Here is a 144,179-nt window from a genome sequence, read left to right as displayed (position 1 = left end):
CATAACGCTGCAGGCCTCTTCCTCCTCGTGACCCATTACCACTCTAGAAACTGGACAGAGATCATGAATTTTTATTGGCAATTTTTCTCTCAGTTTCCTGCCCATCTATTCTTGCTTCCTTGCTATTATACATATTCATCAGTAACCTTGTTGACCATCTGTTTTACCCCTGAGAATGCCCTGTCTATTAACCATCTGTACAATTCTCTGCAGGTCAAGTCCTCTTGGCCGCCCCTTCACGACATCTGGAGGTTAAGTGCACCTCTCGGCCTCTATTACTGTGGGGCCCTATCATCCCCATTGCTATCAACAAGCCAACTTCTGAAGCAGTGTCTCCCACCATTAGCCCCGCCTTCCAGTGGAGAGCTGCTGCTGAATTTCTTGGCTGTGAACCACCCTGAAAGCCTTGGTGACTGCTATGTCCACTGGGACTTCTAAGCTTTCAGGGGTGGGGAACTGGCCTGGGGGCTGCATAAGGCCTGCAGAATCATTAGGGCTGGCCTTGCCAAGACAACCACAGGCCAGACTGGAAATTCAGTAAATCCGTATCAGGCTAGTTGAATCAGGCCCTTGAATGACATTATAAATAGCCAAAGGCCTTTGGCAGAAAAAGCTTCCTCTCCCCCGCTTCACAGCTCCTCCCATAGTCCCTCTCCACAAACATTTTATACCTCTTGTCCTCCCCTTTTACCACAGTAATCCAAGCACTGCGATTTCTCTCAGCATGGACCATCACTCTGTCCTGGCTTCCAGAAGCCACCAAAGAAGTAAGCTTTTCACCGTTTTCTGAAGTCTTTGTCAGAGTGTTTCATCCAGTCAACCAGGAGAGTTCCCCCAAGTGAGTAAAGCCTGCCTTGTTCAGTCTTATGTTGTAGTCCCCTTGAACCAGACCCTCACAATCCAGTCCCATGGCTATTTCACCTGCTCTCCTGTGCATGCTGATTGATTCTTGTATCTCCTTTGAAACAGAGCTCTGTGCCTGCCTTGGTGCAGTCACTCTCTGGGCTGGAATAGATCTAAACTCTAGTCTTTGATCAAGCAGTAAGGACAGGAAGTAGGAACAGATCTTGAAAGCCACTTTTGTAGCCACGAGGGGCAGAGTCTTGTTCTCCAAGGGAGTAGATTTGGTTTCCAGCTGGTGTTCTAGTTTCCTACTGCAGGGAACACTGTTCCCTTTATAAACTATAACAAAGAAGCTTTCTGGGTGGCATAGGAGGATATTTCAAAAAGCATGTGCATAAATGAAATTGGTTTGATGTCAAAAGATTTTAAAACCCATGCAGCAGGCCAGCGCTGTGGCACAGTGGGTTAAAGTCCTGGCCTGAAGTGCCGGCATCCCATATGGGCCCTGGTTCTAGTCCCAGCTGCTCCTCTTCCAATCCAGCTCTCTGCTATGGCCTGGGAAAGCAGTGGAGAATGGCCCAAGTCCTTGGGCCCCTGCATGCACATGGAAGACCCGGAAGAAGCTCCTGGTTCCTGGCTTCGGATCAGCACAGCTCTGGCCATTGTGGCCAACTGGGGAGTGAACCAGTAGATGGAAGACCTCTCTCTCTGCTTCTACCTGTCTGTAACTCTTTCAAATAAATAAAATAAATCTTAAAAAAAATAAATAATTTTTTTTCATAATATGCATTTTCCATTAACTTTTTGAAGACTCATTTTGTTTAGTTTTTAATTGTCAACTGTGCTTAGCTTTTCACTAAACTTGATAGGCTATCAACAGAAACTAACAGCAAACCAGTTTCATTGTTTCTGGTGTATGCTGTTCTTCTCACATATTCGAAGCCTCAATCATCTCACCTCTAAGGCTCCTCAACCAAAACATTCTCCTGGGACACTTCCACATAAGATTTAAGCAATTAGTCCTCGATCTTGCACCAACGGCTCTGCTAAATACCACCCCTTCTTACTGCCTGCTTTCTCAGAATGGCCCTGGACCCTGTGTCACTGAGTTGTCCTAGAAGCAGAGAGCGAGACACAATTAGGAATGCAAAAGTGTAACTCTAGAAAATGAAAGGAGAGTCAGTCACCCCTACCTGTACACTTGGACCACCCATGGGTTGTGGTGACACTGCTATTATTTCCCAAGTTGAAAATGGCTTTCTACATAAGGTTTCTAGTCTCTCTGCTTTTTGGTGGAGATTTAGGAAGAGCCAAAAATAATGATGCCTTTAATACCATCTCTTCAGAACTGGGAGGTTTTTTTTTTATATTCACATTTTTAAATGTTTTTATTTATTTATATTTTACTCAAAAGAGAGACAGGGGGAGCTCTTCCGTCAATTGATTTTCCCCTCAAATGCCTGCAACAGCCAGGGCTGGTCCAGCCTAAAGCCAGCAGTCCAGAACTAACTCCAGGTCTCCCACATGGGTGGGAGGGACACAGTAATTGAGCTACCACCTAGGTAGCTCCCAGGGTGTGCATTCGCAGGAAGCTGGAATTGGAAACAGAGCAAAGACTCAAACCTGGGATACTTATATGGGTATCCCAAGCAGCAAGTTAACTACTGTGCCATGTATCCACTCCCTTTTCTCTACATTTTTTAAGTAAAATGTAGAACAGTCAATGAAAAGTTTGATATCTGCTTTAGCATTTATACCGACTTAAGTCACTAAGACTGTCAACAGAAAAGAAGATGTTTAAAACAGAAGATTAAATTGCAAGTTATCATATAGATCTTTTTTTAAACTAAAAAAGTGACATGCCTGAAACTGATTCAAAGAATAATGAAATGACCTTGTGCCTTCTTTCTACCTGTCACATTCTACAGCTATTAATGCAAAGTGTGAAAGACACAAATTACACAGAAATGAGACTACAGTGAAGGATATATACAGCATAAAAAAAAGACATTCTGAGTTTGCACAAATGTTCACTTTTGAACATGGAAGAAAGTTTATGCTTGTTATTTTACACAAATGGATTCACCTATCAAAATTAAAGGCTCTGAGTAATTAAAGTTGTAATAAAAGCACAGACAGCTAGCTGTAAAGTGAATAGAAGAAAAGTAACAACTCTCCCGAGGAGTCTGGAAACTGAAGGTTGCTTATTATGCACTGTTTGGATGTCATATCCTCAGAAAATAGTGCATCTCAGGACTTTTACAGTTTTGTAAATATTTCTTCCGTATTAGAGTATTTTCTCCCTAATTTTAAGCATGTTTTTCTTCAGGTGAATGGCAAATGCAATCAGATGCAAAGCTAGTGTGATGTAAAAGGATCTTTCAGGACCTGATAAGCCTTTCCTCTTTCAGGTCCATGCTTTCAATAAATAGCTCCACAATCTGGGTAGCAGTCAAGGTGATTCAGCGGAAGAGAAAAGAGTTGGGCAGCATCAGGCAGACCTGTGAAGCTATGTGCCACATAGCAACATCTCAGCTAGTGATGGACCTTGCGCAGGACACAGTGACCCCGTAAGATTATAATGGGACTAAAGACACAGCTGTCCTAACCTCATAGCAAAATGCATTATTCATATGTCTGTGATGAGGCTGGTGTAAACAAACCTACTATACTAACGTATAAAAACTTAGTGCGGCCGGCGCCGCGGCTCACTAGGCTAATCCTCTGCCTAGCGGTGCTGGCACACCGGGTTCTAGTCCCAGTTGGGGCACCGGATTCTGTCCCGGTTGCCCCTCTTCCAGGCCAGCTCTCTGCTGTGGCCCGGGAGTGCAGTGGAGGGTGGCCCAAGTGCTTGGGCCCTGTACCCGCAGGGGAGACCAGGAGAAGCACCTGGCTCCTGGTTCCTGCCTTCGGATAGGCGCGGTACGCCGGCCGCAGCGCACCGGCCAAAGGAAGACCTTTCTCTCTCTTTCTCTCTCTCTCTCTCTCTCACTGTCCACTCTGCCTGAAAAAAAAAAAAAAAAAAAAAAAAAAAAAAAAAAAAAAAAAAAAAAAACCACTTAGCGCAACTATTACAGCACCTAATACCTGATAATGACAAAAGTGATTGTGTTTGTGTTACTGCTGTATGGATTTACTATACTATATATTTTACCACTGCTTTAAAATGTACTCCTGCTTATTTTAAAAAAAAGTTTTTTGGTAAAACAGAATGCTATGTTAGGTCAACAGATGCCTCATACATCTCCTGTTTATGGAGTCTTTTAATTGCATCATTTTTTCTTGTCCTTGATTTAATCTCATGTTTTGTTTCTCATGGCTGTAAGAGCAATAGGCTATAATATATACATATATAGATGTATATATAAATATATGTATAGATGCATGTTTTTCAGATTATATTCATGCCATTGAGGGGTACATGACTAATTAAATCCCAACTCCAGTACTTAGTAGAGACACACTGGACAAGTGGCTAAACTTTCAGAGCCCCAGTTTCCCCTTCTGTGGAAGTAAGATTATCCAAGTCACCTTGCAGAGGTCATGAAACAAATATTTAATGAGCCGGCGCTGTGGCTCACTAGGCTAATCCTCCACCTGCAGTGCTGGCACCCCGGGTTCTAGTCCCAGTTGGGGTGCCAGGTAGTAGTCCCAGTTGCTCCTCTTCCAGTCCAGCTCTCTACTGTGGCCCGGGAAGGCACTGGAGGATGGCCCAACTGCTTGGCCCATGCACCCGCATGGGAGACCGGGAGGAAGCACCCGGCTCCTGGCTTCAGATCGGCGCAACACCGACCGCAGCGGCCATTAGGGGGGTGAACCAACAGAAGGGAGACCTTTCTCTCTGTCTCTCTCTCACTGTCTATAACTCTCTGTCTCTCTCTCACTGTCTAACTCTGCCTGTCAAAAATAAATAAATAAATAAATATTTAATTACCTGCCATATAATAAGTGTTTAATATATGTTTCCCATTATTGACCACATCACCTCCTTTGTTCAGAAGAAATATTGCTGGGCAAACCCAAAATTTTTATTGTCAATATGTCAGTAACAATCATTCTAGTTTTCTCCTGAAAAGATCAAGGTGCAAACCTCCCTGGGGAGTAGTCAAAGGTGCAACAGAGCTAGACTGGGGCACTGCATGATGGAAATTGTGCTACAGTGGGCATGTAGAGGCTAGGCTGCAAAAACAAAACAAAACAAAACAAAACAGGCCCCTCCCCCATCTTCTCTCTTTAAAACATCTGAAAAAAAAAAAAGAGGGAAAAAGCAAAATCAACAGAAGGAATCTGAAAGTGTCTTTTTTGTTTTCATTTCTCTGAAACACTAACAATGAAGCTGATAAACCAGACTCAACATGTCTGTCCTTAAATTTCCCACCAAAATCTATAGACCTGTGTGGTAGCGGTTTTGGATTTTGGTTTTTCAGGTGTTTTATTATTTTCCTTTTTCTTTCGCCTTAGAAATAAACTTCATGATTTAATGAAAAGTTCATATTTAGTTCACGATTGAGTGCACCAACTCAAAAATATACTATTGAAAGTTCAAGTAATTTCTTTGCTGCCAGTACTTTTGCGTGTGTGTGAGATATTATAACAAAGAAAGCATTGGAACAGTATTTATCTTGCCAAGAATAAATGTCAAATTCACATCTGCAAGAGGAACATTGAACTTTTTATTGAAGGCCAGCTGCCAAATGCAAATTAACACCTACAGAGCAATATCTGACAATTTCTTTGAATATTAATAAATATGAAACTAAAGGTTGATGGGTATTCACACGAGATACAACTAGTATTCAAGCATATGATGTGGTAGCAAGAGAATTTTTTTTTTTAGATTTAGAAAAACTTATAGATGTTTCATTATTTTTTTCAATGTAAGAAAGTAGGTATTTTTCCCCACAAAAAAACTGTAAATAATTAGACTTGACTTTTTGAGGCACTAAACTCATTGATGGTGAAGATATTTTTAAAGGTGGATGTTCATCTGTTAGGGGTTTCATAAGGGGAACCTACACATTAGATTAGAACAGAGATGCAAACTGACTGGGGGAGACTGACTAGACCTCTACATGGAAAATAATTCTGAAGTGACATATAGGTTGCTTAGGGATGAATGCCATGATCTTTTTGGCAAAGCATGTACAAAACACAGGAGTGGGACACATATTATTTATTCACAATTCCTGTTTAGCAACTACATACAATAGTTAAAAATAACAAATATTGGGGTGGGCATTCAGTACACTGGTTGAAATGCATCATGGGATGCCCACCTTCCATATTGGAGTGCCTGGGTTCAAGTCCTAGCTCCACTTCCAATTCCAGCTTCCTGCTAAAGAATATCTTGGGAGGCAGCAGGCAATGGCCCAAGCACTTGAGTCACTGCCACTCATATGAGAGACCATGACAGGGTTCTAGGCTTCTCTCTTCAGCCTGGCCCAATCCTGCCTTTTGAGATTTTTGTTGGAATGAGCCAGCAGCTGGAAATATGCTCGCTCTCTCTCTCTCCCTCCCTCCCTCTCTCTTTTCTCTTTGCCTTTCTAATAAAATAGCAAATGCTATCAATAAGTGATATTAATAAATATATTGCACTGACTGTATGTTCTAAGCACTTTACATATATGATCTTATTTCTTCTTAACAGCTTTTTAAAATACGTGCTGTTATTCTTCCTTGTCTACACATAGAAACTGAGGTATAGATGTCTGAAACAATTACTCAAGGGGATATTAAATAGAAGAAGTAGGATATGAATGTGAATGTCATTCTATTGTTTTTTGAAATTTTGAACAACATGCAACAGTTTCACATTTTTATGGGACATACTGTGACCTTTCAGCACTTACATATAGCATATACTAATTAAATGAGGCATTAGCTTTTCCACTCCCCTACCTTTTCTCTGGGCTTGGAGCCCAGCTCCTCTCTTTCAGTTCTTCATACAATGTACCATACATTACTGTGATCTAAAATCATCCTCCGATGCTGTGGAACACTGGAACTTGTTACTTTCGTGTTTTGATGCCTGCTACGCAACCTTCCTCTACATCTCTCCTCTAATCTTCCAAGTGTCTAGTAAAAACTATTCTAAATTCAAATCAAACTTCTTTTTTTTAAATTTCACATATAAAGAGAACATGTGGGACTTATCTTTCTGTGTCTATGGTATTTTACCTAACATAATAGCATCTAGTTCCACCTATTTTGCTGCACGTGTCAGAATTTCATTCTTTCACATGGCTAAAATTATTTGATGGTGTATGTGATAACCATATTCTTTATTCATTCACCCATCAGTGGAAGCAAAGTCCTGTTCATTTCTGTGCAAAGAAGTCCTAACAGACTTCCAGACTGCCTAACAGGATTCAGGATAACACAAGCAGGAAGCTGAGCTGACCAACTTCTTATCCAGCTTCACTGAAAACCCAAGGCCAGGAACTTTGGGAACAAAGTATTCATCATTGAGAGAAGGAAGGAAAAAAGAAAGAAAGGAAGGGAAGGGAAGGAGAGAGGGAGGGAGGGAAAAGGGAATGGAAGGAACAATAAAAGAAAGGGAAGAAAGGAAGGAAGAAAGAATATTACCTTCCACTCAGAGGTTGTACTGAGTCAAGGCCAAGGTACTGTCATAGAACAGAAGCTGTTGACAGTTAGGGGGGCCCTAGGAATAGCACAGACAGCTCTTCACTCTTCTTCCCCTGGGGACTGGGCGCGGCCCACCAAGGAGCAGCATTAGCTCTGGCCCAGGCTTGCTGAGCTGGAGCAAGGAAGCAGCTGCTCAGCATTGGCAGCTTCTCACTGGGAGGCACAATATTTAAACAGCCCAGAACTAAGATGGAACCAGATCTCCACAGTAAGGGAATCTCTCCTTTCTGCCCTTTGCCCTGCCTATTTTTTTTTTTTTTTTGACAGGCAGAGTGGACAGTGAGAGAGAGAGAAAGAGAGACAGAGAGACAGAGAGAAAGGTCTTTCTTTTGCCGTTGGTTCACCCTCCAATGGCTGCTGCGCTGATCCGATGGCAGGAGCCAGGTGCTTCTCCTGGTCTCCCATGGGGTGCAGGGCCCAAGCACTTGGGCCATCCTCCACTGCACTCCCTGGCCACAGCAGAGAGCTGGCCTGGAAGAGGGGCAACTGGGACAGAATCCAGCGCCCCGACTGGGACTAGAACCCGGTGTGCAGGCACTGCAAGACAAAGGATTAGCCTAGTGAGCCGCGGCGCCGGCCCTGCCCTGCTTATCTTTTAAGTTAGCACAGGCTATTGGGTATATCTTGGGCTAGATTTAAAGACTTGTGTCTAACTCCAAGCTCTGCTAGTTGCTAGCAATGAACAAGTTATTTAACATCTCTGAACCTCAAATTCTATGTCTATAAAATGAATACTATGTTTCTCAGAGCGATGCTGTGAAGATTAGGTGTTCCCAGTAGGTTTGGAACCTGGCAGCTTTTTGATGACCGCTGTTAGAATCTCCTCTTCCTCACCCGTGTTTCAGTTCAACCTTCGAGGGCTGGTGATCTCTCCACTGCTTTGTCCTCTCGTTGCTCAAAGTTTTCAAGGTCCATTTGTTCTTCTCCGTCATTTTGCTGCTTAACACTTGGATCTGCAGATTTCAGAATGAAGCCTGCTTCCTCCCTACATGCTACCTTTCAAAATACTGATTTGTTTTCTACATAGTGAGCAGATCATGGAGAAAAACTCTCATGGCTTTACTGGCTTCCCAAACAGGCCCACAATGTCAAAAGTGTAAAATTTAGAAAGCAGGCTAAAGGACCCTAACCCTTAACAGAACACAGCCAATGTAATCAGTTTTATATAGTACATTTCTGAGTTAAGCTTTCGTTTAGAGTATAGACTCTGCTTTTTTTTTTTTAAAGAAAAAAAAAACAAAAACACTGCTTTATAACATTAGGAGGATCTTCAAATCTCAGAAACTCTTGTTTAATTCACTTTAAATCCATTTTCTCTGAATCTGGCCTTATTCAAAAAGCTTGTTAGTGTCCACGGTACAATAATATGTGATTGCCTCAAGAGAGTCAAAGATAGAGAAGCAATATAGACTCTTAAAGGCATCAGAAAATAAAACCTATTTCCATCAGTCTACTGTAGTTTTCCAGTGGCCCTGTCTGGAGCATGTCAGATGTCCTCATTCTTAGAAATCTGTTATTTTTAGATTGTACCCAACTCAGATCTTTCCATAAAATTATGACCCACTTCGCTATGAGGTAATTTTTCTTGAGAATTCTACTTTCCGAGGCACAATTAGGAAGAGTAGAAGAGGTGAGCATTGAATGATATGAATATTCAAAGTAGGCTCTCTGGTGTTCGTTTCTAGTTCAAGATGAATACAATATTACAAGTATCTACTATCTATCTACATACACACAGCCACACACACACATAGCCCTCCCAACATACTCTATATGAACATTAACTGGCAGTCTGCAAAGTATCCTGAAATCATCAGAAAAAAGTTTCAATCTGGAACAAGGGCAATCCAATCTCTCTGTGAGGCTCGTGTGAAGACTGTCTGTGCCCTGTCAGAGCAAGACGTCAGGGGTAATAATCAACTATGTGATCACTAATGAGAACAGAGAGTTTTTTTTTTTACTTTGAATTAATAACATTATATTTGATAGCAAAATATTATACCTAATAGTAAATGCTGACTTGACATCTTAGATTAATTCCTGAGTATAGCAAGGAAGACAATTGATCAATTGCCTGAGGAACAGACAGTGGTTTCCTCAGTTCACTTGGAAGTCGTCATTAAATTATCACTTGAGTGGATGATGGAGCAACTTAATGGCCAGAAAAATAGAGTAATTGAGTATTAATAGTAAAATTATAACATTCATTAAAATAGAAATAGTATATCTAATTTTATTAATAGTAACTCATATTAAATTTGGCAACTTCCATGTGCCTAACACGTACATGGAAGGAGCTATCTAAATTCTTCTTTTTGTTGAAGAAACTGAAGACTCCAAAGACTAAGAAATTTGCTAAGGGTCACAGAGGTAAAAAGTAGTAGAGACAGTGTTTGAGCCAGGCTTATCTAAACCTAATCTCACCACTGTGTTTCCTTCATAGTTCCTTTCACTCCTCAAGCTGCTCAATCCAACTGTGGTATCATTAATTCACACATCCATATAGTTGTTTTTTTTTTTTTAATTTTATTTATTTTAAACTCAGAGGAAGAGAGGTAGAGAGAGAATCTTCCATTTATTGGTTCACTTCCCAAATGGCCTTAATGGCCAGGCGCTCCACCCAGGTCTCCCACACAGGTGTTCAAGACCAAGTACTTAGATCATCTTCCACTGCCTCCCCAGGCACATTAACAGGTTGTTGAACAGGAAGTGGAGCTGCTAGACAATAATAGGCACTCCACTATGATATGTTTGTGTTGCAAGCAGTAATTTAACCCACTGAGTCACAATGCCAGCCCCTATGTTTGGGTTCTTTAAACAAAATGAGCCTTTATCAAGAAAGTACTTGCTGAATATCCAAAATGTGATTCAAGACCAGTCGCAAAATCTCACAGCTCTACCTGAGAATCTCATTTCATTCCAAGAGTTCTTACAAAATAAATGTTTTTCTTCCTCTCTCTTCTCATGCCCTGTCCTCTGCAATCTCTCTACCTACAAACACACACACACATCCTAAACCACTCCCCCACCCACCAAACCCACCTTAAACAATCTTCTCTCCTCCTTATGTTATATACTATTATATCAAACTCAATCCCAAGTTTTTGTCCTTGTTACTACCATATTTTAATAAAAGACTTATGATCAATTATTTGTTTGTTAGTGTGAAATGCAAAGTGGAAGAGAAAGAGGGGGAGAGATAGAGACAAGAGAAAGAGAAAGACCTTTCATCCACTGGTTCACTCCCCAAATTGTTACAATAGCCAGGGCTGGGACAAGCTGAAACCAGGACCCTGGAACTCAATCCGGACCTCCCACATGGGTGACAGGGACTCAAGTACTTGAGCCATCTTCCAATGCACATTAACATGAAGCTGGGTTGGAAGTGGAGCAGCTAAAACTGACACCAGCTCTCAAATAGTGGATGCCAGTGTCACAAGCAGTGGGTTTACTTGCTGTACCAGAATGCCAGTGCCTAGCCTCCTTTTTAATAGTCTGTATTCACTTTTTTTATTCATCTCTAAGTCTCTTAGAAATGTCCTTCTACTCCAAATACTTTTGCACACTATGGATTCAAAGACCTTTTTTTCAGCAAATTTAAGGGAAATTTGTTGGAATTCTGGTTCTCTTTGACATTTCTTTGCCATCCATGGCCATTTCCTCCTCAAAACCCACTGGTTTTCATGAGACTAACAGTAGGATGATCCTGCTGTTCTCCTTCCTCGTGAGGGTACCTCACCTTTTCCTAGACCCCATATGCTGATGCCTCCAATATTATGTCCTCAACCCTCTTCTATGTCCTTACAGCAGCCCTGGGGGAAGTCATTCCCTAGCAGGTCCTTAACAAGCAGCTCCCAACAGATTGTTCCCAGTCTCATTCCCTTAACAACAAGGCCTCTCCCAAGCCTCAGTCTGTACTTCAACTGCCTTTAGAACACATCTAAGTGAGTTATCCAAACCACAAACTCATCATATCACAAATCTGACTAATATTCTCCAGAGAAAAACCTAACATGAGCTTCCAATTGCTCTCTCTCAACTAGGATCAAATTCTGGAGCCACCCTTGACTTTTTTCATAAAGTCCCGTTAAAATTCTTTAAATTCTATTTCTTAAATTTATCTCTGCATCATTCCTTTACTGGTTTTGTTGTCAGCACCTCCCTGCCTCCTTCTACTATGTACACTGCTATTAGATAAATCTTCCCTAATCACAGTACACCAATAACGTCAATCATAAACACTTAACAATCATCTACTTTGTACAATAAAGAGCATCATTACATTATCAGATTCTCATAAATGCTGGAGGTAGGTACTAAAAATCTTAATTTTATTGCAGAGAAGGAAGTAAGTGTTTCAAGAAATTTAATCTTGCTCAAAGAAATACATCATGCGAAGAGCAGACTAAGGATTTACATTGTAGTATATATAACAGACACCCACTCCCGGGTACCAAATCATCTGTCCATCAAACACCATCATAGGCTCCCCTTTCTACTTTCATCCTTTCCTTCTGTGGCATTTCACTCCCCATCAGTGAAGCCTGGCCTCCCATTATTCCTCTCCAAATAGCAGCAGTTCAAATTCTCACTCAGTTTTCCCAGCCTTCCCAATTCATTGTCCCCTGTGACTTGTGTTTATACTCCAGCCAATACAACTCTCCTAGCCAGACCCCACCCTCTCTCTAAGACAAATCTCAGAAACCTGCTCCCCTGGAAAGCCCTTCATGTTCCTGAGGTTAAATTAAAGCTTTCCCTCTCCGACTGTGCAGTGTTACCTTTACCACTGCTCAGAAAGTCCTCATCTTATGCTTTCTGCTACTCTTCCCCCGCCCTTCTCTTATCCTGTAGCCAGAAGGTAAATTCCTTAAGGACAATCACTGAATCTTACAGATCTGTGTGCCCTCTTGTACCAGAACCCCTGGAAGAACACACTTGACAATGAATGGAAGTCTTACTCATCTGGATTAAAACCTAAGGACCCTAAGACTCTGAAACAAATATATAATGGACCTAGTGCAGGATTTCGTTTTAGCCTTGTTTTCATAAAGTAATGTTCTGATCTCTTTAAGATCTCAATTCTAATTCTACTATTTTCAGCACTTCTTTTATCCCAAGAAGGCCCTGCCTCCATGAATAAAGTCACTCCAGTCACAGAGTAAAGGATTGGCACTTTTATTCCAAAGCAGTGATGTCTCTTCACATAAAGCCCACAATAACCTTGAACTCTCTCAATCTGCCATTTCATGTCATTTCAAAGCAATTAGTAAATCAAAGGGAAAGCATTTTTGAAGTGCTTCTCTTTCAGGTTGTTCTCACTTTGATGGCAATAAGACACCATGATTTTTTTTACTAGCTATATTGTTACAATACAGTACCACTGTGGAATTTAACCGAATATAGTTCAGTTACATCTTCTTGCCACTTAACATCGTTTATAATCTCTATAAATAATTCTGAATTATGTATGCAAAGTATATTAAAAATCACTTTCATCTATCTCTTGTTAAAATATTTTTCCAAAGAGTACAGTGCATCATTTACTTGATCAATGTTTTGCCTAAATATAAACGTGGGACTTAAGAATAACACCACAGGGGCCGCCTGCTTGTGTCCCAGCTGCTCGACTTCCAATCTAGCTTTCTGTTGATAGCCTGGGATAGCCTGGGAAAAAGCAGAGTAGTTACACTTTTTTTTTTTTGATAGGCAGAGTGGACAGTGAGAGAGACAGACAGAGAGAAAGGTCTTCCTTTACTGTTGGTTCACCCTTCAATGGCCGCTGCGGCCAGCGCACCGCGCAGATCTGAAGCCAGGAGCCAGGTGCTTCTCCTGGTCTCCCATGCGGGTGCAGGGCCCAAGCACTTGGGCCATCCTCCACTGCACTCCAGGGCCACAGCAGAGAGCTGGCCTGGAAGAGGGGCAACTGGGTCAGAATCCGGCGCCCCGACCAAGACTAGAACCCGGGGTGCCGGCGCTGCAGGTGGAGGATTAGCCTATTGAGCTGCAGCGCCTGCCAAGTAGTTACACTTCTGCCAACCATCTGGGAGACCTGAATGTTGCTCCTGACTCCTGACTTGGGCATGGCTCAGCTGATGAGATCATCTGGGGAGTGAACCAGCAGATGGAAGATCTGTATGTGTGAGTGTGTGTGTGTGTGTGTGTGTGTCTTTCCCTCTATAACACTAACTTTCAAATAAAATAAATAAACTTGGAATAAAAATAAATACTCCTCCATATGAACTTCTTTAGATGTCCTGGTTCTTGAAAAATTACAAACACACACATCACTGGTGGCATTTCTATGTAAAACTGCTGCAGTCAGTGAGCTCAGACTTGAGTGTCAAAAATGTTGCTTTAACCTCAAGCTATAGCTGCTTGTATGGATGGTGAACCATTTGGACAACATCTGTTATTACTAGTACCCACTGTAAGTGAGCTATAAGGATGATAGTGACTTGTTATTAAATAAACAAAATGACCAAACTAATAAATGTTACATTTAATTTTTTTTGTAAATGCCTTCCAAAGATTGTCTTCCTCCCATAAAAGTGACTTTTTCTAAAGTATTGCACTATATATTTTCATTTCCTAATGTTATTGAATTTATGAATATGATTCATCACTTCTAATCAATGAAATTGTGTTGTACTTTGGCTAAACAGCAACTAAAGTTTAATTAAGTTTTCAACCTCTTTAAAAGAGGAATCATCATTCTTACAAGGAAAAGAAAAATTGATCATCTGGGAGATTTTAGGAAATTAAAATTTATGCAACAATTTCACTGGGCATTATTTACTTGATAAGTTTTCCCAACATATCAATGTGAGAGTATTATATTTTTCAAAGTCATAGTTAAAATGCAAAAAGGGGAAGCCTCTGCTGTCAAAATATTTGCTGTGCCTAAGTGACTCAGTATCATAAACCATAAAATGAAGAATACCTGTTTCTCAGGACTGTTGTGAGACTCATGAGTAACTGGAGTGATCTATGAGAATGCTTGTGGCCTACAGAGATGTATTAAAATATGAACGGCACCCCTTCATTAAACGTTCTGTAAAAACGGAAGTTTATCAAATTTAGATTTATAGGTATATGTTGTTTTTTAATTGCTACATTGAAAGAGATCTTCCTCTGTTCCGTTTTTCTAGAAACATTGAAGAAATACATGGAACTTTGCCTAATGTTTATTTTTATCTTAAAATTTAAATTTTTGAAGGACCAGTGTGGGGAGCAGCTCGGACTAGACTAAGTTACTGGAATTAAGACTTATTCTATGCATCTGCTCTCCCACAATATGGCGCTGGGAGAGAAGAAAACAGCTTCTACACAGCTGCCTCCAGTTCAGCCAATGAACTGTAGGACTTGCTCCTGATTGGAGGAGAGCAGCGTACTTGGCGTGTGGGCAGCCGAGTTGGGATTGGCAGAGGAGGACTATAAAGGAGGAGAGAGACGGCATGCACCGGGAACATCTAAGAGGAACATCTAAGGGGAACACCTGTGCAGCCCCCGAGAGAGCCGGCCGGCGGTGTGCCGCTCCCCTGCGGAAGTGGGGAAAGTGGCAGGGGGAACCGCCCCTCCACGGAGGTGGAGGGGTCGGCAGCCAACCCGGGAAGAACCAGCAGCAAACCCGGGGAGGGCCGAGCAGACAGAAAGAACAGCGCAGGGTCCTGTGTCGTTCCTCCACGAAGAGGGGGAGCGACATAATGGTGCCGTGACTCGGATAGGAAACCTAGGACGGATAGGAAACCTAGGAGGGAAGAAACGGGAAGAAGTGGGAAAATATCGGAGAGAGAGACTAGCAAACAGCCTAGGGAAAAGCCGGACGAAAAAGGTGCCAGAAGAAGCTATCGAAAGCCTAGGCATAGACTCAGATACGGACTACGGGGGGAAGCTGGGAGAAATCTCTAAGGTTGAAAGCGAAAGTGAAAGCTAGAACAAACAGACTCGGATGCGGACTGTGGGGAGAGGCCAGGAGAAATGAGGGAGGAATATTGTTGGAAGAAAACTTAGGGAAACATACCGGGTAGAGAAAAATGTTAGGGAAATTGAAGCCACGGGGGGCAGGCCAAGGCGGAGACGAAAGCCACTTTGGGATTCTCAAGTTAGCCCAGGAATAAGGGGCGAAAAGTTAAAACCAGAAGCGGAAACGTAAGCCAGATTGGGATCCGTCTGATTAGCCCGGGGAGCAAAGGACGGGAAGCCAAATCGTGGGGCGGAGACGTGAGCTGGGTTGAATTCGCCAGGTTAGCCCGGGGAACTTAGATTGAATGCTAGTGGCGTAGACGTAAGCTACGCTGTGTGACTCGCGGAGGCTGCCGCGCGCAGACAGAGCGTGCGGGGCTCAAGTAGATAGGGAACGCTGGGCTAGTGTGAAGCCGCGCAGATGAGAGAGGCGCGGGCTGAAGCGGCTCAGAGCCGGAAAGCCGCCGAGAAGCAGCCTCGGGGCAGGCGCCAGGAAGCCGCGGGGTAAGAGAAACAGAAGTTTAGAAGTAAAATGAGAGAAATAGGAATGTTGGCAGACAGAAGTAAAATGGGAGAAATAGGAATGCCCGGAGATAGAGAAATAGAGAAATAGAAAGGCCTCCCCACAATACTGCAATGAGAAGGCTTGGATTCGGTCTGCCTGATTAGTGAGGTGATGAGCACCTGCGGGCGGCTAGCAGCTTATGCGCCGCAGGTCACCGAAGACAGGCACGAATTAACATCAATAAGGCCTCCCCACAACACAGCAATGAGAGAGCTTGGATTCGGTCTGCCTGATTAGTACGGCGGTAAGCACCAGCAGGCAGCTCGACCAGAGTATGAGCTGCAGGTCACCGAAGATAGGCACGAACCAACACTAATAAGTCTCCCCCACAATACGGCAATGAGAAGGCTTGGATTCAGTTTGCCTGATTGTTAGGGCTTGTAAGCCCCTGCGGGCAGAGCAGAGCATGCGCTGCGGGGCACCGAACACAGGCACGCATCAGCGCCTAAAAACCTCCTCACAACATGGCGAAGAGAGGACCCGGATTCGGTTTGCCTGATTGATAGGACTTGTAAGAACCTGTGGCAACTCTAGCAAGTAGAGCAGAGTGTGTGCCGCGGGACACCGAAGACAGGCGCGTATCAACGCCAAAAAATAAAAAGAAAGGGGGATCTGTGGGGAGCAGCTCGGACTAGACTAAGTTACTGGAATTAAGACTTATTCTATGCATCTGCTCTTCCACAATATGGCGCTGGGAGAGAAGAAAACAGCTTCTACACAGCTGCCTCCAGTTCAGCCAATGAACTGTAGGACTTGCTCCTGATTGGAGGAGAGCAGCGTACTTGGCGTGTGGGCAGCCGAGTTGGGATTGGCAGAGGAGGACTATAAAGGAGGAGAGAGACGGCATGCACCGGGAACATCTAAGAGGAACATCTAAGGGGAACACCTGTGCAGCCCCCGAGAGAGCCGGCCGGCGGTGTGCCGCTCCCCTGCGGAAGTGGGGAATGTGGCCAGGGGGAACTGCCCTTCCACGGAGGTGGAAGGGTCAGTAGCCAACCCGGGAATAACCAGCAGCAAACCCGGGGAGGGCCGAACAGACGAAAGAACAGTGCAGGGTCATGTATCGTTCCTCCACGAAGAGGGGGAGCGACAGACCAGTTCCATCAAATGTATAAGATAAGCTGCCTACTAGAAGTGTTTTATATTATCTGGAAAGGTAAATTTAAAGCATGTGGTGTAGTGGTCCACTACAACACAAGTATTTGAGTGAGACAGACCTTGGTTCGAATTTTTTCTCCAACACTTGCAAGCAGTGTGAAATTAGCCAAGTTGTTTAGTTACTTTAAGCAGAGTAAATATCTACCCCCATGAGATTGTAGTGAAGCTTTCTGTCTATTTTTGCTTGGCCCAGCACAGAGTGTAGCTACTGTACAATTGTGAGAAACAATGTATTTGTTCCAATACCATATTACCTGTTCTCAAAACCCCTCTGTAGAATACATGGAACAGATAGGGTAAGATGAAGACTCCTACAGCTGTATCTGTAGCCCCAAACTCTGCCTTTCTCCAAATCTGTGTATTCAACAGTTAAAAGTATCCCAGCGGAAAGAAGGGGCCATCAAAGAAGGAGGTACTTTCTCTGAAGGGAGGAAACAGCTTCCACTTTGATTATGGCCTTATCTAAAAATAAGGTCGGAGTTAGTGAACTCAAGAGGCTTCCATAGCCTTGGCAGCTCATGACAAGAGCCTTCGGTGATTACTGACGTCATAAATAAGAGTGTCAATTGTTGAATCAACAACAGGAGTCACTGTGCACTTACTCCCCATGTAGGATCTCTGTCCTTAATGTGTTGTACTATGTGAATTAATGGTATAACTAGTACACAAACAGTACTTTATACTTTGTGTTTCTGTGTGGGTGCAAACTGTTGAAATTTCTTTGGAGTATATACTAAGTTGATCTTTTGTATATAACAATAATTATAAAGTAACCTTAATGAAGAATGGGATGGGAGAGGGCGTAGGAGATGTGGGTGGGAGGGTGGTTATGGGGGGAAAAACTGCTATAATCCAAAAGTTGTACTTTAGAAATTTATATTTATTAAATAAAAGTTATAAAAAAGTATACCAACTTAGATATGCTATAAACTCATCAAGTACTACAAGTTAAAGACCAATTCATTGTATTAGTTTCACAAAACCTGCATTTATACCTGTATTCTCTCTTTGTGAATGGCTCCATTATTCCGCCCAGATAATTTAGAAATCAGTCTAACGTACACCAAAACTCTTCTGCCAAAAACCAACCAAGCCAGATGCCCAGACTTCCCATCTATCCTCCCATTTCCCTTTACTAACTCCCTCTTATTCATCCCACTGCTGCATCCTCATTTCAGGTCCTCCCTGCTTCTCCATTGGCTCCCTCCTGGTTCGCTAACTCTTTTAACCACCTGGCTCCCATATTAGAAAGAGAGCAATCCATCTTTCTAAAACACACACTAAATCCTCTGTGATTTGTATCTTGCTAGCTTCACCAGTATTTAATCTCCTGCCACTCTCTTCTAGCTCCCACGTTCTTTGATCAGACTATATGGAGTTATTTAGACATTTCCTAATCCGTCATGTTAGGCATGCCCCGTGACTGCACACCTGCCTTGTCTTCCTCAATGGAGAACATTTTTCCACCACATTACTACTTTTTGTCAACTTTACTTGTCATTCAAATTCAACCAAGGGTGTTCTTCATGAAGACTTTGCTGACTCGCTCAGAGCACTGTAACTGCCCCTTGGTCTCCAGTAGCCCACTCTGCATTACATCTAATTTGGAATGCTGCATAACATTTAGTACTTTGTGTCTCTGACTAAATCACATGCCGTTTAGAGGCAGATACACAGGTTTACAGTTTTTTTCTTCATCTCTAGCCAAGAGTATGACAAATGCATATTGAATTATTGCCTAAATGAAAGGTGGAGAGAGGGACAGAAAAATACCATGTACATTTCAGTATGGGTGAACTGAGATTCATGAATTTCTCAGAAACTCATGTAATCAATGTTATCTTAGAAAAGGATATTTTCTATATACCACATTAAGTGAACTATATGAAACAGAATATTCCTGTTTATAATACTGCTTTTTAAAAATATTAACAATTTGATTATATCACAAAAAAAAAGCCAAAAGATGAAAAAGCCAGCCCAATAAAAAAAATCTAAAATACTGTTAATAGCTCATCCACATCATTTATCTTGCACAGGAAACAATACCAGTATAAAAGCAAAGAAACAAATAAATTATAATATATCCAATACTCTATTTAGCAATATAAGGTAATTAGATGGAAAAAATAGGCACTGTAATACAAAATGAGTTAAAAATGATTCTCAGGGCCGGCACTGTGGCATTGTGGGTAAAGCTACCGCCTGCAGTGCCGTCATCCCATATGGGTGCCAGTTCGAGTCCCAGCTGCTCCACGTCCAATCCAGCTCTCTGCTGTGGCCCAAGTCCATGGGCCCCTGCACTGGCCTGGGAGACCTGGAAGAAGCTCCTGGCTCCTGGCTTCAGATCAGTGCAGTTCCCGCCATTGTGGCCAACTGGGAAGTGAACCAGTGGATGGAAGATGTGTAACTCTGACTTTCAAATAAATAAATAAGTCTTTAAAAAAGAATGATTCTCTTTCACTGTTTTGATTAGCAAGGTTTCTAGTTGATTTTTTTGGTTATTTTATTTGCTCTTGGATAAAACTCCTTAATTTAATATAGGCAAAATGCCAAATATTCAATAATGAAATAAAGCTGAATAAGAAGATAACCATTAAAACAATAAAGTCTGAAAGTAATACAAAACCTAATCATCAGCATATTTCTCAAGATTATTCCAGATGGTCAGTTCTAAAATACCATAAGTGGGAATAATACTTTCACACTACACAAAAGGTTTCTATTCGTTAAATTTAAGAACTGTTACTAGGAGTCTCATTTGTGATCAGTGCACACTCATGAATTTGTCTTTCCCTTCTAATCACTGATATTCTTTTTGCAACAATGAAAATGAAGAAATCTTGAGTAAGATCCTTAAAGCCATCTTAGATCTTTTAGCTAACCAAGGAAATGCTTTTCATGAGCTCTTATGCTCATTTTTTTCTTCCTCAAAATGGTAGCACATTGAAATCTGAACAATCATTTAAATTCATACTTATGCTACTTATTACTAAGGCAATGACATTTCATGCTTTGTACTGTGATGTAAGAATAAATTCTTCCCTAAGTTTTTGATTGCTTCATAGCATAATGGAAAGCAGCCCATCTTAAATGTTACTTCTGTTCATCTGGTTTGTAAGGAGTAGTGAAACTTACAAGGAAGCAATATGATATGCGTTTCTTTAGCAAGGAAAATTTCCCTTTCTAACCAAGGATAAAACTTGGGAAACATGGTCTACCAACCAAATCATTTAAATCATTGTTGTCTTTCCTTGATATCCTAGATGTCACAGCACAGCAAGATACTTTTGACAGCTAACTGAACTGTAAATTAAAATGTTCACCATTCAGACTGTAACCCCAATGGCAATAGCACACATACACATATGACACACACACTTTTACACTCATAGTTCTTATAGTCATATACGCATAGGGAACTTTCCAGGTACTCTTCCGTTAGTAATTCAGTCACTATAAAATCTAGTGAGAGTTGACATTTGTAGACAATGATATTCAGTCTAATGTGGCTCCACATTCTTTCCTTGTCTCTGTATTACCTCTCCCTACATCCCTTTATTCCTCTCAGACCAGAATCATGTTCAGGCTCATTCCAGAAATCAGTAAACCCCCATCTCTTGAGGATAAAATTGGGGGATAGTTATGTGTTATACAGTATCTAGATGATAATTCAACACACTAATTCCAGTTTTTTCCTGATTGCTATATGGAATCTAAGAACTTTGATTCAAGAATCTTAATTGTGAAGCACATCTGAGAGACTGTCAGGAATCTTGAAATATAATGAAAGTCAGTCTGGCCTAACGGGAAATAGGATTTAAGCTAACACATGAATTTACATGAAGATTGTAGAGTAAGACACAAACTCCAATAAATCCACCTCTCAATCATATTTGTCTACAGACAAGATTTTCCTTATATAATCCTATTCCCCGTGATTTCCCCAAGGACAATTAAGGGAGGCTCTAATGAAGTCATCACCTACATCTGCCTTGCACGCCAATAATATTCATCTGAAACTAAAGAAATGTCAAACTCATAATAGCATGGGGTTATTTAATATTAAAGGTCTAGAGGACTCCAGTGAGAATTAGACCATGTCAAGATCGTAATGTCATTTGGTACTTGGTCAACCTTGAGAAGAGAATTTTTCTCTATAATAATCATTAATAGTATTAAAATATCTTATTCTGCATGTTTAAGCCACTTACTACAGGAGTTTTTGGAACTTAGATGACTTTGGAGGTAGCTGAGTCCCTGAGGGAAAACAACATCAAACTAAAAGACCTGAGTTGCTTTTATTGAGGTGATAGTGATGGGATAAAAAGGAGTAAGCAGGAGCAATAGGTCAGCATGCAAGACATCCAAAGACCAGAAATCTAAATATGGTATGACTACAGACAAAACACTTCAAACGTTTTTGGATATTTACTTCTAACTGTCCAGAAAGAAGAGATTGGGGACAGGCATTTCACTCAGCAGTCAAGTCGCTGCTTGGGACATCTGCATCCTATATCAGAGTGCCTTGTCAAGTGCTGGCTCCTCTACTTCCAACCTAGCTTCCAGTTGATGTGCTTTCTGGAAGGCAGAGGTGATGGCTTATGTGGTTGGGTCCCTGGCACCCACAGTGGAGACTCATATAAAGTTCCAAGCTCCTGGCTTCAGTGTAAGCCAGCAGAAGCCAGCCAGTCTCAGTCTCTCAGTGTCTGTCTGTCTGTGTCTCTCTCTCTAATAAACTGAAAATAAATTAAAAAAAAAAAAAAGAGGGGCCAGTGCTATGGCCCAGCAGGTTAAGCTGCCGTCTGCAGTCCTGGCATCCCAAATGGGTGCTGGTTTGAGTCCCAGCTGCTATGCTTCCAATGCAGCTCCCTGTTAATGTGCCTGTGTAAACAACCACAGATGGCCCAAGTCCTTGGGCCCCTGCATCCATGCCAGAGACCTGGAAGAAGCTCCTGGCTCCAGGCTTCATCCTGGCTCACCCCAGCCATTGCAGCCATTTGGGAAGTGAATCAGCAGACGAAAGATCCCTTTCCCTCTCCCCCCTGCCCCTCTTTGTAACTCTGACTTTGAAACAAATAAATAAATCTTTATTAAAAAAATTTAAAAGAGAGGAGATTGTGTCTTCCAGCTCCAGCAAATGAAGAAATTCCATTGAAGAAAATCTCTAGTGGTATATAGAAGTTATGCTTAAGGCTTTTAAAAGAATGGGTGAAAGGAAAAATGCCAAATGGCAGGAAAGGAAAAAAATTGAAAGTCAAGAGTATCAGCTCTGGACTCTTGGGAATTGCTGGAAGTTAGATTTTTTTTTTCCATCAAAGGACTTTGTTAAAACCTTGTCTAAAAAGGATAGAAAAATGCATAATGTTGAGAGTTTTTAGCTGAGAATTTTCTAAGCACCAAGATTAATATTTATTTTCTTCCATTGATAATATACAAACTATGTATAGTGTAAGCATATGATCCACTGAGAGTCTGCCATTATTTATACAGTTTTTAAACATTTTACTAATAACAATCATACATATTTATAGAGTGCAGTGTGACATTTCAATGCATGTATACAATGTGTACTTATTGTAACAGACTAATCAATGATTCTCCCTCTGACATTACCTTAGGATTGGAGTCTTGAAGCTACTCTCTTCTAATTGCTCATAAAATACATAATAGATTATTGTAAACTAAGTTCAGCTCACTCTGCTGTTTAGCACTAGAAATTATTTCTTCTGTCTGATTTGGTACCCATTATTCACCCTCCGTCTCCCCCACCCCTCCTAGCCTACAGAAATTACTATTCTGATTTTTAGATTATTTTAAGTGTCCACACCTGAGAGCATGTGGCATTTGTCTATTTCTGACTTATTTCACTCAACATCATAGCCTGCGATCCCATCCACTTTGCTGCAATTACAGGATTTCATTCTTTTCTATTGCTAAATAATATTCCACTGTGCATACATACTGCATTTTCCTTATCATTCATGGCTGATTCCATGCCTTGGTTATTGTGAGCAGTGCTGCAATAAATATGGTTGAGCAGGTATTTATGGAAATAGTATTTCACATCTTTTGGATATATACCCAGTAGGGGGTTTTCTGGATCATATAGTAGAGTTCTATTTCTAGTTTATTAAGGAAGCACACAGTTTTTCACAGTGACTGGGCAGTAGGACAACATACACCCACATGGGACACGTTATGAGACCTTGGGCACTTAAGGAAGGGAACTGGTCCTGAACATCTTGTGTAAAACCAGGCTCCTCTGAGGGCCACAATCTTAGCTAAGGAGGAATTAAAATACCTTCAAGTTTGCAGTCCAGCAAGAAGTCAAGGAAATGGGAAAATGAAAAATCTTTAGAGAGAATTTTCAATTTTAATTTTGTGTTTCTCATGGGTTTGGAGTGCAAATCTGCATTAGCATGTGATGCAGGAAATCTCATGGTCAGAAATTAATAATAGCAATAAAAATGGCCTGAAGCAGTGCTACCTCTAAGCCTGCCCATAGTAGCAGCACATGCCAAACTGCTGTGAAGGGACCTTCTTCCACCAGGCAACCAGTATCCCCACAGGGAAATTCACTTTTCCCCCATTGAGAATTCAAATTCACATTAAAAAATTTTAGAACCCAGGGTTGCACTGTGGTACAGTAGTTTAAGTCACCACTTGCGACACCAGTATCCTATATGAGCAATGAGTCAAGTTCTGCTTGCTACACTTCTGATCCAACTTTTTACTAATGCACCTGGGAAAGCAGCAGAGGACAGCCCTAGGACTTGGGAGACCCAAATGGAGTTCTTGGCTCCTGGCTTCAGCCTGGTCCAGCCCTAGTCATTATAGCCATTTAGAGTGAGCAACAAATGAAAGATCTCTCTCTCTCTCTCTCTAACTCCACTTTTCAAATAAATAAATATTTTTTTAAAAAAAATTAGAACTGAAAGGAAGCCATTTGCAACAAAGGGCCCAGTAGACGTGAAGATCAAACAATGAGCAATGCCAAGATCTAAAATGTTAGAATTGTAATATAAATAGAACTGTTGTGGGTTTGACTGAGTCCCTCTACAAAAGTCACACTCCGAAGGCCTCACTCCCAGTAACTCAGAATCTGGCCTTGCTTAGATATAGGATCACTGCAGATGAAGGTAGTTAAAATGAGGTCATGTAGGAAGAGTGGGTTCATGATCCAATGCGGTTGCCATTTTTGTAAGGAGGATGAGTTTGGAAACAGGGAAAAAACCATGTGAACACAAAGGCAGAAATCCAAGGGATGCTTTTACAAGCCAAGAAACAACAAAGATTCCAGCCAACCATGAGCAGCTTAGGGAGAGGAATAGGAAAGACTCCTCCTCCTCATAGCTCTCGGAGGAGCCAAGCCTGCTGACACCCCATCTCAGACATCCAGCCTCCTGAACTGAGATAATAAATGCCTGGTGTTTGAGCCACACAGCAGCCCTAGCAAAGTAATACAGAGACAAGCAGGTGTGCTTAACATGAGTAGAACTGAGGAAAGGTAAAGGAATTGTAAGAACAAAATAAGACATTTAAAATAAGACATTTAAAAATAAAGTTCTATTAGGAGAAATACAAATAGTACTAAATAAAATCTTCATGCACAGATTAAACACCATGTCAAACTGAGAAATTAAGAAACATCTCTGTATAACTAAAGACACTACCTAGAATGCTGCGTGGAGATATCAAGAGATTAAAACTTGAAATGAAGAAATGACACAAAGGATACAATTATGAGGCTAACATAGAGTCAAGTAAGAGATACAAAAGGAGAAAAACAAACAAAATACAAGACAGTACTTGAAACAGCAAAAAAACAAGAATTTTCCAGAGCTGATGGAAAATATCTGTTCCCCAGTTCAGGAAACTTTAATAGTTGCCAAGCAGAACAAATAAAGTTAAATTCACACTGTGATATAGAAAAACCACAGGAGATCTAAAAACAGGGCAATAGAAAAGATAAATCACTCTAAAAAGGATAACAATTAGACTGATGGCTGACTTAATAACAGATGAAAGGTGACTGCCTATCAAAACTCAAGTTCTACATGCAACAGCCTAAAAACTAGTTTTATGGAACAAGAAAATGGAATAGGAAAGGGAAGAGCAGAATGAAAGAAGCAGTAAGAAGGTATTTAATGCATGTAAATAAATATAAATTCAAGTACTGCATAATAAAAATTAGATTGAGCCCGATTGGTAATTACATGTGATTTGACCTAATATAGTAGTTAACTTTGATGATGTTCACAAACAAATGGATAAGTGTACACAATTGTCAAAACTCACTCAATAAGTGTCAACCTAACATGTCTTCATTTTATTTTATGTAAATCTTAACCAAAAAGCCAATTTTAATGGAACTTAAATGCTATATATTAACAAGTTGGATAAAGGGCACTGACTATATTTAAGGCATTGTAATATATTTATATGATTAGGGAGGAAGTTGGTATATTCATTAACTTTTGACTGTATTGAGGCACATATACATGTTGAACACTTAAGGGCAATATTGAAAGAACAGAAACAGAACATATGCCCAAAGAAGAAACTGCATGTTCAAATTTCCTTTGATGTGACTTTACAAAAGTAACATGGAAACAGAAATCATGCAAAATTATAAGGGACCACATAGATGATTCAGAAAGCTTTTATTAGGAAGTCAGTTAAAGGAAAAAACGAAACGAAAATAATAGATATGCATGTAGACACTCCAGGCTATGTCTACAGGTCAGAATTTGAAGGATAATTTTTCAAGATAATGAAGTAGAATCTCCAAGTGATCTACTATTTCACAATACAAAGAAAATACTGAGATGCAAAACAGCAGAATACAGGGACAGGTGTGATTGTTAGTATAAAAGAAGTTACAACTAGGAGAATGTATAGGAGCCTGTACATAGAGCGAGTGCATAGATAAACAACTACAAGACAGAGAATCTTTGTAAATTTCTAGGTCAGGTTCTTTCGTAGAAGACAGACTGTGGTCTGGAGAGGCTAGTAATGCATGCTACACCATTGGCATTCGCAAACAATCAGCTACTACCGTATTCTTTCTTCCAAGAGTAATTACATTTTTCACACCAGAGACAAAGATTTATGTAGCACCTTGAAAAATACCTTTAAAAATGTGTTATTCAGAACAATTATTTCAGTTAAGGTAGCTAATTGGGTACTTAAAGTAGTTAGTGTATTTGCATGCTTAATTAACTATAATTTATTTAAAAGTACCATAATATCAAATTACTGTGGAATGCATTTGAGGTTTAATTATTCTTTTTAAAAGTTTTATTTTTATTCGTCTCCTTTGAAGTACAAAGTAAAACTGAAATTTTATTCCATTAAAGGAAAATTATCAAGTAAAACTAAAAACATAAAATGAAAAGAAAATGGGTAGGAGTAAAATGCAAAACTAAATAAAAACAGATCATTAAGCACGCATTCAAGGATTACAAGAAAAACAATTTAATCTAAACAAAGATAGTTTTCAAATAAAATACAATCATAGCAAGGTGACCTACATTCCAGGGAGTGTGTGTTCTGAGCCCCAGCTCCTAACTTCCTGCCTGCTACTGAGCACATGTGGGGAGGCAGCAGGTGAGAACTCACTGCACCCCTGCCAGCCACAGGGGAGATCTGGATACAGTGCCAGCATCCCAGTTTTGGCCTGGCGTGGAGATCCCAACTATTGTAGGCAATTTGAGGAGTGATCCAGCAGATGGAAGATCTGTCTCTGTGTGTGTATGTCTCTCTGCCTTTCAAATATAAAGAAAATAACTAAACAACAATTTTTTTGAAAAGTGTTGAAAACTTTGTGAGACTGGCTAGATTTTTTTTTTTTTTTTTTTTTTTTGACAGGCAGAGCTAGACAGAGAGAGACGGACAGAAATGTCTTCCGTTTTCCATTGGTGCACCCTCCAAATGGCTGCTACGGCCGGCTCGCTGCGCCGATCTGAAACCAGGAGCCAGGTGCTTCCTCCTGGTCTCCCATGCAGGTGCAGGGCCCAAGGACCTGGGCCATCCTCCACTGCCTTCCCGGGCCACAGCAGAGAGCTGGACTGGAAGAGGAGCAACTGGGACTACTACCCGGCACCCCAACCGGGACTAGAACTTGAGGTGCCGGCACCACAGGTGGAGGATTAGCCAAGTGAGCTGTGGCACCGGCCCGAGAAGGCTAGATTTTCATACTACTTTATTACTCACTTTATTATTTATTTCACTCTGCATTATAATCTGTGCAATGGGTTTTTATTTCCCTCAAACTCTGAAATTATAAGCTTCTAATGGACTATAGTTGATTAAGTGGAAACATATTTCCTGGGAGCCATTTTTAACACCTGATTCGGGGTGGGGAAACTTTTTGCTGCCACGGGGTGTGTGCACATTTATAAGATCATTCATGAGCCATACAAAATTATCAACTTACAAATCAGCCTGCCATAGATTTATTGAATTTCAAGTCCTGCCTTGGTCTCCTGGGCACAGCCAGACAAAATGATTTCACTGGCCTTATCCAACCCACAGGGTGGATGTTCTCCAGTCCTGTGACGTGATCTTTAGCCAGTCAATTCAAATGCCCTGTGTTCCCACTCCTGGTCTATGGCAGTGCGTACTTATTGCTACGTGTCTAAAGGGAAAGCAACTGGAGGTGACTTCAGCGGTAACTGACACAGAAGAACGTTCTCACTCCACCAAGTTTGCAGGAAAGAAAAGCTAAAATCTGATTACCCTCCTGTTTATAAACAAATCCTGTAGGGAAATGTCCTGTGCAGAGTTACTGAGTGTTCCGTTCCCATACACTTGGTATCTCTGGAATCCGTCCCATTCCCTCACTCTTAATGCTATTCGGGGCCTAGTAAGCCTGGCCCTATTAACTCATATCTGGAGGCAACAGCAGCCTCCTAATTAGTCTCGCCCTCCTGCTTGCCCACTTCCTGCCAACCCGTCTGCCACAAGGCTACCAGAAGGATCCTGAGCACACCTGAGATGGTGCTGAAAACCTTAAAGCTCCCCAGTGCTTCCAAGTAAAGTCCAAAGTCCTTAAAGTGACATCCACAAGGCTTACAGATCTGACCCCAGCCTATTTCTCCTTCTGTAAGTCAGCCCTCCATCTGCTCCAAACTGTGTATTGCCAGAGCCCCTAAACGTGCACTCGCTGCTGCCTCTGCCTAACAGCCCCTTCCCTTCCATACTGCATACTCCTTTCCCACTGGCTTACGCTCACCCTGCCTTAATTTTTACACTGCCATTTATTTAGGGATAATTATTGGATCCTACCCCATCACGGAGTAATCATTTAGTTTTTTTTTTTTTTACATTTTCCTCCTTCAGATTATAAACTTTCTAAAGACAAGAACAATGTCTTATTCATCTTTGTTCCCTACCAGAAGTATAGTCTGTGAGCAAATGGCATATACATTATATTTTATGACTGAATAATTATATACTTCAGTATTTTGTTATAAGACCAAAAAAACAATAACTTCTTCCTCAAACACAAAACTTTTCATGCAAAATTCTGGAATATCCAGGTTTGACTCTTTACACCTTTTCTGAAACTTTGAAAATTCTGAATTATGTATGTATGAATAATATCTCTGAGTTAGAAAAGTAAAAGAAAAATCTAATGTTTAGATGAAGAGCATTTTAATTAAGTTTTCATGAAAACTAAGTGACAACAGGAAACTGCTCCTATAGATAAATTAAATCTTTCACTAACCATTATTAAATTAATGTACAGCCTTTACTAACAGGGCTATTTGTTTAAGTTTATTATAAAATTTAACAGTTCTGAAAAGAATGTCTTCAAAGTAATGCATAATGAAAAGAAAGTAGTGTGAATAGCAGATAACCAGTGTCCAAAATTTTTTAGAGATTTATTTATTTGAAAGGCAGAAATACAAAGAGGCAGAGAGAGAGAGAGAGAGAGAGAGAGAGAGAGGTCTTCCATCCGTTGGTTTACTCTTCAGATGGCCACAATGGCAGGAGCTGCACTGATCCAAAGCCAGGAGCCAGGAGCTTCTTCTAGGTCTCCCAAGCACGTGCAGGGGCCCAAGGATTGGGCCATCTTCTACTGCTTTCCCAGGTCATAGCAGAGAGCTGGATCAGAAGTGGAGCAGCTGGAACTCAAACTGGCATCCATATGGGATGCCAGCACTGCAGGCGGTGGTTTTACCTGCTATGCCACAGCAGCGGCCCCCCAACATTTTAAAATTAAGACTAAATATAATTGGACATCAGTTATTCACTGTTTTTGTTTACACTGAGTTGTATGGTTTTATGAGCAAAGTTACACTTTCTAGAAATGTCAGCTACTAACTTAGATAAATCAGATAAGATTTGGAGAGCATTTATTATAGTCCAACACATTCAGGGTGGTATGGCCGTAGACTTCCAACAGTATTCTAAACATCTTACACACAAACTCGTTTATACCTCATGACATCTTTCAGGGTAAGTAAAATTATCATCCATTTTGCATATGAGGAAACTGAGGCACTAAAGGACAAGTGCTGACAGTCATGTAACCAGCAGATGAGTATAGTAACATCTAAAGTCCATGAAAAGCTTCCATACTTTAGCATTAATCTAGATACTTTTATAGATACTCTACTCTCTAGTGCTATGCAGAAACATGCATTTATTCACCTTGTACTCAGAAATACACTTGCCAGGGTCTGGCTTCAGATGCACTGCTCTCTGCCAGGCCGCTCCTCTTAAATTCCAGCAGGTAGGCTGGACCCAGAGTTTCCACTTCATGAAGCTGCTTGGCTGAATGAAGTTCATGTCTGTGGTAGACTGCATCATTGACTAACTCTTCAGCCCTCCCTGGCTTCATGTCCTTTGCCTTGTTATTTTCTGTTCTTTCTATCAAAAGAGTAAATTACTTCCCCATCCCTTGACTTGGTTGGACCATCTGACCTACCTTGGTAACAGAACCAAGCAAAAGTGATGGTATGCCAGTTGGTGTGCTTAATCCCTGCCATCGCCATGGGAAGAACATGCCCAAAATAGAAGAGCCAGCTGGTCCCCGGAGAAGAATGAGACACAGGTTGCAGAGCCACCCAGGAGGGCTCAGCACGGATTAGCCAGCTCCAGCTGGCATTCAAATGAGTACAAGGTGAATAAATGCATGTTCCCGTGTTTCTGCATAGCACTAGAGAATAGAGTATCTATAACTGTATCTAGATTAATGCTAAAGTATGGAAGCTTTCCATGGACATTAGATGTTACTATACTCGGCTGTATCTTTTTCTTTATCGTCTGTTTTATACAAATGATTCCATGAGGACATATAATTCATAATTTGTGTATGAGGTAGAGCACATAGGTATAATTTACTAGACTCTAAATCTCCAGAGGGCAAGAATTCTGCACTTTTCAACATTTTATTCTCAGCTCTTCAGTGTCCAAAGTGGGAACTCAATAAATAGCTGATGAAAGGCCTACTTTTTTCTTTTGTTCAAACCAATTTTTTCCAGCGCTAAGCTACTATTCAGTGGCAAGATAGGACCTGTAGGACCACATACTGCATCATTATCAGTAGTTCATACCAGAGAACCTATTATGCTAAATTTATTATGAAAATTATATTTCTTTCCTTCAATAATTAAACCCCCAAATAAAACCAACCTCAGGGTTCTAATTTGTCACTGAGAAAGCAGCTTGTTCCTAAAACCCTGCAGGACAAATTCGTAATGCAGCCACCAGTTGGAGGAAAGCAGACATGCCTCTTAGCTGCTCATCAGGTTAAGAATCTCAACCCTTCAGCTGCAATGACACCTTCCAAACACTAATAAGATCATGGACTGTATCTACCAGGTTGTCTCTACTATAATTATAATAAATAGACATGCAGGAAGCGGCATATCCGTGATCACCCTTGGCAGTGAGACTGGCCGGGGGAGAACTGCCCTGCCCAGCTAGGAGAGGTTTGTGGAGGCCCTGTCCTGTCTAGACTCTGGCGGTCCAAGAACTCCCTAGCCCTTTTGTTCATGTATCTAGCTCCCAGCCCCAAGACTCACACTCATCTTTAGCCGTTTGGGCCTGCCCTCGGCCTCTGCTTCTGTCTCCTAAAGTCTACCAAGTATCTGCAATTCAGTAAAGGAAATGGGTAAGAATTCTCATTTCCTTTCCTTTAATGTTGCCAGCTTCTGCTTCATCTCTGTAAATTTGTTTTCTTCCAGAAAAAGAGATACTAAACAATCATAAAATGCCTTCCCTGATAAGGGGAGGCCACTAGCAAACACTACAGCACATTTCCTGGTGATGGTTTGCAGTTCAAATGTTTAATTACCTGCCCACAACCCTATACACACACCACAGGCCAATGAATCTCTACAAGCACTCTGTATCGCAGAAGTGATGTGAGCTGCCCTGGCGGAGCAACGAGAAAATGGACACAGTTTCAGTTCACTTTATTTCCTGCCCTAAACCTGCTGAAGTATCATATATAAGAGTTTACAAACTACACAGGCGATGTGTCCTTTATGTGTTTGTGGCTGATCTGTGCTGTCTTTTCCCAAGTTGAAGTTTCTGCCTTTTAAGGTAACTCACATGACAGGTGAAGGTGAAGACTGGCTGTTATCCATAAAGCCTATAAAATCACTAAGAAATTAGTTACTCGATTTGCTTCTAAATATCAATATTTCCATCACATTATTCAACTGTTTAGTAATAAGGTCATATCTGAGAGATAAATATTCAGCATAATGTAATGGATTTTAAAGTGTGATCAAAGAATAAAGTATAAAACATCAGTTTGTGGATTCCTGTTTTTCACTGTGTATCACACATACAACCCTTTAAGATATATTCAGTTATGTACGCTTACTCACATAGTAAGCATTTGTAAAGTGCTTGAACATTTTAAAAGTAAGCATAGATGAACTATCAAGGAGAATTTACAAGATGTGGGGAGCAACTCGGACTAGACTAAGTTACTGGAATTAAGACTTATTCTATGCATCTGCTCTCCCACAATATGGCGCTGAGAAGGGAGAAACAGCTTCTACTCAGCTGCCTCCAGTTCAACCAATAAACTGTAGGACCTGCTCCTGATTGGAGGAGAGCAGCGTACTCGGCGTGTGGGCAGCAGAGTTGGGATTGGCAGAGGAGGACTATAAAGGAGGAGAGAGACGGCATGCACCAGGAACATCTAAGGGGAACATCTAAGGGGAACACCTGTGCAGCCCCCGAGAAAGCCGGCCGGCGGTGTGCCGCTCCCCTGCGGAAGTGGGGAAAGCGGCCAGGGGGAACCGCCCTTCCACGGAGGTGGAAGGGATAGTAGCCAACCCGGGAAGAACCAGCAGCAAACCCGGGGAGGGCCGAGCAGATGAAAGAACAGCGCAGGGTCCTGTGTCGTTCCTCCACGAAGAGGGGGAGCGACATAATGGTGCCGTGACTCGGATATGAAGCCTAGGCAGGGCTTAGTGTCGTTCCTCCACGAAGAGGGGGAGCGACAACAAGATGCTAAGAAACAATATTTTTTCCTAGGTAAACAATGTAAGCATCTAGTTTTCGTTAAAAGTTTCAAATAGTCATCCATAATAGGGGGATTTCCTAGTTTCCATCCTAAAGGAGACTGTCATTTCAGTGAGAACAACTTGTGGAACTGAACTACGATATGTTGAATAAGAATTGCATCGACAGACATGGAGCCTGGTGGTTAAGGAGTCAGTTAAGTCACCCACCTCCCATATCACTGTACCTGGGATGGATACCAGTTCTGGCTCCTGGTTCACAGCTTCCTGCTAATGAAGACCTTGGAAAGCAGTGGTGATGACTCAAGTACTTGGGTTCTTGCCATCCAAGTTGCACTCTCAACTCCTAGCTTTGGCTTAGCTTAGCCAGATGGAAGAACTATTTGTAGATAAGATTGATGACTTTTCAAAGAGCCTAGATCAGAAAGAATCCTACACCTTAAAACAGGCCCTCTTCCCCCAGGAATTCTGAGGCCTGGAATGGAATCATCAGAAATATCCTGACTTTAGATTTAGAAATGAATGTGTTCAGGGCTGGTGCTGTGGTGTTGTGGGTTAAGCTTCCACCTGCAGCACCAGCATCAGACATGGGCGCCAATTCCTGGCTGCTCCTCTTCCAATCCAGCTTTCTTCTTATGGCCTGGGAAAGCAGTGGAAGATGGCCCAAGTGCTTGATGCCCTGTACTGCTGTGGGAGACCCGGAGGAGACTCCTGGCTCCTGGCTTCGGATTGGCCCTGCTCCATTGTGGCCATCTGGGGAGGGAACCAGCTGGTTGAAGATTTCTCTCTGCTTAACTCTGCCTCTCAAATAAATAAATAAATCTTTTATTTAAAAAGAAGGATGTATTCTTTGAGAATCGCAGCTCTCTTATTCCATTTAAGGAACGTCAGTAACACTGTAGAAGAGAAGGAAATGACGTACATAACAAGTGCAGCCAAATGCTGATCTTTCCCTGACCACTGCCTCCTCACTGCAAGGGGCAGAGGAGAGGAGAGACACTAGAGAGAATTATTTTGTATAATTCATAGAACTGCAAACTGGATTTGATCCTTTTAAAAGGGAGTGTCACATCTGCCCAGTTAACATCCTATAGATGTCCATAGATGTCATAGGGGTGAAAGGTGATAGCTTTTCCTCTCTTGTTCCAAGGTCCACGGCTGACACCCATTTAACAAAAGATTAATGAGAAAAAAGCCTCACAAATGTATTTAACGAAGTTTTACAGGACTCAGTAGCTCTCAGAAATGCTGGCCTAAAAGATCAGGATCAAAGAGTGTGTTTTTATGCGAAGACTGAACAAAAAATTAGAGAGGCGTGGAGAAACATGGCTGGACCTGAAGGGTATAAGCTAATGGTATTAGATGAGGGGAGTGGATCCTAACAAGACCTGTTTGTTCACATTCTTTTCTGGGTCTCTGTATGATGTTGCTCTTTCCGGGTTTTGGGCAAAACTTCTGTCATGTGAGGACGTTCAGGGGAAATGGAGGGAGTCAGACACCTTGCTCAGTTTTATGGCTTCTTTGGGGGAGGGAAATTCTAAGAAGGTAGGAAAAGCTCAGAAAGACCCTGCTCCTCAGGACCTTCCAATCTTTTTTCATTCGAAACACTTAGCAGCCATGGCCCAGGCTTCCAGCAGCATGTCCAAAACCATTCCCAACTGTGTTTCTCAAATCCTTCATCTGAAATCAAATGCTCCATTTTCAAATGTCTAATAAGCTTAAAACTCAATATTTATGCCAGCACTGCGGCTCAATAGGATAATCCTCCTCCTGCATCACCGGCACACCGGGTTCTAGTCCCAGTCGGGGCGCCGGATTCTGTCCCGGTTGCCCCTCTTCCAGGCCAGCTCTCTGCTGTGGCCAGGGAGTGCAGTGGAGGATGGCCCAAGTCCTTGGGCCCTACACCCCATGGGAGACCAGGATAAATACCTGGCTTCTGGCTTCGGATCAGCACAGCACACTGGCTGCAACACACCAGCCATAGCGGCCACTTGGGGGGTGAACCAACGGAAAAAGGAAGACCTTTCTCTTTGTCTCTCTCGCTCGCTCTCTCTCTCTGTGTGTCTAACTCTGCCTGTCAAAAAAAAAAAAAAAAAAAAAAAACACTCAATATTTTGTCTCTCCCCACTTCTTCCTCCTGTATCTTCACTGTAAAGTGCCTCTCTCTTCCGAGTTCCACCACCTGGTTCTCAAGAGAGGCATATAGGAGCCATCCCAGATTCATTGATCATCATAGAAAGGCAAACTAAAGCTATCAGGATGTGAAGACACTGGTGAGCTAACCGCCGCCTGGGACACTGGCATCCCTTCCGGGAGTGCCTGGGATAGAGTCTTGGCAATTCTGCACTTCCCATCCAGCTTCCTGTTAATGTGCCTGGGAGGCAGCAGATGACAGCCCAAGTATTTGGGTTTCTGTTACCCAGGAGAGAGACCTGAATGGAGTTCCAGGCTCCTGGCCTCAGCCTGGCCAAGCCCTGGCTGTTGCATGCATTTAAGGAATGAATCAGTGGCAAGAAGATCTATGTTTGATTGATTGATTTTGGCTTCTCTTTTCTTTCTTCCTTTATCTGGTGTGCTTTCTCTCTCCCTTTTAAATAAATAAATACTCTTTAGAAAAAAAAAACACTGACTATAACAGCTAATTATACTTGTACTACTGTAAAGAAAATGTGGAACCCTTATACATTGCTGGTCGGAATGTAAAACGGCACAACCACTTTGGAAAATTGTTTTTGCAATTGCTTATAGAGTGAAGCATATACTTACTCTATGACCCAACAATTCCACTTCTAGTTCTACATCCAGATGAAATGGAACTGTTGATACATGAAGAAACTTACGCAAGGGCATTCTCAAGTAATTATATTCTTAATAGCCAAACTTAGAAATGCCCACACACCCATCAAAAGGATAGTTTTAAAAATATCTAATTTGTGTTATATTCCCACAACCAAATACTCAGTAAAAATAAAATCTGTACATGCAAAACTACACTGATGAATCTCAAAGGCATGATAACGAGCAAAGAAAGTTACACATGAAATATAACGATTCTACTATATAAAGGTCAAGTATAGACAAAAATTTTCTATGGTAATAAAAATGAGAAAAGTATTTATTTTCCTTTTGAGAATAGGGTATTTATATTCAGAGGGGTACATTCTGGGTGATGGACTTATTTTATATCTTGATAATGATGTGGGTTTGATGGAGGTACTTTTCAAATCTCATGGAAGGGTCCACTTAAGATATGCACACTTCACAAACTGTGTATTTTACTTCAAAAACACTATTAAACATTAATGGTAGAAAAAGGAATTTAGAGGTTAGGATGTCACTTGGGATGCCCACATCCCATATCAAGTGTACCTCTGTTCAAATTCTTCTAAATGAAAGTCCAGCTTCCTGCTAATGTGTACTCTTGGGAGTCAGCAGGTGATGCTCTAACTACTTGGGTCCCTGAAACCCACATGGGAGACTGGATGGTGCTCCTGGGCCCTGGCTTCAGTTTGGCCCAGCCTTGGTTGTCTCTGCCTGTAAAATACAAATAAATAATTTTTAAAATAATAGCAGCAGTTATTTCCATTGCTCTTACAAAATATACAATAGTAGAAGAAAGAAAATAGTAAGTTATTCCTGTTGTTACACATAGAAAATGATTTTTTCCACATCTAGGAGACATCAATTGGAAAACAGGGACTCACTAATGCTATTTGCATATTGTGTATCAAGCAATTTATTCATGCTTCTTTAGGACAGATAATATTTACCAACCTAAAGTTATTTTTCTTCAATTGTCCTTGAAAGCTTTCTATTTTTAACTTCAGTTTTCTAAGTTCACCAGGTCCATTAGAGACAGATTGAAGAAGCAGAAAAAAATAAAGCACCAGGTATAGGCAAGAATATAAAAATCACTGACAGTCTATTATTTTTTCCCTGAAACTAACATGACTTTCAATAGTACTGGATGTCAAACAATCTTCTGGCCATCAAACATGCAGTTCTGAATCCTTAGAAATTAGAAATAGCAAGCACGGGATTGACTAATTGCAGTAGCAGCCCTTTGGGATATAAATATCTCTCAGAGGAACCTGAAATGAGGCTGGTTCCTCCTGCGTCCCCTCTAGATAGACGGAGATTCAGCTGCAGTGAAATGAGGGTCTGAGTTAATGAAGAGTTGTCAGTGTTGGAAAATGTTGAGTTTGTGTTTGCAGTTGACTGAATCTGAGCATATTGCAAGCCAATCTGTACGAAAGCCAAGCACAAACAAAAAATACCTGGTAATTAGTGATGTCCAGCTTGACTTGGATCACACCCCAAGCCTTGTCACCACTTGTCATTCATTGGAAAAACCATTAAGACTGTAAGAGCTGCTTTATTATACTTGTATTTGTTTAGTACATGTACTATCACCTCTCTCCATTACAACCTCTGCTACAGCATTGCATATCATTTACGAAAAAAAAAAAAAAACTAATTTTTCTGCTCCAAACAGACTATAGTCAGGAGCCTTTTTTTTAATTTCTTGAACCAAAATGTTTCCTTTGACCTTAACAGGTGCTCACTTATATAATAAGTGATGAAAGGAAGTAGGACATATTTAAAATCCAAAAATATAATTCTAGGTCACCACAGAAGAACTACTTGGGTCCAGCCCTGAGTGCATGGCACAATCATTTGAAAGCACCTCAAAGTACCCCAGAGCTGTAGATTTTCATGCACATGAGCTGTAAATATCTTGTCATATTGACCAGAAACAGAAATACTTCCCCAGGGAAATCTATGAAGTATTAGATACATAAAGACTTAGAGTTGCCTCTTGTAAGTTCAAGGCAGGGTTTGTTAAAAAATGAGTCATAAACTCAACAAAACTCTGTACTTTGCAAGGCTTTTTCAATAATCTGAGCTAGGTGTTTGCTTGTATTTGGCTTTCCTTACAATCTGGCTTTCACTGTTAACTCCTCATTAACTCTGATCATTCTCTTGCAGCTGAATCCTGCTCTATCCAGAGGCAGTACATGAAAAACTAGCCTGGTTTCAGGTCCTACTGAAGCTGTGCATTTCCATTTATGTGGTCTGAGGAAATACAAGAAAAGCATTAAAACTCACACAGAGGTTTCCAAATATAGTTACACTACAATATATTTCATCATGGCAAATAGTCTGTTTTCTAATACTCTCTCAGCATCTCTTCCTTCCACAAAAAAAAAAAAGAAAGAGAGAAAGAAGAGAGAAGAGAAGAGAAGAGAAGAGAAGAGAAGAGAAGAGAAGAGAAGAGAAAAGAAGAGAAAAGAAAAGAAAAGAAAAGAAAAGAAAAGAAAAGAAAAGAAAAGAAATTTCTCTCAAAGGAAGAGTGGACTATTATTCCTGAGAAGCCAGAATGGCTATACTTACCTTCTCATGCATTCATTCATCAAAATTTTATTGAGCACTTTATGCGTCAGAAACTGCTAGCCCCTAGGGATACTACTGCAAGCAAGGCAGACAAACACTCTGTGCTCAACAAAGCTTACGGTCTGGAGAGGAGGCAGAGTGAAGACAAATGGATGGAAAAGAACAGCAAGTAGGTAATTATGGAGAGTGCTAGGAATGAAAGTCATAAACAGGTTGATGATGCAATGGAGAATGATGAGAAAGGAGGGTGCACTTTAAAGAAATTGAACAAATGTGAAGAACAAAAGAGAGAAAAATGAACCACACCTGCACTCAAGCCTTCCAAAGAAAGGGAACTGCAAGGGAAAAGGCTACAGTGTGAAAGAGCTCGGTGGATTTAAAACCAGAAAGAATGATTGTGCACCTAACCAGCAGTGAAGCAGACACACAGAATGAAAGGACGAAACCAACAAGGTGAGCAGGAGTCGGATCGTGGCCTTGTAGACAATAGACTTTAGGTGTCATAAAAGCCAGTATGAGACTTCCATATATCGAGATATATTTTTAGTCACTCTGATTTCTGTGTGGATATTAGATTACTAGATGTGAAGAATAAAAGGAAGAAAACAGTGCCAGCAGGCTGTTGCAGGGAAGGTGAGGATGGTGTTTTAGGGTGCAGTGGGATGGCATGGTGCTGACACGGAGGGGGAAGTGGGAAAAGAAAGGATGTGAACTGGATGTGGGTGATAAGGATAAAGAAAAATTAGTAGACTCGGGTTTTTGGATAAGGCGCTCCAAAAAGTAATGTGATCTAGAGACCAAACGTCAGTGACCCATGAGCAAGCAGCATGCAAAGCCATAGATGGGATGAGATGACACATGGAGAGAGAGCAGAGAAAGGGACTGGACAATGTCCATGGCATTTAGCGTTTCAGTGGAGAAAAAAGAGCCAGAAAAGAGTTAACTAAGACAGAATGTACAAGACAGATAGGAGAAAATACATAAGTATTATCATACAAGTCAAGAGAGAAAAGTATCTCAAAAAGACAGTATTATGGAGGTGGGCATTTGGCCTAGCAATGAAGACACTGCTTTGGATACTTACATTCCTGACCAGAGTGCCTGGGTCTGAGTCCTGGCGTTCTTCTTCTTTTTTTTTTTTTTTAATTTTTTTGACAGGCAGAGTGGACAGTGACAGAGAGAGACAGAGAAAGGTCTTCCTTTGCCGTTGGTTCACCCTCCAATGGCCGCTGCGGCCAGTGCACCGCGCTGATCTGAAGCCAGGAGCCAGGTGCTTCTCTTGGTCTCCCATGCGGGGTGCAGGGCCCAAGCACTTGGGTCATCCTCCACTGTACTCCCGGGCCACAGCAGAGAGCTGGCCTGGAAGAGGAGCAACCGGGACAGAATCCGGCACCCCGACTGGGACTAGAACCCCATGTGCCGGCGTCACAGGCAGAGGATTAGCCTATTGAGCCACGGCACCGGCCTCTGACGTTCTTCTAATGCAGACTGTGCAAGGTAGTGGTGATGGCTCAAGGCAGTTGGGTGCCTGCCATCCATACAGGATATCTGGGTTGAGTTCCTGGCTCCTAGCTCCAGCTTGGCCCAGCCCTGCCTATTGTGGGAGTTGGGGGGAATGAACTAGCAGATAGGAGAGAGTCTCTCTATCTCTTTCTCTCTCCCCCTCCCTCCCTCTCAAATAAATAGCATAAATAATTTTTTAAAAAAATAGGGGAATGGAAAGATTCATATCTTTCCAAACCAAAGTGTGTTTACTAGATTTGTTATTATGAACATTACTCATTCAATAAGTCAGTTGTAACATTGCATATATACTGACATAGACCCACAATTTCAGTAAAACCTCTTTCATGTGTCTCTTTCTTTCCCTTCTGCATCTAAGTCTTCTTCAGAGCACTGGCCATATACATGCAAGCAATTCCCACTTCCAAATGAACAGGAGAAGGTATGTGAGTGAATGGATGTCTGTCCTGACTTTTTATACCCAACATCACACACCCTTGTTGAGATAGACTCATCCAGGCCCTGACCTAGGGCTTAAACCAGATCAAAGTTGGGACCCACAGAATTTAGAGCAAAAGAATGAAATCTTGAGGCCAGAGAGATAAGCAAACTAAATATAAAACAAACCATTAATGTTAACTGGCAGGGAGGAGAGAGAGACAGGATCACGCATCTGAACAGAACACAGTGATCAAACCAGACAGCTGAATCCAGGAAACAGCTGAGTGATTCCTTAGGTGTTGATCAGTCAGTGTTTGAGGTAGCAGAATCTTTGCTTAACTTTGGGGTCAAGTACATAGGCAGGAACCCTGCAACCAAGGTGCTTCCCTGATGTCCCTCACATCCCTCCAGGTCCCAGTCTTACTGGAACTCTATCATTTACAGGGAATCCTTTCTCCTTCCCCAACCCCCAAGACAAACCAAGGAAGGAAGGAGTGCTGCCTCCATCTGAACACCAAGCTCCCTAGTGCCAAGGCCTGTTCTCAGGTAACTGTCCCCCAGAGCCATTTTCAGCATGAAAACCTTAATCAAAAGTACAATTCAAAGATGTCCAACTGTACTCCCATCAGAAATAGATAGATGGCCACTAGAAAGGTTTTGATTTTCTACACTAATTCTGGAACTGAAGATAGAAGCTGGATATCTTAAAGCAGACTTAATAGAAAACATTATTTCAGGTTCCCAAATTTTTACATGCACAAATCACATACGGTTTTCTCAAGTAGAATCTATTTCCCTAAACTCAGAATAATGTATAATACAGTAGAACTCAGCTCTTCAGTCTCATCCAATATTATCCACTCACTGACCCAGTTACAAGCAACGCCACTCTGCATCTCCAGAGCAGACAGACGGCTGGCATAAGGTGGTGCTGATAATCCAGGCTTTGTTTACCCTCCGCAAAAATGAATTTAAACAATGAGTGCTTGATTAAGTAAATTCTGTGATACACGGAGTTTAGTTCAGATATATATAAACCATAGTAAACAAAAGGTTTAATAGAAAATTTCTTGGGAGGGGAGTTATTTCTCCTGCTGCACTTGCACATGAAACACACACATGCCACGCCTTCCCCAAAACATGTTTCTTTTTCTTTGTTTTACATTATGCATATAGAGTCTTAGTTTCCCCAAATGAAAATCCTCACAAAGAGAAAATGAAGATGACACAAAGTCAATGACACATTCCCTCAGAGCCTCTTTGTCATCAGTCCTTGATTTTTAGGTGGATCATGCACTCACCATGTCCATGGGTACCCTAGACCGAAGCATTATTCTCATCTCAAATCACCTCATGGAGGCCAGAGAGGACGATTCTTCACGATTTTCCAGCCCCAGGAATGAGCTTAATGTAGATAAGATTTGCATAAATATTACCATTCAAGTCTTTTTATGGTGGACTCTTTATTAAATTAGGAGTCATTAAAAATTCCATAGCTTCTAAGCTGATTTTGCTCTAAGGTGAACCAACCGTATTCAAAGTGAAGACAAAACTATTAAGAACAGATGACCCGGGTGGTGGAGGGGGGCCTCTAGAGAGCTTGTTTAAATTTGGCTGAACACTACAAGGATTTTGTGCAGCAGGATAAGATAATTTATGATAAAATGAAGATGGACTACAAGGCATGCTGTTATGAGATACCAGATGGACTCTGCATTAACTCTTCAGAGAGCTGGACACACAGCTTGGCAAGGTGAAATTGCCAGAGGAGAAAAAAAGAACTACGGAAAATGTGAGTGCCGGGTTCCTGGAAGAGAGAGACATAGTGAGTCTGGGTGTCTCAGTAAGAAATAAAGACAAACAAGGGGAGTCAGAGGAGCAGGCCTTATTGGGGCAATCTGTCAGGAAACTAAAGAGAGCATAATCATGAGATGTGAAGTCACGGAATAAAACTAGACACCAGGTTTGGGAAAATAAGTCCCATACCACCTGCATTCATTTCTGTAGAAAGGCTTTTGGAAAAAAATTACATATCATGACTTGAAGAGAATCGGCTGTATTTTTAGACATCTATTGTGTGATTGCTTTTTTAAGAAATGTATACATTTCTTTTGTAAATAGATTTCATAAAGATATTTACAAAGATCGACAGCATGGAAGAGCCAGCAGATATTGTCAGATTTTAACATTTGTTCAATATTTTACTTGTTAATTTGATATAGCATTTGTAATACTCAAAGGCATGCGTAAGTAATATACTTGACAGAGTAGTAACATTTTTATTATTATAGTTTAGTAGGAGAAGTAATTATAGTAGCTGCAAAGTGCCTGTTTGAGGTGTGGCCCTGTGTCAGGTATTATGCCAAATGATTTCTGAATTATGTAATTTTACCTTAAGAAACCCCTGAGATGTTGATATTATTAGTACTATTTTGAATAATAGAGAAATTAGATACAGAGAATTTAAGGAATTCATTCAAAATCAAACAATTGTCTAAATCTAAAGCCTACATTCTACCAATATATTATCCTACCTCCTGAATATCAAATATTTTACACATAATCAAGTTGCTTAAAATGTAAAATGAAGGCATTCTTTTAATCTAGGGTTTTGTATCATACAGGGCCAGTGCAGCATTCTTATGTAAAGAAACCTCTTCACATATGCACAGTATCTTTCCTATTTGGTTTAACTCCTTCAGATTATTGGGCACATACCACCTTTGAAGGAACTGTGCTAGGGTCTGCAGTGTATGTAATGAAACACAGAAGTCTCTATTCTTAACAGTATTAATAATAATTTGTATTCAGATGCATACTAGAGCTCTATCTGTATCAGTTTAGGCTAGTGCACCAAAGATTAAGAACCAACGTTAGATGCCAACCTGCCCACAATCCAAAGGCTAGATTACTGATGGGATAAGAATGAGCAGTGAATGCCAAAACACTTAGGTCAGAGGTGTAATTGGGGAGCAGTGTACTCATAGTATCTCAGATTTAACCAACATATTAGCTATTAGTTATAAAAAGTAAGTACAATTGCACAATATGCAGATTTAGTAGATCCCACCTTTCCAAGTAGCCTCAAAAAGAACCCCCAACAAAGGGGCAGACTGATAGTAAGTGTGCATTCGCTAAAGTGCTGTTATTGTCCTTGTAGGACTCTTGACAAAAAGATATACTTAGAACTAGCATTAGAAAATAATAAGACAAATTCACATAACTGCCCATCAACTATCCAGACAACGGGCCTTCAAAAATGCTAATGTCTTAAGTGGAAACAGAAAAGCAGGGAGGAAAACTGCTATGGAAAGAATGAAGAAATGCAAAGTAACTCTGCAGTTACATTCAATAAGTGACTTCAGCTATTGTATTTTGAATTTTCTTTTAAAAGTATAACAATGAAGACCACTACTGGGTGTTTATAAATGTGAATTTAGGCTGTATGTTACATAACAGTACTACATCAATGTTAAATTTCCTGAGGGTAAAAACTATTTTGTGGTTATTCAGGAGATTATCATCATCATGAGTAGGAGACATATGTATAGTATTTTGAATATTTATTTATTTGAGAGTCAGAGTTACACACAGAGAGAAGGAGAGGCAGAGAAAGAGAAAGAGAGGTCTTCCATCCACTGGTTCACTCCCCAATTGGCCACAATGGCTGGAGCTGCACCGATCCAAAGCCAGGAGCTTCTTCCAGGTCTCCCATGTGGGTGCAGGGGACCTAAGGACTTGGGCCATCTTCTACTGCTTTCCAAGGCCACAGCAGAGAGCTTGATCAGAAGTGTAGCAGCTGGGACTCGAACCAGCACCCACATGGGATGTTGGCACTGCAGGCATTGTCTTTACCTCCCCAGATGTGCCAGCCCCAGATGTGTAGTATTTTGGATTAAGTGTGATGTCTATAAACTTCCCTCAAGCAATTAATCAAAATAAAAATACAGGAAAATGAAAGATTAATAAAGATTATGTACCTCAATAGAAAGATATTTGTATATATATCATATATGATACATGATATATAATATATATGCATGTAACTCTGTTGAAAGTGTATTAGTATAAACATAATATATATACTAAATGTATACTAAAAATATAGAGGGTATATAGAGTATGCTACACAGTACACAATTTTATAGAGTTAATTTTATACAGTGTAATGAGGGAGCCCAGGACTAGCAGGCCAGACTGGCTCCATCCTACAGCTCCTTCCCAGAATGCACACACTAAACAATTCAGGATGGAAGCCCCTTGTAACACAAACTTATCAATGATGACAAGACACAGGTTTCAAGGACAAGATCTCCGCTCAATAAAACAAGCCAGAAGGGGCTCCATCAACACTGCCCCGCCACTCCACCCCCTCACATTCATAGTAACCACTACCTTTGTTCCTTGGATAACGTGATTAACACAAATACCTCTCTGGCTTGGTCTTTCTCTTTCTACCAGCCCCTCTTATCATACTGTCCAGAGCTTCTCTTCTTCTTGCCTAAATATAACTTTATTTCTTCTACTCTCACCATCGTCTCTGATCTCATAAATTGTCATCAACACCAGGACACAAACTTGGATTCATCTCACCAGGTTTCCTGTAGCAGTAATAAACATATAACTAATAAATAATGCAATGTATTTATAAACTAAATATATATCATCTAAATATCTAAATACAAGAGAATATAAGTAAATATAAATATGCTATAGTCAACAGATTATAGAGCTTACCTAGTTATATTGAGATTTATATATTAAGAGATTTATGAAAGGAGAAATATATAGAAAGACTACTTTCAATTACCAGTTCCAAAGATATATATTTTAAAACATCTAGATGTATACAGTTGAGCTCTTCCTTTCACTTTATGTAGAAATTCCCACTTATTCACCTGCAACCAAATGATGGAACCTTAACAGGTTACACAGGTTAGAAGATATTTCTGCATATCTAACTCTTTCCTAGGAAATCTCAGGGGAAGTATAGGTTGAGCACCATTGACAATGTACTGACAGAACCACCAATGGCACAAATGTACATGTTTCACTTAGACTAAATTTAGACTTCACAAAAAGAACCTTAAGAAAGAAAAGAAGCCCAAATAGAGGATGGAGCTACAAGAATACCAAAGTCTAGGACACACAGTTATTTTAATAGGAACTACAGAAGGCATTGCCTGAGTCAAAATAAGTGAAAACAGACAATGTCTCAGCCCTCATATGGTTTACAGCCTAGAAGGGGAGAGGGGGATTTATAAAACAATTACAGAAGTTACATTAAAGACCTGGGACTGTGAATGTCAGTAGCAAAAGCAGAATCTGCTTTGTTATCCATTCTGCTCTTAATACTCATGAAAAGCAGCAAGATAGAGAGGTGGAACTCTCATAAATGGAGACACACAACTACCACAATTCTAAATTGCAGCCTAAGGAATCCATCCGACATAAAGAGCAAAATGTGGGGAACAGTAAAAAGGCATGCTAATTGCGAACACATATCTTCTTGAACCTCAGAAGTATGTATCATATCACTCTGTGAACGCACAGGCAGTGGTTTTTGGTAGTGGGTGTGCCCTCGTAGGAACAGGCTTGATATTATTGAGAAGCAAAGGAGGGGAAGCTGAAGGAAAAAATATTGAAAGAACATTTTGTATCAGCCACTCTTGTCTTCCAACATACAGGCAGACAAGTGGAGCAACTAAAGATGAGAGCGGCTTCCAAGTGGACACCAGATGTAATTTAGAGACCCCATGGTCTACAAGGCTCTGCTATGATCCACAACCAAAAATTAATAAGAAATATGCCTATTATTTTGAATGCATTAATTTGAGATATTCATTAGACAGCTAAATAGAAAAGTTGAGTTTGCAGTAGACACATAAATGTGAAGTTCTGAAAAAGTTCCAGGCTACAGAAAAATATGTAAATACATTCTTGAGACTGCAGAATGTTGACAGTATTTAAATCTATAAATGCTGTACACTGTGTTCTGTACAATTTCAGAAAATTAAAACTTTGCTCTTGCTGACCACTATGTGAATATTTCATTCTATATCATTCTCCTAGTTATACTCCAGTTGAATACATATATATTTTACATAATTTTCACAAAAAGTTATATGCAAAATTGCCCATGGCAACACTACTTACAATATTCCAGGTTGAAAAAATTTTCTTTGTGCATTTTAGATTGAAAGAGAAAATAAAATCTGCTGTATTTTTACAATGGAAGAGTGCAGGGTAATGAGAATGAATGAGCTACAACTACTACTAGATTATTGTGCATAAATCTCACACACATAATGCTGAGAAAAATGTCAGACATATAAAGTATATATTGTATTTGCATGAATTGAAGGGAAATATGACAAGTGAAAGTGGTGATTATAACAGTGCTGGGTAGTAATTTGAAGACAGCAAGACTTCCGAGATATTGATCCTTTTTTTGTCTTGAACTCAGTGCTACTTATATATCATGTTTTTTTTCTTTCATTTTTTTTTTTTTTTTTTTGGCAGGCAGAGTGGACAGTGAGAGAGAGAAAGGTCTTCCTTTTGCCGTTGGTTCACTCTTCAATGGCTGCAGCGGCCAGCGCGCTGCTGCCGGCACACCGCGCTGATCCGAAGGCAGGAGCCAAGTGCTTCTCCTGGTCTCCCATGGGGTGCAGGGCCCAAGGACTTGGGGCATCCTCCACTGCATTCCTGGGCCACAGCAGAAAGCTGACCTGGAAGAGGGGCAACCGGGACAGAATCCAGCACCCCAACCAAGACTAGAACCCGGTGTGCTGGCACCACAGGCGGAGTATTAGCCTATTGAGCCGTGGCGCCAGCTTATATATCATGTTTAATTGGTGAAAAACCATCATATTGTATGTTTATTATATCTGTCCATTTCTGCATACATGTAGTATTTAAATATTTGAAACAATAAAAACAAAGAAATGTGCCTAAGTCAAGTGGAATAACAGTTTTTGTGAGACACGAAGGAGACAACCAAGGCAAGTGAATACTTCCAACATCCTCCAGCTAAATCTCACTTTCCCACCCTCTGCCCACTGCCAGCTTTCAAATAACTGTCTCCATTTAAAGACAAGTTGATAGTCATTTGGGAATAAATGCAGGACCTATACACAAAAAATTTGGTGGTATCGACTGAATATTTGTGTAACCCAGGATTTGTATGTTGAAATTCTAACTTCCAATGTAATGGTATTAGGAGGTGCTGCCTTTGGGTGGTAATTACATCATGAGGATAGAACCCCATGAATGAAATTACTTCCTTTATAAGAGACATTACCAGGTGAGATGGAATGAGAAGAAAGCCATTCATGAGGGGACTTAACAAATCTGTGGGAAAATGAAGTTAAAGGGAAGTTACGGGTAAGGCCCAGAGGCCTAAACCACTGCGTACTAAGCCTGCATCACATATTGTATCTGAGTGACAGTTGGAGCCCCAGCAGCTTTGCTTCCAATTCAAATTCCTGCTAAAGCATAATAGCATCGGTGAATGTAGAAGATGATGACTCAACTGCTTGGGCCCCTGTCACACATGTGGGAGAACTGATGGAGATCACTGCTCCTGGCCTTAGCCTGGCACTTGCAGCCATTTGGAGAGGGAACAAGCAGCTAGAAGAGTTCTTTATGTGTGTGTATGTGTGTGCACACACACATCTTTTTCATTCTGCCTTTCAGATAAATAAATAATCTTTTTTTTAAACAGGTGCTTATTTGGGAACAAATTTTTTAATGTATACACATCTCTTTTTTTTTTAGTAATACATAAATACCATGAATTATTTTGAAGACTCCCCTGTATAAAGCAGGAAAACATTCCTCACCGAGAACACAACCACAATGGCACCCTGACCTTGGACTTCCAGTCTTCAAATCTGTGAAATAAATGTTTTATTTTTAAGCCACTCAACCTGTGGTACTTTATGGTAGTGGCCCAAACTGATTAAAATGCTTGAGGTTAAATTACTAAGAGCCATGAACACACAGGCATCCAGACAGGAAAAGCAGGTCACATGAAAAGCTGACCCCAGGATGTAACCATGATAATATAATGCCAAGAGAGTAACACAAAGCCAATTAAATTTGTAGAAAAGTATAGCTGCACCTCCACGTTTATTGCAGCACAATTCTCAATAGCTAAGACATGGACTCAACTAATCGCTCGTCAACAGAATACTGGATAAAGAAATTAAAGGGTATGTACTCTATGGAATATTACACTGCAGTTAAAAATGAAATCTGGCCATTTGTAACTAAATGATGAATCTAGAAAACATTATACTTAGTGAAATAAGCAAGTCCCAAAGGGACAAATATCATATGTTCTCCCTGATCTGTGACAATTAACAGAGCACCTAAAAGGGAACTTGAGAAGTGAAACTGACACTATGAAAAGCAATACTTGAACAGCCCTTGTCTTGACTATCAAGGAATAGTTTATTATTTTTATTATTTTTATTTTTTTCTACTTAATACCATTGGTTGAACTCTTTCTTTATGCTGAGTGAAATAAGCCAATCCCAAAGGGACAAATACCATATTTTCTCCCTGATAGGTGACAACTAACTGAGCACCAAAAAGGAAACCTGTTAAAGTGAAATGAACACTATGAAAAACGGTGACTTGATCAGCCCTTGCCCTGACTGTTGATGAACAACTTAATATGTTATCCCTCTTAGTATTTTTTTTGTTTGTTTGTTCTACTTAATACTTTTGGTTGAACACTGTAATCAATACACAGTTATTCTCAAGAGTTGAAACTTAACTGAAAAGTGATCTCTGTTAAATATAAGAGTGGGAATAAGAGAGGGAAGAGATGTGCAATTCGGGACATGCTCAAGCTGACTTACCTCAAACGGTAGAGTTAGAAACATACCAGGGGATTCCAATTCAATCCCATCAAGGTGGCATGTACCAATGCCATCTCAATAGTCCCAGTGAGCAATTTCTGTTCACAATTGATCATAATGATAGGACTAAGAACCAAAGGGATCACATAAACAAGAATAGTGTCTGCAAATACTAGCTGATAGAATAAAAAAGGGAGATAATGATCCAACATGGAAAGTGAGATACACAGCAGACCCATAGAATGGCAGATGTCCTAAACAGCACTCTGGCCTCAGAATCAGCCCTTAAGGCATTCAGATCTGGCTGAAGAGCCCATGAGAGTATTACAGGCATGGAGAGCCAAGACACTCTGGAAAAAAAACTAAATGAAAGATCTCCGCAAGTGAGATCCCAGTGGAAAGAACGGGTCATCAAAGAAGGAGCTACCTTTCTCTGAAGGGAGGAGAGAACTTCCACTTTGACTATGGCCTTGTCTAAATATGATCAGAGTCAGTGAACTCAGGGGGCTTCCATAGCCTTGGCAACTCATGACAAGAGCCTAGGGTGATTACTGATGCCATAAACAAGAGTGTCAATTTGTTAAGTCAACAACAGGAGTCCCTGTGCACTTACTCCTCATGTAGGATCTCTGTCCTTAGTGTGCTGTACATTGAGATTTAATGCTATAACTAGTACTCAAACAGTATTTTTCACTTTATGTTTCTGTGTGGGAGCAAACTGTTGAAATCTTTACTTAATGTATGCTAAACTGATCTTCTGTATATAAAGAGAATCGAAAATGAATCTTGATGTGAATGGAAGGGGAGAGGGAGTGGGAAAGGGGAGGGTTGCGGGTGGGAGGGACGGTATGGGGGGGAAGCCATTGTAATCCATAAGCTGTACTTTGGAAATCTATATTCATTAAATAAAAGTTATAAAAAAAGAAAAAAAGCTCATTTTTCCATTCAGGATAGGCTATTGAGCTCAAGCTTCACCTCCCAACCCTGCTAAGACTTAGCAAAATAAAGTCTAGAAATAACAAAAATAAAAATATCATAATAGAGAAGGTGATACATGTGTCTTTGCAGAGGCCTTCGTTAGTAAAATGGCACCGTCTTACTTGTGGCATCATCTATGCCCCAGACACCATCTTACGCCCTGGCCCCCGCGGCCACATTGCATTGTAAGCTTCGGCCCTAAACCTCACGGTCCAATCACCAGTGTCAACTCCACCCCCACCCTAATGGGATTTGCTACTCCTACTTCCCTATCTGGCCCCAGACAAAGGGATATTAGGCCCTGTTTCCCGGACATGTGTTCTCTTTTTGCTTCTTCACCCCTTCCCTCTGGTCTGCTGGGTTTCCCCCAGTAAACCCTTTCCCTTACTCCATTGTTTGGTGTGTTTTGTGGTGGCCTTACAGCTTGCAGCTTGAAAGACTGTAATTCTAAATGCTGTGTTAAATTTCCCTTAATGTTGCACACTTGGGTAAGTAAAGTATAAGTTTGACTGAAATGCTCACATTTTAATTAAATACTTGAAGCAACAATATTGAAATTTCTTTCAGTAAGAATACTACACAGGCTGACACCAGAGAATGTAGTATAAGATAGTGATATCACATCTACTCTTTCCTGCTGACCTCTCAGTTTCTCTCAGGCAGATGGCCTTTTTTTATTACGTTAACACATTATTTCAGAGAATAATTGAAACCCAATATTTAGTACATTCTGATGCCAAGATCCCGGATTTGATAAATGTGAATTAGATGGCATGTCAAAGAAAACTTACCCTGGGCAGAGTTAAAACAGGCAAGGAAGATTCCATTCAAGACTACTGCAGTGGGGACAGAGACGGTACCCAAGTCCACTGAAACTGAAAAGATGGAGAGTGGGGAGAGTGGTTTTTGTTTTTTTTTTTTTAGAGGTAGAGTTACAGACAGTGAGAGGGAGAGACAGAGAGAGAGGTCTTCCTTCCCTTTTTCACTCCCCAGATGGCTGCAAAGGCCGGAGCTGCGCCAATCCAAAGCCAGGAGCCAGGTGTTTCTTCCTGGTCTCCCATGCGGGTGCAGGGGCCCAAGCACTTGGTCCATCTTCTACTGCTTTCCCAGGCCGGAGCAGAGATTGGAAGAGGGGCAGCAGAGACTACAACTGGCACCCATATGGGATGCCGGTGCCCCAGGCAGAGGATTAACCTACACCCCCATCCCCCCTCCCCGGAACCAGCCCCAAAGGAGAGTTTTTAAGCTCTGAGGTCAATCTGTGTGAAAGTATTAAAAGATGTTGGGGGCCAACTGTGTTAACTAATAGGTTCTCAGAGCTTGGCTCCTATCTGCCCACATAGACTGGGAGATAGGGGTTCTTTCTTGATTGATGATTGCGTTTCCAAGGAATGGCTCCCAGGTCCTGGAAAGAGACATTCTTGTGCTGCAGATTTACATCACAAAGCAGCCAAGAAAGTATTTACAACAGCAGGTTTTTCTAAAGCTGATTCTCTAAGGGAGGTCGGGGACCTAGGGTAAGGAAGAAGCTGATCTAATTCCCATGAAGGGGAGGAGCGTGTAAGGCCATCTTGGCCCAGCCTGTGTTCATAGCCTCACTAACGCTTGCTCGGAAGCCTCCTGGGCAAGCCTGCCCTGAAGAGGTTGCGAGCCAAATGTAGGAAAAAAATATTTTTCTAGGTTTATTTCTTCAGGCGCATTAGTGATTTGGCTAATGGCTAGAGACTAGAAAGATTTTGCAGCATTTCCACTGACTGAAGCAAGGCTTCGAAACTCTCACTGGACTCCGTTAAAACGGAGATTAAAAATTGTTGCTTTCCACTTCACAAAATGTTTTCAAGGATTAACAAGTAATGCTTATAAAGCCTTTTCAGCTTTTTTTTTTAATGTTTAGGAAATGGGATTTAAGCATAAAATATGATTCCTATAAATTACAGATGAAAATATAATCAGCAAGTTTGCAAAGAGTCAAAGTAAATTAAATCTGAAGAAGAAAGAATCTTAAATATTCTTTTATAAAGACAATATTTGTACTAGAGCTTCATGACAAAGGATTTCTTTGAGGTTATAAATGAAGAAACATAATAAGCTAAGCATTGCATAAATAATAATGGAAGAGTAGCATTGTCCTAGAGCATTCAAATCAGTTTTTCAAAAACTAATTTTTCTCTTTCCGCAACCTTGATGAAAACTTCCTACATTTTAAAACTTCAAATTTATAGAAATGTAGAAGAAAATAAAATCCACAATAGTCTTGTCACCTGGGAAAACAACAACTCGTGAATGCAATTACTTATTATCTCTTTTTTCTGAAAATATTTCTCTTGGAATTCTAAACATATGACATGATTTTATATTAGTATTCTATAAAGTGGTGTATGTTGGTTTTTATCTCAGCATAAAATTTGAAATTAGAACTTTCAAGAATCTCACTAGGCAGAAATAAGAACTAGTAATATTTTTATTATTTCCTTAGACTTTTTTCACTAGGTCAATATTGCTTTCTTGAAACCATGTGTAATATCTCCCTCCCCTCTCACCCACAAAACTGGGCTTATTTTCCCTTAAATGTTCCTTTCTAAATCTGAAATGAGCAGATTTAAATTTCACAGAGTCCCTTAATTAATACAGAATCTATTCCTAGCACAAATACTCTTGCACACACCACCTTTCATGGACTTCTTTAAAAATGTCATGTTTAAAGAAAGTTTATGGGCTTAAGTGGACTATGATAGGATGACAAACTTTGCCATAAAAATCAAACCTTGCCATCGGTTTGCTAACTACTAATTAAAAGGATAAACCGGGTCATTTAGTATGTATTGAATGATGCAGAAAGTCATCAGTTAAGGTCTTTAGTGATCAAAATGGCCTTGATACTGTTCTACACAACTTTTGTGTGAGAGGTAGAAATAGTAGTGTATTCACTAAGTCTATTGTACATCATGGTGGCAGTCTGTGATGCCTTAATGAGAACTGGAAAATGACATTCTCCCTGGGTAAATACATTAGAAAGCACTTGGGAAAAAATACTTGAAATTCTGACCAAGAAAAGTCACCCCTTAGTCTTTCTCTAGGCAGACACAGCCCTTGGCTCCTTGTGAATCTCCAGGAACCAAATTTCAGTCCTTTGGTGCCTGCTCAGTGACATTTATGTAGTCACAACTTCTCTATGCTACATAGAAGCCTTATTATATCAACATAAATATATAAATATTTACATTAATCTACCTGTTTTTTATTCATGTTGATATACTTAAAGTCAGAACCAAATTATTTTCAGTGATCTTCAAACCAAACAAGAGATTGTATCTTAACTATAGAGTCAATCATAGGATTCAGTGTCCAAGGTATAAGAAACACTTTCCTGGTAGAGGGAAAAGAACAGAAGTGTGCAAGGAATGATTGAGTAAAATACTGTAGGCTAAGATTTGAATCCAGAAGACAAAATCACCTGACCTCTTAATCTGACAAAAAAATTCTAATTGTATCAAGTAAAAAGAACAGATTCAATTGAGCTTTATATCTTCGTATTTAACTTACTGATTTTTTACCAACCCTTCCTCAGATTTGGTTTTCAAATATACCATCCTCTATTTGTCACTATGCACCTCAAGCTACAGAGAAGCAGTGTAAGGTACACCTGAGTTTTGGGACATTATAGATAAAAATCATTTATTCTGCCTTGGTGAGGGCTTAATATTTGTCTTAATCTTTCCTAAAAATTTGTAGTGGAACAGGCTTTAGATATCGATCCATTTCCCTTTGATATTTAATCTATAGGAAGTCCTTTAAGTTTGTATTCTCAGATATTTTATTTCTTTCAGAGGATTTTTTGTTGTTGTTGTTAGAACAACTCAGCAAAATAAAATTCCGGTTTATTGTTGGACAACATTGTTTCACACATACATCAAACAGGCCAAAAAAAATAAACAGCAACTTCATAGACAAAAAAAGGAAAAAAAGAAACCTTTTATCTTTGGCCTTTTTAACCATCTCATACAAACCAACTACTTATAGTACAGCTAAGTACATACACAAAAAAAGTTACTGGAATGCTCGGAATAAGATTGTTTTTTTGTTGTCGTTTTTGCTTTTTTTACAAGGTTTTTTTTCTCCTTTGAGATTAGAATGAACATGGTCACACCACAAGTAAAGTCAGAAGTAGGACAGAGGACGCTCGAAGGCTGGTCTGGTCATCCGAGATCATTAAAAATGGCTGACCCCTAACAATATGTACAAAAATATAAAATGTAAATAAAAAATACAAACAAATTTTCCTTTTTAAAGTACTTTTAAGAAAGAAAGCAGGGCCTGGAGTTTGGTGCTGTCCCTCCCCTGTTGCGAATTCACTGGGTTTGTGGGCGTGAGCACTGCGTCCGCAGGGGCGCGGGCGGCCTCTACTCGGAGGTGACCACGTTGGGGGAGACGGGAGTGAGGGTGGAAGGTCACAGCGGCCTCGGGTTCACGGGTGCCTTCTGCCTTGCGGTCTAGTCATCCTCGTCGGTCTTCTGCTTCTTGGTGTCCACGTCGTCCTCCTCGTCATCCTCAGCTGCCCGCTTGCCTGTAGCTGCCTCGGCCTCCTCGTCTTCGTCTCCGTCCTCTTCCTCACCATCGCCCTCTTCCTCCTCCTCTTCCTCCTCGCCACCTTCCTCCTCTTCCTCGTCTACCTGGTTGTCCGCCTCCTGCTCCCCGTTCTCCTCAGAGGATTTTTTTAAATGGTGTTCTCAAATATTGCTTTTAGTCCAACTCTAATCCAGAAACACTTTTAATTTCTAGATCTGATATTCGTTCTCTATTAATCAGCTATTATTGTCTCTGTCATATTAATCTCTCTATATTTTGCCTTTACATTCTTGGACAACTTCACTTTAGTTTTCCATGAATTTTATTTCTGACAAAGTCATTCTACAATGTACTATCTCAATGCAGGATTGATTGCAAATTATTTTTGTTTCTTTGCAAACTTTCCTTTATTAATCATCCTCTTTCTTCCTCATTTTTTTCAACTCTTCACCAAAACTATTTTCTCTCCTTCCAATACACAAGTGAAGAATCATTAATATTATTGGTGCTGTCTTTCTAGTTTCTATGTGAATTCTGAAAGTAAATCATTTCAGCAGCATCTTCTGTAACTAGTTAAGATGATACAACCATTATCTAATTCTGCAATTTTGTTAACGCTGTTGCTGTTTTTATAGTCTCAAAGTGCTCTTTGTTTGCTTGTTTCTGGAACATATATACTCATATGTATATGTAAAGAACTCCTTCCAATCTCTGCATTTGCCAGCAAATGGGATGAAGAATTTGTGCTGCCAGTGATCAGTATCAGTGTAGGTGCTTATGGAACATCCTTTTCTTTGACCTAAAGCCAGAAGACAAATGAAAGCACCCAGATTCTTTCTCAGTTCTCAGTGTCTAATAAGCATGCAAAGTATAATTTCTTAGGCCTATTTTCCAGGTATTTAAGACTCTGAAATTATGAGGTATGTGAACCTTGGAGCCCCAGGATACATGCTACCAAGATCTTTGCTATGGCAGCCCCTACTTGTAGCATCACATTTGCGGTGGTTATAGCTGCCACTGCGCTTAACAAATCACTGGCCTTCCTCACTTCCACTATGTTCAGTTTCTGAAATTTATCTCCAAGTCCAGCTATGGAACAGAGAACCTGGTTAACTTACAACACAGCATCCCTGCCACTGGCAGCAGTTTGGCCAGTTTGGGACATGACCCAAACCTATTTTATGAATGTAGAAGCTAACAATTGGAAAGGGAAAGGATATGTCTGGCATCTACTAGGTAAGAGAGCTGTTCTCTTTATTAGGCAAAGCCCCAATTTTTTTTTTTTTTTTCTCTATCCACTTCTATTGCAATTCTTGTTGGAAAAATTGGAGTGAAGCAATCAGTTGCCTGTCAAAACTCATTTTTTGGATTGTTGTGAATGGTGATCTTTTCTAAAAATTGGTGTTTTACTCCTCTGCTTGTTCCTAATCACCAGTCTTATCATTGCTCTAGTCAAGCTTGCACGAAAATCCTCAGTTAAGTGTCCTTGCTGTTTGCAAGGCTTGCTGATGTTGTCTGAGATTCTTCTAGGGTCAAACGATAATCTACTAAACAGAATCCTTCATGACAGAGGCCCAGGACTGTCAGCAGTTTCATAAATAAATAAGTCAATCACCAAAGGTTATTTCTAACCCTTTTTTAAACCTGGCATTCACTTAATAATTGGATTACCAACAAAGCTAATTTAACAGAGGAAATGTGCACACGCACATGCCCTCATGAACACATATGCATCATTTGTGGACATGCCTGTCTTCATGCATTAACATGCAGTGCTATCATGTATGAAATGCACGTGCATGGCATACATACGTATTGCATAGCCTCACATATGACTATATGCATGCCCTCATGCATAAATATAAACACAAACTCATGTAGGGACACGTGTATGCCTTCACATTTGAACACATTCATTGTCATTAAGAGACCTGAACCCTTGAGCAGATACTTCATATATGCATGATACTCCATCAGGAAAGCTTGCATGAAAAATAAAATGATTCAGGGGGCCGGCGCCATGGCGCAGCAGGTTAATCCTCGGCCTGCGGCACTGGCATCCTATATTGGTGCTGGTTCTAGTCCCGGTTGTTCCTTTTCCAGTCCAGCTCTCTGCTGTGGCCTGGGAGGGCAGTGGAGGATGGCCCAAGTGCTTGGGCCCCTGCACCTGTGTGGGAGACCAGGAAGAAACACCTGGCTCCTGGTGCTGGATTGGCGCAGTGCCAGCCGTTGAAGCCATTTGGGGAGTGAACCAATGGAAGGAAGACCTTTCTCTCTGTTTCTCTCTCTTACTGTCTGTATCTCTACCTGTCAAATAAATAAATAAAATCTTTAAAAAAATAAAATAAAATAATTCAGAACAATCACACCACAACTAAGAAAACAGTTTAACATACGCATATCAAAGTTAGACGCCAGGTATGAGATATAACTGAAAGGAAAAGGAAAGAAAGACATGAAATGGCTATGTAGTAGGAAGAATGATGTGTTTGGTACTTTACACACATTCTTTGATTCATAATAATTTGGGAAGGAAGGTATCTGGGCTCAAATGAATTCAATTATTGATCCGTGAAATTTATCCGGTACCTACTATATACTCAGCAGTGAAATTGAGACTAGGAAAGGTAATTTATAGTTAGCTACTCATTGATATTGGCAAGTGTCAAATCTAACTGCATTGCCCATGTGTTTTCCACTAACACATCTAAAATGCAAGATTGATTCTTTTTCTTGTTATTTTTTTCCTAGAACATAATTCTCACAAAAGTTTTTGTGGAACAAGTCAAATAGAACTGGAGTATTATTTTACCTTGTAAAACTCTGAGTTTGTTTTTGAATGAAAGTTTCCATATGATTTTTCTATATCAGAAATGTTCAGTAGAACACAGGTTTAAAATACTAACTTGGGGAAATGGGGATGGTAGCAAAGTTTCTGAATCTATAGCTGTATCTCACCACCTTCCACACTAATAGAACTACTGAAAGAGTAGAAGGGCCAGTGCTATGGTGTAATGGGTAAAGCCGCCACCTGCAGTGCCAATATCCCAAATGGGCGCCAGTTCCAGTCCCAGTTGTTCCACTTGCAATCCAGTTTCTGCTATGACCTGGAAAAGCAGTAGAAGATGGTAAAGTCCTTAGGCCCCTGCACCCATGTGGGAGAACCAGAAGAAGCTCCTGGTTCCTGGCTTCAGATAGGTGCAGCTTAGCTGTTGTTGCCAATTGGGCAGTGAACCAGTGAGTGGAAAACCTCTCTCCCTCCCTCTCTCTGCCTCTCCTTCTCTCTGTGAATCTCTTTCAAGTAAAAATGAATAAATCTTTTAAAAAAGAAAGAGTAGAACCAGCAAGCCACAAAGTCGTTCAGCAAAAATGTAGCTACAAGGTGTCCCACAAACCTGCAAAGACAAACCAGGAGATATGAGCCACCAAAAACAAAAGTACTATATGGAATCAGCAACTGCACCAGAGGAAACAGAGCAGGACAAAGAGGCTTTCAGGGAGCCTTGGGACCAAGAAGATCAATAATACCTAAACAGAATCCTCAAGAGGCCAGGCTGAGAACAGCAGCCAAAAGTGGGAAGGAAGCTTATGGGCTCCAACCTGCAGCATGAGGCAATGGGATAACAACAAGGTCAGAGGGAGGTGAAATGGTCTCTGTTAACTAATCATCCAAAGCTTTCTTAGGACAAAGGTCCATGCTGGGGAGAAATTACTAGGAATAGAATTCAATAATATACATGTAAGGGGAGAGGAAAAGTACTTCAAGTCTTAGAAAGTAAAGGCCATGTTTCTAAACACTAGGAAAATAACAGAAAAAGGAATGCTGAGACTATCTGGTGAGAAGAGTTATACTGGCCCATCTCCTTCTCACACAAATAGAGGAAGAAATTTCCCTGATGAAAATAGAAGCAAAAATCCTCAACAAAATTCTAGCAAATCAAATTCAACAGCACATCAGAAAGATCATTCACCCAGACCAAGTGGGATTTATATCTGGTATGCAGGGATGGTTCAACATTCACAAATCAATCAATGTAATACACCACACTAACAAACTGAAGAACAAAAACTATGATTATCTCAACAGATACAGAGAAAGCATTTGATAAAATATAATGCACTTTCATGATGAAAACTCTAAGCAAACTGGGTATACAAGGGACATTCCTTAACACAATGAAGAAAATCTATGACAAACCCATAGCATTCCATTGAGATTTGCAAAGAGACAAAGATGCTCACTCTCATCACTGCCATTCAGTATAGTCATGGAAGATTTAGTCAGAGCCACTGGGCAAGAAAAAGAAATCAAAGGGATACAAACTAGGAAGGATGAAGTCAAACTATCCCTATTTGCAGATGACATGATTATATATAGAGAGGATCCAAAAAACTCCAGTAAGAGACTACTGGAACTCATAGAAGACTTTGGTAAAGTAGCAGGATATAAAATGAGTACACAAAAATCAAAAAGCCTTTATATACACAGATAATGCCATGGCTGAGAAAGAACTTCTAAGATCAATCCCATTCACAATAGCTGCAACAAAAATCATACACCTTGGAGCAAATTTAACCAAAGATATCAAAGATATCTATAATTAGAATTATAAAACATTAAAGGAAGAAATAGGAGAAGACACACAAAAAATGGAAAAACCTTCCATGTTCTTGGATTAGAAGAATCAATATCAGGGCTGGCGCTGTGGTGCAGCAGGTTAACGCCCTGGTCTGAAGTGCTGGCATCCCATATGGGTGCCAGTTCTAGTCCCGGCTGCTCCTCTTCTGATCCAGCTCTCTACCATGGCCTAGGAAAGCAGTAGAAGATGGGCCCAAGCGCTTGAGCTCCTGCACCCACGTGGAAGACCTGGAAGAAGCTCCTGGCTTCTAACTTCGGATTGGCACAGCTCCGGCCATTGCGGCCATCTGGGGAGTGAACCAGCAGATGGACGACCTCTCTCTCTGTCTCTACCTCTCACTGTAACTGTCTTTCAAATAAATTAAATAAGTCTTTAAGAAAATAAGAAGAATATTATCAAAATGTCCATACTTCTGAAAGCAATTTACAGATTCAATGCAATACCAATCAAAATACAAAGGACATTCTTCTCAGATCCAGAAAAAATGATGTTGAAATTCATATGGAAACACAGGAGACCCCGAATAACTAAAGCAATCTTATACAACAAAATAAAACCAGAGGCATCATAATACTAGACTTCAAGACATACACAGGGCAGTTATAATCAAAACATCTAGGTACTGGTATAAAAACAGATGGAAAGACCAATGGAACAGAACAGAAATGCCAGAAATCAATCCAAGCATCTACAACAAACTTATCTTTGACAAAGGAGCTAAAATCAATTGCTGGAGTAAATGAGTCCCTTCAACAAATGGTGCTGGAAAAACTGGATTTCCATATGCAAAAGTATGAAGCAAGACCCCTACCTTACATCTTACACAAAAATCCACTCAAAATGGATTAAAGACCTGAATCTACGACCAGATACCATCAAATTATTAAAGGACACTGGGGGCCGGCATCGCGGCTCACTAGGCTAATCCTCCGCCTGCGGCGCCGACACCCTGGGTTCTAGTCCCGGTTGGGGCGCCAGATTATGTCCCGGTTGCTCCTCTTCCAGTCCAGCTCTGCTGTGGCCCAGAAGTACAGTGGAGGATGGCCCAAGTGCTTGGTCCCTGCACTCGCATGGGAGACCAGGAGGAAGCACCTGGCTCCTGGCTTTGGATCAGCGCAGTGCGCTGGCCATAGCGGCCATTTTGGGGGGTGAACATTGGAAAAGGAAGACGTTTCTCTCTCTCTCTCTCTCTCTCTCTCTCTCTCTCTCTAACTCTGCTTGTCACAAAAAAGGACACTGGGGAAACCCTGAAAGACATTGACATAAGCAAAGAGTTCTTGGAAGACACTACAGGCACAGGCAGTCAAAGCCAAGATTTACAAATGGGATTACATCAAATTGAGAAGTTTCTGTGCTGCAAAAGAAACACTCAGCAAAGTGAAGAGGCAACCAACAGAATGGGAGAAATTAGCACTATTAGACTGCTGAAGGTTTAAGAACCAGAATAGAACCAGAATATACAAAGAGATCAAGAAACTCAACAAGAACAACAACAACGACAAAAAAAGTCAGTGAAGAAATGGGCCAAGGACTTAAACAGACATTTTTGTAAATTGGAAATTCAAATGGCCAACAGACACATGATAAAAGGCTCAGGATCACTAGCCCTCAGCAAATGCAAATCAAAACCAAATGTGGTTTCACCTTACCCCAGTTAGAATGGCTTTCATTCAGAAATCAACAAACAACAAATGCTAGTAACAATGTGGGGGAAAAGGTACACTAATTCACTGTTGGTGGGAATGTAAACTGGTAAAGCCACTATGGAAGACAGTATGGAGGTACCTCAGGAATCTGAATATAGACCTACCATATAACCCAGCCATCCCACTCCTGGGAATTTACTCAAGGGAAATGAAATCAGCATATCAAAGAATTATCTGCACCTTCTGTTTATCACAGCTCATTCACAATAGCTAAGGCATAGAATCAACCCAAATGCCCATCAACTGAAGCTGGAGAAAGAAATTATGGGATATGTACACTATGAAATACTATACAGCAGTAAAAATAAAAATTAAATCCGGTCATTCACAACCAAATGGATGAACCTGGAAAACATCACACTCAGTGAAATAAGCCAGTCCCAAAGAGACAAATATTGTGTTATCCCTGACCTGTGATAACTAAAAGAGCACTTAAAATGCAATCTGTAGAAGTGAAATTGACACCTTGAGAAGCAATGACTTGAACTGCCATTGTGTTGACTGTTAAGGAACAGTTTTTTTTTTTTATATATATACTATTTGTTGAACTCTTTACTTAATATAGAATTGATCGTATGTGTATAAAGTCCATTGAAAATAGATCTCAGTGAAAAGTAAGAATAAGAGAGGGAGAAGGAAGAAGGGTGGGAGTATGGGTAGGAAGGCAGGCATAGTGGAGGGAACATGGTCCTATGGACTTACTTCTAAGTGTACAGTTTAAAAGCTTGCCATGGGACTCCAAATCCCCTTAAGCTGGGTGGTAAAAATACCATCTTAAGTGTTAAAGTGATCATTTGGATAGGATTAAGTGTCTCACAATAATAATAGATAGAATTAAAAAGGAGTGAATGCTCCAACATGGGAAGCAGTCCACACAGCAGACTCATAGAATGACAAACACCCTAAATAGCACTCTGACTTCAGAATCAGCCATAAGGCATTCTTGTCTGGCTGAAAAGCCCACAAGAGTATTTCACATATGGAAAGCCAAGACACTGAGGCAAAAAATGTCCTACAGGTAGGACCTTGGTGGGTGAGACCCCAGCGGAAAGAAGTGGTCACACCTTCCGATCCTTCAAAGCTCAGGGAACTCAATCACCTACCTGACCACCTACCTGATCCATTCCTAGAAGTTGCACAGGACCAATTCCAATCCTTAGGTGGTACTGGGTCCAAACAAATGAATTCATGTTTTTTACCTTAAAACTTGAAAATAGAGGAATTTTCATCGTAGAATTGAACCAATAGCAGTCTTACATCACTTCCAGGTGCATGATAATGTGCTTTATAATAAATACAGAATTTTCATCTCTATTAGAATTTTGCATCTTATACATTTTTTCTGTTATTTTTGTTATGGCATATGCATAAACATGTTGAAACACTGGAGGGGAAGCTCTTGGGGAATCTTGTGGAACATGAAAAATGATTTCTCTACAGGAATTTTAGGTTGTAGTTTGGGTGCTAAATAATGGTTTAATGCATTTGGAAGATATTCTGAAAAGCCATTTCTGGCCATGACTCACTAGGCTAATCCTCCACCTGCAGCAGCAGCACCCCGGTTCTAGTCCCAGTTGGGGTGCCAGATTCTGTCCCGGTTGCTCCTTTTCCAGTCCAGCTCTCTGCTGTGGCCCGGGAGGGCAGTGGAGGATGGCCCAAGTGCTTGGGCCCTGCACCCGCATGGGAGACCAGGAGAAGCACCTGGATCCTGGCTTCGGATCGGCGCAGTGCGCAGGCCATAGCGGCCATTTGCGGGGTGAACCAATGGAAAAGGAAAACCTTTCTCTCTCTCTCTCTCTCTATAACTCTGCCTGTCAAAAAAAAAAAAAAAGCCATTTCTGTATGATGAACTCTAAAATCTTGGATAACTATATACTTCCTTCTTCTATTTCATATATATTAATTAGATAATAACATTTTTAGAACATCTAAATCTTTTGTGACTCATTCAGTATTATTTATGATATTATAGTCCATTCCTATAAAAAAAGTGGTCATCAAAGAAGGAGAAACAGAGCCAGTTCTGTGGCGTAGCAGGAAAAGCCGTGGCCTGTAGTGCAGCTATCCCATATGGGCATCTGATCAAGTTCTGGCTGCTTTACTTCCTAACCAGCTCTCTGCTATGGCCTGGGAAAGCAGTGGAGGATGGCTCAAGTCCTTGGGCCCCTGTACCCACATGGGAAGACCAGGAGGAAGGTCCTGCTCCTGGCTTCAGATTAGCATAACTCCAGCCATAGCAGGCAATTGGAGAATGAACCAGCAGATGGAAGACCTCTCTCTGCCTCCTTCTCCTCTCTCTGTGTAACTCTTGATTTCCAAATAAATAAATAAATGTTTAAAAAAAAGGAGATATTTTTCTCTGAAGGGAGGAGAGAACTTCCACTCTGCCTATGGCCTTGTCTAAATACTGACAGAGGCTGGTGCTGCGGCTCACTAGGTTAATCCTCCACCTGCGGCGCCGGGCATCCCAGGGTTCTAGTCCTAGTCGTGGTGCTGGATTCTGTCTTGGTTGCCCCTCTTCCAGTCCAGCTCTCTGCTGTGGCCCAGGAGTGCAGTGGAGGATGGCCCAAGTGCTTGGGCCCTGCACCCCATGGGAGACCAGGAGAAGCACCTGGCTCCTGGCTTCGGATTAGCGCAGTGCACCGGCCACAACGCGGGGGTGAACCAACAGAAAAAGGAAGACCTTTCTCTCTGTCTCTCTCTCACTGTTCCACTCTGCCTGTCAAAAAAACAAAACAAAAACAAAAAAAAACTAAATACTGACAGAGTGTGTAGATTCAAAAGGCTTCCATAGCCTAGGCAGCTTATGTCAAAAGCCTCTGGCGATCACTGACGTCATACATAAGAGAGTTAATTGTTAAATTAAGAGCAAGAGTCACTGTGCACTAACTTCCTATGCAGGATCTCTGTCCTCAAAGTGTTGTATTATAATTATGTCTTAGTGCTCAAAAACGATGTATCATTCTTGGTTGCTTCTTTAAAGTTACTTAAGTCTCAAAAAAAAAAAAAAAACTGAAGTGAAATTAACTTCAAGATGCAGTGACTTTGAACAACCTTTGTTGTGACTGTTGAGGAACAGTTTTTGTTTGTCTTGCGCAAATTGTTGAACTCTTTACTTGGTATAAGGTTGGTCTTCTGTGTAGGAAGTTAAATGGATCTTGGTGAAGGATGGGACTGGGAATACGAGAGGGGGGAGGGGAAAGGGTGGGAGAGTGTGTGGGAGGGCGAATATGGTGGGAAGAATTACTATATTGTACTTATGAAATGCAAAAACAAATTTTTAACAAAAAGATTATGAGAAAATTTCATTCAAAATTTATGGTTCAAAATAAAAGAGTAAGGTGTGCAGAATAATGATTCTGTATACAAATGGATGAATTTCAGAAATACATGCTTGAGGAGCCAGCAATGCATGCTAAGCTGCCACCTGCAGAACCAGCATCCCATATGGGTGCTGGTTCAAGTCCTGGTTGCTCCACGTCCCACTCAGCTAATGCACATCCCTGCTAATGCACCTAGGAAGGCAGTAGAAAATCACCCATGTGCTTTGGCCCTTGCCACCATATGGAAGACCGAGAAGAAGCTCCTGCCTTTGGACAGCGTGATGTGGCCCTGGCTCTTGCAGGCATCTGGGAATGAACCAGCAGATGGAAGATCTCTCTTTGTGTAACTCTGCCTTTCAAATGCATAAATAAATTTTTTTAAAGAAGATATGCTTGAAGTGATGAAAAAATAATCAAATACTTCAAAATAAGTTATAATAAACATTTTTAAAGGATAAATGAATGACATAAATCTGATGTAGAAAAATAGAAGGTAGATTACTGGACAATGACATTAAAATTTTAAAATATAGGAAGGATGCAGAAATAAAGAATTAACTAGAAGAAACACAAAACTGAATAAATACATTTATGTGGTATTGTGGGATAATATATTAAGAGAAATAGAATACAGAAAAAGAAAAAGAAAAATCTGTTAAGTTAAAAGAAATGGAGGCATTGTAGTGCAGTGGGGTAAGTCACTGCATGTGATACCAGCATCCCATATGTGGTGCTGGTTCTAGTCCTGGCTACTCTGGTTTCAATCTATCTTCTGATTCATATGGCAGGACTCCCCCTGCCACCCACGTAGGAGACATGGGTAGAACTCCTGGCTTAGGCCTGGCTTAGGCTTGGCTTAGGCCTGGCCCAACCCTGGCTGTTGCAGCCATTTTGGGAATGAACCAGCAAATACAAGGTCTCCTTCTCTCTCTTGCTCACTCTTGCAAATAAATAAATAAATCTGTTTTAAAAAAGAAATGAAGATATATTTGAGATTTAAGAGTGGCTGTCAGGGGCCAGCAATGTGGCGTATCTAGTAAAGCTGCCTCCTACAACGCAGGCATCCCATATGGGCACTGGTTTGAGTCCCAGCTACTCCACTTCTGATCCAGCTCCCTGTTCACGGCCTGGGAAATCCTGCCACCCACATGGGCAACCCAGATAAAGCTCCTAGCTCCTGGCTTCATCCTGGCTCAGCCCTAATGATTGTAGCCATCTAGGAGTGAACCAGCAGATGGAAAATCTCTGCCTCTGTCTCTGTAACTCTTTCGAGTAAATAAATAATTTTCTTTTAAGAGTGGCTGTCAGATACAGAAGTTGCAAAAGTAAAGAAAACCCAATATGGGTATAAAATAGGGGAAGCACAGTAGAACCGAACAAATACTAAAAATTTAATTCTAAAAGCTTTAAGTATACAAAAACTTAACTTGATAAAACTTATAATTTGACATTATAACCAAAACAGCCACACAAAGACATCAACCTGTATTATGGTAACACTTAAAGAAAAAGAAAACAGAATCCACTGGGTATACAGGCAAAAAGATAAACTCGCCAATAGGGCAAAAAATAAGATTGTCTTCCATTTCTCTACAGCAATGTTTTATGACAGAAGACAATGTAGCAACATTTTTAAAACAAATTCAGGGAAAATGTGAGCCAGTAAGTTTATAGCTGATGTAAGTGACATCAAGTATCAAAGCCATAACAAATGTTATGAAAATTCAAGAATTTAGACAACATTGTGCCTATAAGCTCTTCTTCAGGCATTTACTCAGAATGGGCTTCTGACAACCAAAATGATCAGAGTGACAATAACATTAGGGCTAGTGATAAACGTTGAATGAATATTTACCTGAAAATCTAACACTAAATGGCAGTTTCAATAGAGAAAATAGAATAGGTAATTGCTATATATTTCTACAGCATCCGAAAAGGCTAAGAATGGGGAGACCAGGGTATGTGAAAAGTGGATCAGAATTAATGATTGCCATGTAATTACTGGCTGAAAAAGAAGAATGCTTTAAACTACATTTCGGGAGAGAATGAGAAGCAGAAATAGGTAATTTCCTATTTTCAGCGCTGCTTACAGTAGGAAACTAAAAAAACAACATCCAGAAAGAAAGAGACTGTAATTCTTATAAAATGATATTAATATAAAATTACCGTTAGAACAAAAATTACAAACCTTTGAAAACACCAAATAAAATGGTGAGGGAACAATCATAATTTCTGAAGGGATTATCTATTGGGAAAATAATAAATGAAATCAAGAGGATAGAAATAGAATTGTGGCTTCTTTAAAATATTTGTTTATATACTTGATATTGGAACAATGGAAATATTGGCACCATCTTGCTCTGTTTTAAAAGGCAAGCTCTCAAAAGCTAAAGAAAACCAAAACAGATGAACCCAACTTTATATTGTATTTGCAGCATATAGGAAAACTATTTTAAATGACTTTGGAATACAACAACTCCACACTATATGCCAGGTAAAATATAACCTAAGTACAAAAAGAACTGGAATAAAAAAATCATATTTTACTAACTATAACTTTGCTGAAAATGTGCATATTTTATGTTTGAATATATTAGTTTCTTTGAGAATCAGATGTTCAGCATGAAACAAAGTAGTTATATATCTGCAAGAGTAATGCGCTTAATCCTGTAAGGTTTTAAAAGGGAATAGAAGCCGGCGCCGCAGCTCACTAGGCTAATCCTCCGCCTTGCAGCGCTGGCACACCGGGTTCTAGTCCCAGTCGGGGCGCCGGATTCTGTCCTGGTTGCTCCTCTTCCAGGCCAGCTCTCTGCTGTGGCCCGGGAGTGCAGTGGAGGATGGCCCAAGTGCTTGGGCCCTGCACCCCATGGGAGACCAGGATAAGTACCTGGCTCCTGCCATCGGATCAGCGTGCTGCACCGGCCGCAGTGCACCGGTCGTGGCGGCCATTGGAGGGTGAACCAACGGCAAAGGGAGACCTTTCTCTCTCTCTCTCACTGTCCACTCTGCCTGTCAAAAAAAAAAAAAAAAAAAAAAGGAATAGAAAGGGAATAGAATATACCAACATAAACTTGGCACATAATTTGGGGCAGGCGCTGTGGCATAGTAGGTTAGGCCACCATCTGTGATGCTGACATCTCCTGTGATGAGACTCTGCTGCTCCACTTCCAATCCAGCTCCCTGCTAATGCGCTGGGAAAGAAGTGGAAGATGATCCAAGTGCTTGGGCCCCTGCACCCGCATGAGAGACCTGCAAGAATCTCCAGGTTCCTGGCTTCAGCCTGGCACAGCCCCAGCTGTTGCAGCCATTTGGGAAGTGAACCAGTGGACTGAAGATCTCTTTCTCTCTGTGTGTTTCTCCCTCTCTGTAACTCTCCCTTTAAATAAAAATAAACCTTTTAAAATGTATTTAAAAAGTTCTGTTCACTAAAAACACCTAGATTTAATGACCAACCCCATAGCAATAAAATGTAACAATAAAAAAAAAAAAACCCTTAGCATCCAAATTTCTGCTTTAATACCACTTTCCAAAATTTTGGAGAAATGACCAGTTCCAAGCCTGTGGCATGAAATGAATTAGTACTTCTTGTCATCTAGAAAATTAAGCAGTTATCAAAGAGTATTACAGATGGGCAAAAGGACACACAAACCAAGTGGCAAAGGTGGAACATCTGAACATCAGTCAGTTTATATATTGCAATGGATGGGGCCAGATTTGTGGTGCAGCAGGTTAATGCAGGCATCCTGTATGAGGGCTGGTTTAGGTCCTGGCTGCTTCACTTCCAATACAGCTACCTGCTAATGTGCCTGGGAAAGCAGCAGAACATGGCCCAAGTCCTTGGGTCCCTGAACCCATGTGGAAAACCTTGATGGAGTTCCAGGCTCCTGACTTCAGCCTGGCTGGGTCCTGGCTGTTGCTGCCAGTTGGGGAGTGAACCAGCAGACGGAAGATCTGTCACTTTCTCTCGTCTCTTCCTCTCTCTGTAACTCTGCTTCCAAATAAATAAATAAATCTTTACAAAAAACTGCAATGGACAAATATATCAAATATATTTAAAGTGTAATAATGAAAATAAAAATTGGTCATATTTAGACTATATTTTGTTAGTTTGAAAACTAAATTTGTTTTGTTTTAATAATTTGTTAGTTTGAAAGCTAAAAAATAAAGGGAAAGAGTCAACCAAACCATACTTGTATACAACTATACCTTAGGACACCTAAATAGTTAACAATGATAGGTATTTCCGTATTGAAGTATCGCACTGAGGGCGACAGAATTATAACATTTTAACACCCTAATGAATGATGGGTCCAGGCAAAAATCAATCATAACAAAACAATAAACCAGGTAGGATCTGCTTTCTGATGGGAGTATAACACATGATCTAAAGTATTCTTGTGAAGAAATTAAAGCTAAATATGATCCGTGCTCTAAATCTTATACCAATTTACATGAAATAGAACAAAGAACATGTTAATTGCCTTAAGCATGCAATTAGCAAAATCAAGACCATAAGAAACTATATAACCTGATTTCTTCAGTAAACAAACGGTAAACAAAATAGAGAAGACCTATTCAGAGACTTCAGAGCTCTTTCAACCAACTAAAATGCATCTGCCTTATTTGAATACTGATTTCAAGAGAAAAAAATTTAATCTTACATACTCAGAGATGTTAAACACTTATTGGTCATCTTTTGTTCTTAGGAAATTGTTAATTTTTAGGTATAATAGATCTGTGATTCTGTGTTTTATAAAGTACCTATTGAAATATTAAAGGTAAAAAAAAATCAAAATAACCTGCAGGGTAAAAGGGGAGTGGATTTGATAGACATAAAACAGGAGGGGACATGAGTTGGTAACTTAAGAATAGATACATAGAGGTCCTTCACCATTTCCTTTTCACTTTCACATATCTGAAATGGTTCATAAGATTTTCTTAAAATATACAGAATAAACAATAAAAAAACACAAGAGTTTGGGAGTAGCAGAAATCTCTGCATATTAAAATAAAACTATTGTTTTCATTTTTCATCTGGTATCACAGTATTTGGATAACACTATACAGACTCTTTCAAAAGTTGGGGAACAGAAGGCCTAGCATTTTTTTTAAGATTTATTTATTTATTTATTTATTTGAAAGGCAAAATTACAGAGACACACAGAGAGAGAGAGGTCTTCCATCCACTGGTTTACTCCCCAAATGGCCGCCACAACTGGGGCTGCATCAGTCTGAAGCCAGGAGCCTGGAGCTTCCTCAGGGTCTCCCACATGGGTGCAGGTGCCCAAGGACTTGGGCCATCTTCTACTGCTTTCCCAGGCTATAGCAGAGAGCTGAATCGGAAGTGGAGCAGCCAGATCTCAAACAGGCTCCCATATGGGATGCCGGCGCTGCAGACGGCAGCTTTTACCCGCTATACCACAGCGCCAGCCCCAGGCCTAGTTTTAAATGTAGAAAATAAGAACAGAGTTGTTTGAGATGTTTTTTCCTGGTCATTTCAAAAAAAAAAAAATGTTTTCTTTGAGACACACAGAAATATAGCTAACTAGAAAGCTTGTGGTTCATAATTTTAACAGATACCTTTATCCAAGGAAATCAGGTCTCTTCAATATTGTCTATTTCCTCTCCAAAAGCATGAAGTATCTAATATAACACACTTCGTTAACACAGAGATGGATTATTTGGTGTGTAATTTGCTTTCACCCTTCCCTCCCACTATATTATCTATTTTTTTTTTTACTTTTAAAAACCATAAAACATTGAAGAATAGGTTTTTAAAATATACAAGATCTTAACATCTCTGAATTAGGATTAAAATGTATCAGGTATAGAGTAAAAAAAAAAACTAAATATTTTAAAGAAAAATAATCATAAACTCAGAAGGCCCTATATTTTATGAATTCCTCCAAGATTTAACCCACAATTGCTGAGAGCGGAATAAACATTCCTCTGTGAGTTTATTGCACTGTTTTGAGGAGTCATTAATTTAGCTCGGTACAGCAATGACCCAAGGAGTGAGTGATCACAGTGACTGATGGAAATAAGAGTGCGATTATGCTCTCCAGGAGCTATTTATTGCTAATGCAAATGAATTCAGAAGAGCACGCATGTAAGAGGGAGGACAGCAAATGGTGGGCAACTATGTAAATGTACTGTGTTCTCCAGAGACTTAGGATCCAAGAAACAGCTCATGAAAGAGAACAAAAGCCTTCAGCTGTGTCACATACAACCACATGTGAGAGAGGTTAGCTGCAAAGGTGGGCTGATTGTACGGACAGCATCCGGTCTCCTCTCTACCTCCACGACTGAGAGCTCAGCCTCCAACTTACACTGTCTCCCCCCATTTCTCTCGTGAGGAAAGTTTGCAGAGGAACTAACAATATGGAACAGCAACTCCATGACCATTTTATTTAGGCATGCCAGTCCCATGATTGAATATAAAACCTGAAAACAAAGCACTGTGGATTCAGTCCTGAATTTGTCTTATAGGAAAGAGCATGTACCAGGTGGATGCTGCAGCACTGCCCCCCTCCCCACCCCCCCGACCCTCCCCGGAAAGCAGGTATTTGACCTCCCAGCTGCTGCAATTCTTTCCTCAGCTGCCAGCCCCCTCATGGAGTTCCAGTGGCTGAAGGCAGCACCTCACTCAAGGCCATGCCCTCTCCCTGGGACAGTTCTCCTCCAATATCTGATCAACATGGGGATGCATACCCCAGGGCCACCCCCTGTCCGTTTTCTGAAAAACCATCTTACTGCAGAGCTCCCTGTGGGCTGAAGAGTCCTTAAGTGGAGTTCTATAAACAGCACATCTCCCTCTACCCAATATGGCTTCCCTTTTATTCTCAGGTATGATCTCAAGAGAACTCCTTAAAAATACTTTCAGAACCCCAATATCCAAATCAGAGTTTGCTTCCTAGGATCCCATGAGGGTGGGCACCAAATACTTAAGGGGCATATGACTCAGTACAGGTAGCAAGACACTAACACTTAATGAGGCTACACAGATACTGGCTTGAGATACTTGCACTTCCAAGGTGTGACTTACAAAGCACTACACTTCGGAGTGTCAAAGACTTGGGTGACTGAAGACACTTTATTCAGAATGAGTCAAGACAGTAACAGGAATCTCACTTACATAGACGAGTATTCTCTCCATGTTGTCTAGCTTCCTGGTCATTGACCACACAAATACAAAAGCAGAACTCAATTCTCAAGGAGGTACAGCCCTCCCTAATGTACCTCCATCTATAAAAACCAGCTTATTGTCAAGTACATTAGCTGGGAAGCTTTAGAGGAGATTTAGTGACTTGATGCAGAATATTGAATTTGCCTTTTACCAATGGCTAGTCCAATAGTGCTGGCAGAAAGATTGAGGATTTTTTTTTTCTGTTTTTATGTCCCCACTTGGATTACTGTGGTTAATTGAAAATAGCAGGTTGTTATAAAACACGAAGCAAGGTATTCATTGCAAGAGAAGCCAATAGCTCAGAGGACAAGAATTTCAGAGAAAGAATAAACCTGGGATGCTGGCATCTGGGGAGGTGGCTGCTAAGTGCTTCAATATCCAACCTCTGCACCAAAGGGACGTGAGCCAGGGTTTATAAAGGGAAACACACATTGTTTTAGAAAGTTTATTTATTTATTTTTGTTTATTTGAAAGGCAGAGAAAAAGACAGAAGGAGTGACATTTTCTCTTGTTCATTCTCCAAATGTCTGCAACAGTTGCGGGCTGGGCCAGGTCAAAGCCAGGAGCTGGGAATTCCATCTGGTTCTCCTACATGTGTTGCAGGGACCCACATACTGGGCCATTATCTGCTACCTCCTGGGTGTTCATCAGCAGGCAGCTGGATCAGAACAGAAGACGTAATCCAGCCCAGTCACTCCAATATAGGATGCAGGCATCCCAAGAACTAGCTTAATCCATGGACCACTACCTTGACCCCAGGAAACACAAATTTAGCCACATGATTACAATCATGCAACAAGTACGTAGGGAGCCCAGATTTCCAGGGTCGCATTGCCAGTGGGTCCTTATATTGTCACAAGGTGTTCTGATTCTTTGCAACCATTGCATCAACACTCAGGTTTCAAACAAATCAAGGAGTGGATAGTGGGCCCCAGATCAGACATAAGTCACTTAAGTATTTTAGTCCTCTAAGCAGAATTTTTTTAGCCTATCCCAAACTGCTATGCACCATCATACACTGAAGGCTTACTATGCATCAGAACTCTGGGAACAATTTAATATAAGTGCATTTATCATCCCCGCTTGATGCTAGGCCTCTTGGAGACAAAGATGTCCCCATTGTGTCCACCTCTACATTCCCCAAGCTTAGCAGAGGACCTGGAACTCAGCACTCACAAAAACATCATTGATGGAATGAAGAGTATCATGACTCCTCTGAGACCCAGGGATAACTGCTATCATCCTCCTCATTTTATGGCTGGCAAGCCCAAGACTTGGGTCAAGGTCTCACAGCTAGGGGGTGAAAAAACACATCAGTCTCCACAACCAACACTGGCTACTCCACAACATGAAAGCTCATCTAGTTAGCTTGCTGAGTGCTTTGCTTGCCCAACTTAACAGCAAAGGGAGAGGGGAGACCCTGGGGGGAAAAAAAGAATCCTTGCTTACAACACCTTCTGCTTTCTTGCTCACTTGCCACATTCTTGAGAGCCTATTTCCAGCCTCAATCCTCCCCCAATCTTCCCTGGCCGCACAGCTCTTTCTCGTTCTGAACACCAGTAGCCCTTAATGTCCATTTAACAAACAAACACAAAAATTACCTTAGCTCTCTCACATAGTTTCTTCTTGTTATGTGCATAGGTAATGTAGGCAATGAATATGCCCATTTTTGACTTGGGTTCTTGTGTGAACAGAGTTTATTTGGTACCAAGGGAATAAATGTACTTTCACTCACGAGCGTGGGCTGCTCCACACATGAGTGTGCCAAAGACTGGCGAGTAAACCAGAGAGAAAAGAAAAACCAGAAACGGTACCTATAATTCTGAAGGTCTGCCTAAGCTCAGCAGAGCTCACTCAGGAGCGGGATGTCCCGGTGCGGTCCGCCGTGCAAAGCCCGCAAGCTTTAGAAGCAGTTCATCCAGGCGAAGACCAGGGTGCAAAGAAATCCCTCGCCCGGCTTCCACCTCTTTTTATAAGGAAGGGGCGGTACCCCCAATTAAATATGTAAATAGGGTGGGGTGTGAGCAGGCGCCTGGGTCCCGGATGTGGTAGGTGCATCCTGAGAAGGTGGGCATACCAAATCCACAGTTCAAGAGACAGTAACATTATTCCAGCTTGCCTAAACTAACTTCCTATTTATCCCACATCATTGAGTCCTCTAAACTTTCCAGCTGCATTTTTTTTTGCTTTTAAGATTTTATTTCATTGTAATCTTCTAAGGGCTGGTACTATTTCATTGTGTGGGACAGCCCATGCCTAGCACAAAGCAGAGCACACAGACCCGCTGGAGTCACCAGCTAAGGTCGTAAATAACACCAGTCCCGGGCCGGGAACGTTTTTTCCCCTTTCATTTGTGGATTTTTTCCCAATGCCACACCTTAGAACTACAGATTCCCTTACCCTGTCTGTGTTGCTGAAGTTCTGAACCCATCTAGAAGTTGCTGAGCAAAACCGGAAGATGCTCTTTCCAAAGAAAATCAGAGGAAGAGAAACTGATGAGGTTTTTCCTGCCTGCCTTGTACACTTTGCTCAATGCAGTGAGCGTTTGGGTTTTATTTCCTGAGAGACCAAGGACTTTCGCATCAAAAGCAACACAGTGATTACGGCCAGCAAAATTCCTGTAAAAGGGGTCAAGAAGCTTCTGAGAGAGACACTTAACTGATTAAAATAAGAAAGAGCCACAATTTTTAGCACTCCCTGGAAGAATTCGGTGGAGGGATAGTTAAAATTATCAATTTTGTTACAAGAATAGGACAAGGCTGTCTCTGTGCCAGAGTAATTATCTAGTTAATTGCTCTAGAATGAGTTTAACCCAGTTTCCAGATCCATAACACACATTTTGCCAAATGTGATGTGACTTATGCCAGCAACCTGCAACAGTTTCAATTGCAAAAGTTATCAGTGGAATTGAAGGACACCCACAGGTGCCTTTGGCAGACCCAAGACTGCAAAGAAGCACTCACACGGAAGGGAAAGAAGAAAAGGAGCAAACACTGACAACTAGATCCAAGAAGTGCAGGAAAGGAGAACAAAATGTGATGTGGACAGAGGGAAACAGACAGGAAGGGAAATGAACAGGGGGAAAGGAAAAAATCAGCAAATGTGGAGAGAACAGGGCATTGCCACTGGCAATCAGAATACAATGCATTTTTGGCCTCAAAGATGTTATTGCTCTTTTTTTGAGAATTAAATGAAATAAAGTATATAATGAACTAGGCAATGTACCAGATGCAGAGTAACAATACCGTCTTTTCTTTCCCCAAAGGGCTGTTTGTTTGCATATACCCTTTAAGCATATAATGTGACTAATTAGGAAAACAATAATGGCAATGTTTTTTTTTTTTAATTACTGGGAAAGTCTTGGCTGGTCTGTTCCCAAGAAAAGCCTTGAGCTCCTAGATGTATAGAATACTCCATCTGCTACCCAAAGTCCTGCTGGCATTTCATGAATTGTAGTTTTCATTCCTGTACCAGATAACTTTAGAAACAAAGGTTACACAAGCCAAGTCCCTCAGTGTATGCAAGGATTGAGTATCTCCTAATTCCAAATCTTCTCTTTTTGCATGGTAACAGTTTTCTGCTTGTTCATCTCAATAAAACATACAAAAGAAAAGAAAAAAACTCCCAAACCTTATCAAAATCTTAAATAAATCCCCAGATCTCATTGTGGTCAAAAGGTTTCTCGCCTTTCCCCTGGAAGGCTCTCTGTCGGAGTTTTTCCTCAGGGACCCGCGGACTTCCATGTGCTGTGTCCCCAGACTGAGACACGTGTAGCAAGGAGTGCTGAAAGGCCCGAAAGTGAGCAGCAGAGGAAAAGAAAAAAATCTCAGCACCCGAAACCTGGTCAACTAATCCATCTCTAAATAACCGAGAGATACTGATAAACACATTCAAGTCTTAACTGTGACTTAAGATGGCTCCAGGATCTGCGCACCTTGTGATCTTAAGAGTAACATTTTCAAATCACTGTAAAAAGAGAGGAATTGTGATGAAGGGACATTCTGCAACATCCCACAGTGGTTCAGCCACGATTGGTAAAGGTCTCTTCATTTTCAGGGCAAAGTGTGCCCTTGCGTTATATCCTGGGTGGTCTGAAAGCCCGAAGCAATGGCTCCAAATCAAGTCTTCATTATTACCCTTTTAATTCTTTTAAAGAATTCTTTAGTTCGTATCTTTTAAAGAATGTAACTATCTAACCCAGCTCCTAGAACATGCATGGCAGTCAACACGCGTTAGGTCCCTGGCTGTCCATTCCCATCCATGTCAATGGCGTCTATGGTGGAAGCAAACACGTGGTCGCCAGGTCACTGGAACTGTGCTCTATCTTGGAGCAGCTCCCCGCGCCCACTCTGCAAGGCTGGGTCTCAGTTTGCCCCTGTAGTATTTGCCCGAGGTTGAACTGTGTGCTGGTGTGGAGTCCTGTTCACTTTCTTTAGGAAACAGAGACAGCATTAGGATTTGAATTAGGGATTTGCATTAGGACTGCCAATGATCTGTTTCTCGCTGTTTCTGTGCCTTTCTCCCCCTTTTTCTGGGTGCTTGTTTACTGCTGTGTGTAGGCAAATTAAAAGTAAACAAAATCAAGAAGAAAAGTGTTGGCTGTTTGCAGATGATATCACTTAGCAAGAAACAAAGAGGGGGGAGGAGTCACATCTACAGGCAGCTGCACTCCAGTCTTCAATTTAATTCACTTTCCACCAGCAACAAGAGCGAGAATCATTTGCCTCAATGTGGGGAAATCAGAGGCGGGAAGCTTCGCTGCCTTCAGAGATGGAGAGCGGCTGCCCGAGACGGCGGTGGTGGCAGGCGCTGCTCATCACAGGGCAACCAGTGTCTGGATGATAACATGCACTCCGGAAAGCGGCCGTTGCGAGTGTTTTGTGGTTCTGCCTAGGAAGTGATCCATTGTGCCTTGCTCTAGGGACACATGTGGAGACCAGCTCTCCACAGACCCGGACATGGACATGTCTGTAATCTCTGGACACTAAAAGATAAGCTTTACAGGCAAGATCTGAAAAGATGGCTGCCAAGAGTAGGACGTGTGAATGAACACATAATGAGCAAAGTCCCATGAACCCCGGAGAACACTCATACAAACACTGATGACCAGGAGAGACACACAAACTGTGAATATTGCTGAACGTGTGGAAATGTGAGAAGTGTCCTAGTGTAACTTTCATATTATTACTTAGTACTTGTTTGTATATTACTTAGGAAAATCCTACCATGGTCAGGCTAGAGGCTGAGTGCCTTACTTTCATTATTTAATTCATTCTCTAAAACAACCGATAGTAATGGGAACTATTATTTTCCCCTTATTCTGATAGGGAAACTGATGCCTTGCTAAGTAACCATTTTTAAAGAGAAAAAAAAGTACTTCCAGAATAAAACGTTTTGTCTGTTTAGATGAATGAAATATCTATATATTTGTATTAGAGTTGAGTAAAATTGTTTATGAAAAATAAAGTTGAAATCTGTAAGTACTTTGGCATGGTTCACTAAGATGTTTTCAGCCAGGTTTACATGCTGTGTCAATTTCCTGGATTGATTTATTTGAGTTGTTTTACTTCAACTGCTTAAAAACAAAACTAAGACAGCACAAAAATACAGCTGTTCATACACTAGCTTGTTCATCTGCTATGACCTAATCTGAGCTTTAAAAAAATATTTAGAAAGATCAAATTCTTCCAGCTCAGCATTCATGCATGCCATTTGTAGTGTTGGGATCATCCCTGGGAACTTCAAGGGAAAAAAGTGCTCTCCTCCCTCAGGTGCTATTTGCAGAAGTCACTCATCTATTGATTCCTGATGTTTCTGGCTTTAGCAAGATAAGACTCCTAATCCATCCACTGAATGTTACTCTGCCAGAGATGAAATAGCTTTAATGCCAACAAAGATTACTGTGATGTTAGACTGGAGAAGATTGTGTTGTTGGAATTACAGCAGTCCAGGAATCCTTGCCATCTCGTGTTAATGCCATATTGAAGCCAAACATTGACTCGTCCTCTTACTCAGCTTAGAAATCTGGGGTACAGAACTATACATGTGCAATGAACTCTGGTAAAATGACTCATTTCCCATTGTAAATCCTAGTGGTTCTCTGTCACCTGGCTTCTTCCTCATAAGAATATTTAGCTATTCCTGCAATGCTATCAGTTTTAAAATACACCATCGGCTGTTTTTTTAATCATATCCCTTCAGAGGAAGAAATACTACATTAAATATATAAATCAGTGTAAGAAGGATTCTAGTTTCAGAAAACATTACTGCATCCTAGAACTTAGGTGTATTATGTTTTATACTTATGTCTATCTACATACATGTGTATGGATAATGTCACAATTATGCATTAACTTATATTTATGTGCATATAAATAAAAACAAGAAGCAGTAAAAGAAACAGGTCACGGGAGTTTTGTTTTTTTTTTTTTACATATGTCTATGTGAACCTACATTTTCCACTTTGTTTTTATTCGCTTGATGGCAAATGGAGTCTAGACATCTGAGGAATTGAACTGCAAGCCAAACTGAGCTTTGACTAGAAAGTCAATAAGAAGCCATCTGCTCTGGGACACAGAGCACTTACAATGCTGAGTTTCAGTTGAATCCTGGCTACTCTGCTTCAAATCCAGCTTCCTGTTAATGCACCTAGGAAGGCAGCAGACGTGGCCCAAATTCTTGGGCTCCCTGCCACCCTGTAGGAGACCAGGATGGAGTTCTGAGCTCCTGGCTTCAGCACGGCCCATCCTGGCCATTTCAGCGATTTGGGGAGTAAACCAACATTTGGAAAATCTCTCTCTCTCTCTCCTTCTCCTCTTCTGTTTACCATTCTGACTTTCAAAGAAAGAAATGTCTTTCAAAATAAAAAAGAAAGCCATCTATTCACGCATTTATTCCTTTGTCAAATAATAAGAGAACACTGTGTGTTTTTATGTAAAGCCTGACAATACTGGGAACAGAACTGTAGGAGTCTGAGGCTGGTATTTCTCACAGCGAGATGCCAGAACAAACAATGCCCAGGCAGACCCAGAATATTTCAGATAAGCCAACAAACAGGAAGGTGATCCCCTCCAGTCCCAGCAGGTAGCACCTGATACAAGAAGCAAGCCAAAAAAACGTGAGCAGGGCAGGAAGTGAGAGGCATCCACCCTGTAGTAGAGAAGTACAGCAGGACCTGGGACCCAGGCACAGGGGGACGACTGGGATGGCCTGCCTCTTGTCACTCTGTATGTCCTCTGCCTTACATCACAGTGTGCGTACCCTCTCTACCAGAATCCCTTAAGTGTACTCTTGGGGCTTCTCAAAGCTCTATGTGTCAACTACAGTTTATGCATTTTACAAAGAGAAGCAAGACACCTGTTGCTGCGTATTAAACAGATGCACAATCAAGACAATCCATGAAAAGGAAAAATAAATTCTAAGGCAGCTGGCCTATGTAATCTAAGGGTTACAAACTCTGGGACAGATCAGCCTATCTTCATGGCGTGAAACCTGAGCTCATGAAATATTGTGGAAGAAGAGCATTAGCGCCCAAAAGAGATTAAATAGCACGAGAGGAAGAGAAGCAGATGGAGCATGACCTGGGAATGGTGCATGAAACATGTGCGCACGAGACTGGGACATAAAATGGGATTGTAGAGGCTTTTGATAAGTGGTTTTCCACATGCTTGGGTGGTCAAGAACACAGGCCAAGTTTTAGTAGCTTGTAAATCACAACTGTCCATCCAACCAACTTCTTGATAGCAATAAAATGTCACAAAGAATCAATGTAATGAACCAAGTGAAAATATGAAAATACCTACTGGAGGGCTTCCTTTCATTTAAAAAATATGGACTGGGATCAGAACTCTTATTTGATCTTATTGAATCTTTGCTCACATTTTGTTTTGAAAAATTGATCAACTTGCCAATGCAACTTAGCCAACCACTAAACTGGGTTCATAGGTTCATTTGAAGAACAAAAGATGATGTTGATAAATATACTCTGAATTCCCTAAAACATTGCTTGGGATATAATAGGGAATACTTGCTGAGAAGCAATTGTTTATACCATGTCAGCAGATAATTTTCTGTGGGTATTGCGCATTTCTGCATGTCTTCCATGGATTACCTTGCAAAAATGTTTACACAGTGAACAGCTTAGAAGATAGAAATGGTGTCTCTCCCTGCAGAGCAGAGGGGAGATTTGCTTACATCAAGTATCATAGAGATCCCACTGTGAAATATTTGGGTTCCTTAAACTGAGGGTACCTCTCCTGCCACACAACCCCTTGTGTGTGCAGGCATGTGAGGTCCTGATTGCATCACCCTGTGGCTACTGGGCCTCAGGAAATACATGGGAACACGTGGATGTTGCTATTCCTGTGCATACTCAGCGAGATCCACCTCAGAACCTTAGCCTTTGTCTCTGACCCAGTAGTCTCGTGTCTTCTGCCAACTTCTGTGAAATTCTGGCAGGCCAACTTGTTAGATTACCAGGAACTTGAAATCTCAGAGCATTTCTGAAAATGAACCCTTCAGAGTTCTTAACACAGAGCACTCAAAACCCAATCTGTCTTCACAATATTTCCCCATGGATTTGCCTTGTGGGTAGTAATTACTACCACATAGCCAATCTTTTGATTAAAGAAAGTTCCTATAAATTTGTAAATATATTAACTCTAAGACCTACTACAGTGAGTCATTAACGCCTAATTGCTAATTGGACCATTGTTTGGTTTGTGAAACACTTAGCAAATTTCAAAAGTAACAGAAAATAGGAAGGTCCTTTGGAATAGTAACCTGGGGCTGATGGGCACTTTTCTGGAAAGACTTCTTTGAAATATTCCCCCTTGGTGGTGGGGACAGAGGAGAAGAGAAATGGAGTAGAGGTGTGTTGCTACGTTTCCTCATTTCTCATTGCATCCCTTTGATGCAAAATACACAATCTTAATGGGAGCCATTTGGTGCGGAGGTTAAGATGCTACTTGGGATGTCCATATCACATATCAGAGCACTGGGTTCCAGTCCTTGTTCCACTCCCCGCTCAGTTTCTTGTTAATGCACACCCTGGGGGTGTGCAGTGATGGCTCAAGGGCATGAGTTCCTACTACCTACTTGGGAGACCCACATGGATTTCCAGGCTCTTGGCTTTGGCCTGGTCCAGCCCCTGTTTTGGCAAGCAAGTGGGAATAGAATCAGCAAACGGGAAATCTCTGTTTCAGAAATAAATAAAATTTTTAAAAAACAAAATATCTGAAAGCAAACATGTAGAAAAATCAATTTAAAATTTTAAATATAAATCATATAAAAATAAAAATGTATTTTCAGTTTCATCTTTCATCAGTAATTATTTGGTATTTGTTCAATGTGCATAGTAACTTGTATTACCCCATACTCCTCCACAACACTGGATCCACTCCTGAGCCGGAAACATGTACTGGTTTTGCATCCTTCCCTCTACCTTCTGTCCCACACCCCCAGCTTCTTTCCATCTGAAGTCTATCACGGAAATTTGCATAGACACTAGATGTACTCTTGAAACTCTATACCACACACAGCTCTGTCAAAAGAATAAACACAAAACAAAGAATTTATTCTATTCTGTCAAACAACTCCAGGATATCAGTACCTCATGAGTACTATGAAAAATGAGCCAAATAACTCCAGACTATGTGCAACATTTAAAAATCATAAGTGTGGTTTTCACGATGTTGAGTTAATTCATTCAACAAACACTTTATTAATGGATGTTTAGCACATTTAAACAACCTTGCATAAATCACTTTCTAAACCAGTCCCTGGGAAGAAAAACATGATTGTTTCATTTCAATTGTTGCTCTATTTAGATAGCAATTATTTTGCCTCTCATTTTGGCTTAATCGTGTGATAGGTTGTGAATAATAATAATAATAATAAACTATGCAAATTCTCTCTCCACAGAGGAATTGAAGAGTCAACACACAGAAACCCAAACTGACAGAGCAGTGAGATTTGACAGTGGCATGCAAAGATTTTAGCATGCAGTATAACTCTATAACTAATAGCTATTATTATTTTACCAAAAGAGTTAATAACAAAACACTCTTTGAGAGTTATCATACAGTTTGAAAAATTCATTTTTAAAATTGGATACTCAAAAGCTTTCATTAACCTATCAAATATTTAAATTAGACTATACTTTATAGTTGAATGCATCTGGCTCACAAAAATGAGGATTTCATGAATTAAGCATTGTGAGGATTTGGGAGGAATATTGATAACTACACTCCATGTATACAGAATTAAGTGTATATAACTCTTAAAATCTGTCTGGATTGAAATATGGCTCCCCCAAAGTTACAGAAGATTTGAGATGAGAGGATCAAAGTTCTGACTTTTTGTATCTCATACAGGCCCCTCAGCTGCTTTGGCTGTTTTGCTCCTAACTGTGTACAATTTCATTTCTACCAATCCTAGTCTCCCATGAGTCACCCACTCCCAACTCTTATTAAGTGTTGTACGTCCATCTCCAGCCTCACTCTGCAATTAAAATCACCCAGTTAAGCAAAGACACAGAAAGAAGGCTTGCTTGCTTTTAATTGCATTAACAATTCAAACCAAATATCCTAATCAAAAAGAGAAATGTTATATTTAGCATAAGTTTTTTAGATGTTTAGATATTACAGTTAAAGGTAAACATCTGCACACTCCATTAGCACTTCTTCATTTTCTATAATGAGATGTAGAACATAATTACTCACCTGAGAATGAAGTGATTTGCAATTGACAGATTCACAAAGTTGGACTGAGGCAAGGTGGTGCCCACTCAGACATCACTAAATCCAAAAGGCAAATCAAAGAGAGAGAAAGAAAGAAAGCACCAACAATCCCTTTTCAGATGAAAAGAAAAGTGAGAATCATAAATTACAAAGCTACCCATTCTTTTCTCTTTGCACTTCACACATCTAACTAATGCTCCACCTGTCCCTTCAATCCCAGGCTAGACTTTCTATCCGTTTCTGCAGCCTTCTCACTTCTTTTTGCTCTACACACTCGTCCCATCGACTGTATTTCCTCTTCTTTGTGTGTCTAAACCTTTCATTCCCATCAGCTATTTCCTTTCACTCTACAAGTACATGAAAAACACTTCCACATACGCTTATTTCCCACATTCAAGTAAGATCATACTCAAAGCACAGCATGGCCTGTGTTTCCCATTTTCAAGTCCATATGTAATAAGCTACAAAACAATGTCTAGACTTACTCAACATCATCTCATTCTAGAATTTGTTACAATTTTACTTATCCAAGCTCAGATACTAAAATTTCTTTGAAGTGATTTTCCATATGTCAAACTCAATGGTCTGTTTTTGGTCTAGAAACTTAATAGGTTTCATTAAAGCATTTGATCATTTTAATTCTTTTTTTCCTCAAGAATGTGTCCACTGTGACTTCTGCCGGATCACTTTCCCTTCAGACTGCTTCTTCTGAGCCCCACTCTCCATGCCTTAAATGTTGGCCTTTCTCAGGAAACCGCTCTTCACCCAGTTCTCACTTTATTCAAATCATTCATTATGAGCCTTTCATGTTACCATGCATTTTATATCCATAAAAACATAAATATGAAATCTTTGAGTTTCAAATTGGCACCCCCATCTTCTCTGATACCATCAAACTCTCACACTCGATACAGCACAAAACTTTGAAATCAGAAAGACCTGAATCCATATTCCAGCTGTGGCCTTCAAGCAGTTTAGAGGCCTGCATCTTAGAGAGAGAGCCACGCAAACACTCATGGAACTGCATTACATACTAATATGTGGGTTCTTACAAAAAGAAATAGGAGCCCAGAAAAAGTATCATTTAGTCTGCCTGAGGGAGAAAATATCAAAAAAAAACAAAAAAAAAAAAAAAAAAACACACTACAAGAAGGTAAAACTTGCAAGAAGGGATTTAGGATGTCCACATCCACTGCTGGAGTCAGTGAGTTTCAGTCCTGGTTCTGCTTCTGAGCCCAGCTTCCTGCTAATGCATACCCTGGGAGGCAGGACTTGAGTCCCCGGCCATGCATGTGGGAGACCCAGACTGAATCTCTGGCTCCTGACTTTGGTCTGGCCCAGCCCTGGCTATGGTAGGCATTTGAAGTAAACCAGCAGAAGAGATATCTCTCTTTCCCCCCCACCCCTGTCTCTCTTTGTGTGTCACTCTGCCTTTCAAATGAATTAAAAATAAATAGGCAAAACATGCAAAACAAAGGTAGAACTCACATTGAAATTTGAAGACAGTTAAAGATTTGGATAAGTGGAAGGAAGAAAAAAGAGAAAAAGCAGGAGTCAACTCAGAGAGAAGAATGCAAGGATGAGAGGAAGCAGGTAGGACCCACAGAGATCACGGAGTGAGAAGCCAACACGCCAAGGGTGATGGCACCACTGTGGTTTACACAGTGGCACCACAGACTTCTGAGCAGATAACAGCCCAATTTCTGTGCCCTCCTGCCGAAAATCTCCCTGTTTTCTACAGTTTAGATTGGAAGGAATGAAGAGCAGAATGAGCGAGTGCACTTAGGAGGTTAAATTGTGTCTGCGAGATAATATTAGTTATTCAATAATATATAAGGATAACCACTGGAGATAAACTCGGAATATAAATGCGAAGACTTGCAGAAGTAAGGATGTCTTCCGTTGGCTTAGATTGTATGTCAATACTGAAGAGCTTGAGATTTCAACACTTTGATAAGACATAATTCAATGCCTGTGTCTTGCTAGTGTTGAGTGGAGTGTTGGAGAGAGGGAAGAGAGAGAGAGAGAGAGAGAGAGAGCAGGAATAGTGGGAGGAAGGAAAGTGATTTAAAAAAAACACAGAGAACAAGTGGGTGCAAAACGAGGAAAAAGATGGAACGCATTAAAATGGGGAGTGGGTATTCTTTTTAAACGGCTGACAAATAAACCATTTATTTCCTTCAAGGGGAAAAATACAGCCTTTATACCATTTATGATTTCTATACAGCTGTTTTCACGAGCCTATATGTTACTGATATTGATACCATCAATATGTTTTCATGTTCCTAGTCACGACAATCAATTCATGGGGCTGGCAATAATGGTGACTTGTCCGTTGGGCTGTTTTGATCTTCTTTGGTTATGATATCACAGCTTAGTCACCCTGCAGTTACAAGGGGCTTCTAGAGAAAAAAAATGTTTATTGTGGAAAAAATTTCTATCTCCTAAAAAATATTCAAGTTACAAGTGAGAGTGGAAGCTATATGAAAAGAAGTGCATATTAAGAATTAATGTGTTAGATGTACCACATGTGAAGGCCTTGAGTTAATAGCATCACTTAACCTGAATACTTTATTCCACTACTTTAACCTTGATACCAACAGACTTAATATATTCAGCTTTTGTTTTCAATTATCTGTTATGTCCTGCAATGGGTTTATTGTAGACACTGTGGAAACTATTATGACCCCTCAAAGACAGAAGGCAATTTTCTTCTCACCAGGATATTTGGAACAAATTGCTCTCAGTTTTAACATGAATAAGTCTATGAATTTTAGTCCCTCAGAACTGAAGTAATGGAATTCATTTGTCTTTTCAATTACAATTATCATAACATGTCAATAAACCAGGATAAAATCCGACAGAGGTGAAGGCTTTCTGTCGTTGGAGGATTTTACTTTTGCCTCTTTTCTTTTTTTCTCTTTTGGTCCCAAGCCTAGGGAGCACTTTGAAGTGTAATTATTTTGTAGGTACTTGAAATAGTTCTACCATTTGGAAAGAGTGTTGCAGCATCTCATCTCTGTTAGCATCACAAAGCATTGCTGCAGCTTACAATAATTAAAGACTGTTACAGTTAAGAATTTTATGATTAGCCCTATTATGGCTCATTGAGCTTACATTTTGAAATTTTGTACTGAGTCCAAGATTAAAATGTTTCTTCGTCATAGGATGTATTTTCAAGACTGATGTGGGTATTTTTCAGACCTCTTGCATGTTTTCTCCATTCTTGGGATATCGTAATACCCTGTCATGGCAAGGTAAATAAATAGTCATGCTAAGGGTTCAAGACCAAGTCAAGCAAATTAGCTGTTCTATAGAGTGGACTCTCCCCCACCCCTTACCTCAAGGTTTACACAAGCAAGGAACAGTTTTGTAAGCAGTCCTGCACTCAGCCCTGCTGCCACAACAATGACACAGCTACAGCGAATCCTGTATTAGAAGCTGGGTTCTAAAAGATGCTGCTCCCAGAAGTCTCCTGGCTGAAGGACAGGTGACTGAGCTAAACTGCGATATTACTGTCAGAGAATACAAAGGGAGTTGTTCAAAGAGGGTGGGCAGCATAACAGAGACTTTAAATTAAATTTCTGTATTTTTTTCTATATCCCCAGAATGAGTTAGGGGGATTGTAGAGCTACACATGACTAAATTGGAGCTCAGAAAAGTAGAGTAGATTAATCACGGCCACAATATCAGTGAGAGGCAAAATCGATGTGGAACAGGCCAGTTAAAACCACTCAGTCTCAAATCCCAGTCTTTCTGTGCTTGAGGGCTCCTGGCCTCCAGGCTTATCCCTCTTCCCCTACCCTGCAACCCTCCCGCCCCTGCCCCTGCCTCACAATCTTTTTTACACTGCAGAGAGAGCCTTCCAAACTCAACTGTAAACATCTCACTCCCCTATTCCAACCTGAAATCACCAAATTAAAAATGTACACAAACTTTTTGTATTTATTTTCTCTCTTTGCAGACCTAATCAAAATTTTGTAGTAAGGATCCGGTCTTGTAGCACAGTGGCTTAGGCCTCTGCCTGTGACACCAGCATCCCACATCTGAGCAGTGGTTCAAGTCCTGGCTGCTTCATTTCCAATCCAGCATCCTGCTAATGCACCTAGGAAAGCAGCAGATGGCACAGGTGCTTGGGCCCCTGCACCCACACGGGAGACCCAGATAGATTTACTGGTTCCTAACATTAGCCTGAATCAGTCCCAGCCACTGTGACCATTTGGGGAGTGAACTAGCAAATGGAAGGCCTCTCTCTCTGCCTTTCTCTCTTTCTCTCTTTCTCTCTTTCTTTCTCTCTCTCTCTTTCAAATAAATAAGTAAACCTTTGGGGAAACAACAACTAAGAGAGAGATCTTAGGGAGATGAAAAATATCCACAAGTTTCTAAAATCTACCCTGTAAGACCCTAGCCCACAGGACTGGAGCATTCCAAAGTCCTGAGAATGAAAAAAGATAGAATTCCCTTTAAATAAATGTTCTCACAGCCAAGACTTGTACAGTGAATAATGTTTACATATCCTAATATTATAAATACATTATAATACATTTCCCTATTGTTAAGGAAAAATAAAAATGAAGGCTACACTTCAGATACACATACCCCAAGACCAACAGCCCATAACCACGCAACCAAAATTTAAGTCATCTTGATTTCCTCAAGATACTAGTTTTAATTGTAAATGAAGTCCTTGGAATCATGGTTAAAAAAATTAAATGGATCAGCTGAAGAAAAATCAGCTTAAACATCTCTGGGTGCAGCCACTCACTAAAAAGGTCACAAAACTTCCTCCTTTATGCTTTATATACTGTGCAGTAATTGCAGTAAGGTAACCTTCTTGCCAGTTGATTTGAAGTCTCCTGGATTCTGATCTGTACTTCTTTATAATATTTTAACATCTTTCTAACATGATTTGATTTGGTTCCTGACACTATTGTAACAATAAGTTAATTGATTTCCAAATTTATGAGTCAAGAAATCATGGCATAAGCATATTATTTAGAGATGGGGAAGAAACTATCAAAGAACAGCTAAAAGTGAGTGGGGCTGAAGTGTGCCAAGAGACAGTTAGTTGTCACTATAACCCTTCAATGTTATTGGCATTTTTTAAAACCCAGACATTATTGTACCTAAGAAAAATTGAAAAGCTAAAAAAAAATAAAAGTTCATGTTTTTCAGCACCACAGCAAGAAGTCTGATTAAAAAATAGGCCTCCCATGGGAGCAGATTGGTTTAGGTTTCCTACTATACACTTATTTGTTAAATGCAAGTGTTATGAGTTGTCTATATTTCTTTAAATACCAACACTATAAAACAATATCTTTAAAAATGTATACACTGCAAGAAGAAATATATTTGGTATACCCTGTTTTTGTAAGTAGAAATGAATTTATAAAGTTCAGTTAAAATTGACTATACATCCGAATCAATATACTTAAATTCCTTCACAATTGAAGGTGGAATTATCATCACCATAAATATATATATGTATATATATATATATATTGTTGGCAACATGGATACCATGATTTCCAAGTCCACATAGCACAGTAAACAAAAGAAACACAACCAATAGGACACTTCATTCACACACACACACACTCACATGATTTTATAAACTTCCACTTTGCTCTATGTTTTTGGAGCAACTGCATAATCATGCATTTCTAGTTGAACATTTTCTTTTATTCTGTAAAATTATATTTAAATGTTTTGATGTAGATGCCACTCTCAAAATCATCAGTAGACCCATACAGATCTAATTTATGATAGGTTTTCCATTTCTGTGCATGGCCTTGGTTGGCTCTGTTTCATTATTTTCACTGTGAAAATATGGTTTGAAAGTTAACTGAAGATATTGAGGCACAGCCCTAATGATGCTGAGAGCCAACAGAGAGTGAGCACCAGCGGCTCAGTACTCATCAGACCTGAAAAGTGAAGCTTCAGTTCTCCCCAGATTTCATACTGTGTTCAACAACAACAACAACAACAAAAAACACACAAATTTTAAAAAACAACTAAATAAGAGTAAAGAAAGCAAAACACTTGCTATGAATGAATGGATGCATCCACATCCCCAGCCACTTGCCGCATCCTTTCTTCCTTGCACCAGGGTCTTAAAACTCCAAGAGGGTACTCAGGAGAAGAGTATCAACCACAGGAGTAAAAGGACAGGAGAAGGGCAGGGAATGGTTATAAAGGTGGACCAAGTGCGAGTAGACCATCAAGCTCTGCTTTCAGAAGGAAAATATGAGTGGGAAAGAGGCAAGCAGACAACTGGCACTCTGGGGCCTTTCAGAATGGGCATGACTATATGGTTGGCACCATGTTTGTGGAGAAGGAGTAGAAGGAAGAGAAAGAGCTGGTTACATGAGGGATGCTCAACTTCTTTTATTTGTTCAGTTTTGTACTTGAAGTCTGCGAGGTTAGGTTTCAGCTTCTTAAAATTCCCACAGCACTAGCAGGTGCCTGACTGTGTAGCCATCTCCACTCCTAGGCTTTGGAGTCAGCAGAACGGAGACTGCTCCTTCACTTACTGCCTGTGTGAGTATCTGTGGTGATACTGTCTGTGATAATCTTGGGCAAATCCTTTTGTCTGTACCTCATTTCCCAGCTTTAAAATGTGGAGATACTAGTAGCATGTACTTCATAACAAGCGGTCCTCAAGAAATTAATAGAAAATGCATATTATAAAAAGGCTCTGCGTGGATGTCCAAAAAATTTGTGCTAAAAAAAACTTACCTTTAGTTTTATTTTTCTATGACCTTTTGAATTTCCCTCATACAGTTTCCCTACTACTTTGTTAATCCAGAAACACTAATTGAATTCTTGTATCAAAAATATTAATAGAAAACCTAATTTCTGATGGGGCTGAACCTCACTTGGGTTATAAAACTCGGTTGTTTTGAAGGCTGTGTTAACATTTGCTGATCTGTAAAGTGTTTACTATATCCAGCAAAGAATAGTGCAATGGTTGCCATGTCTACTTTCTATCTTTTAAGATCTATGGTTTAAAATTCATGCTGAAAGTCAGTATTAGCCTATTCAAATTTATATGTATCTCCCTACCCCCCACCTCCCAGTTAAAAAAAAAAAAAAAGAGAGGGAAACAGGGAGAGTGAAAGAATGACTGAGAGACAGACAGAGAAAGCTGGAACCTAGTAACAGCAGTGAGCGCTGTCAAGAACTGTTGTTGACCACCAGGAGAGGTTGCGCAGCTGGCCCTGCTCATCTGCGGTGAATTAGATCCACCTGGTAGAAATCTGGGCCGCTTGATGAGATTAGACTACTATATCCTACTATCATCCCTAGAATTCAGAGTCATCAAATTTCTAATTGATGAGTTATGAATCCAAACGAGCTGACATTCAGAATCCAAACAGTACCATAAAAAGTTCTTTCTTCTGGCTTCAAGACAAAAGACTTAGCATTGCCCAGATTATAATTTTATTTCAAATGTGACTTTTAGATATAAACAACAGTAGTCATTCTTAGAGTGATCAATGTACTAATCCAGACTATATTCCATGAGATTCCATATAATTGTTACAAGAAAACAACAGAGAAGGATGACGCTCTAAGATAATGCGGAGACTGACTCAGTCATGAAACATGCTGGATAAAGAAGCTATCTTTGCTTCCCAGACATATATAGATATACACTCCACCAATTGGATGATACGAATGTGAAGGTTCCTTCTAGAGCTGAAAGGTCTATGGCTCTGCTCTGTACATAATGAAATATTTAACTGAGAGCCCCCCTGGTTTTCTGGAGTCACTTAGCCCAAAGCAGAATTACCGTAGGCCTCGCCAAATGAGTCTCCTCAACTATCCTGTGTCAATGAGGTCAGAAACGTCCAGAATTATATTGCATAAGAGGATTCTTGTCAAGACTAATGGCCTCAGAGTCTTATAAGCAGGCTTTCAATATGAGTATTGCAATATGAGTAAAAACACAATTGAAATCCTTCAGAATTTGGAAGATTTAGTCCTCAAATATAAACACAATTAAAGATTTCTTTATTTGAAAGAGAAAGAGAGAGAGAGCCATCTTTCATCCTCTAGTTCACTCTCCAAATGGTCACAATAGCTTGGCCAAAGCTAGTAGCCTAGAATTCCACCTGTGTCTCCCATGTGGGTAAAGGGGCCCAAGAACCTGGACCATCATCTCCTGCTTTCCTAGGCACATTAGCAGGGAGATAGATCAGAAGTGGAGCAGCTGGGACTAGAATCAGCACTCATTTTGGATGCTGGCATCATGGGCTTAAACCCACTGCCCCACTACATTGGCCCTGTAAAAAGAAAATATTAAACTCTTTTTTTAAAAAAAAGATTTATTTACTGAAATGGCAGAGAGAGAGAGAGAGGCAAAGACAGACAGGAATCTTCCATCTATTGTTTTACTCCCCAAATGGCCACAATGGCTGGAGCTAGGCTGATCCAAATCTAAGAGCCAGGAACATCTTCTGGGTCTCCCATGTGAGTGGAGGGAAGTAATCACCTGGACCATCTTCCACTGCTTTCCCAGGAACATTAGCAGGAAGCTGGATTGGAAGTGGAGCAGCCAAGACTCAAATCACTGCCCATATTGGATGCTGATACCATACTTGCTACACCATAGTGCTGGCCACAAATATTAAGCTTTTATACAGTACAGTCGTGGAAAGTAAATTATGAGAAAAAGAAGAAAATATTATGTATCTTAAGACCTAAAAATTAGTGCAAATATTCTCTTTAAAGATATAAAAGCATATCAAGAATTATAGTTAGATCTTCAACAGAATCATGTGTACAATGGGTTCACTCAGCACAAATGGTCAAAAAAAGAGTAATTTTGTCCATTCTCTCTGTATTTAGTATTAAAACTTAAATGAAAAAGTACACCTAAGCAAAGAAGCCAAAGGGGCACACATTAGCAATGTGGTCAAATTCAAGGGAAACAAAGTTGGTATTTATGTGTGAGGATGAATATGACTAAGATGCTCAGACCACAGGACAGTTTTAGAGCCAGAATCATGATCTAGCATTCGATACCTGACAGTGAGTTTAGTTTCATGTTATTTATAGAAACCCTGAGCAATTAAAATGCACCCCTAATTGCACATAGCTTAGCAAACTTTCTGGAGGTCAAAAGCCCTGCACCAAAGGCTCAAATCAGTGATAGAAAATCAACATCTCTTGAGGTAAATATGAGCTCCAGGCAGTATAGCTCGTGGTCCCTCTCTCAGGAGCCCTTAATTAAAGATAATTCCAAAATTCAATTTTCTTTTGAATATTTACAAATATTCACCATTTTTGTTTTTTAAATCAACTTCTCTTTTCATGTATCAATTATAGACAAAAATCATTTTCAAAATTTGAGGATTTAAGTTTGCAGACTTGTTTAAAATTCTGGTAATCTTCTTAAAATTTAGTGGTATCTACATTTATAATTAACTTTCCTGTCTCTCTCACAAGCCAGCTCTCATCCATCAGCACCGAGGTTGTCCTCTGTGGTCTTCATCAGCTGCAGTGTCACAACAGTGGGATCTGGGCTTTCCCCCGACTCCATCACACATGGCTCACCCCATTGATGACACCCTATGTCCCTTTGTGTGGTGTACCCGACTTTGGCCAATTTGAGGCTCTGACCCACCCAGTGCTCTTCCCCTGCTCTGCCCTGCCCAGCAGAATCACTGTATCACCACAATCCCTTGTCAGCTGGCTCCCAGGTTAGGCTCAGCTGGTGTGAAGGAGAGCATGGGAGGATGGGTTAGGGTATTTCTCCCTCCCTGGCTCTGCCTTGGGGGAGGGTGGCAGTCTCACAGCTGCAGCTGTATCCTCACTGTGGGAACTCGATGAGTCAGACAGCTTCCTCCTTCCTCTATGATTCCGCACCCTCCAGGCAGCCCTCACAACAGGTGCAGCTCTGTAACTGCTGGAGTCTGTGGCCCTGTCATATCACCTCCTTCTTTGTCTCTGCACTCTAGGGTAGTGCTTCCTATTGTTGCCTAACTGGATGTTGCCTTACAGCTTCATGTTTGGCTTTCCAGCTCTTTCAACACACTTGCAAACAGCTCTCTTTATTAATTCCCCTCTGTTTGAAACACCTAGAGTGGTTCTGTTTTCCTGACTCTGCAGTTTGGTATGAGTTGTGGTCTAGGTTGTGGCTGCGCACAGCTAGCGAGGTCAATGACTTTACAATGTTCTTGGTCTCAGATTCTGTCTTCAGTATGAGCTTCCTCTAATTTATTATCATAGTGCTAGCTATATCATCTTTTGAAAATACAAATGTAATCAGTTTTTTTTTTTTCATTTTTTCAGAAGTCTTAATGGTTACTGATAGCCCCACACATTTTTTGTTTTTAAAGAATTGATTGGGGCCGCATTGTGGTGTAACATGTAAAGCTGTGGCCTGGGACACTGGCAGCCCACATGAGCGCCACTTTGTACCCTGGCTGCCTCACTTTTGATCTAGCCACTGCCACCCAAGTGGAAGACCCAGCTGAAACTCCTGGCTCCTAGCTTTGGAATGACCCAGCACTGACTGTGGTGGCTATCTGGTGAGTAAACCCTCTCTCTCTCTCTTTCTCTCTAACTCTAAATTTCAAATAAATAAATATTTTTCCATCAGCTGGTACATGCCCCAGATGGTTGCAATGGCCAGGTCTGGACCAGGCCAAAGCCAGGTGTCGAGAGTTTCATTTGGGTCTCCCACATGGATGACAGGGGCCCAAAGGCTCATGCCATCTTTTGCTGCATTCCCAGGTACATTAGCAGCTGGTACTCGAACCAGCACCCCTGCCAGCCTCTAGCCCACCACATTTTAAGACCTTTCTTTTTTCCTTTGTTTCTCAACCTGTTTTACAATGAATTAGAAGCAGACAAAATGTATCTAACAAAAGAGAACAATAAGAATATCTTGAATGTAAATTATTCATCACAATAGAGAAGGAAATAAATTAATTACATCAGAAGAAAAGTAGGAAAGGAGACACACAGTTGCAAAGTTTGACTCCAAATACTTTGGCATTCATAAAAAAGAGAGAATCAATTCCTTGACTGTTTCCAAGGGCTAGCACCATGTGGTTGGCACTTCTACCTGATGGCTGTTGCTCATTTTATCAGGAGTAAGGGGAATCTAGCAAATAGGAGTTAAAATTTCTTGCAAAGAAGGAGTTCTAGCCTATTGAAAATCACAATCCATGAGTATAGATGAGTTGCCTGTTGTTTAAAGAAGCTTTCATAATTGCCAGCTGTCTCTAATATTTTTGTAAATGTAAACAGAAACATTCGACTTTGTGCATAGTCATTCTCTAATGCTATTACAAAAATCTGCATTTGTTTAAAGACCAACGAACTAGCAGATAAGGCTGACTAACATTATTAAGGGAAAACTGGAACAGCAAACTAAGCATCTTGCTTGAATATATGGTCTTTTGATTTCTTCACTGAAGTGACCAAAGGAATGTCTTCAGGGAGGATCAAGATATTCTCCCTTGGCCCAGAAGGTTTTTTTTTAAGGTTTATTTATTTACTTGAGAGACATAGTTACAGACAGAGAGAGGAAGAGACAGAGAGGGTTTATTTGAAAGGCAGAGTTACAGAGACAAAGAGGCAGAGAGAGAAACAGAGGCCTCTCCATCTTCCATCTGTTGCTTCACCCTCCAAATGGCTACAATGGCTGGAGCTAGGCAGACCTGAAGCCAGGAGCTTCTTCTGGGTCTCCCATGTGGGTGCATGGGCCCAAGAACTTGGGCCATCTTCCACTGCTTTCCCAGGCTATCAGCAGGGAGCTGGATTGGAAGTGGAGCAGCCACTTCCAATATGGGATGCCGGCATTGCAGGTGGATGCTTAATGTACTACGCCACAGTGTCGACCCTGTGGGCTAGAAGGTTAGCCAGCTTGCAAAGCTGGCATTCCATAAGGTTGGCAGTTGAAGTCATGGTCACTCCACCTCTGATTCAGCTCCCTGCTGATGTGCCTGGGAAAGTGCCGGAAGATGGTCCAGGTGCTCAGGTCTCTGCTGCCCCCATGGGAGACCTAGATGGAATTCCTGGCTTCTGGCTTTGGCTTGGCCCAATCCTGACTGTTGCTGCCATTGGGGAGTGAACCAGCAGATGGAAAATTGATCTCTCTTTCCTTCTCCCTCTCTCTCTGTAACTCTGCCTTTCAAATAAATAAATCTTGGTTTTGTGAAGAAGATATTCTCCCTAAATTAACAAATACGGAAGAACATGCTCCCAGACCTGTCCCAGTCATAGACAAATGATTGATCAAATCACAAAAATTCTGTTCCACAAGATTAACCCCCCAAAATTACCCAAATAGGATTGAGAATTTTTTACCCACTCCATAGAAAATATCTCACGTTTCCCTCAGTGAATATCTATTTGAGAAGAAATTTTCCTACTGAAATTTTCCAAAGAATTAATGGGAAATTATACTTCTATACAACTAAAATAAATACTTTGCTGTATGGCAGTGTTTTGTTAAATATGTTAATTAAAATTTAGAGACTTCTGCCAAATATCATAAATCCAGTTTTAGGATAATGGACCTTAAGCCATTTTTTCTAAAAATTACAATAAAATAAATCACATTGCTTCCACTTCAGGTTTGAAACAAAAAAAAAAAGTGAAAGCATAAGAAAAATTTTAAATGGTAATGCCCAGTATTGATGTGTATTTAGGGAAAAAAATGGTCTCTTGATCAGCTGATAGACATGAAATCAACAAGGCATTCTGCTGGGTTATCTGTCAATGAATATCAGATGTCTGATTTTATATATATATATGCATCATTTGATTAAGACAAATGCTAGGAATTTATTGTAGAGAAATACTTATGAGAATGTAGGAAATTTTATATACAGCTGTTCATCACAGCAATGCTTCCAAAACTAAAAAACTGGAAAAGCCCTAAAAAGAATGTTAAGTGATCCAATATTCCCATAATAGAACATGATGCAGCACTAAAATTAGTGGCAGAATAATTTAATCATATTGAAAGTTTTCAATATATCATACAAATATATTTTTGCTAAGGAGACAACTAGTGAAATGCGAACAACTGAAAGCCATGAAATCAATACAAAACAAAAATACCAAAAACATGGCAATGGCAGATTGAACCCATGCACTTAGGACCGCTGCTTCCTGAAAGCCAAAAATGATAGTAAAGGGAGTTTTCACTGAATGAGCCCACAAAGAGAGGAAACAGAAACCACAATCCGTAAGAGCCTCAGAAACTGGTGGCACCCAGCGCTCAGCAAAGTGGTTGTAAAGGAGGCACTCAACATATAATGACTGAAAGCTGGATTAAGAGGCAATTAGGAAGCAAGCATTTAATGACAAAACAAAATAGGAAAGCAATCAGTTGCAAAGCCTGAAGCTCTATGGGAGCTCAAGGATTTCCCTGAGAATTCATTTTTTTCTTTTATTTTTCTCCTAATGAAAGTTTGAGGTATGTATGTAAAAAAGAATCAGATCAGCTAGACACCTACAGACGATCTCTGATTCCACGCAGTCAGCAAGTGCTCCTCCCTAATCATAAGAGGTCCAGGGACTCATCCCTCAGAGTAAACAGAGCATCTCTGGAGCAGGTAAGAGTGAGAGAACTATACTTCAAAGTTTATTAAATAAACCAAAAAATTAAGCCTAAAATGTATAAGAAATTTCAAGGGACCCAAATACCAAAACAATCTTAAAGAGAGAGAGAGAGAGAGAGAGAGAGAGAGTGTTAGAGTTGGAGGACTCACACTTCCCAGTTTCAGAACTCATCACAAAACTACAGTAATCAGAGGAGTGTGCTGTTGGCAGAAGGAATAAGACAGATATATATATATATATTTTCATATTCATGGAAGTGGAATAGAATTGAGAGTCTACAAATAAACTCATACAACTATTGTCAATTGACTTTCAACAAGGATGCCAAGAGCATTCAACAGAGAAAGAATACTCTTTTGAATAAATGGTGCTAGGAAAAAATGGAAATTTACACACAAAAAGGAATGAATTTGGATTCCTACTGCATACCACTGTGTAAAAATTAAGTCAAAATGGATCAAAGTCCTGGATGTAATTGCTGAAACTATAAAACTCTTAGAAGGACATATGGTTTAGATTTTCTTGATTTGAATTAGGCAATTTTTTTGACAGGCAGACTTAGACAGTGAGAGAGAGAGACATAGAGAAAGGTCTTCCTTCCGTTGGTTCACCGCCCAAATGGCTGCTAGGGCCAGTGCACTGCGCCGATCCGGAGCCAGGAGCCAAGAGCTTCCTCCTGGTCTCCAATGCAGGTGCAGGGCCCAAGCACTTGGGCCATCCTCCACTGCCTTCCCGGGCCACAGTAGAGAGCTGGACTGGAAGAGGACCAACCAGGACAGAATTGGGTGCCCCAACCTGGACTAGAACCCTGGGTGCTGGTGCTGCAGGCGGAGGATTAGCCTAGTGAGCCGCAGCACCAGCCACAATGTTTTCTTAAATATGGTACCAAAAACACTATTAAACAAAGAAATGATAGCTAAATTGGATGCAATTTAAATATTTAAAGTTTTGTGTTTCAAGGGGTACAATCAATAAAGTAAAAAGATAATGAAAATTCAATCCACTGAAAATCATTTATCTGAGAAGAGACTTGTACCAGGACTATATAAAGAACTCTTACAACCAGTAATAAAAAGGCAAATAACCGAGTTTAACATGGGCAATGTATCTGAACATATATTTCCCCAAAGATAATATATAAGGGGTTAATAAGAATGTGAAAATATGCTTAATATCAAGTTATTAGGTAGTTGCAAATCAAAATAATAATAAGATACTACTTCACATCAGCTAATCACCCTAAACCAAAAAAGCAAAGAAAAAGAGGTGATAACAAGTGTTCACAAAATCATGGAGAAAATAGAACCTTCGTATGTTGCTGCTGGGAATATGAAATGTCTTAGCCACTATAGGCAGCATTCAGCAATTCTTATAATGGTTAACATCCAATTACTGTATGGCACGGCAAGTGCACTCTTGAGTTTCTCTTAGAGAAATGACAGCTTAAACCCACGCGATAACCTATACACTAATGTTCAAAGCAGCTTTATTCGTAAAAGGCTAAAACTGGGAACATTCTAGATGTTCCTCAATGGGTCAGTGGTTAAACAAACTGCTGCATACCTTCCATAGCAACATAAGTAATAAAAAGGAATGGGTTATCAATACATGGAACAGCTTGGGTGACTCTCCAAGTACTTATGCCAACTGAAAAAATACTAAGCTCCAAAGCTTGCGTAGTACATGATTCCATTTTTTTTTTTTTTTGAAACAATAACATTTTATAAATGGAGCAAAGATTAGTGGTTGTCAGGGCTTGGGGAGTGAGAACGCAGAGTAGGGATGAAGGAAGTTGGTGTGGTTATAAAAAAGGTGTTTCCAGGGGTTGGCACTGTGGCATAGTAGGCTAAGCTTCCACCTTCGATGCAGGCATCTCATATGGGTTCATGTCCTGGCTGTTCCTCTTCCGATCCAGCTCTCTGCTATGGCCTAGGAAAGCAGTAGAAGATGGTCCAAGTGCTTTGGCCCCTACACCCGCATGGGAAACCTGGGAGAAGCTCCAGGCTCCTGGCTTTGGATTGGCCCAGTTCTGGCTGTTGTGGCAATTTGGGAAGTGAACTAGTAGATGGAAGACCTCCCTCTCTCTTTCCCTCTCTCTCTCTGTTTTTCAAATAAATAGATAAATCTTTTAAAAATAAAATAGATAAATCTTTTAAAAATAAAACAATTTAGTGGGAACACTAAATTGATAGAACCAAAATTAAAATGTATCTAAATTGAAATGATGAATGGATAGTAACTATATTTTGTGGGGGTTAAGATATCAGATTTGGGGAAGGGGTGGAGTGTTAAAGATTCTTGTGGGGGCCAGTGCTGTGTCTTAGCAGGTAAAGACACCACCTGCAGTGATGGCATCCCACATGGGCACTGGTTCAAGTCCCAGCTGCTCCACTTTTGATCCAACTCTGCTATGGCCTGGGAAAGCAGTGGCCCCTGCACTCATGTGGAGATCCAGAAGAAGCTCCAGGCTCCTAGCTTTGGACTGGCCATTTGGGGAGTAAACCAGCAGATGGAAGACCTCTCTCTCTTTCTCTCTCTCTCTCTCTGCTTCTGCCCTCAGTAATTCTGTGTTTCAAATAAATAACTATTTTTTAAAAAGATTCTTGTGATATTTGCCCACATATTTTAATAAATATTGGGCAAAGATCTATTTTGTCAGGCATTGTGTCGGTCTGTGGTGACATCAAGATTAATTAGAAGACTTCTAACCATAAGAGATATGTAACTACTACCTAAATGAAGACTATTAAATACCTTCATTGAAATCTTGAATCAGCCCTTGGTCATGATTACAAAATTGTTCTTCCCTGTAGGAAGAGCAGCTACAATGATAACAAAAGCAAAGATCTATCTGGGTAATGGCTATGTGTGGTTCTTTGTATCCCTGTAGACTTCAGAGTGAGGAGCTTTCTCTGTCACTTCAGGCAGAAGATATATATATATATATATGTGTGTGTGTCTGTGTATAATATATATGTATATTATATGTATATTATATACATATATGTATATAATATACATTAAATATACATATATATTATATATGTTTATGGATTTCAAAAGAGAACATCTTTTTCTTTTCAGAGACATAGAAGCAATGGTGTCATAAAACACTGGGAAGACTTTCTTCTTGTTCACTGTGGAAGCACTAACATTTTTCAGATTGCATGGTTCAACTAAAATGAGCCATTCCTCAGTTCTAGATGAGAAATAATAAATGATCAATAACTAAATCTTTAGCCAATGACTCCCTTTCAAATCGAAATTTGGTAGTTTCCTTGACATGTTAATAATCACTATGTTGCCAATAATGCAATTAACATTGCTGTATTAATAATAATTAACAATGAAATCAACAACAGGAGTCACTGTGCACTTACTCCCCATGTTGGACCTCTGTCCTTAATGAGTTGTGCTAAGAGAATTAACGGTAAAACTTGTCTTCAAACAGTACGTTATACTTTGTGTGTCTGTGTGAGTGCAAACAGTGGAAATCTCTAGTACAGAGTAGGTCTTCTGTATATAAAGTGAATTAAAAATGAATCTTAATAAAAAATGGAATGGGAGAGGGAGTAGGAGGGGGGATGGAAGTGGGGGTGGGAAGGCAGGAATGAAGGGAAGAAACACTATATTTCTAAAAGCTGTACATTTGAAATTTGTGTATTCATTAAATAAAAGCCTTAAAGATAAGAATAATAATTAACAATGATAACACTTATCATGAGATACTTTCACATATTGGTTTTTTTCTGGATTAATTTCCTTTTCTTTCTCTTAAGTTTTAAGAAGAACCAGCTCCTCATGAATCAAGCCCTGCCCCACTATCAGATCAGCACACTTGACTGCTTTGGATCGGATCAAGTACTACATTGTCCTGTTTACATATTCTCCTTTGACTTCTCTGACAGTGATGATCTCAGTGAGTCCTTCCCATGTATAATACTCAGGCTTCCGCAGCCAAGGGCACAATGTTTCCTAGTTCTGTATGACTGACACATGAAAGTCAGGCATGTGCTTAAGCGGAAATAGACACTTTGATTAGTACAGTTATACATAAGTGCCTCGGCCACTGTGTCCCACTGTTGATGACTATAATAAACATTGACAGGAGATTCCTTGTCTTTGACTAAAAAGACTCATTGAATTATGGTATTTCTTATTTGAATAAGGAAATCATTTAAAAGCCTTTCATCCTTCAACCTAGGAGTCTCCAATTCCAAATTTTGAAGTTGTCATTTCCTATGGAGGGTGCTGCAAAAGCAATTGGGAAGAGAAAGGAGTTTTTTCAAGAAACAGTGATAGAATCATGGGAAACCTATATGCAAAACAGCAATAAAAATAGTACATCAATGCATACCTCACACCATATGAAAACTAATCAATATCAAACATAAACCAACATAGAGTATTCAAAACTATAAAAACTTCCAGAGGAAAACAAAGATAAAATGTTGCTACTTAGGCAAACATTTCTTAGATATAATATGAAAAAGATGACTGATGAAAAAGAAAATTGATAAACCGTACTTACTATTTCTGTGTTTTTTTTTAAAAAATCACTTGTTAAGAAAGTAAAAATGCAAAAATCTGTGAACAAAGGTAAAAATGCAAGCTACAAACTCCAGAAAGTATTTTCAAAATATATCTGCATCAAAAGAATATATATCGATATTTATACATGTACAGCTTTTTATATACAGAGAATATATAAAAAACTTTTACAATCCACTAATATTATGACCAAAAAAACCTAATTGAAACAGGCAGGGGCAGGCGTTGTGGCACAGCAGGTTAAGCCCCACTTGTGATGGTCAGAATCCCATAGTAAAGCACTGGTTTGAGTCCCAGCTCCTCTGCTTTCAATTCAGCTTTCTGCTAATGCACCTGGGAAGGTCTCAGATGATGATCCAAGTGCTTGGGCCTCTGCCACCATTGTGGGAAACCAGGATGGAGTTCTGGGCTCCTGGATTCAGCCCGGGCCAGCTCAGACTGATGCAGCCATTTGGGAAGTGAACCAGTGAATAGAAAATCCCTCCCCTCCCCTCCCCATCCCTCCCCTCTCTTCTCTCTCCTTCTGTCTCTCTGTATATCTATCTCTCCCTCTCTGTCACTCTGCCTTTCAAAAGAATAAATAAATCTTTAAAAAGATAAATGTAGGCAAATGATTTCAGCAGCTATTTTTTTTTATTTGAAAGGTAGAGTTATAGACAGTGAGAGAGAGACAGAGAGAAAGGTCTTCCTTCCGTTGGTTCACTCCCCAAAAGGCCACTATGGCCAGCACCGCGCCGATCCAAAGCCAGGAGCCAGGTGCTTCTTCCTGGTCTCCCATGCAGGTGCAAGGGCCCAAGCACCTGGGCCATCCTCCACTGCCCTCCCGGGCCACAGCACAGAGCTGGATTGCAAGAGGAACAACTGGGACTAGAATCCAGCACCCATATGGAATGCCTGCACCACAGGCGGAGGATTAACCAAGTGAGCCACAGCACCGGCCCTATTTCAGCAGCTATTTCAATAAAAGCAGTATATAGATGGCTAAGAAACACGAAAAATATCAACACCGTTAGTCTTTACAGAAATGGAAAGTAGAATCACAATGAGATGCAACCCTGCATGAGCTAGAAAATCTAAAATTAAAATTTTGGCCATAACACATCTCATACACTATTAGTGGGAATGTATGTGTGGTGTAACCACTTTAGAAAACAATTTGACTCTTTCTTAAAATTTAAATATACATCTATCTTATAATCTAGCCATTCTGCTCCTAGGTATTTATCTAAAAGAAAGAACAGTATATGTCTATAATGCACATTTCTACATAAATTTCATTAACACATTTATTTTAACATTTAAAAACTGGAAACATACATCCATCAACAGGTGAATAAACAAGCTATGGTACATACATACAATGGAATACAGCTCAGTAACTCTTTAAAATGACCTAATTCTTTTTTTAAAGATTTATTTATTCATTTGAAAGCCAGAGTTACACAGAGAGAGAAAGAGAGGCAGAGAGAGAGAGAGAGAGAGAGAGAGAGAGATATCTTCCATTCACTGGTTCACTCCCCAATTGAGCTGCAATGATCCAAAACCAGGAGCTGGGAGCTTCTTCCAGGTCTCCCACATGGATGCAGGGGCCTAAGGCCTTGGGCCATCTCCTACTGCTATCCCAGGTCATAGCAGAGAGCTAGATAGGAAATGGAACAGCCAGGACTCAAATTGGTGCCCTATATGAGAAGCCAGCACTGCAGGTGGCGGCTTTACCTGCTAAGCCACAGCGCTGGCCCCAAAATGACTTAATTCTTGATAATCACTATAATAACAAGGATAAGTCTCAAAATAATCATGCTGAGTGAATGAAGACAATTTCAAAGCATGTACCATATTATTCTATTTCTATAAAATGACAAGTAATTCAGACTAGTGTATAGTGAAAGAAATCAGATCAGTGGTATTTTGGAGATGCGTGTTGTGAGGAAAGGGGATCAAGAGGGAGAGATTATGAAGGGGAACAAGAAAACTTTTAGGGGGGACAGAAATGTTTGCTGCCACTAACAATGTGATGTTTTCACTGATGCATACATATAATGGGACTTCAGAAAGTTCATTGGAAATGGAATTGAAAGATAAATGTATTTTGGTGTTAAAAATTTCAAAACGTGTAGTATTTTTCATGTACACATGTTCCATGAATTTTTTGAAAATGCTTCCAATGTCAACATTTACCAGATTTTATGCTTCCAAAGTATAGGTATAGAGTTTCCTACTTCTATTATATATCAATAAATCTGTTTTTTTTTAATTTTTTTTAATTTATTTGACAGGTAGAGATACAGACAGTGAGAGAGAGAGAGAGAGACAGAGAGAAAGGTCTTCCTTCCGCTGGTTCACTCCCCAAATGGCCACTATGGCTGGAGCTGTGCCGATCCAAAGCCAGGAGCCAGGTGCTTCTTCCCGGTCTCCCATGCGGGTGCAGGGGCCCAAACACTTGGGCCATCCTCCACTGCCTTCCCGGGCCACAGCAGAGAGCTGGACTGGAAGAGGAGCAACAAGGACTAGAACCGCCGCCCATATGGGATGCCGGTGCCACAGGCGGAGGATTAACCTAGTGCACTACAGTGCCGGCCCCTCAATAAATCTATTTTTAAGAAAACTAACTTCATTTCTTGCTAATTGTGTGACTGAGAGTAAGAACTTCACATTTCCAGAATTTACTTTTTATTTTACCTGCAAATGACAATAATAGCACTGCTCTATATATCCTCAAGATTACTACAAAGATTAAAAAGATTATCTTAAAAATCTTTTGCAAATTGTAAAGAGCCATCTGTATAAAATACAGCTTTACTGTTGACATGATCACTTGTATTATTAACTTCCCAAAACCCTGAGTGATCTGTGAACAAGTCAGTGTTGTGTTTTGTGGTGGGGAAGAGCTATGGCAGAAAATATGAAAGGCATGGGAGGCAGAGAACTAATTTTGGTACACTCCAACTCTGAACAGAGCCAGTGACCACAATAATTTCAATCATACTAGTAATTTTCTGCTGTCAAATATGCACGCTACTCCTTACCACCTTAACTCATTCAGCTGCAAATCCATGCTGCATTTCAACTGGGCTTCTCCATTTTTGTCTTTTTCCCAACTAGAATTTATAGAAAGAATGTCCAAGACAGTCACGACAGAGAGGCAGTGAAGCCCAGATGGCATCCAGGGTCCTCCCTGACACTCTGGGCCAAATCAGCTAAACCCAAGCGCTCCAAACATTTTCACCAACTCCCTAGCAGACACAAATTCAGGACTTCTGCAAATTCTCCCAGAGGATCCGTGCTAATGGGCTTCTCTGGGTTCTGAATCCTTGCAAGTAGGTATAGTATTTCTATTTTTATTACATCATCCCAGATATAAAACTCCCATTACTGGTTTCCACTGCACACATACAAGCATAGGGCATGAGTTTGGCAAATGCAATTGGCAAACTGGAGGTCAATAAGAATGATTACATTACAGATCATAAAGCTGTCATCACCTACTCTCTACCTCACATTTTTCCCTTGCTCTAGGTTTATTGGAGCTCCAAAAACTTCTCCAATTAATAGGCAGAACAATTCATTTCCCCCTACTTGCTAGCAGCCAAAGACACCTTGGTTGAATTCAAGGTGAAAAAAGTTGATATTTATTCATAGAAATAAATGTTATCTCATATTTAAGACTGTGCAATAGTTTTAAACCTGAAATAATGTTCTCTAGTCTGAAATCTGGAATTACTTGTGAGTTTGGTCTCATATTATTTGTTATTTAAAATGTACCTGTAATTTCTCCATGATAATGAGTGATAAAAAAGTTATATAATTTCTATTTTCCAAGGTGAAAGGAGTCAGAGCAGGAATAGTTTAAAAAAAAAAAAAACTCACAGAACAAAGGGGCCCCTCTAGTAATGTGGCTTAACCCAAATGGGAACCTGGCCTGTGTTAGAAGGCAAGTGTGATAAGGAGACAGAGAGACATGAAGATTTTTGTTGATCAGCTGGGGGAAAAGCAGGCTCTGCTGCTAAGGCCACCCAGAAGAGCAGGTGCTGGAGTTGCCACTGACCAGTCTGGGGAGTATAGTAAAGACAAACAGCCCCCACCCCCATGCAGCCCCCCACAACACCCCCCACCCCACCAACCCCAACCCCCCCCCCAAAGCAGGCCCCAAGATGCAACGTTTTCTCTGTCTTGTAAAAAGTCACAACCAAGTAGGAGGAGTGGGAGATGAGATGGCCCAATGAGCTTACCATACAGGAAACATTTCAGCGAGTATAAAACGCCCAGACCACGTCCTCTCTCGGCTTTTTCTTCTGCAGAAGCCCCTCCCAGGAAGGCTTCCAGGAAGCCCCTCCCTCCGCTCTTTTAATCCCTCTGCTCTCCAAGAAACTCTTTTGCTAAAAATCACCTTCTTGGTTTGTTCATCTGCCTGATCCTTTCTCAGGGGCAGAACAAGTTCCTGGGATTCAAATCAGCTGGAACATCTTGGCGTATTGGCCAAGAACGCCTGCCTCCAACAGCAGCGGTAACGAGTTTCCCTAATTTCTCTGGAAAGTGAAAACATGCTCAATTCCAGATCACAGAGCCAGAACAGAGAGGTCACTTCCTAAGTCACTTTTGAGTATTTGCAGGTACCCATCCAGTGCTCCCTATAGACTCCGTTCCATATGGAGCATCTTTACATTTCACTATGTGTACGTTTGTAGACTTTAAAATTCCCTTGAATATCTAAATATGTGAGCTTTAGGTGCAATGAAAAGGAAATCCTTGACAGCGGAGCAGCTGTGCTTGTATTTAGTCACCCAACCAACCCTTATTCCTCACCAAAGACACCGTCCTTCAGGCATCTTCAGTGGAAATTGCTCTTTTCCTCTGACTCCATCATGAATTTTCTACCCTTGTTTTATGCCACACTCCACGTCCCTTTCCGTGGACGTACCCATTTTTAGCTTCTCCTTCTCCTCCTTCTCTTTCTTATTTTTTTAAGATTTATTTATTTATTTGATAGGTAGAGTTACAGAGAGAGAGAGGTCTTTCATCGCTGATTCACTCTCCAAATGGCTGAAACAGCCGGAGCTGTGCCGATCTGAAGCCAGGAGCCTGGAGTTTTTTTCCAGGTCTCCCACACAGGTGCAGGGGCCCAAGCACTTGGGCCATCTTCTACTGCCATAGCAAAGAGATGGATTGAAAGAGGAGCAGCCGGGATGCAAACCGGTGCCCATACATGATGCCGGCGCCACAGGTGGCCCACAGTGCTGGCCCCAGTCTTAGGCTTCTTTGAGGCTCCCACACATACCCAGTCCTTCCCCGGCTCTGCCCTGCCCAGCAGAACCCCTGCATTGCCCACACTCTCTCGTCACCTGGCTTCCAGGTAGACAGTCAGTGGGGATGCTGGGAATGGTAGCGTGATAAGAGGGGTCTCCCTCTCTGGCTCTGCCTTGAGAGAGGGCGACAGTCCCACAGCTGCAGCTGTGTCCTCTCTGTGCTATTGCAGGATGAGTTAGACAGCTTCTTCCTTGCTCCGTGATTCAGCACCCTCCAGACAGCCCTCACCATGGGTGCAGCTCTAACCAAATTGCCCCTGTTCTAGGTTCTTGTAACCCCATGAGTAAATTATTGCCTGAGTACAGGACCCTGAAACCTGAACAGATAGAAATCTTCAAAAGTGAGCTCCAAGATTGATAGTAAGGGTTGTCAAAAAGGTTAGTAGCATATACCCTAAATATGGTATGATGAAAATGGCACTTCACTCCTGTGGTCTTCCTCCCCCAAAACCTACTAACCCTCTCCCCACCCCCCCACTCTCCACCCCCAAAGCTCCACTCTAATTATGAGAAAAATATCATACAAACTCCAACTGGGGATATGCTACAAAATCCTGGATCAATATTTCTTTCAAATTAATGATCTAAGCATTTTCTTAAAATATTTCAAAGATAGCATCTACTATTGTACTCCTTTAAAACAGTGAGATTGGAGCAGGCACTTAGCATCAGGCTTGGGATACCAGATAAGGCATCCATGTCCCACATTGTAATACCTGGATTCAATTTCTGGCTCCAGTTCTTGACTCCAGCTTCCTGTTTATGTAGACCCTGAGAGGCAGCAGTGATGGCTCAATTAATTGGGTTCCTGCCACCAACATGGGAGACCTGGATTGAATGTCTAGCTCCCAGCTGTGGCCTTGGCCCAACTCTGGTCGTTGTGAGCATTTGCAATTTGGAGAGTGAACAGTAGGTGAACCTCTGTTCTTATTCTCTCTCCCTCTCTCTCAAATAAATTAATATTTAATAAGTGAAATTGTGTAATGAATCCTTACTTGTAATGAACATTAGAAGGTACAATAAAGGTATTCCATTTAATATCTCAAAGCTTTATCTCAAACTACACTAATTCATATATATTTTCATGGCTATATAACACACATGATTCATACCTTTGTGTTTGGAGTAGGGCTACTTTGTTTCTGTTTTCAAAGCAAAATAAAATGCCATGTGTAATTGAATCTCACTCCAACACAAATAATAAACTAAAATACAAATACATATTTTAAAAGTGAAAATATTCTATTTGCTTTTATTCCACTCTATTCAATGTTTTTCCTAAACTTACTTTTCCCAGTTGAAACTAAGAAAAAACTACACAGAACAAACAAAAAACGTGTATGCATTGCTCTCATTGCTTTGTGTTCTACTCATTTCTTAAATTTTAGTACCTAAAATGGAAACCATAGTCTTTTTAAAAAAAAAAAAAAACAAAATTTCTATTTTTTATTTGAAATACAGCATGACAGAGAGAGAGGAAGAAAAATAGATCTTCCATTTGCTGGTTCACTCCTCAAATGGCCACAAGACTGGGGCCGGGCCAGGCCAAAGCCTGGAGTATGGACTGCATCCAGGGCTCTCACATGGAAGGCAGAAGCCCAAGGACTTGGGCCATCATCCACTGCCTTCCAAGGCATGTTACCAGACAGCTGGGTTGGAGGTAGAGCATCCAGGTTTCCAACGTTGCTCTTATATGAGATGCTGGCATCACAGGCAGTGGCTTAACCCACAGTGCCACAGTGCAGGCCCCAGAAGCCAAAGTCTTTTATATTCAAACCTTAGAACTGACACACTATCATTTTCCTCATGTGCTATGCCACATAGACCAGCCCTGGTACAAATGGCGGTGGGAGGAACACACGAACCTGGGATTACTGATGGCTGTCTGGGAAGCTGATTACCCTGGAAAAACGGGCTTTTCATGTTGGACCCCTTCTTCCCCCAACTCAGTCCCTAGCATCTTGTGTCCATTCGAGGTCACTGATGCAAATGGACATCTGTTGAGGAAAGGTACATTTCTCATTGGGGCCAAAGCTGGATGGAGAGAGGAGGGAACCTGAAGAAATGCTTTGGCTTTAATTGATCCAGAGTCCTGAACACTACAATCGAAAGGGCACAGGCTAAAAAGCTAAGAATCCATTTTTAAGATAAAAAAAAAAAAAAAAAACTTTGTTTAGTTTTGTGCGACAGTGAGACCTGGAAGCTGAAAGACTTCCCAAAGTCTTTGTACAACTCCATACAAAAAGACAAAGACAAAGTGTGTGAAGGCCCCAATAACAAACTACAGAAGTTTCACAAAGACGACTCCAATCCCTAGGCCTCTGAGTCAGCACTTGGCGTTCTGTTGAGGTTCCCCCATTAGGTGCTGCCAGAAAGCACTCTCACAGTATTCTCTAGTTAAGTCCTTGCCTAGGCAGAAAGGGAAGAGAGAAGGCACTGCAGCACAGACATAGATGCAAATGCCAATTGTTTTTGTAGACTCTGGTAGGTGATTTCAGGCTACCGATCTCTGTTTGGGAACTCAAGCTTTGTATTGGGATTCTCAGATACTTTTTTAAAATTCCAGTTCATATGCATACAGGTGATGCTCAAATAAGGACCTGCAGTCTCACTCTGCCTTGCAAACCTCAGGGCAGCATGCTCAAAAGCTGGCTGAATATCCGTGCCTGCTTCCCAGGGCCCCCTCGAGCACAAGACCAGAATCAGCATTTGCTGCTATGGGCATTTTGAACTTTAGCCCTTTATTATCCCCCTTCTACCCATGCCCCATTGGATTAGTAAGGGTGATTCCAGCTGTTAACAAATAAACACCGAGTTTCAGGCTTCCTCGGGCTAGGAGGACGCGGTTATCTCATGATGCAAACGCAAGGGCATTGTGGAAGGGCTGGGGAAAGGAAGGGAGGAAGAGACTCTCAGCAGCAGCTGATGGTGTCAGCAGGACTTGGTTATTTCAACCTCCGTGCTCAACTGTTTCATCCTAAATCTAGGCCTCTTTGTGGTCACAAAATGTTTAGAGAAACAATTAGGACAACACGTCTTGTTCCAGCAGGAGGAAGAAACAATGCTCCCATTGAAGTATAAATCTTTCCTTTTCATCTGATTGGCCCAGTTTTGATTGTGAGACTGCCCATGAGTTCTAAAGAGCTTCCACGTGAAAGCTATACACTGGTTACTTTGCTTAAACTAACAAGAATCCTTCCCAAGGAAGGCAGACTAGTAGAGTCAGATTCCCCCAAGCTATGTGAAAAACACCAAGATACCTAAATGTAGTTATCTTTCCGTTAGAAAGAAGGTAGAGATGGATACCAAGTCAGCCACACAAGTTGGATAACAAATATCAAGTGAGATTACATCCTCAGTTTCCCAAATGTACAAGCCAGACAGTTTCACTGTGGTTTTTCTTGCCTTAGAAGCAAGAGTTAGAGTGTTTTTGTACAGAGTTAATATCTGCTCATAATATCTGGTCATAACAGAGCTTTAAAGCGTGGATCTGACACCCTCCCCAACCAGCCCTCTCACCGTTCTCCTAGATGCTCGGCTTCACCTCAGGTTCTCCAGCTCCGGGTCTGTGTTGTCTTCAATGTCTCCATGAGGAGTTTCCACCAGCTCAGGAGCTACGCTGTTGCTTAGACTGCTAGGATTGTGGTTCACCTGAGTAGCTTTCTAAATTAACCATGCCTGGGATCCTTACAGATTTTGATTTAATTGATCTGCAGGAGAGCAAAAGCACTACTGTTGCTGTTGTTGTTGTTGACCTCTCCCTGCTCAGGCAGGATCGAGGGCCGCTTCTCTAGAACGGCAAACCATTCCCTCTCACAGGCACAGCCGTAGGGAACTCGCCTGCGCTCACACTTGTGCAGCATTTGCATTTCTCTCATCTTGATTTCCTCCATAGCTGTCTGTATGCCTCACTAAACAGCTCTCCCAGATTGGAAGCTCTGTGGGGACAAGGTCCATGCCATATTACCCCATATTACATAGTACCTTGCATATCATAAGTGATGATGACCGATTCCTGGAAGCACAAGTATGAAAACAGAGAAAACTTTAGAATAAAATATTACTTTTGAAAAATAGAATAGGCGCTGGTGTTAGGGCACAACAGGTCAAGCTGGTTACGTTTGCGACCCAGCTACTCTGCTGCTGATCCAACTTCCTGCTAATGCACCTGGGAAGGTAGCAGAAGATGTCCCAAGTACTTGGATCCCTGCCATCCATGCAGGAGACTAGATGCAGTTCTGGGATCCTGGCTTCAGCCTAGCCCATACCTTGCTGTCGCTCCCCCTCTTCGTGGAGGAACGACACAGGACCCTGCGCTGTTCTTTCGTCTGCTCGGCCCTCCCCGGGTTTGCTGCTGGTTCTTCCCGGGTTGGCTACTATCCCTTCCACCTCCGTGGAAGGGCAGTTCCCCCTGGCCACATTCCCCACTTCCGCAGGGGAGCGGCACACCGCCGGCCGGGTCTCTCGGGGGCTGCACGGGTGTTCCTTCAGCTAGATGTTCCCCTTAGATGTTCCCCATAGATGTTCCCTCGTGCATGCCGTCTCTCTCCTCCTTTATAGTCCTCCTCCGCCAATCCTAACTCGGCTGCCCACACGCCAAGTACGCTGCCCTCCTCCAATCAGGAGCACGTCCTACAGTTTATTAGCTGAACTGGAGGCAGCTGTGCGGAAGCTGTTTACTTCTCTCCCAGCGCCATATTGTGGGAGAGCAGATGCATAGAATAAGTCTTAATTCCAGTAACTCAGACCAGTCCGGATTGCTCCCCACAGATCCCCCTTTCTTTTTATTTTTTGGCGTTGATACGCGCCTGTCTTCGGTGTCCCGCGGCACACACTCTGCTCTACTTGCTAGAGTTGCCACAGGTTCTTACAAGTCCTATCAATCAGGCAAACCGAATCTGGGTCCTCTCTTCGCCATGCTGTGAGGAGGTTTTTAGGCGCTGATGTGTGCCTGTGTTCGGTGACCTGCGGCTCACACTCTGCTAGCCGCCCAGGTGCTCATCGCCTCACTTAATCAGGCAGACCGAATCCAAGCTTTCTCATTGCCATGTTGAGGGGAGGCCTTTCTATTTCTCTATTTCTCTATCTCCAGGCATTCCTATTTCTCCCATTTTACTTCTATCTTCCAGCATTCCTATTTCTCTCACTTTACTTCTAAACTTCTGTTTCTCTTATCCCCGCGGCTTCCCGGCGCCTCGCCCTGCCGGCAGGCTCACGGCTCCGCGCAGCTTCCCGGCGCCTCGCCCCGCCAGCGGGCTCCGCCCCGAGGCTGCTTCTCCGCGCCTCACCGGCTCTGAGCCGCTTCAGCCCGCGCCTCTCTCATCTGCGCGGCTCGGCTTTGCGCGCACACTCCGCGGTCTCGCACTTAACCCTTTCGCGTCTGAACCACGGCCTCGCGCCAGCCCCGTTCCCTATCTACTTGTGCCCCACACGCTCTCTCTGCGCACGGCAGCCTCCGCGAGTCACACAGCGTAGCTTACGTGTCCACCACTAGCATTCAATCTAAGTTCCCCGGGCTAGCCTGGCGAATTCAACCCAGCATACGTCTCCGCCCCATGATTTGGCTTCCCGTCCTTTGCTCCCCGGGCTAATCAGACGGATCCCAATCTGGCTTACGTTTCAGCTTCTGGTTTCAACTTTTCGCCCCCTATTCCCGGGCTAACTTGAGAATCCCAAAGTAGCTTTCGTTTCAGCCTCGGCCTGCCCCCCGCGGCTTCAATTTCCCTAACACTTTTCTCTACCCGGTATGTTTCCCCAAACTTTCCTCCAACAATATTCCTCCCTCATTTCTCCTGGCCTCTCCCCACAGTCCGCATCCGAGTCTGTTTGTTCTAGCTTTCACTTTCGCTTTCGACCTTAGAGATTTCTCCCAGCTTCCCCCCGTAGTCCGTATCTGAATCTATGCCTAGGCTTTCAATAGCTTCTTCCGGCACCTTTATCGTCCGGCTTTTCCCTAGGCTGTTTGCTAGTCTCTCTCTCCGGTAATTTCCCAGTTCTTCCCGTTTCTTCCCTCCTAAGTTTCCTATCCGAGTCAGGTTTCCTATCCGAGTCAGGTTTCCTATCCGAGTCAGGTTTCCTATCCGAGTCACGGCACCATTACGTCGCTCCCCCTCTTCGTGGAGGAACGACACAGGACCCTGCGCTGTTCTTTCGTCTGCTCGGCCCTCCCCGGGTTTGCTGCTGGTTCTTCCCGGGTTGGCTACCGACCCTTCCACCTCCGTGGAAGGGCGGTTCCCCCTGGCCACTTTCCCCACTTCCGCAGGGGAGCGGCACACCGCCGGCCGGCTTTCTCGGGGGCTGCACAGGTGTTCCTTCAGCTAGATGTTCCCCTTAGATGTTCCTGGTGCATGCCGTCTCTCTCCTCCTTTATAGTCCTCCTCCGCCAATCCTAACTCGGCTGCCCACACGCCAAGTACGCTGCTCTCCTCCAATCAGGAGCAAGTCCTACAGTTTATTAGTTGAACTGGAGGCAGCTGTGCGGAAGCTGTTTACTTCTCTCCCAGCGCCATATTGTGGGAGAGCAGATGCATAGAATAAGTCTTAATTCCAGTAACTTAGTCTAGTCCGAGTTGCTCCCAGTTGCTCCCCACACTTGCTATTGTGGCCATTTGGGGAGTGAACCAGCAGATAGAACATCTCTCTGTTTCTCTGTTGTTCTGCCTTTCAAATAAACAAATAAATCTTAAACAAAAAAGAATCAGTGAAGCAGAAAAAATTAAAGAAAAATACAATACAATAAAGAGGCATGCTTTGAATCAAGTAATAGTTTTGTCAGACTGTCAGAAATTTCAAAATGTTTATCACCACCTCTGAGACCTCACCAAAGAATGATAATGGAGAGAGGGAACTTAGCAATGATATATACAAATTAAGGCTTGTTAAACTGTTGTCAGAGTTTATAGAATTTACAGGCCCAAAAGGGCTTTTAACTTCAAGCCACAAGAACCAATTCTCATCAGTACACATTGATCAGTCTAGACTTAAATTAAGAAAAATGCAAAGATTCTTAAAAAGCAAAACAAAGTGTTAAGTGTTTACTCTGGACTCAGATCTGTGCTGAGCCCTTTTCAAACATTATCTCATTTAATTCTCAGAACAATCCTGTGAGGATGGAGCTGTCATAGCTCAGCTTACAAATGAGGGACTGAAGACACAGGAAACCTGAGAGTCACACAGCTGGTAAAGGGCAGAGTCGTGACTCCACCCCAACCGCCGATTCCAAACCCCAAACCACACCTGCTCAATCAGGGAAAGCTGCCGAAGATTCAGAATTATTCATGTAAAATAAAACTTACCAATTACCTATTTCAAAATTATCTATTAGGTAAAAATGGCAGTAAAAATGGCTTTTCAAAGCAATGCCTCGATAATCAATCATTTCTTAAGACAGCAAAAAAATAATAATAATGTTAGAACCCAATCTCTACAATCGAATCCCTTTCCTTTCCCAAAATGTAATTTTGACAGTGCAATGATAGAGCCTGTGAGAGGAGTTGAAGGATGGGCTCTTCAAGAATCTTCTATCAAAAGAGAAATACTCAGAAAGGAGCTGACAGATAGGAACCAGCTATCACTCTTAATACTGCTAATTCTATTTAGGATTGGTTTGCGCCAGGAAGTTCCCGAGATTGCAGACTGGAGAGAGCTGATTGAACTTTAATTTAATATATATTTGAAGTAAAGGTTCAGGTGATAGCTTTATGTCACCAAAGAACAAGAATCTTTTTTACATAAAACCTTGTTATATGAGATTCATGAACTGCATTCCCTTTGGTAACCACAAGCATATTTAGATAATTGATCATGTGTGCTGCCCTTGGGTTCCCACTGACTGTCAATTAAGTTTGTTCTTAATGTCGCTGCATGGAAATGGCTACAAGCAAAGACAGATGACACTGCTGCTTTAGGGTGATAGGATTTGAAAAACATCATGACAAATGCTTCTGGCAACTCAGAGCAGAATATTCAGATGTAAATTCCACTTTACATCAACAGTGTAATATTTATCCTTGACAGCCCTGATTGTCTATGGGGGGGGGGGTCCTTTTTTAGAGATTAGCTTGAATAAAATTCTGGCTTTTAAGTTAAAATACTCCTAATTAGGAATGGCAACAGTGCTTTGATCACTTCAATGAAGTCTTCCGAAAGGATGTGGATTTTTTTTTTTTTTAAGAAAGTCAACTGGGGCCAGCACAGTGGCATAGCCAGTAAAGCTTCTGCCTGCAGTGCCAACATCCCATATGGGCTCCAGTTTGTGTCCCACCTGCTCCACTTCTAATCCAGCTCTCTGCTATGGCCTGGGGAAGCAGTAGAAGATGGCTCAAGTCCTTGGACCCCTGCACCCACGTGGGAGACCCGGAAGAAGCTCCTGGCTCCTGGCTTTGAATTGGTGTGGCTCTGGCCATTGCTGCCATCTGGGGAATGAACCAGTGGATGGAAGACCTCTTTGCCTCTGCCTCTGACTCTCTGTAACTCTGTCTTTCAAACAAATAAATAAATCTTAAATAAAGAAGTCAACTTATTTGAAAGATGCAGAATTATGGTGAAAGATACATAGTGTGTATTGAGTTAAGGATATTCTTGAGTTGTTGCCTTCTAAATGGGATGTATCAGTCATTGCTCTTCCTTGTTTCAAGACCTTGAATCCCCCAGTGAGCCAACTAAAATGGACAGTGGGAAAGTTATTGGCTTATATGATCCATCTGCTGAAAAGACAGAAGTGGGCCTGATCTCTGGGACTGAAACCAAGGACGAAAACCTCCTGGTCTGAATGCTCTGCCTTTCACATTTGCCTACAAACTTCCATCACTCAGGTCATTGTCGCCATGTGAGAAAATAACAAAGCTCTGGGTTTGTACCCCACCCCCAGCTTATAACTAGAGAAGAGAAAGGATCTTTCATCACAACTTGAATTCGGAAAGCCTGCACTTAGGAACTGAATTGCCCCAGTTTGGGTCATCTGCCCATTGCTTAGGTCAGTCACATGGGCAAGGGCTGAAAAATTACGATAGACATCCCTTATATCAATGCCCACTACAAAGCCTAGAGGATTCATTTCTATTATCAGAAGAGGGAGCGGTCTGCATAAAGAAAAACAAGAAATATTCCAAAGAAAAAAGATTTGGACAGTGCGAACAAAAATCTTGCCATGTTGCCATATTATTGCTTATGATATAGTGAATAATCATTACTGTAGCAATAGATATTTTTCTTTATTTTCCTTTTCTTGGTAAACATATTGAATAGCGTTGAGTAATTTGCAGGTTCACTCTTGCCCACATTAAGCAATGAGAAATACTTTTAGGTAAACTCAAAGGAATGAAGCAGGTTCAGTTGTCCCTTTGGGAAAATAATGTATATCTAATATTGCCACTGGCCTCATTAAAATTATTTTTCAGGCTACAGGGGAAAACTATAACCCTAACAACTTTATAATTGTTATTTTCCCATCCATGGGATGCCACATAAAATTTTAAAGTTATTCTTTGTACAGATTGCAGCCAGTTTGCATGCATTAAACTATTGTTCAGGCAAGTATACGTGTCTGGGATAATCATGCAGGTTTCCCTATTTATTTATGAAGTGTGACATTAAAGTTTAAACCAAGATTTATCATCAAGTGTATATATCCTATGCATAGCACAGAACAATTGCCTCTTCAGTCTGGTTGTGAAATGTTACACCTAGGTTTCAAAACCAGCTATTTATTATTTAAAGAGAAAGTCAACCAAGGTAAAGATCACAGACTGTAACATGAACTGAATACACTCTGACTAAAAGTCAGCATGAAGAGTGAAATTTCACTAAACAGTTAAGAGAGGAATTTCATAAATTATTCACAATAAAAAATGGTGTCTACTTTCACTATATTTCTACATTCAAGCATTTCTAATGCTGTGTTTTCAGTGTGAACTTTCTGGAAGGCTGGATTCCACAATAATTATTGAATCCACTGACACATCCATTTGTGAAATTATATGAAAATGAAAAGTAAAGAACAATTCAAAATTGAGATCCTTAAGACACCAAAATATTCTATTTCATCCTTCACGAAATCTGGCAAATCATCTGCTTTTCGTGCTCAAAACACGTGCTGTGTACAAAGCTCAGCTGGCTCATTAGAGAATCGAGCTGGAAAGAGAGAGTATCCAGACTCAGCTGGGGCCCAGGGAGAAGTGAGGCCTGATATCCCTCCCAGGTGGGGCTATGTTTTGGAAGTGCAAGTAATCTTGCAGGCTCCACGTGGAAGTGATGTCACGGAGTACTCAACTCTGGCCCTAGGAAAATGATATCCAAGTGTGGAGATGAACTCCCAGCCGAACCAGCTCTCCTCCAAGTTCCAGAGTCCTTTGTTCAACTGCTCGCTTCCCTCTGCAAATGCATAGTGAGGGCCTGCCTCATGCCGAGATGATATGGTGGAAAGGAAAACAGACACACGTGCTGCTGAGGGTCTAGGGGGAATCAGAGATCAGTCACTCAGGTGGATGAAGTGCTCTTAAGCAAAATAAAACAGAACAAAATGGGATGCTGAGGAGCACTGCACAAAAGCACCTGGGGAGACAGGCAGGTGCAGGGTGGTCATATCCCCTGCAACTCCAACCAGAGCCAAAGGACGGGGAAGGATTCTTAAGGCACCAACATGAAGTCCCCACCAAAACCTATGTTCAAATTTATTCCCCAGTGTGAGATGTTAAGAGATAAGACCATGACGATGAATAAATCAGCCTCTATTTCCAGACCTATTACAGGAAGACAAGAGTAGAAACAGAATAATTACAAGGTTTTCCCTAACCCAGGTGAAAGGCATTGATAATGATTAGACCATGAGGGCTCTGCCCTTATGAATAAGTTAATCCATTCTTGGATTAATGGATGAATAGGTTAATAGGTTACCTGGAGAGTGGGTCTATTAAGAAAGTCAGTTTGGCTTTGATTCCTAGAGGCACCTCCTCCCTATGGGATGTCCTCTGCTGCCTCAGGACTCAACAGAGAGTCCTTGCCAGCCAGAAAGGTCTCGGTGGACACAGCCTCTTGACTTTGGACTCCTGGACTCCAGAACCTTGAGCTGAATAAACCTTTATCCTTTATAAATTACCCAGTCTGTGTGGTATTCAATTAGAACAACAGAAAGTGCACAAAGACAAGTGGGAGGGACAAGAAAGATCATCCCTGTGAGAGAGTTGAGAGAGCAGAGCACATGGGAGGAATCCAGACAGCGCCAGTGTGACAAGGGAGGAACCGTGTTCAATGAAGATGTGAGAGAATGTCCGGGGCCAGAACATATTTGTCCTGAAGGCTAGGTTCACAGTAATGATTTTAGTCTTTGATCTGAGAGTGCTGGGAAGCTATGCAAGCCTTTCAGCGTGGGAGTCGGAGGGGAGAGAGTGAGGGCAGGATGGAGACTCATTTGGATATGCATGTTAAAAATAGGAGCAGGCGCCGCGGCTCACTAGGTTAATCCTCCGCCTTGCAGCGCCGGCACACTGGGTTCTAGTCCTGGTCGGGGTGTCGGATACTGTCTCGGTTGCCCCTCTTCCAGGCCAGCTCTCTGCTGTGACCCGGGAGTGCAGTGGAGGATGGCCCAAGTGCTTGGGTCCTGCACCCCATGGGAGACCAGGAGATGCACCTGGCTCCTGCCATTGAATCAGTGTGGCACACCGGCTGCAGCAGCCGTTAGAGGGTGAACCAACAGAAAAAGGAAGACCTTTCTCTCTGTCTCTCTCTCTCACTGTCCACTCTGCCTGTCAAAACAAAAAAAATAGGGGTTTGGTTGCCTCTTTACCTCTTTTCATTTATTAACAAAACCGTCTGACATGGAGTTACCCAACTGAAAATCATCTCCAGTGCCCTTCCATCTCCTACCTACATCCAGGGGAGCCTGACCCTGCCACCATCTCTCCCATGTCCTCTGTTTCAAGGCTCCTTACTTCTCCCCTGCAGCACTACACAGCTCTAGGCCACTTCCTGCCTGCCTTCCGTACAGTCGCTCTGTTCTGATCTCTAACATGTATCCCATCCAAGTTCTCTCCTGCTTAAAATTCTTCACTGAATCTAACTCCCATTGTTTTCAGCCAAGTTCAACGTTCTTATTATGGCACACACATACCCAAGGTGATCCTGTCATGTTTATACTTCAGAAACATATCAGCGTCTACAAACTCTCTGCTATTGCATTCCCTGCACAATTGCTTTTCTGTTCTCAAAGTTAGAATGGGACTGCTTGCCTGGCTCTCCCCACTCCCTACCCCTACAAACTCACACTCCCTTCTGATGTGTGCGGGGGTCCTACTGTGGGAGGGATAGATCATCCCTTCCCCTCCCACAGACCCAGCCTAGACCAGAGTGGCACAAGACAAATGTAATGTGAGGAACATATGATAATCACACGTGTAATTTTAAATTATGTTAGAAATCACATCTTTAAAATCCAAAAAGATAAAATAAATATTATTTGGGTATGAAATATTAAAAATTAATATTGAAATTTGAAAGGCAGAGTAACACAGGGAGAGAGAAAGAGAGAGAGAGATCTTCCATCCACTGGTTCGTACCCCAAGTGGCTGCAACAGCCAGGGCTAGGAATTCCATCCAGGTTTCCCACAGGGCCAGCAGAGACCCAAGCACCTGGACCATCTTCTGGCACCTTCCTAGGCACATTAGCAGGGAGCTGGATCAGAAGCAGAGCAGTTGGGATAAAAACCAGTACTCTGCCATGGGATGCATCACATGCGGCAGCTTAACCCACTGGGCCCAATGTTGGCCCCATTTAGATATTTTACATCCTTTTTCTTTGTACCAGATCTTCTTCACAGTACATTTTATACTTACCACGCATCCCAATTCAGATCAGCCACATTTACTGTGACTCATAGCCCCGTGTGACTAGTGGCAACCACACTGGACAACATAGCCCTAGACAAATAAATACACGTTGGGATCTGGGCTGAGTCCTCAGGAGATCAAGGCCAGAGAACAGAAAGTTGAAGGGATCTGATGTAAGTTGGAAAGTCAGAGCGGATCTGTGTTCTAAAGTAACACCTGAACTGAGGCCTAAAGAATAGCTGGGCGTTAGGCTGACAGGATGGACACAGGAAGGCATGAGCACGGAAGTGGCAGGTGCAAAAGCCCTGGGGCAGGAGGGAGCTCAGTGCACTACAGAAACTGGAAGAGGGCCAGCCACGCAGGGGTACCTCAGGTCAGGGAAGGGGTTGGGGGAGGCCTCAGCGGGCCACCCAAGACATTTAGACTGTGTGCCTGATGCAGAGAAAGGATTTTAGCAAGGTGATACCATTTACAGTAACCCCCAGTCCAAATCCCCTGCCACTCCACTATGCAGTCTGAATCAAGGCCCTTTCTTATGGCCTCTGTTTTAACCATGATCTTGTATTCTGTATTGGCTGATTGGCATCAGTTGTTCCTAACCTCTCCATATACCTGCTGCATCACAAGACCGGACAGCAGCCGAAGTTCCCTACATCTTCACGCAAGCTACTTTAGTAGGTGCACAAAGGTCACACTGCAGTGCCCCCAGTCACTGACCTGACCTCCTTGTCCCCACTTAGTACCCAACAGGAGAAGTTGCTTCCGACAATTACAGTCACAAAGGTGTAGTTCAGTGCTCTATCTGCTTCCCAATCCTAGTTGTGATAGGCTTTGTGTGGCCTGCGTAGCATGCTGTGCCTCTTATTTCTGAGAGAACTGTGAGTATTGAAAACCTAATGTCAGGCGCAGACTTAACCTAGCAGTTAAGTGACTCGCATCCAACATCAGAGTACCTGAGTTCAATTCCCAGTTCTGGTTCCACAGATTTCTGCTAATGCAGATCCTGGGAGGCAGTGGGTGGTAGTTCAAATTAATGGGTCCTTGCCACCTACATGAGCAATCTAACTGAGTTCCTGGTTCCTGGCTTTGGCCCAGGCCCAACCCCAGTCTTTGCAGGCATTTGGGGAGTGAACCAGCCTCTGACACAGTAAATAGAATTAAATTTTAAAACCATTGCTCCAGTGGTATTAATATCTCCATGTTACCACTCAGCTACCTTTGTAAATTAAGATATGAGTACAGCCCAGCCTCCGTCAGCACAAAGTAGATCCTGCACTAAGGTTCTTTTTTTTTAGGTTTTATTTTATTTATTTGAAAGACAGAGTTACAGAGAGAAGTAGAGACAGGGCGAGTTCTTCCATTCTCTTAGTTCACTCCCCAGATAGCCACAAGGGCCAGCAGAGCTGAGCTGACCCAAAGTCAGAACCCAGGAACCAGGAGCAAGGAGCCAGGAGCCAGGATCTTCTTCTTGGGCCATCCTCTGCTGCTTTCCCAGGCACATTAGCAGGGATCTGGATCAGAAGTGGAGCAGTCAGGACTTGAATACATGCCCAAATGGGACGCTGGTGCTGCAGGTCAGGGCTTTAACCCCCTGTGCCACAGCACTGGCCCCATGCACTAATGGGTCTTAGCTGGGTATGGGCAATTGGCTTAAGATGGGTTTGATGTCTGCCTTCCTCACTAGTATCTAATTTTCTTGAGACTGGATTATCACTATCTTTCTGGCATGTACACAAAAAAATGGCAAAAAGGAGATGCTTAGTATATTTTTTAAAAAGATATGTTTATTTGAAAGGCAGAGTCACACACACATACTCACAAACCCACAAAGAGAGGGAGGGAGAGAGAGAGAGAGAGACAGAGAGAGAGATCTTCCATATACTGGTTCACTGCTGATTCACTCCCTAAATTGCCACAATAGCCAGGGCTGGGTCAGGACAAAATCCAGAGCCTAAACTCTGTCTTAGTCTTCCAGTTGGGTGGCAGGGATCCATGTACGTGAGCTAGCATCTGCTTCTTTCCCAGGAACGTTAGCAGGAAGCTGGATTGGAAGCAGGGCAATTGGGCTCTGCTTAATATATTTTTAAAAAAGGAGAGAAGAAGAAAATATAGGAGTTTAGGGGAGAGAAGCTTTGGAGAATAAATTAGTGGGGTCCAGTTTGGGGCCTCATTGGTAGGGGAACTCTAGGTTGTGTTGGGGCTTTGGGTTGGAGTAGCTGAATGTCATTTATCAGAAAAGTTCTTCCCTCACTCTGTCCAGGGAAAGGAATTTATATAATATATGCAAGATAGCAGGCTTTCCAGAGTTGAAGAGGAATAAGCAGGGGCTGAGGTTAAAATCCAGTTGTGGGGTTGGCACCATGGTGTAGTAGGCTAAGCCTCCACGTGCAGTGCTGGCTTCCCATGTGGGTGCTCACTAGTGTCCTGGCTGCTCCTCTTCTGATACAGCTCCCTGCTAATGGCCTGGAAAAGCAATTGAAGACACCCCAAGTAATTGGGTCCCTGCACCCGCATGGGAAACCCAGATGTAACTCCTGGTTCTTGGCTTCAGTTCGGTCTAGCTGCAGTCTCACAGCCATTTAGGGAGTGAACCAACTGATAGAAGATTTTCTCTCCTGAGAAATTACCCAAATCAGCATAGGAAAGAGTTATCTGTATGCCTATGTTCATTGCAGCACAAGTCACAATCGTTAAGATATGGAATCAACCCAGATGTCCATCAACTACTGACTGGACAAAACAATTATGGTGTATATACACTATGGTGTACTATTCAGCTGTAAAACAAGATTGAAATCCTGTCTTTTGCAACAAAATGGATGCAACTGGAAACCATTATACTTAGTGAAACAAGCCAGTCCCCCAAAGACAGTCACCATGTGTTTTCCCTGATTTGAGGTAACTAATAGAGTATCTAAAATGTAGTGTATTGGAGTGAAATGAACATTTTGAGATTTGTTGATTGTTTATAGCCCTTGTCTCTGCCGTTGAGGAGCAGTGTTTCTTTTTTTCTTTTTTTTTTTTTCCATCCTATTTACTGAACTCTTCTACTTAGTGTAGGATTCACTCTATGATCATTAAGTAACCTGAAGGTAGATCCTTGTAAAAATTAAGAGTGGGAATGTGAGAGGGAAGAGGAAGAAGGGTTGGGGCATGGGTGGGAGGGAGGGTAGGGTGGTAGGTATCACTACGTTCCTAAATCTGTATATATAATACACATGAAACTAGTATAACTGAAATAAAATTTTTAAAAAATTAAGACCACCTTTCTGTCTTCCTCTCTCTCTGTCCGTAACTCTACCTCTCAAATAAATAAATAAAATCTTAAAAAGAAAAAATCCAGTTGTAGGGATGAAAAGACAGCTCGTGAGTAGCAGCAGATTCCCTTTCAGTGAACACTCACGGGCCCACCACAATGATTCAGACTCTCGATGTAGAGGAAGAAGAGAAACTGCCCACTTCACCTGTTTCCTCTCTGTGCTGCCTCCATCAGGACAGGCTCAACTGGGGCAGTAGCTGCAGGTGAAATTACCAACGATGTCAGCAAGAATAGGTGGGAGGAAGGTTGGGTTAATAATAAGGCTGCACAGGCCGGTGCCGCGGCTCACTAGGTTAATCCTCCGCCTGCGGCACTGGCATACCGGGTTCTAGTCCTGGTCGGGGCGCCGGATTCTGTCCCGGTTGCCCCTCTTCCAGGCCAGCTCTCTGCTGTGGCCAGGGAGTGCAGTGGAGGATGGCCCAGGTCCTTGGGCCCTGCACCCCATGGGAGACCAGGAAAAGCACCTGGCTCCCAGCTTTGGATCAGCGTGGTGCACCAGCCGCAGCGGCCATTGGAGGGTGAACCAACGATAAAGGAAGACCTTTCTCTCTGTCTCTCTCTCTCACTGTCCACTCTGCCTGTCAAAAAAGAAAAAAAAAAAAAGGGTGCACAAAAACAAACACAATCTCAATTCTCTCTGTGTTTCTCTCTCCCTCCCCCCCTTTCTTTACTTCCCCCCTCCTTTCCCACCTGTCTGACATTCGAAGGTCACAATGCTTTTAAAGGAAAATATACTAGCAAGACTCTACATATATGACTTTTAAAACAGATACATTGGCCAGTTCTTATAGACAACTAGCTCACACACCTCTAAAACTAAAGTAAGAAGGAGAGAGGGTATTACAAGTACTTGACTCTTGAACAACTTTTAAAATATTGAACTGTGTGGGTCCTATAGTTTCCATATATTCAAACTAAACAGGACACTTAATTTGTGGGATTTCAATTTCTTGACATGTGAGCTAAATGATGAAAATCATAATATTGGCAACCTAGTGCAAAGTACCTAAATTTTGTCTACTGTTTTGAAGCACGGTCTTCTTCTACTAGCAAAATTAATTTTTCAGAATATATTATGTGATAAAGCATCATCGTGTACATAATGAATAAACCATGTCACTGCTGGATTAACTGCCATGGGTGTAGTAGGAATTATAACTACAGCTTCATTTTAATAATCAAGTTCAGAGGCTATAGAAGCTAGAAGTGTGGGTCACTTGATTTTTAGATTGAAACAATGAATTATTTGAAACTATGACAATTTCAATGATATACAGTTCCTTCAGATCATCACTTCCTAGACTGTACTGTTTAAGCAGCATTCCCCTGATTGTACATAATAATTTGCTTGCCTCTTTTATGTGTCTATTTTTTTATTACTGTACCAGTTTCACTTTTTAAACTTAATATGTAATTTCAAAGCAGAAAATCTACTCTAGTTTCTATATTAATTATGGGAATTATCCAATTCCTTTTTAAGCATTGACAAGGCCTGCAATGTACTAAACCTTTGGATGAACCTCCATCAACTTTGATTGTAATGAAAGGCTGTGGTTTTCCCCTGGTAGCTAATTAGTTTTATTCATATGGCCACCTTTAGTCTATGAAACTAAAAAAGAAAAGAAATGCGTTTGAACCCATGTAAGGGCAGGGTGATAGCTTCCTGTAAATACATTATTTTCTGGGTTGTTTTAATGGAATATTAGATGAGAGGTTAGAAGTATATCCCTCTGAAAATTTATTGCTTCCATCCTTTTAAACATGTTTTGAATCTAAATTCTGACATAAACTAAATTAGCCGAGTTAGACTATATTCTTATTTGACATCAGTTTCTGTTTTTATTTTTTAGGAATATCATTAATAAGTTAAACTAATAAGTGCTACCTAAAACCAAAAACAAATTTCTAGGGTTCACAGCAATGTGTTCACTGTTTCACATGTAGTATCCAACATGGAATATCATTGACTTTTCCCCTGACAGTCCTCTACACCCAGCACCTAATTATCTTTCTGTTGACACAGGAGTCAAATAGATGATAAAGATAAATAAAGGTGTATGGAAATTATATGTCTTTAGCAAGCCTGTATGAATGCAGGAAACCTACTCATTGTTTTGTCAATACTCACTACTCCCAAGGAAATATGATCAAGAATTATAGGATTAGTAGAACATTTGAAATAGGGTCCTGATGCACAAAGGTTTGTCTTCTGATTTTTTGGCATTAGGATTCTGTGAAAGCAATATGCATTCAATAGAGGGGGAGGAGGCAAGATGGCAGAATAGGAAGGGAGCACACTGATAGTCTGGGGAGAGACAGTTTAATAAAAGTGGATATACTGCAGGTTCAAGGAAGAGTAGGGGAAGAAACAGCAGAGGAAACTCTTCCGGAATGCGTGATTCACAGTGGACCCTTCAAATTTGATTTTTTTTCCCAGCCACCAATATTTCTTAGGACCCTCTCTCACAATGTTGAGCAGTGCTGCTTGGTGCAGCTCCCAGTTAGCCTCACAATCACAAGGAAAACAACCAACACTCAACAGTAGGTTAAGAATATCAAAAGCATTTTCTATTTAAGATATTTTCAATTTAGAATGAGTTTCTTAAGACACAACCCCATCATAAATGGAGGAACATCTGTATAATCTGATGCAACCTAGTTACATCACGTTTAAACCACAGCAGATAAGAAGACATTACTGGATGGGAATATCAAAGTAATAGGATACAACATCCACTTACAACTAATTCTGACTTATGATAGCATAAATGCAGTGACCTTCATTCCTCAGGACCTAAGTGTGTAGTAAAACCAATCAGCTATTGTCCCCTGTGAGATAACATTGTACATATTGGAAGCCAACTTTGCATTCAACCTACCACACTCATCTGCACTCACAATGCCAACAGATTCCATGCATTTCATTGGCCAGTGACTTTCTTTTCCCTACAAATGGTAAATGTTCCTCTTTAATTTTGAAGGGGGATCAGTGTCTCCTCTTCTGGAAAGGATTAGAAATACAGGCAGAGTTCTATAAGGTACTTCTCTATACTTTGAACAGTTGGAATTGGCTCTTTCTCCCCAACTCTTGGCTTTCCTCAAATTTGGAGTCTCCCTAGCTCCTTTCCCACAACATTGAACTATGTGGTTACTCTGTGTTCTCTCTCTGTGGGCATTTGAGAAGGGAGGAGGCAGCAACAGGGCAGTACTTTTGCCCTAACTTCCCTGCCTTTTCTTACCTGGAGCAGGAGCAAGTGGAATGTTTATAGGTCAGTGAATGGGTGTTCCATATATTTGTATATTTTTTCCCAAGTCAGGAGAGAATGTGTCATGGCTGTCACTGTGGCATAGCAGGTTAAGTTGCTGGCTGTGTCATCAGTGCCCCATTTGAGTGCCAGACTGAGCTCTACTCCTGGCCCAGCTCCATGCTAATGTGTCTGAGAAAGTAGCAGAAGATGGTCCAGGTGCTTGGAACCCTGCCACTCATGTGAGAGACCCAGATGCAGATCCAGGCTTCTGGCTTGAAATGGATCCGCCCTGGCTGTTGTGGCCATCTGGGGAGTGAATCAGCAATTGGGCAATCCCCCCCCCCCACTTCTCTCCTCCCTCCCTCCCTCTTTCTCTGTAATTCTGGCTTTCAAATACATAAATAAATCTTTAAAAAAAAAAAAGAAGAAGAGAGTAGGTCTACATTTTCCTTAAGAAAAGAGAAAGTAGCAGCTTTCAAGAAGTTATTCCAACCTCCAGTTTCTGGATGTTGTAGCGGTTACCAGTAAGCAAATTCTTCATGTTTCTCTCAAACAGCAGGGTTTGGCTTTAGCCATTCCACTTTCTAGAGTGTTGCTTTATAAACCTTTTAGTTGTTTTCTGACAGAGATTGCCTTTCTCTTTTACCAATTGTTGCTTTATTTTGAACAACACTGAATGTAAACCAAGCCTATAGTAGCCTACTGGTTGCTGATTCAGCATCAATTACTGCATACTCCAAAGCAATTCACTCCTTGTTTTCAACCCAAACTCGCACAACTGTTCAGGTAACTGGTAGCCTAAGTGTTGTATAGTCCTTTCCCCAGACACCGGAGATGAATGATCTCTGTGGTCATCACAGCTCTTCTAATCCCCTACCTAAGGACTGGGATGAGCGTGGATATGTGACACATCCCTAGACAATGAAACTTAACAGGAAGCATTCTGTGGGATTCTGGAATAGGTTTTCACCCTAATTTTTTTTCTTTTTTAATTTTTATTAATATAAAGGAACAGATTCCATGTATTTAATGGAAACTATTCTAAGAAGATAATCATATTTATCTCCCTCCAGTCTTCCCTCAATCCCCTCCTTCCTTCCTTCCCTCCTTCCTTCCTTCCTCTCTTTCTTTTTCTATTTCTTTCTCTCTCTCTCTCTCTCTCTCTCTCTCCCTCTTCTTTAATTTTTGCAATAACATAATTTCAATTTACTTTATAATCTCAGGCTTAATTCACCACCATCCATAACGTTCAACAAGTAAAATGTAGAAAGATCATTGTTCCACAGGAATATAGACAAGGGCTGTAACAATAATTAAATCATAAACTGACACCAGGAAAAGAGAGGAAGAGAAGAGAAAGAGACACAGAGATGTTCATTTATTGAATCTGCCCTTCTGCCTCTTGGTGGAATCGGTGCCACCTTGAGGGGACATGAGTCAAATTTAATATGCTAGTGACCACAGCGAAGAAAAATGGAAAGAAAACAAGTCCTTGATGACTTCATTGCTTTGTAGAATTAACGGATCCCTGGAATGCCTCCAAAGTTCTGATTATGTAAGATAATGAATTGCTTATTATTTAAAATACCTTTACTTAGGTTTTCTGCTATTTTCAGTCTAAAGCTCTCTAATTTATAAGAAGTCTTTTGCTTTAAGAAAAAGGCAAATTAAATTAAAACTGAACAGAAAAAAATACTGTGGCTTGACTTCTAGCATGTGATTTAAAGTGACATTTCAGGAGCACCTCCAATGTCCCAGGTATCCAGCTAGCTTCTCACTTTCCAACTTCCCAAATGGCCTCCAAAATGGGCTATTGAATGTACAAGGTGTGCTGAGTGGCCAAGAGATCTTGCAGCTTGCATGAAACAGCACAGCTTGGATGTGAAGGAGCTGGGAATGAAAGACCACCTCATTTTGAGTCTGATCTCCCAGGCCTCAACCGGATCCCAAACAAACTAAGAGTTGTCTTTCACTGGTGCACAAAAATCAAAATATTAATGCAAACTTCTTTTCCACGTGTCAATGTCTCGGCAAAGACCAAATGTGTTTGCTAGAAGCCTGTCGTGTATCTGCATGTTGTTCAGTCTCTGCTAATGGTTCAAATCCAGCCCCTTCTTGTCCTCTGGAAGTGTTCAGTAACAGCAGGCAAGCTTCACGTAGGACAGCCTCCTAACTAACATCCCACCTGCGCGTCCCCAGGCTGCCTGCGGCTCACCCCCTCCCTTCCCAAGCTGCAAGCCCCCGCTGGCGTGCAGCCCCAAGGAGCTATGGTGACTCCTGTGAAGACCTCTGGATCCCACGGTGAAGTCACCGAGCCAGGCCAGGCATGTTTTTTAGGAAATTCTCTTTGTTCCTAACAGTCATAGTCATTTGATATTTTCACCAGTGCCTAAACCTCACAAGTCAAGAGTACACTGCTTGGAAGCAGAAAAATGAAACATTGATGACGGACAATGTTTAAGATTCTTAAGATGCTGTCTGGCAAGGTTTGAATAATAACAAAACTGAAATCCCTCCCAGCTGCTATGTGCTAATTAGGATTGTGCTCTGCAAGGATGGAGACAGGGCCCCCTCTTCTTAGAATATTGGAGTATACTTTGATACACTAGAAAATAATATGTGAAAAGATAGTAGCAAGGAGGGGATTAATTTTTAATCATCTACTAGCTAAAAATAAACATAAAATTGGATACATGTTTCCGCCCCCAAAATGTGCAACTTTTTTGGAGATTTATTTCCTTATTTGAAAGGCAGATGGATGCAGATACATACACCCCGATACCCCCCCCACACACACACACACACAGAGGGGGACGGAGAGAGAGAGATCGATCCTCCATCCATTTGTTTACTCCATAGATGGCTGCTATAGCCAGGAATGGGCCAGGCCAACGCCAGGTACCAGAAACTCTATCAGGGTCTCCCATGTGGGTAGTGAGGCCCACATATTTGAGCCACTTTCTGCAGCTTTCCCAGGTGCATTAGCAAGGAACTAGATTGGGAGTAGAGCAGCTGGGACTCAAACCAGTGTTCAAATGGGATGTTTAACCTGCATCTCTCTATTATGTGTTATTAGAAGTTTATTATTATAACTATTATTATTTTTTCTTTTTTTTTTTTTTGACAGGCAGAGTGGACAGTGGGAGAGAGAGACAGAGAGAAAGGTCTTCCTTTTTCCGTTGGTTCACCCCCGCAATGGCCACTGTGGCCGGCGCACCATGCTGATCAGAAGCCAGCATCCAGGTGCTTCTCCTGGTCTCCCACAGGGTGCAGGGCCCAAGCACTTGGGCCATCCTCCACTGCACTCCCAGGCCACAGCAGAGAGCTGGCCTGGAAGAGGGGCAACCGGGACAGAATCCAGTGCCCCAACCAGGACTAGAACCCAGTGTGCCAGCTCTGCAAGGCGGAGGATTAGCCTAGTGAGCCGTGGCGCCGGCCTATTATTATTATTAACTCTTGGACAGAAAGACTTTTGAAATGATAAGCAATGGGCTTCATGTAGACCATCTCCCTGCAAATTCAAACCATCCTATGAGACACTGTTGGTGTTAGTATTGCTGATCCTCACGGTAAAGGTAAAGAATTGGAGCTGTTAGCTAAGTTTTGTAACTTGCCCGCTACTGGATGAAAGTTTTTGTCTTCTCAGAATTCAGTGCATGTATTAAAGTCCAAAACCCGCAATGTGATGGTGGTGGAGTCTTTGGGAGGCAATTAAGTTCAGCTGGGGAGTTGGGGCAGGGCGGGGGAGGGGTCTTGTGATGGGCTGAGTGACTCGATCAGAGTGGCACACAGTGAGAAATGGCCATTGTCTACAAGCCAGGAAGCCAGCCCTCACTAAGTACCAAATTGCCAGCTACTTGATGTTGGACTTCTCAACCTCCAGAAGTGTCTGTTCTGCAAGCCAAACTGTCTGTGTCATTTTGTTACAGCAGCTTGATCTGACTAGACCTTGCCCACTTTTCCCAGAAACTCAGCAGCCAGACTCTTTGCCGGCACTACCACTTTCAGTAGCACTACACTGCATTGTGCTGCTCGTGCTATGTTGGCCTAATGGCACTAAATCACCACGTGCTAAGCAATGGCATCTGGGGATCACTGGCCTATCTTGAACATCTTGCTGAACCAGCTGCAGACATTTTTAAGAATAAGGGATGCGGTCTTGGTTGGGATCAGCTTTAAACCACGTCCACCAAACAGTCTTCACAAGGGCCCAGAGGACCCCCCCCCCCATTCCCTCTCCTCTATGAAATCCTCTCATTACCTGGTTAATGCCACTCTTAGGTTCATTGGTTGCTATTCTCACCCTGACTTGTATACTACAGTGTCTGTTTAAGTGTTTACAGCAGGTGATAATGGAACAAACCAAGGCCTTCAGCAACCAGGCGGTCAACCAAATGCTGCTACAGGGATACACTCAGCTCCCCATCCAGGAGACAGTGGCCTGAGACATCGCCCCATGCCAGCGAAGAGTACCTCATCACCCCACATCAGCAGGAAGTAGCTCTAAAGACAGATCATGGTCCCTCTACCCCTCCTGGACTTTTGGGGCTAATGTAACCCCATACAACTCCTGCTTTATAAAAAACAAAAGGGAGGAATTTTAGTTAAATGGCGCAGTCCCGACACCATCCTAGGCTCTAGCCCCTGCCACCATTGCTGGAAGCCAGGTGGCCACGTGGCCCAACTGCCAGTGTCAGCCCCACCCCATCCCTAATGGGATTCGCTGCTCCTACTTCCCTGCCCACCCCCAGCAAAGTTTTAAAAGGACCTGTTCCTGAACACGTGACTCTCTCTTTCTCCATCTCCTGATCTCTCTCTCTCTTTCTCTTTCTCTCTCAATCTTTCTCTTATATTCTCCTTCTCCTTCTTTTCCTTCTTCGCCCCTTCCCTCCGGTCTGTTGGGTTTCCTCCCAATAAACCCTGTCCCTTAAAAAAAAAAAAAAAAAAAAAAAAGGATGAAAAGCAGTGCGGTTAGAGTCTTCATTGACAACATAGCCTAAGTCAAGTTTTCTGAGCCATTTATCACTGCCAATTGGGAGATCTTTTTATTTAGTCTGCTGAACTGTAAGGTGTATCACATAAGCCATTTACTGAGTGGCTGCCCAATATAATTCTAAGCGTTACAGGTGTATGGGCATTTAATCCTCACAGCGACCCTATTAGGCTTTAAATAATAATTAAAACATTAATTAAGTTTTAAAAGATTTATATATTTATTTGAAAGAGTTACAAAGAGGCAGACACAGAGAGAGAGAGAGAGAGGTCTTCCATCTGCTGGTTCACTCCCCAAATGGCCGCAATGGCTGGAGCTGGGCCGATCTGAAGCCGGGAGCTGGGAGTTTTCTTTGAGTCTCCCACGTAGGTTCAGGGGCCCAAGAACTCAGGCCTTCCTCCACGGCTTTCCCGGGCCATAACAGGGAGCTGGATTAGAAGTGGAGCAGCCGGGAATAGAGCCCATATGGGATGCTGGCACAGCAGGCAGTGGCTTCACTTGCTATGCCACAGCACTGACCCCAAATTAATTAATTTTAATTACCAGTATTGCCCCATTTGACAGGTGAAGAAACTGACACAATCCCAGTAGATAAGAGCTAGAGGAACTGGAAAGGAGCAGGGCTGGGGTTAAATAAAGGCTGTGGCTCCAGAGCCCTCCCTGGCCCCTCTGTTTCAATCTGCAGCCCGGAGCTCAGGGCTTGAGGACTGGCTTTTGCTACGCATGTTTTGAATGAGAACCTAATTATCATCTTTATGAGATGAAGGCCAAAATCAGCCACACAAACCTTGTATGCATTAAAACAAACCAGCATCCAGGAAATGAGCTGCAACCTAATCATCTTGGAAAAGAGGACAAAACTGCTGGGTGAGTGAGAGCTGCAGGCAGGAGGGCTGATGGGAGTGGAGTGGCCGGGACAGGAGGGGAAGCAGCTTTACCGCATCGTAGTGCGGCTCCCCATAAGACGGAGCTACCAGGATCACCGCTGGCGCTTTATTATTTTTTGTGTCAGAATTTGTTTTTGTAACAATCAGAGAGTCCAAGTTCTCACAGCATTTCAAAAATGAAACGTGCACTTGCTGTCAAGTATTCTTCTAGCCCTCTGGCAGCTCTGCCTTCAGAGCCTGAGCGCCAGGACCTGCCAAGTTGCAGGCTCTGATGTGTCTGGTCCCCATGGGTCTCCAGCACCTCCCTGCCCTGCCCAGCCACCTCAAGGGGATGTTGACAGGCTGTGTCTCTGGGAAGTGCCTCTGCTCCAGTGACAGCAAGGCACAGCAGTTGTAATTTCTCTCCCTCCCCTGAAAGGTGGACTGCCCTCTGCCTAACTCTCACTTATCGCCAGGACTTAGCCACCTGCATCCAAGAAGCTACTGTCAGGCCCAGACTCTGTTTGCAGAGGAGCAGACGTACTCAGGGGTCACAGAGACGGAGGAGAGGAAAGAAGGCCGGGAGAGTGAATGCTGGGCACAGGCATCAGGATCAGGAAAGAGGCAAGGAGCAGGGAGCAGATAAGATTGAGGGAATCCACCAACCGAAGTCACATGCAACAGGCTTACAGTATTGCAGCAAAGCGCTGGCAATTAAAAGCGCTGGCAATTAAAAAGAATGTGTTGTGTAAGAATGCGCAAGAAACCTGCTTCTAAGGAAAGTACTTGGCCTACACACATGAAAGCTATCCTCACCACTTAGATAAGGAAATAGATCTTATTTTGTTGCTTCAGAGGGCAGAAAAATTTGTCAAGAGGAAACTGTTAGACCAGTGATAGGAAGATTTTCAAATGGATGTCCCCATTTGAAAATTAGCAGGCCAATGTCTGTATGACAATGAATTTTCTAGTACTTAGGACGTTTAAGCAAAACTTGGGGAGCTGCTTCTCATGAACAATATGCAGAAAAAGGCTTCCTAAATCCATCAAATCAAACATCCAATTGTCCTTCCCCCAGCTTTTATAACTACAAAGACTACCTTTCCGAAGTCTTTCCTACCATGAGAATTTTAAATTGAAGAACTAAAAGTCTCTGTGGGATGCATAATGTTAGAATAACTAAAGCCATGAAAGAGAATCTTGAAATATTTTCAACATTTGCCAAAATGAAGGCCATAAAGCAAATAAAACTGCTACGCTTAATTTTTGTATAACTTAAAATAGTAGTAATTGACCCTGAGTTGAAATTTTCATACCATGATTTGCTCAGATCTCTTGTCATTCTTTGTCAAAGAAATGCCTGGGATCAGTTGTGCTTTGTTGTAGAACAGCATTACAAGGTGAGAAGTTTTCTTCTATCCCACGTCTCCTCCATTCTCTTCCTTCCCAGGGGTCAATGTCCTTTTTGCTTTAGGAATCAGCATTATTAACTTGGTCTTTCCCTTGCCCAACTTTGGTGCAAGGCTGTGGAATAACTTGGACTCTCCAGTTAACAGGCTAGAGTTACTTAACTTAGTACATCTGTGCTAGCAGTCATTGGGGTATTTTTCAAATTCCTGGCACAGGGTTTTCACCAAAGGATTCTAGAATGCAGCAGAATTCTCTGATGTGGCCCATTTGGCCAAGTTCTGATCTCTCGCTGCACGGGAAGGTAGCTCTGATACCCGAATTACTCTCCTTCTACCTCCTTTTTCTCTCTGAAAACCACTGAACAAAACAAAACCTCTACTCCTACTTGGCCATACACTCAAGCCCCACTTTCTTCTCCCAAATCCCAATTCCTCTCTTTTCTAATTAACTCTCATGGTGGGCAATATTTGCTTATTCTCTGAATGAAATCCTCAAGATTTTTGAACAACAGCATCCCATTTGAGCACTGGTTCAAGTCCCGGTTTCTCCATTTCTGATCCAGCTCCCTGCTAATGCATGTGGGAAGGGAGCATAAAATGGCCCAGGTACTTTGTGGGTCCCTGAAACCCACAAAAGAGACCCATAGAGAGTTCCTGGCTCCTGCCTTTATCCTGGTGCAGCCCTGGCCATTGCAGCCATTTGGGCAATGAACCAGTAGATGGAAGATCTATCTCTCTCTCATTCTCGCTTTCACTATGAAACTCTTCCTTTTAAATAAATAAAATATTTTTAAAAATTGCTTTAATATAGTTCAATATTAAGTAACAAAAAGCAGTTATTTTTCAAACTTAAGAATAAGTGACCAACAGAAATATATATATGTATTCAAGAGCCATATCCAAGATCAAAGGTTAACTTTGTATTTAATGGACCAGAAGAAATAAGAGAAACAAGGTTTTTGGAGGACAAAACAAATCTTTGTATTCGATTTTAAGTTACAAATTACAATCAGAATTATATAATATTGTTCAATAGACTTTTAAAAATGATTACCGCATATGATATTGCCAGGGCAGGAATGTGCAAACATTCAGAGAACAGAGAGAGACACAGGGAGCGAGGAGAGGCACACGAGATGGGTTAGTGGAATGCTGTGGGGATAGAGAACAGAGGAGTGACAGAGTGTTGAGAACAGGAAGGGGTACAGATACAGGAAAACCACCCCAAGGCACTGAAAGAAAGTCTGAAGGAAAGAGGTCAACATCGTCTACCAACTACATGACCTGAAAGAAAAAAGAGTACCAGCAAGCACAAGTCACCCCCTTCACCAGCCTCACAAAATGATTGCTCACCAAGGGTGTTTAGAGTTTTTTTTTTAACTTTTATTTAATGAATATAAATTTCCAAAGTACGATTTATTGATTACAATGGCTTCCCCCCCATACCGTCCCTCCCACCCACAACCCTCCCCTTTCCCACTCCCTCTCCCCTTCCATTCACATCAAGATTCATTTTCGATTATCTTAATATACAGAAGATCAGCTTAGTATACCTTAAGTAAGGATTTCAACAGTTTGCTCCCACACAGAAACATAAAGTGAAAAATAATAGATGATTTTTTTAAATGATGATGAAATCAGATCAGACCTATTGTCATGTTTAATCCCAGTGAGAGTCAAGTTGGGAGTTGATAATTTCTTTTTTTTTTTTTTTTACAGAGGATCAGTTTAGTATGCATTAAGTAAAGATTTCAACAGTTTGCACCCCCATAGAAACACAAAGTGAAATATATTGTTTGAGTTCTCGTTACAGCATTAAATCTCAATGCACAGCACATTAAGGACAGAGATCCTACATGAGGAGTAAGTGCACAGTGACTCCTGTTGTTGACTTTACCAATTGACACTCCTGTCTATGGCATCAGTAATCTCCCTATGCTCCAGTCATGAGTTTCCAAGGCTATGGAAGCCCTCTGAGTTCTCCGACTCTTATCTTGTTTAGACAAGGTCATAGTCAAAGTGGAGGTTCTCTCCTCCCTTCAGAGAAAGGTACCTCCTTCTTTGAAGACCTGTTCTTTCCACTGGGATCTCACTCACAGAGATCTTTTGCCAGAGTGTCTTGGCTTTCCATGTCTTATATAGCACTCTGGCCTCAGAATCAGCCCTAAAGGCATTCGGATCTGGCTGAAAAGCCCATGAGAGTATTTCAGGCATGGAAAGCCAAGACACTCTGGTGTTTAGATTTTTTTTTTAATTTTTCCATTGGATTTGAAGATACTTTAGATGTAGCATTTTCTACCCAGTTTTCTACTAACCTAATCATGTTCTGACATTAGAGAACTTATCAAGAATTTCATAGAAGGTACTAGAATCCTCTTGGAAGGGAAGACTGACACTGACGGGCAGACACTCCACCTGTGTTACTCCATTTTCTCTCAGCTGTTGCTTGTGTGATTCAACCCCCAAGTCCCCACACTCCCTGTGAAGGGAACACCCTCAAATTTCTATTCTAGGAAATCCCAATTTCCAAGGATTTGCTCTGCTGAAGCAAACACAGTCTTTTTTCAATTCTTGTCCCCAGTGCCCCAACCTCCTCTGAGCCCTGCTGCTGGATAAACGGATAAACAGATGATAAAAGAAATAGTTCTTGCTTCTCATTGCATGTTGAGTGATCTGCCAAAGCTCTTCTTCATTCCAGACCTCCTTCTCATCCTTGAGTCCAGCCTCCTCCAAGTCCCATAAGTGTACAACAGCCATCACCAAGCACATCAGGTTCCAGGTCTGCACCTCAAGTCAACATCACCATCTATGACCAGGTCCCAAGACATGCTGTTTCCTTAACCCTGGATGGTGAGACTCCTCTATCAACTATTTCAGTCTCTCTCTTAGCTTGTCAGGGAGCAGAGTCAGCATTCTAGAAGCAAGCCCATGAAATGCATCCATGAGGAAGAATATCTCTGGCTAATCATCAGTTCTGGCCAGCTTTGGTCCCTAGATGTGTTCAGATTAGAATAATTTCACTGCCAAATAGATAAAAATCAACCAACCAGTAAACTTTGCGGTTTTTTTTGACAGTCTTGGTCTTCATATTTATGGATAAGACATTGAGGATCTGGACCATAAGAGGGGAATGTGCCAGAAGGCAGGAGAAGGCTCTTAAAAAAAAACAACAGGGAAGCAAACAGAAACAAAACTAACCAAGTGTCTCATGAAGAACGTAAGACTGGATAATCATCATCCATGTGAAGGAGTAATGCATGGAGGAGAGAACCCTACTTCACTGCTATTGGCCCAGGCCAAGGCCAAGGCCAAGTTCCAAGCAATGTGGGAAGTCCACAGATGTAGACAGCTGGACACTGGAGAGACTGTAAGGCCTCCAGCTGGACACTGGAGGGGAAGGTAGGGGACTTGGGGTTGGGGAAGACTTAGCTCAGGTTAAGGACAACTGGAGCCAAGAGGAAGCTGGTCCAAGAACTTTCCCACCACAACAGCAACTAGGAGAAAAGAGAGTATTTTTTTTAAAAATTGTAACATTAGTAATAGAAGCTTCCATTTCCATACTTGATCTGTTAACTTAGACCTCCTTTTATGCTAATGAATTCCATCTACTCATCTCTAAGAAATTATCTTATGATTTTTTTCACATTCATCTTTATTCATTTTATCCTTGATGCCCATGCTAGATATTCCAGGTCAGAGACAGATGGCTTACAACCTTACAGTAAATAAGTGAATTGGCCCTCCTTAGCCCAGGTCATCACCTCCGGAGCTTATGATGAGGCCAGTCGTCCTGCATGAGAAGCTGGACACGCATAGATGAGGGACAAATGATTTGTCAATGTGTATAAAGGCAAAGAAGTCTCAGGAAGCAATGGCTTTTTATGAGAGCACCAGAAAACCCAGAGAAATTTTATTTCCCTACATTCACTCACATGGTTTTAACGAGCATTAAATGAGAATTATGGAAGACATTAACACAAAGTCTGGTGCATTTTATTCTATGTAATACCTTAATTAATCTTGTAGTAACAGTAAGCTGAACAAATATTTTCTGTCCTATAAAACAGATATTCCCACGAATGACAGGCAATGATGTAATATTCCTTGAGGCTACCTTGAAAACCTAGCGGATGGCACGCTGGCCTAGATATTTCTTAAGAAATTCTGTGCAAGTTAATGACATAAATTAGGTTAGAGGTGCCCTATCTCTGACCGGCCATCTTGAAGCTGCCCTAAGTGCTTTCAGCTACCGCGTGAGGTAAATTACAGGGTGTTCCTGGTGACCTGAACACGTTTATACAACAGCAGAGCAAGATGTTCAGTCACTTAGATGGAAACCAATCTTGGCGTTACACCTAAATATAGTTCGTTTTATTTTTAGCAATTAGATCCAAGGAAGATATGCAACTTTAAGGTTAATATCACTTAGGGGGAAAAGTTACAAACTGACAGGAAGACAAAACATTGTTATATTAGTGTTCCTACTAATCAGTATATACTGATCACATAGCAGAATATTTAATTGGATCTAATAAAAATGTTAGACGTGCTAATTACTTTTTCATTATATTGTTTTACATATTTCCAGTAATTTCTGATGAAAATATAATACCATATAGAAAAATACATTTATTATTCATTTTAAGTTAGGGTTATTAAAAGTAAAACTCCTTGGGAGACTAGGGAGATGCTGCTATGCATAGAGTGTAAGTTATAAAAGGGGCTTCAAAAATAGGTTGATGTTGGCTTTGTGTTACTCTTCTTCATCTAGACATTTGCCAGGCTGCTGCAGTGCCCTGAAGCAGGTCAGTGAGGCCAAGCAATGGCTCTCCTTCCTCCACCTGTCCTGTGGCCTTGGGCCTCCACTTCTCTGCAACTAGAGTCGTATCACATTTTGGCAGCATGTTCATAGTTTATCCAGGGGAAAATTAAGAAGATTCTTACCTTGCTGATCTTTGTGGTCCCAATTGCTGGTGTATGGTTGGTAACCAATATATATTTCCTTAATGAAAATGAAACAGGATGGAAGCAGGGGAAGGATGAGAAAGAGAGAGGAATGGGAGGAGAGTGAGGGGAGGTAAGAAAGGAAGAAAAGAGGTTATATCTATATGCAGAGGAGCCTGTGGGAACACAGGAAACTTTAATATTGGCCTGAGGTCTCTGTCTCTCACATTGGGGTCTATCTAGATCAATTTGTCACCATCTGTTTTAGTAGGTAAGGTTCTATTGAGACACAGCTACACCAAATTCATTTATGTATATTCTTCGGTTGCTTTCGTACTGCAACCAGAGTGTTAAGAGTTGAGTAGTTGTTAAAGAAAACATAAAGCTGCCAAACTTCAGATATTTATTATCTGACCCTCTACCAAATAAATAAAACCTGTCAATACCCATTGACCCGACCGCTTGAAAAGTGATCCCTGTTAGGAATCTGGAAAGCATTATGCTGAGTGAAATAAGCCAGTCCCAAAGGGACAAATACCATATGTTCTCCCTGATCAGTGATAACTAACTGAGCACCAAAAAGGAAACCTGTTAAAGTGAAATGAACTCTATGAAAAACGGTGACTTGATCAGCCCTTGCCTTGACTGTTGATGAACAACTTAATATGTTATCCCTCTTAGTATTTTTTCTGTTTGTTCTACTTAATACTTTTGGTTGAATACTGTAATCAATACACAGTTATTCTCAAGAGTTGAAACTTAACTGAAAAGTGATCGCTGTTAAATATAAGAGTGGGAATAAGAGAGGGAAGAGATGTGCAATTTGGGACATGCTCAAGCTGACTTACCTCAAACGGTAGAGTTAGAAACATACCAGGGGATTCCAATTCAATCCCATCAAGGTGGCATGTACCAATGCCATCTCACTAGTCCAAGTGATCAATTTCAGTTCACAATTGATCATAATGATAGGACTAAGAGCCAAAGGGAGCACATAAACAAGAATAGTGTCTGCTAATACTAGCTGATAGAATAAAAAAGGGAGAGAACGATCCAACATGGGAAGCAAGATACACAGCAGACCCATAGAATGGCAGATGTCCTAAACAGCACTCTGGCCTCAGAATCAGCCCTAAAGGCACTCGGATCTGGCTGAAAAGCCCATGAGAGTATTACAGGCATGGAAAGCCAAAACACTCTGGCAAAAAAAAAAAAAGCCAAAAGAAAGATCTCTGTGAGATCCCAGTGGAAAGAACGGGTCATCAAAGAAGGAGGTACCTTTCTCTGAAGGGAGGAGAGAACTTCCACTTTGACTACGACCTTGTCTACATATGATCAGAGTTGGTGAACTCAAAAGGCTTCCATAGCCTTGGCGACTCATGACAAGAGCCTAGGGAGATTATTGATGCCATAAACAAGAGTGTCAATTTGTTAAGTCAACAATAGGAGTCACTGTGCACTTACTCCTCATGTAGGATCTCTGTCCTTAATGTGCTGTACATTGTGATTTAATGCTATAACTAGTACTTAAACAGTATTTTTCACTTTGTGTTTCTATGTGGGTGCAAACTGTTGAAATCTTTACTTAATGTATGCTAAACTGATCTTCTGTATATAAAGAGAATCGAAAATGAATCTTGATGTGAATGGAAGCAGGGAGGGAGAGGGAAAGGGGAGGGTTATGGGTTGGAGGGAAGTTATGGGGGGGGGGAAGCCATTGTAATCCATAAGCTATACTTTGGAAATTTATATTCATTAAATAAAAGTTAAAAAAGTACATAAAATTTTCCAAGTTTCTTCCTAAGATATAAATAAATATCTGTATCTTTTCAAAATAAAAAGGTATGATTTGTAACAACCAAATATTTCCCCATTAATTTGGTTAGAGAGCTTTAGGGTTATGAAAGTCACCTCTCAAAACACAGCTGCATAGGAAAATTTTGAAAAATTCATAGACTTTATAAAACCCAGTTTTTAGAGATTTTGAAACCGTTAAGGCTTTGAAAGGTGCTAGGATATCCTGTCCAATGTAGGATTATGCTTAACCATAGCTGTCAAACAATTTATGTTGACCCAGAACATTTTCTTCCAAAAAGAGTGCTCATACATCTGTGTTAGAACAGCTGCAATTTCAACTGATATTTCCAGAATAATGACAAAGAGTGCCTGTCATGAGCAAAACGTCCTCCTTTGAAGAATCTGTTATATGGCCATGCTCTCTAGTCTTGATTCGGAACTTACTGTATGTATTCTCACCAGACCAAACTCATCTTTGTCATCTTTGGAGTTCCTTGTGGGCCTCGGTGTATTTGATCATCTTTGTTTGTTTGTTCTTTTTAATCATGTCTTTTGTTTTATATTCCAAAGCAACCTTAGCTAAAAGAATACAGCTTTTGTATGTGGACTGTATGTGGACTGTGACCACAAAAAACTATTTCTGAATGCTCTCTTTGTACAAATTTCCCCCAATAGACATAAACATGGAATTCACTTGAAAATCCTGTTTGGGCCAGCACCGTGACTCACTAGGCTAATCCTCTGCCTGTGGCACTGGCACACCAGGTTCTAGTCCCAGTCAGGGCGTTGGATTCTGTCCCGGTTGCCCCTCTTCCAGGCCAGCTCTCTGCTGTGGCCAGGGAGTGCAGTGGAGGATGGCCCAAGTCCTTGGGCCCTGCACCCCATGGGAGACCAGGAGAAGCACCTGGCTCCTGGCTTCAGATCAGCGCAGCGTGCAGGCCACAGTGGCCATTGTGGGGGGTGAACCAACAGTATAAAAGGAAGACCTTTCTCTCTGTCTCTCTCTCTCACTGTCCACTCTGCCTGTCAAATAATAATAATAATAATAATAATAAAAGAAAATCCGGTTTGGCTACCAGGCTCACATATTTCTTCCTTGTTTTCCTAAAAGAACATTGACCTCTATGGCATTGGAATCATTTAATTTCTCTTCTTCTGTGTCTGCATCTAAGGAATCATCTCAAAGTGTTCTCTGAAGCTATATCTGAGAATCAGTGATCATTAAGATGCTCACAATGTCTCCCCTGAAAATTGGTAGCTTGAGTCATGCCCACTTCTGGTACATGGTCTTTGCTAACCTTAGATGGGAAAACAGTTAAAACCAATAAGCAAGTGTGTCAGATAGCTCTGTGCTCACTATTGAGAAAGGGAATTGATGGTTACAGATACAAAGTTTAACCCGAAGCTGCGTTTCACAATTTATAAAGATTTTCTGTGTAAATAATTTTAAGCATTTTAGTCACCATAAAAAACTCTTGCCCCCAGGAAATATTTTGGTGATATTGGCATAGCTAGGTGTTATCTACTACAAAAATTGCTAGCCATGTTGCCTCTTAAATTTTAATTGGTTAAAATCCAATGAAACATCTAGTTCCTCAGTTGCACCAATCACATGTTAAGTGCTCAGGACCACGTAAGACTGCTGATCACAGTACTGGACACACAGTTGCAGAACATTTCCACCCCTGCAGCAAGTACTACCGGGGGGCCAACACTGTGGTGTAGTGGTAAAGCCACCACCTACAGCCCAGCATCCCATATGGGGGCCAGTTCAAGTCCCAGCTGCTCCACTTCCAATCCAGCTCTCTTCTATGACCTGGGAAAATAGTAGAAGATGGCCCAAGTGCTGGGGCCCCTGTACCAATGTGGGAGACCTGGAAGGAGCTCCTGGCTCCTGGTTTCAGATGTGCCCAGCTCCAGCCATTATGGCCATCTGAGGAGTGAACCAGCAGATGGAAGATCTCTCTCTCTGTCTCTGCCTCTGCCTCTTCTTCCCTATAACTCTGCCTTTCAAATGAATAAATAAATCTTAAAAAAAAAAAAAACTATTGGTCATGTCTAGGTAGAGGAATGTACAGAAAAGATAATTAAGATAGTTCAGTTCACCTATCGAACACACTATATCACCTCTAATTACCAAACGCTATACTATAAAGTAGAATTATTGAATATTTATACCTTTGGTTTCAATATATGTATTAAGCAACTACTGTATGATAAACTATGAGGTAACTGCCTTGAGGAATTAAAAAAAGACAAATGGTGCCATTCAGGATAGCCAATCTGAACTGGCTGTACACTAGCCACATTTTTGTCAGTGGTTTGGTATGAACAATTTAGCATACCAAGAATAGGCCAGCCACATGTTCTACCAGGTAGAACAAGCCATATCCAATCAGCTAAGCTGTTAGGAGGGATCTCAAAAGAAAAAAAATTTCCATTTGTTCCTGCAAACTTCCACAAGACTGCGGAGAGGAGAGAGTGAACTTTCTCTGAGTTTTATAGGATGCAATCAGTGTCTTGGAGTCAGCATAGGAATTAGGACAAATCTGTGGTAGTGTGCCATTTGTATTATATTGTGATCTTATAACCTGGAAGTTTTAGACTTAATGAGTCAGAGAATGAACTGTAAGTGGTAATTGAGAAACATTAGCTTTATAGAGTACTTTTTCATTAAAGAGAGAACGTTTTAGTAAAGGTAGAGCTTGAAGTTTCAGTTTCCTTCTGTTCTAAAATTTCCTCTGGTTAAGAACTGAGATGGTGGGTAAGAAGCTCAGATGACCACCTCCCTGCAGAGAAACCAGTGTGAATAGCTATACACACAACACACCACCTTCACGAGCAGCAGTCAGATGAGAGACCGCAGTGCCTCATCTTGCTAGGGTCATAAGAAAAATCACATAGAAGAAGGCAAGAAGGAATGAGTTGCCTTCATCACACCACTGCCATCTCCAAGCATGGAAAGAGGCCTCCAGCTTGGGAGAGGGAGGCGGAATTAAATCTCAGTGCTGTGTCCATTATGAAAAATTCAGTTGGACCAAGCTTCCTCCTCCCTGATCCCAGGTCTATACCTGAGGAGTGAACACTTGGAGACTCTACAGCAATGCAGGTTCTGCCAAACCTCCCCCAGCTGCCAGAATAAAGCAAAATTCCAGCTCAGACAAAGTCAGAGACTAAGGACCATGTCTTGGAGCTCAGAGTTGGGTCTGCTTTGCCGAGACCAAGCACCTGATAAAGCCTTTCAGTCTGGAGCTCACAGACTAAGCATCTGAACTTGCTTGGTATCAAGGGAAGAACTGCACTTCAAGAGGTTGCATCCATTTTAGCAACTGTCATTGCTGACCTATAGTGGGCTTGGCAGACTCTTCTATTATTTTGTGGAGATCTGTGACTGTGGGACTCAGGTGTAACAGCCTGGGTCCAGTCTGTGTGTTACAGGGGTGTTACAGGATCCTCCAATCTTGGACAAATAGTTGGCCATGGGACTATATCTTGGGACTCAGTGCCAGGCCAATAAAGCCCAACAGTGGATAGACCCTGACAGTTTCCTTCTGGGGTCAAGCACCTGAGGAAATGGTCTCTAGACTTGTCCGAGTACCAGGTAGATAACCTGCAACTTAATGAGACAGAGTTGTTTGGGCATCCATTCCCAACAACCTCTTTTTTTTAGGTTTTTATTTAGTGAATACAAATTCCATATGTACAGCTTTTAGATATATAGTGTTTCTTCCCCCCATTCCTGCCCTCCTACCTCCACTCCCCTATCACCTCACACTCCCTCTCCCATTCCATTTTCCACTAAGATTCGTTTTAATTGACTTTATATACAGAAGACCAACTCTATACTAAGCAGAGATTTCAACTATTTGCACCCACACAGACACACAAAGTGTAAAATACAGTTTGAAGGCAAGTTTTACCATTGATTCTCATAGTACACCTCATTAACGACAGAGGTCCAACATGGGGAACAAGTGCACAGTGACTCCTGTTGTTGATTTAACAACTGACACTCTTATTTATGACGTCAGTGGTCACCTTAGGCTTTTGACATGAGCTGCCAAGGCTATGGAAGCCTTTTGAGTCCATAAACTCTGTTGGTATTTAGACAGGGCCATATGCAAAGTGAAAGTAAGAACTTTCCTCCCTTCAGAGAAAAGTACTTCCTTCTCTGATGGCCCCTTCTTTCCACCTCAGTCTCACTCACATAAATCTTTCATGCACAACCATTTTTGCCACTATGTCTTGGCTTTCCATGTCTGAAATGCTCTCATGGGATTTCCAGTCAGATCCAAATGCCTTAGGAGCTGATTCTGAAGTCAGAGTGTTATTGAGGGTGTTTGTCATTCAGAGTCTGCTGTGTGGACTGCTTCCCATGTTGGAACTTTCTCCTCCTTTGTACTTCTTTTTTGTTTGTTTGTTTGTTTTGTTTTGTTTTTAACTTTCATTTAGCAAATATAAATTTCCAAAGTACAGCTTATGGATTACAATGACTCCCCCCCCCAATAACCTCCCTCCCACTCACACCCCTCCCATCTCCCACTCCCTCTCCCATCCCATTCACATCAAGATTCATCTTGATATACATCTTTATATACAGAAGATCGATTTAGTATGTATTGAGTAAAGATTTCATCAGTTTGCACCCACACAGAAACACAAACTGTAAAATACTGTTTGAGTACTAGTTATAGCATTAATTCGTTCTCTCCCTTTTTGATTCTATCAGTTAGTATTAGCAGACACTAGTCTTGTTTGTGTGATCCCTTTGACTCTTAGACCTATCAGTGCGATCAATTGTGAACAGAAATTAATCACTTGGACTAGTGAGATGGCATTGGTACATGCCATGTTGATGGGATTGTATCGGAATCCCCTGGCACATTTCTAACTCCACCATGTGGGGCAAGTCAGCTTGAGCATGTCCCAAATTGTACATCTCTTCCCTCTCTTATTCCCACTCTTATATTTAACAGGGATCACTTTTCAGCTAAAATTTAAACACCTAAGAATAATTGTGTGTTAATTACAGAGTTCATATGTTCTCCCTGATCGGTGACAACTAACTGGGCACCAAAGGGGAAACCTTGAAGTGAAATGGACACTATGAGAAACAGTGACTTGATCAGCCCTTGTCCTGACTGTTGATGAGAACAATGTAATACTTTATTTATTTTTATTTTTTTATTTTTATTTTTTGACAGGAAAAGTGTACAGTGAGAGAGAGAGACAGAGAGAAAGGTCTTCCTTTGCTGTTGGTTCACCCTCCAATGGCCGCTGCGGCCGGCGCGCTGCGGCCAGCGCACTGCACTGATCCGATGGCAGGA

The 144,179-nt window shown here is 41.3% G+C and overlaps 2 long non-coding RNA genes across 3 annotated transcripts; both read right to left on the bottom strand.

Annotated features, from left to right (window-relative positions):
- Positions 1-35,787: 35,787 nt before the first annotated feature.
- Positions 35,788-109,714, bottom strand: LOC149127517 (uncharacterized). 2 transcript variants are annotated; one of them, XR_016231271.1, is made up of 3 exons: positions 108,974-109,714; positions 81,996-82,070; positions 35,788-36,204 (listed from the first exon to the last, which is right to left on the bottom strand). It is a non-coding gene; the product is annotated as an uncharacterized LOC149127517 (long non-coding RNA). The 2 variants fall into 2 exon arrangements; XR_016231272.1 differs by lacking the exon at positions 35,788-36,204 and adding an exon at positions 80,583-80,815.
- Positions 53,711-73,705, bottom strand: LOC149127518 (uncharacterized). The gene is made up of 2 exons (XR_016231853.1): positions 73,675-73,705; positions 53,711-54,579 (listed from the first exon to the last, which is right to left on the bottom strand). It is a non-coding gene; the product is annotated as an uncharacterized LOC149127518 (long non-coding RNA).
- Positions 109,715-144,179: the final 34,465 nt, after the last annotated feature.

Source organism: Oryctolagus cuniculus, chromosome 3 (assembly GCF_051225735.1).
Source record: "Oryctolagus cuniculus isolate XC-2025 breed Fujian yellow rabbit chromosome 3, ASM5122573v1, whole genome shotgun sequence".
Classification (NCBI taxonomy): Eukaryota; Metazoa; Chordata; class Mammalia; order Lagomorpha; family Leporidae; genus Oryctolagus; species Oryctolagus cuniculus.
This window is presented reverse-complemented; position numbering and strand designations above follow the sequence as displayed.